General features: G+C 39.6%; 1 protein-coding gene across 1 annotated transcript; it reads right to left on the bottom strand.

Annotated features, from left to right (window-relative positions):
• Positions 1 to 57,507: 57,507 nt before the first annotated feature.
• On the bottom strand, positions 57,508 to 101,675 carry shisa9b (shisa family member 9b). The gene is given in 5 exon segments (XM_065271744.2): positions 57,508 to 59,491; positions 65,451 to 65,597; positions 96,851 to 96,972; positions 100,771 to 101,286; positions 101,288 to 101,675. Coding segments are annotated over 5 exon segments (1,284 nt in total). The 5' UTR covers positions 101,386 to 101,675; the 3' UTR covers positions 57,508 to 59,090.
• Between the last annotated feature and the right edge of the window lie 42,504 nt (positions 101,676 to 144,179).

Consider the following 144,179-nt stretch of genomic DNA (forward strand, 5'->3'; position numbering starts at 1 on the left):
CATTGAACAATACAATATGGATATTTCTTAAATTTTGGAGATTCAGCCCATGAATAAAATAATACTAAAGGTGACCTCATGTATCAAATCAGGGTTCCCACACCTTAGTTAACTTCAAATTCAAGGACCTTTCAAGGACTTTCCAGGCCCAATACCCTCCAATTCTAAATGTTGGGAACACATTTCAAGTGAGAGCAATTGTGTTACCTTTTAAGATACATTGTTACAGTTCCCTTTCGAGGGAACTCGCACTGCGTCACTACGGTGACACTTTGGGGATGCCTCCAGGGGTAAGTGTGTCTAAATGTGTATCAAAATCAACCAATGGTGAGACTTAATGACAAAGACAGAGTGACGCGGGAGCCAGGAAGTATATCGCTATCTAAAATATAGCCAAAGATGCAGGGACAGAGGAAGTATGGCAAGGGAGACACAGCGTCTCGTTCCCTTCTCAGGGAACAACAGCTACATACGTAACCCAAGACGTTTTCATGTGTCAAACACAACTATGCAAAAAAGCATTTTGGTATGAATCAACATTCGCATACAGAAGATATAAGCATTTAAAGTGAACACGTGTGCTTAAAAAGTCTAGAATTTTTATGATATTATCCTACATTACACAGGGAATAATATGGATTTTTTTCTCCAGAAAACTTCTTGCATAAAATAGATAATATTATGTGATTTTGTTAATATACAGTATCTGTAAAAATATTTCTCGTTTGATTTGTCAGGGTATTTTGTGAAAAAAAAGTACCGTCTGACAAAGCAGGACCTGTATTTGGTGTCATTGTTTGGTGTTGAGTAATTGTCAGATTACTCTTGATGAATGGATTTATACGATGTGCCCAGCTGTAATGATTTAGCATAATATGGATCCATCCCTGTTGTGGGTTATTACATTACTTACATTTGTCATTTTCCATCAGCCTCATGTTGGGTCTCAGCTGTGCCTCGGGGCTGATGGGACAACATTGATTTTTGCCCGCTGTTACCTCATTGGCATGCCATAGGTGTGACAATTAGCCGCCAAGGACCTCTGTCGGGATTGTTTGAAAAGTGCGGCCGTGGATTTTGAACATGGATTAAATATTTATCATGCGCCTGAACATTTCATCAGGCTGAAGATTTCAGAAGCACCTGGGGAGACAGGCAGATGGGAGTCAAAAACACGAGGCTTGCCTTCATTTCTTATCTGTCTGGTCTGCTCTAACATAATATGAATATAAATAAAACTAATCTATTGACTCATTTATTAAATCTGGTGCCCGTTTGTTGCCTGATAAGTTTTTGGAAAATCTCAACAGGTTTTCACAGATAGAGTTTACTAAACAAAACAGTGTTTCCCATACATTGATTTATTTGTGGTGGCCCACCACAGAATCAACACTGGCCCCCACAAATAGAATTTTCATGATTCCCATTTACATTTTTATTTCACCATTTTAAAACAGCTTAATACGGCTTAAAATATAATTTGATATATAATACAGATCAAATACAGATACAGATCAAAGAGTAGAAGTGAAACATATTTCAGGTGCCAACACTAGATCAAACTCAAACACAACATGATGACGTCACATATATGCTAATAAGCGGGTGACGTCATCACCACCACAGTCTCCTCAAAATCCTGTGGGAAACACTGCAAAATGTACTAAATATTGTAGTGACACATGTTGTAATAAAACACTTTTTAACCAGTTTTCATAGGTTTGTGGTAGATCCTTACTTACATAGTTCAGGACCCGTATCCTTAAAGTTTCTTAAAACACTCTCAGAAAGCTCCCAGTTTACAATAGACAAAAACTTTTATCTTGGTGAGGACCGGGGCTGACTGTTGCTATGTATGACACAATCTTTTGAAGACTGTGATTGGTCTGTTGTCCAAGAAGGAAAAGGAGCACTTTGTAGTGTCACCATACCTTTTTTTTTTGCTTTCTTTTTGGAAAAATCTGTGGAATGATTTACAATGTTTTTAAAAGATATTAGATAATTTAAAGGGACACTCCACTTCTTTAAAAATAGGCTCATTTTACAACTCCCCTGGAGTTAAACATTTGATTTTCCGTCTGCGGGGTCCATGATTTTTGAAAAACATTTTGGAAAATGGTGACGGGCCGACTACCAAAACAAACTTGTAGCCAATCAGCAGTAAGGGGCTTGTCTACTAACCAACATCGTTGCCTGGGTTGCATATGTGTGGGGCGGGTCTATCAAATTAAGGATCAGATTCTATTGGGGTAGGGGCGTATTTGTTTAGGTGATTTCAATTGTCAACTTTGGCTTTCAGAGATCATGGACCATGCCTTTAAGCTGTAAATATTACAAAATTGCTTCTAAAATGCTTACGATGAAAATTTATAAACCAAACCAATGAGTCCTTTGAATTAAACATAGCAAGAGCATTCGTCTTGTAAACGGATTTGAATGATCATGTGATGAGTGCTGACTGTCGTATCACATAGATGACAGAGTCAAGTGAGGTCTCCTTAACTCTGCAGTAAGTTTTATTTAATCACAAATATCAAATGGTTCATGCTCTCTATCATTAAAAATAGTCACAGCAAACAGCGTTTGGCAAGCACTTTAATCCAAAGTGCCTTACAGTGCATTTGAGCAATACACTCTAAAGAAATGTTATTTTAAAGGGGACATATCATGTAAATCTGACATTTTCCATGTTTGAGTGCTATAATTGGGTCCCCAGTGCTGCTATCAACCTAGAAAATGTGTAAAAGATCAACCCAGTAACTTAGTTTTGGAAAACCATACTTTGCAAGTATGTGAAAAAATAGGTCATGGAAATGTGTCTTCCCTTGTGATGTCAAAATGGGATCTTATTATAATAATACCTCCCCTTAATCTGCACTAAACTTCGTGGCACTGCCATTTAGTGCACACACAGAGAGAGAGAGAGAGAGAGAAAGAGAAAGAGAGAATGATTGACAGCACAATCGAGTTTCAATTTTAACATACCACCATCATGGTGATCAGTGTTTTCTTTTCATCAGCTCATTTGAGTTTTACAAGAAACGCCCCAAAACGGCACATTTTTTGCTTTCACCTACAAAGAGCAACATGCTATAATAAATTATCTAGCTAAAACTTCACATATGTACTCTGGAGACTCAAAATATTTATTTTACATCTTAAAAAATTATTGTGAAATGCCCCCTTTAAACCCAGCGTTGGGGCAAAAAAGCACCAAACCCAACCTGTTGGTTTGTAATTTAACCTATGCTAGGTTGTTTCAACCCAAAAGTGCAGAGTTCGAGCGGCCATCTTGGTAAGGCCTCCCGGCAGAAGGCGTCATTGACTTCCATTCAAAATCATGATCTAAATTCACCGGTTTACAGCGTATCAGTCACACAAGATCAATTTATAAGATATGTTTACGTAAATGAATTGTTAATTCTGGTGTTATTTGCAATGTTTATGTTTTAATCCTGCAGGATAATGGATTTATTAATTTGAATTTTAATTTAACCCATCATTTTGGAGAGTGTATGCATCAAACCCTTGAACCTGATGTCGCTAGCACTATGAACTATCCATTAAGCAACACATAGCACATCAGAAGAAAGAGCACTTACATACAAAGCAATAAAAAGCACCATGAAAATGTTTGTATTTTACCCAACCATGAGTTGGGTTTGTTCATACTGTCTATAAATAACACAGCACTTTTGAATAGAAATAAAGAGAAACAATAGAAATGTTCTGTCCATTAAGACTCCTCTGACATTTCCTCTCCACATCACAGCATTTTAAACAAACCAGAACCTTTCCTCGAATTTACATACTTTTGTTTAAAATGTCACAGCAGTCGTTTAACCGAAGTGTTGCGAAGAGATTGAATCGAAATAAGGGCGAGATGTGCAAAGCAATTTTGTAGTACTTAACACAAATGTATATTATCTGCCAGTCAAAAGGTGGAATCAAGCAAGCATTCTGATAATTGACTTCATCAGGTCTATCTTTTTTTTTTTTTTTGTTGGCTCTTCGATTGGGCCATTGTAAAGCTTGATGCACAGTGCCACACTATCTAATTGTAGGTGGCTGCCATAGACCACGTACGGTCTGGAGGGTCTTACATCACATTACACGGGCGACAGTTTTAGGTCACCTATATTCCTGCTCTTTATTCTGATTTCTACAGATGTAATGAAACGAAGAGGCCTATTTTAGTTAAATGACATTTAATGACTATCATTGCATCAAGCATATAGTTTGGTTTTCTATTTGTCATCGTCTAAAACCTCTTAATACATACAAATACTGTAATATTCAAGCGATTTGTTTCCTTCATACCCTTAACGTAGGCCGACAAAACACTGAACACAGACCAGCCACACTTATTACATTTGTAGGATTTCACAGTTCTCTACAGGAGAAAAGCGCATTATGAAAGATTTCAATGACTTCTGGGGAGCATCCCCTATAGACATTAATATCAATAATTGCGCAATTTATTTCCCTGACCCAAAAACATAAAGTTAAATACTCCCACTGTCCCCCCTACACACAATATAAAGATGAAAGGAATAAATCAGAGGCCTTTAAGTGCATTTTGGCTCCGAATAAACAGATAAAATGGCAAGGGAAAAGGAAATGATGAAAGTAGTTGCTCTAGCGTGCAGCCCAGGGCTAAATACAGGAGGTCGAGAGACGGGATGGATGTGAGGAGAAGTCGAGGTTAATAGCAAAGTAAAACTGTGCCTCAGGAAGTGTTAGGTACTTTGTTAATATTGCTTTATTTATGCATCTTCACGTTGGCTTTGTATATATTTTCTTGTCTTTTAGACAATTGTGCGAGAAAAGGACAGATACAATGGCTTATATTTAAAAATCACCCACGTTTTGTTAAGATTGAGGTTTTTATTTTACAATGTTAAATATTTGTCAGATGTCTATAATTTCTAGTGTAAAATGCAGCAAATAATGTTGACACGTGTTGTTTCATTGCATGCTATAAAAGAAAAAAGTGAAAAGTGCTTTAAAAATCATGAAAATACGCTCATTTAATCTACATGGTTGCTTCATGGTGGCTGACATGTTAGGATCACATGACCAGCTTAGTACTGCCAAAGATATTTAATATTAACAAGATGAGTCACTGTTTTTCATATAAATGGGGGAGATTGCAAGGATCAGAATGGCCTCTGTAGTCCCGCCTCCCAGTAAAACGAGCCAATCGTCAAATAGAATCCTCTGGGGGAGGGACTTGTGCATGTGCATAATCGAAAGGTCTGGTTTGACTTGTTCTGGAGGCGTTGCAAATATGGTGGCGAAGTGACATGACTTCCTTAAAAGGACTTTGGTACTGCCTATTTTATGACCCATCTGTTCTCAAACACCTTGGTTCCAGCAACTGAAAACCTTAGCTTTATTTTGGCCTGACCAACTTAAAATATACTGAGTGCATTTTCAACACCTATAATTCAATGCCTGCAGTTCTTTCATGTAATTCTTGTTTTTGCGTCAGCTGACTTTAACCCACTACTCATGCTTACGCATGCAAGATAGGCCACTGTAAAGCAGATTCTAGATATGGCAGATATTTGACATATCACAAGCTGTTGACTGCTATTTCATTGAAGCAATTAATTCACTGTTAGTAAACAGAGGCTATATACACTCACCTAAAGGATTATTAGGAACACAATACTAATACGGTGTATGACCCCCTTTCGCCTTCAGAAATGCCTTACTTCTACGTGGCATTGATTTAACAAGGTGCTGAAAGCATTCTTTAGAAATGTTGGCCCATATTGATAGGATAGCATCTTGCAGTTGATGGAGATTTGTGGGATGCACATCCAGGGAACAAAGCTCCCGTTCCACCACATCCCAAAAATGCTCTATTGGGTTGAGATCTGGTGACTGTGGGGGCCATTTTAGTACAGTGAACTCATTGTCATGTTAAAGAAACCAATTTCAAATGATTTGAGCTTTGTGACATGGTGCATTATCCTGCTGGAAGTAGCCATCAGAGGATGGATACATGGTGGTCATAAAGGGATGGACATGGTCAGAAACAATGCTTAGGTAGGCCGTGGCATTGAAACAATGCCCAATTGGCACTAAAGGGCATAAAGTGTGCCCAAAAAACATCCCCCACACCATTACACCACCACTAGCAGCCTGCACAGTGGTAACAAGGAATGATGGATCCATGTTTTCATTTTGTTTATGCCAAATTCTGACTCTACCATCTACCAGTCTTCAACTGTCCAATTTTGGTGAGCTTGTGCAAATTTTTGCCTCTTTTTCCTGTTTGTAGTGGAGATGAATGGTACCCGGTGGGGTTTTCTGCTGTTGTAGCCCATCTGTCAGAAGGTTGTGTGTGTTGTGGCTTCACAAATGCTTTGCTGCATACCTCGGTTGTATCGAGTGGTTATTTCAGTCAAAGTTGCTCTTCTATCAGCTTGAATCAGTCGGCCCATTCTCCTCTGACCTCTAGCATCAACAAGGCATTTTCGCCCACAGGACTGCTGCATACTGGATGTTTTTCCCTTTTCACACCATTCTTTGTAAACCCTAGAAATGGTTGTGCGTGAAAATCCCAGTAACTGAGTAGATTGTGAAATACTCAGACCGGCCCATCTGGCACCAACAACCATGCCACACTCAAAATTGCTTAAATCACCTTCTTTCCCATTCTGACATTCAGTTTGGAGTTCAGGAGAATTTCTTGATCAGGACCACACCCCTAAATTTATTAAAGCAACTGCCATGTGATTGGTTAATTAGATAATCCTTTAGGTGATGGCGATTTTTTTGGTCTTTATCTGAGATTTTGAAGAAAGCCCAGACCGCAGACATTTTCCTGAAATACTCTAGACCGCATGGATCACGTGAATGAGTAATCTCGCAAGATTAACTACGTGATTTATTATTTTTTCTGACAAACTATAATTTATACAACTTATTTTGTTTTGGGAAGTATTTAATTATTTTGATTATTATTGTTAAAAATGCTGGATTATGCAACAGACGTGCAACTCATTGCCTTTATGCGGTTAATTAAGAAACAATCAGTATCTGCCTTTCTCATGCTGTTGCCGATATGCCGATGGTTTCAAATTCATCAAAAATCGTCCGATAAATATCGGCGGCCGATACATCGGTGCATCACTACTTGTAACCTTATGGAACATTTGCGATAGGAAACCTTGGTGTTTTGGTACCCTTATAGCACAACCTGGGGCAACAAACAAACAAACAAAAAAAAAACAGGTCCAAGTATGAAAAGAAAAACAAAAAAGTCTTCAGACAATCAACATATTTTTTTACATACTGATGCACATTCATCTATTTTTTCTGTACAATTATTTCAATTTAAACATGTTACAAAGTGATATTCTTTCTGCCAATTAGTGTTACTGCATCCCATGTGGCTTTGCTTTCAAAAAGCCAAACAAAAGATCACAACCACTTCAGCCCCTCATTTCACTGGACAGACATGTCAGGTGATATTATACATAAATTATAAAAAAAAAAAATAAATTAAAGGGGTAGTGGTAGGCTCAAAAAGGTAGTTTGTTGCCTGAGGGCAACACTGGGCTGTAAAGGGTTAATATACTTAAATGTTAAAAGGTAAAAGTACTGATTGATGAACCACGTTTTACATTTGTACATTTCTTCAATTTACATGTATTTTTTAAAGGAAATGTATAGAGTTATAAAAGTACCATATTATGCTTAAAGCGGAAGTCAACCCTAAAACAACATTATGCTCCAACACTATATTTCATGCCATATATGTAGTTGATTGTGCTGCCATCAAATGTACTAACTCCATATAAAAAATTAAAGCTTTTAACTGCTACAGTAACGGTGATTTGACGCGTCATCAAATCACCGGAAGAAAAATGCACGACTACATTAATTCTGAATGTTCTAAATGGGGGCGGGTCTTGAGGCGAGATGATTGACAGTAGATGATAACGTTTTTGATTGACAGCTGCACAGGAGCTAACGTTAGCTTGCTTTGCTCGTGTTTATAATAACAACAACATGATAATAACTTTCTACGTAGTATGTTTACCGTAGTTACACAAAACAAGCAACAACTAAGCCAAATGATGTTTTAGATATTTTAACAATTTTACATTACCTGAGTCCGCGGAAAAACTGGGCTGAAAACAGTACTCAAAATCTTCCTGACGAAAGTGCTGGCTGCATATTCAAAGTAGTGTAGTGGTGGGTCAGCTGAGGGTCGCGTTGATGTCAACAATAAAAACTCCCGGTGGCCTGAATTTGTTGTCCTTACATCCACATACTGCACAGGTTCTAGTCATCTTTTATCGAGGGCTTTGGTGATTTCCCCCTCAGAGACGGTTAAAGCGGAGTTACTCTTTGGATGGGTTCGTCTGCCGGCTAACTTCAAGTTGACTTGAGTTGATTTGAGAGCTAGTTGAGCGGTAAAAGAAGTTATTAGGCTTGTTCAACTTCATGTGGCGTTGCAAGAATCGACAGCGGGATGACGTCAAAGTACCGCGAGAGCGATTCGCGAAATCATACGGAGGAGTTTGCTTTTAAATCCCTTTCGCGGAACCTTGACGTCATCCAGCTGTCGGTTCCTGCGGCGCCGCATGAAGTCAAACAAACCTGACGACTGCATCGAACAGTGGTTAGTGGGTGGAGCTAATGACTCAGTTTCGCGCAGTGCATTCTGGTTAATTGTGTCCATTAAAGACCGTTACGAAAATTCCGCTTCAACACACTATCAATCTAATAATCGAAATCGTGCAAATTTATTTATTTTTCCTCATGTATAATGCAAAGTGGACATAAATTACCCGTGATAAACAGGCTAAAATGTCTAGATTGGACTTCCCCTTTAAGAATGTAGTAAAATAAAATACTCCAAAAAAGTAAAGGTATTTAAAAAAAGTTTTTAAAAACTTCATTACTTTCCATGTTTCACACAGGAAAATCATACACATTTATTTCCATCCACACTGTACACAAACTCAAAGTCAATCTTGCTCCTGCACAAACACACACTGGATAGCACAGGGAATTCGTTTGCTACCCTATGCTGGGGGAGGTTAATACATTTGGCCGTAGCAGAAGCTGGGCTTCAGCCTGTGAAATAGACTTGTTAGTAGCAATGAGGAGGGCAATGGAAGGTAATTCAATCTTTCACTGAGTTTAAAGGAAACCCTACTACATCAGGGATGGCTGCTACTTCTGCTGGCTAAATGACTTTTTATTCACGCTTGTTTCTACCAGAAGTAATGTTGGGAAATTCAAATGCTGAGCTCCAAGGTCACATTTTTAACCTTCAGATTACACCACAGCTGGTACATGTTTCCTTTGTCCTTTTATCATAGATGTGCTGATGCGAGTTTCAGTAAAGGATAAAAGGCTTCTTTAATCAACAATGGCAACCTGTATCCCTGATGCTTGTGTCCTAGAAATGCCTGATTTTTAGATGCGCTGTACATCTTGAATTATACATGGTGCTTTTTTCCAGTACAGATGGGCACCTGTTTTTCACCACTATACCTCAAAATCACTTTCAAATTACTTGTATAAGGATTATGTTCAAAGGAATTTTGTAAGTGCATTAATACAGTGTAGTAGTAACTTACATTTTAAATATTTTTTATAAAATGGAGAGAAAGAAAGATTTATGTTTTTCTAAATAATACAACATTATTTAACTCTAATTGGACATTATTTAAGTTTTGTTGACAGTTCCTTTGTAAATTTCTAATTGATAAAATGAGTATAGACGCCAGCTAAATTTGGAAACTTTGTTTCACATAACACTGACTCAGCTGGACAGTTTAAATGTTTGTTGTTATTTTATTACACAGTACTCTCAGGACTATTTATTGAATCATTATGGTCACTGCCATTGTTCTGTTGCCTGCATCCAAAATCCATTACGTTTGTTGTTCTCCCCCTGGTTAATGTTCCTAAACGATGTTTATCTTGTACCCCTGAAACCCACAGCTGTTCATCGTCTTCTGCTCTTGTCCTACAAGCTGCTCACAGCAAAAGAAGTGGCACTGATAAATCGTTTAATCACATCCTTACATGCGGGTGAGAGTTTGTTTAGGGCGAGACAGACAAGAGATTTTACAGCACTGTGTTTGTAAAACTTCAGCCCACCTCTGGGAACTACAGCAGGCCTGAGTAAATTTTAATATCAACAATAATTGGGACTTCAAAAGAAGACTTACTGTATGATGTTTTTTCTCCCTAATCAAAAAGTAAAAAATTACAGTAAAAAAGTATCTTGTTACTGTAATGTTATTGTATATTAATTGCAAGGTATTTGTGACTAAAGTCTTTTTTGTGATTTTTTAACATATGAAGAGTTTGATTCCAAAACGAGATAAACGGCATTAAAAAAATTGTTACTGCCAAAATCAGTATTGTATCAGGTCAGTATTAAAAATTCAATTAAAAAGTCAGAATCCTAGTTTTCCTCATCTATTTTGTACGTAGTGATCAACAAACAAACAGAAACAAAATAGGAATTTTGATGGCATTGATAAACCTGTGGTGGTTTTTTAAACGTAAGCCGTCAATATCTAATAATTTACATGAGAGGCACTCGGGGGAAGGAAAAATACCGGCTGTTGCTTGTTCTTACACGAGAGCATCAAGCTTCTGTCATGCTAACACATTGACCCCAGAGGATCTTATGAAAAACTTTCCATTATTTTACACGAAGTCAGCGAAAATCGATCAGGACCAAAACATTTAACAACTGATCGCTGTCAAAAAGGTTCAGCGACGACGTCCCAAGGATGACAGCAGCAATGACAGTGTTCTTAATACGCCGATTATGCTTAATAAACTGGTTACATGTGGGGTAATGTAAACATGTAAAACGGTTTTCTTAAATCGGGGGGAAGCCCATAAACGGCGTAAGCAAAAACCGATCGGCACAGATAGTTTTTTGCTTATTACCCCTATTTCGCGTGGTATGTAAACACCTTAACCGGCTTTCTCACAGTTTTATCCATGTGCGCATGTCTCCGCGTGTGAAAGATAAACGTCAGACGTGGAAGTAACGCATAAAAGTCTGCTCTACTAAAGCAGTTGAGCGAGAAACTGCGAAAAATATTTACAGGTTCTGGAGACATGAAAAGAAATAAAACAATATAGCTTAAGACTGATATGCCGTCGGCTTTTTGATCGACTATTATGTAATATAGGCGATGACGTCACAACCTGCGAGAAACCTGACAAATCTCCAAGTCCCATGTAAACGCAGTTTTCCGCATAGCCATTTTATTGATTTGCATGTAAACGCATGAAAACAGTTTTTTATTACAAGCATCCACTTATTCTTTGCATGTAAACATACTCGCTGTTTATATATTTAATCAGTGTATACCACTAGTCAACTTAATCAATATAACATGGCGAAGATGAATACACATTTATATATTGATTCAACAGGTTTATAGCATTTTGAAAAAAAAAAACGTTTTTATAAGAAATTTTTGAAAATCTAATTATGGATTTGAAATTTTAATGTTTTTATAACCTAAAGATGCTATGTGAAAGTTTGTACCAGAAAATTGTGGTTTTCATCTTGTCACTTTCTTGGTATAGAAAACACGTTTTTACCAAAATTAGTCTAAATGGATTTATTGCGTTTTGGAACCAAACTCTTCATATAACTTTAATAAAGATTGAAATTAAAGTGAAATCAGTGATCGAAATCAAACTTTGATGAACCCAATTTTATAATTAGATTTTTAGTCTGAATTTCACAAACAGGGGTAGTTGTATTTGTTGTACTGTATGACAGTAACGGGTAAAAAAAATCCCAAATAAAGTATTAATTCAAAAAGACATAATGCTTCTAATAGGCTAGTTTTCTTAAATAAGATAATTTCTTAATACAATTAGTAATGATCACATTGAGATGTACACTGTAAAAAGATTTGTTGTTTCAATTTAAAGTATTTGTGCTGCCTTGAAATTTTAAGTTTATTCAACTTAAAAATATCAGTTGACTCAACATATCATTTAGTTTATGAATATTTAAACATTTCAAGGCAGCACAAATATTTACTTTTTTAAGTTGAAACAACAAATCTTTTTATAGTGTTTATACATTTACATTTATGCATTTGGCAGATCCAAAGCGACTAACGGTGCATTACAAGGTATCCATTTTTATCAGTATGTGCACTCCCTGGGTTCAAACCCATGACCTTTTGGGCTGTTAACGGAATGCTCTTTCACTGATTAGTTGTTTAGTGTAAACTGAGACCCGGTAACTGAGATGATGTCAATTGACATATACAGTAATGGAATTGAGATAATGATTTTATTGAGCTCTCATGGCACAAAATAGCTTTTTAAAACCAGAGGGAACTGGACCCGTTCAAATATTCATCACCTTGACTTTAATTATTCAGCTCTTTTCTCACAGGAATATGTTACTTTCTTAACATATTAATTTTCAGAACATGTGCATTGCATTTTAACATCATTTTGGACAATATGCGTAATACTAGTACTTACTGTACCTTGAACTTTTGTTTTGTTGTCGTTGTTTTACTTAGATTTCATTTATTTCTTAGAAACGTTTTCACATTTTACAGTAACTGACATGTGGCTATCTGTGCAATTATAGATTTTTTATTTAATATGTAGGAGTTAAGTTTTTCAGGTGAACCTGAGCTGTAATGACATGAAACACCTCAGCTGATCTTGTTCCGGTTTGTGGACCTGAGGAAAACCAGACAGAAATCATTTGAAGCCCTTCTTGTGTGTTAGAGCTCTCCATGTGGTGTGAAAACAAGCCTTGTTCATGCTTCACGGGGACCTACAAGCTCCTTGGGCTGATTCCCACATACAACAATCTCTTATTAAAACTTGACATGCTATTTATTTTTGACAAGAGCAAATGTCAGCCTTGCTCTTACAAATATAAGTGAATCTTGTGCCCTCTCCTGCTTTGAGTTCATTACAAAAAAATCACTGCAGGTACAGTTGAGGTTACCGTCTCTAGAACCTTTCGCTGTGATTTTTATCTTCTGAGACACGCACACACCAAAGCATCTTATACTCAGTAGAAAGGGATGTATGAATTATTAAGTAGTTGTACAGTGTGCAGCAGCTGCATGAGGACTCATCATTGTACATCGGTGTGTGGCTATCCGGAACGTTTGATCAGCGGGGTTTTTCTCTTACAGTACCTCCTGGTAGACAATCAGCCTCTCTGTGGGTCTTGCTCTTCTCTCAGAGGCCTGGCTGTCAGGGCGGTAATGAGGGCACTTTGGAGTTGTGGAAGTGATTCCCAGTGCAAATGAATCATTATGGCCTATGCTGCTACACTGTTTTTTTACTACAGTATAGCTGTCACATAAGAAACAAAAAAATATTGGGTTTAAGTGCTATTTTTAAGTTTTTCCGGCACATGTGACTGTGATTATAGACCCTTTATTGTATAGAAGGGGCTTTAGTCCCCGTTTTTCATGTTATTCCCTTCAAAATCTGTTTGTTGTTTTTTGACAAAGGCTGCTGGAACATTTCTGTATTTGGATTTATGCATTTGGCAATGCAAATAAAAAACATACAGTGGTCTTGATTTTTTTTTAACTAATTATTACACGGCTTGTTGCAATGTTTGATTCTAATTGGCCAGTTGCGACATTTGCAGATTTGTTATTCCCAGATAACAACCACTCAAATGTCTACCAAGGAGGATTAGGGCCAAGCTAAAATAAAAAAAATAAAACCATCTCAAGATTAAAGTCATGATAATGCGAGATTTAACTAGTTTTTCGAGAAAAAGTCAAAATAAATAAAATTACAAAAATAAAGTTGTACAATTTGGAGAATAAAGTCAATATATAACGAAAATAAAGTTGTAAAATTTAGAGAGTAAAGTCAATATATAACAAGAATAAAGTCATGAAATTTCGAAAATAAAGTCAATATATAACAAGAATAAAGTCATAATATAATAAGAATAAATTCAATATATAACAAGAATAAAGTTGTAAAATTTTGAGAATAAAGTCAATATATAATGAGAATAAAGTCAATATATAATGAGAATAAAGTCAATATATAACAAGAATAAAGTTGTAAAATTTTGAGAATAAAGTCAATATATTAATGAGAATAAAGTGGAAAATTTTGAGAATAAAGTCAATATATAATGAGAATGAAGTCAATATATAACAAGAATAAAGTTGTAAAATGTTTAGAATAAAGTCAATATATAATGAGGATAAAAGTGTAAAATTTTGAGAATAAAGTCAATATATAATGAGAATAAAGTGGAAAATTTTGAGAATAAAGTCAATATATAATGAGAATGAAGTCAATATATAACAAGAATAAAGTTGTAAAATTTTGAGAATAAAGTCAATATATGATAAGAATAAAGCTGAAACATTTTAAGAATAAAGTCGATATGTAATGAGAATAAAGTCAATATATAACGAGAATAAAGTTGTAAAATTTTGAGAATAAAGTCAATATATAATTAGAATAAAGTCAATATATAACGAGAATAAAGTTGTAAAATTTTGAGAATAAAGTCAATATATAATGAGAATAAGACAATATATAACGAGAATAAAGTTGTAAAATTTTGAAAATAAAGTCAATATATAATTAGAATAAAGTCAATATATAACGAGAATAAAGTTGTAAAATTTTGAAAATAAAGTCAATATATAATTAGAATAAAGTCAATATATAACGAGAATAAAGTTGTAAAATTTTGAAAATAAAGTCAATATATAATTAGAATAAAGTCAATATATAACGAGAATAAAGTTGTAAAATTTTGAGAATAAAGTCAATATATAATTAGAATAAAGTCAATATATAACGAGAATAAAGTTGTAAAATTTTGAGAATAAAGTCAATATATAATTAGAATAAAGTCAATATATAACGAGAATAAAGTTGTAAAATTTTGAGAATAAAGTCAATATATAATTAGAATAAAGTCAATATATAACGAGAATAAAGTTGTAAAATTTTGAGAATAAAGTCAATATATAATGAGAATAAGACAATATATAACGAGAATAAAGTTGTAAAATTTTGAAAATAAAGTCAATATATAACAATTATAAAGTCAATATATAATGAGAATAAAGTCATAAAATTTTGAGAATAAAGTTGTAAAAGTTTGAGAATAAAGTCAATGTATAACGAGAATAAAGTTGTAAATTTTTGATAATAAAGTCAAAATATAATGAGAATAAAGTCATAACATTTTGAGAATAAAGTCAATATATAACAAGAATAAAGTTGTAATACTCGAGATGTTTTAAATTTTTATTTTAGCTTTGAACTAATCTTCCTTGGTAAATATCACTGTACAGTATGTGATCTTGAAAAATACAAGAACATCAGCATCTTCTGTTCAGCTCTTTAAATATGAATCAAAGAGTGACATGAATGAAGAGCAATACAGAAAACATACAAATGAAAGGTTAAAAAAAAACTTAGCAGTTATGTGTTTGAAAGCGTAGAATGGAGCATTTATTTACATATACAGTATATCTATGGTCCGAGGTGATGCGAAGGAGTGGGGGCGGACACTTTTTCGCATATATGTGAGTGTTTCATAAGCACAAGGTTTCAGTAACCAAAAAACATTTCAAAACACTAACAGAATAATTAAATTCAAAAAAAGAAAAAAAAAGAAAAGGGCAATGTTTCTTTGCGCACTCAGCCTTAAATAGATCCAAACCTGTGGTCTTGTGGGTCTCGTATTGTTTACCTATCGATTTCATGTCCTGAATCAAAAGTGGTAAATATCATGCAGTCTCTGCTTGAATCTCTAATGGTAGTTTCCCAGTTATCTCTCCAACCGTAAGGTTGCATTGTTACGACTGATCTAAACTGCAATGAGCCCACTGCGAAGGGGAAAGCCCTTGATGGGCTGTCTTCATGAAAGTCCTCAGAGAGAAACATCTTTCAAAAGCAAGTTTTGCTCCGCATGGATGCAGCTCAACAATCCTTGTTCCCCTGTGGTTAAGATAATTGTGTAACACACGACTCCAGTCCAGCAAACTACAAGACAAATCACAGGGTAAATACATTTTATCGAGGATAATTAGGTAATAAATCATCCAATTAGTCATTCACCATACCCACAGTTTTTGTTATTTCTCATTCTCTAGAGAAAAGCAAGGTATTAAGGATTGCAATGGGATGGCTTGGTCTTGCTTTCCAAAGGGAATTACTCTGTACTATAACGCAATGCAGTTCGAATGTAAAGTACTCAATACATCTCAAAGCAAAATAAAGAAATAAAAATCCCATCTCAAACCAAAAGAACAGACAACATTTGTTTAATTCATAAGTACCCTGTAGCAAAGGCTCTCTTGCATAATTTGGCTAAAAATGAAAATTCAGTCTACTCTCAGTTGAAGTTTCTTTCTTATTTAAAAGGCCTTAAATAAAAATATTCGGGGTTCTTCATACAGTCTCAAAAATGTTTTTTTTCTTTATTTTTAATCTCTGTGATAATCTTTATTATTCTGCTTTAATCTATCATTAGACTTTGGTCTTATTAATAGACCAGACTAGAAGTGTAATATAGGACAAGAGTTTTGGTGACTTTGATGCTGTGCGTGTCCCAGTTCTTAGCAACAGATGGGAATGGCGACTACCATTTATAGAGCTGCTGCCTTCTGGTTCTGCTACTCAAGGTGATGGACAGTCTGACCATAGGGACGTAAAGAGTTCAAATTAGATTTTTCCTTATGTTCATTAGTACAGGTTGTCCTTAATTAGCGCATATACAATTAGATCAATTTGTTTATGTTCATTGAATGAGGACAAACAAGAGGAGACAAAGAGTCAATAGCTGAATAAGTGAAATAGTGGAGATAAGTTACAAAGTAACAACAAACTAAAGCCTTGTTTACATTAGAGCATTTTCATTTTAACAATTCAGAAAAGATTTCCGTCCACACGACCGTACACACATGAAACATGACCTTTTCACGCATACAGGACATTTATTGCGTGTGGATTTTTATAACTAAGCCTCAGACATGAATTTATACTGCACAGGATACGTGTTAAGTTGGTATAGCATTAATAATCTGTAGCAATAGTTGGTGGCACTGGTCCTCATTTATGATACGACAGGCATGTACGCTCGACTTGGCATTAATCATTATGGACAACGCTACGATCAAATCTCACGTCAGGTCTCACTTTATGTACTCAAGTTTTAACTTAGCTTGAATGTGAGTTTGAGGTTATTATTTTTTAGTCTGTCTGAAGAGAATGATAAACGTATTATATGACTTGTCATTAATTTACTAAATCTACCTACATTGTTATGTATTTATTTATTTTTAAAGTTATGATAGTTTTCATCTTCCACATTTATGAATGTACAGTATATTGGCGACATGCAAAGTTTCATGAAGCTCACATGAACCTGTCGTAAGGTGATATTTTTTAAACGGTTGTTGTGGCCAGTCATTGTAATTTTTCGGTAGCATAATGGTCGTATGAAAGATTTTTGCATCTTAGCACACTGTGCAACATGGATCGTTTAAACTTAGGTGCGACAAGCATGTAGACTGTATTATGATAACACTTATTGAATCGCTCTGTTTATAAGGATCATACATTTCAATATAGTGTGCATAATGCATACCAGGTGTAAGAGTAATTCATTTTAACTAAAGGCATTTTAAACGTAGTCTAATGCTGCGTTCAGACCAGCCGTGGTAGAGGCGTCAAGCGCGAGTGATTTCAATGTTAAGTCAATGTTAAAACGCATTGACGCTCGTCTTGAGATCTCGTGGCACGAATTAGGCGTTTAGTGCGGCACGAATGACGCAATTTGAGCATTGCCGCGGGAAACGCGCGAGTTGAAAAATTTGAACGTTGGCGGAAAAACTATAGACCGTAAAAAAATATGGACGTAGTCTCTGTGACGTCACCCATTGGTTTGTGAAGATCGTTTTTGAAGCTTAAAGTAGGCGTTGCCTGGCGTCGTTATCTTGGCCACACGTCACCACGAATCAAAAACCGAAAATGGGTAAAGAAGCGGGACATGGATGAAGCTGAGGTGAAACCACGCCCGCCTAGCATGAGTCTAGTGACAGCAGTGGCTGTTCAACTGTCACTCAAGCAGCCACACCCCCTAATTATGCAGAAGTTTAAGGCTTGATATCATTTAAACGGATGAGTTACAAAAAAATTAACCTCCCTCACAGTTGTCATGAAGGGCAAAATTAGCTATATAGACCAAAAACACTTTTTGTACCAGGCTTTAAACATATATTATTTACTACTGTAAAGTTGGGCATTTTTAACATGGGGGTCTATGGGAATTGACTCCCTTTTGGAGCCAGCCTCAAGTGGCCAGTCGATGAATTGCAGTTTAAGTCACTTCCGTATTGGCTTTATTAAAGAGATCGGAAGGTTGCCCCTTGGGAAAAACAATCAGGAGCTTGCTCTAGTAGTGACGTGACTACATAAAGCAAGTGAAGTTGCAGAAGCCCCTCCCATAACGCAAATTTCCATGTGAATGTCTCGATGACTAGAATTTCCCGCACGAATGAAGCGAGTGAATTTAAAATGTTCAAGCGGCAAACTTGATGCCTCAAACGCGGCTGGTGTGAACCCACAGTAATGCTGCGTACACACCAAACACGAGCGTGTATTTACATCGCGTTCGCCACTCAATATTACTTGCTGGATTTAAAGTGCACATATTTCATTGCAAAAAAAAACCAAACTGTTTTGTGTGTATTTGGTGTAATACAATGTGTTCGTGTGGTTTATGGTTCAAAAAACACATTATTTTCCACATACCGTACATTTTTGTAGCTCCAGATATACCGCTTTCCTGAAACACATTGATTTTGTACAAAACTCATTGATCTGAAAAGCACTGTGTCCCTGATTGGCCAGCTAATCTGTACGTTGTGATTGGCCTGAATACCTCTGACGTCAGTGGAAATGTGACGCTCCTTACTATGTTTCAAAGATTCGCTCACAATGCAATGCTAACAGGAGTTAACTTACAGGCTGTGAGTCCAAGCGGGAGGAATTATGATAATGTCGCTCTTGTCTACATCACCAATCCCAGGAAGTAAACTGTTGCCTCCAATCTGTGTATTTGTTGTAGTCCAAGAAAAGAGATTTACATTGGAGACGATAAGTCGCATCATTGTTTACTTTGGGGGTTTGTACCTTTTGCATGTGGTTAACATGTACTAATACACAATTACACACCAAAGGAAATGTAAAATCGTGAATTGGTGCTCTTTAACATTGGGTCAGGTGAATTTTTACATTTGAGGTGAATCATGTCTGATCTGTAAATGAGCCAGTTTTAATATATAAACAGAAGAAATTATAGCATTGTATAGGATTAATGCTCTTTGTGTATCCAGTATTTATTTTTATCCCATTTTTCTTACCCTTTGTTTTGATGATAATTTCATTATCAGCAAAAAAAACCATCATCACTGAGTTGATCTGTTTGTTTGTATTTCTCAAAAACAAGCAACCATTTAATAATTTTCACTTGAATTGGTTTATCGTTTCTGCATTCATTGCCTCTAAGATTACATGAAGTGGGGTAAAATTCTCTTTTCCGTGGAAGATAAAAGTGCTGGCAGCATTTATAATTCTTCTGAAGGCCGCGCTCAATATCACACAGAGAAAAAGAGGCGTCTGCTGAATGAATATGAGACGCAGTTCAGATACAAGTAATCTTGTCTCGCCAAAGAAAATCCTTAGCAAGACGCAAAAGGCATTTCTTTGTGACTTATTTAACAAAGGTTTTTTTTTATTCTCTTTTCAGTAAATTCTTCAATAAATGCCATTTTATTGTCATCGTCTACACTGTTATTGTAGTCGCTGTTTTGTTGACAATTATGATGTTTTTGTTGCTGTTATTGTTTTTTTTTTACGTTGACATTAAGGGACAGCCACTCTGCAGAGCAGTTTGATTAATGCAATGTTCAACCAGCATAGTCATATTTATTAAAGAAAATCAATTTACTGCATGCAGGTTAGAAAAAAAACAAACAGCAAAAATCAATTGGACCTTCAAGTGCTCCCTTGAGACGCGACAGCCTTGCATTTTCGTGCAGATTACTTGCGTGTTTTCTACTTATTTTCCCACAGTCATGGTCATATAAACATTGAGAAGCTTATCCGTGCCTTCACTGCTGGCATGTTACGAGTTTTTGAAGAGGTTACTAAATATTAGGAATGAAATAGATGAGCTAGATGTTTACTGGCACTATGATGTGAAGGCTTTGCTTTCATCATATCACAATTCTTCATTCACCACTGAACATGTTGAATGTGCCATGTTGGTTTTGCATCTCAGCAGCAGTTATTGCATGTTTCTTCTACCTTTTGATTCTTTACTTATACATGCATTCAAAACCTGCACTACCCCTGCTGAAAAAACAATGGAAACCATCAAAGAAATTCCTTTAAAATACCATTAGGAGCTTTTACCATTAAAACCATTACAAATTAGTGTGTTTTGGTACATAATATTCCAGTAGGATTTAATGGTCCAACAAACAGAACACAACACATACATACATTCAGGTATCAAATATATGCATTTGTACCTACAGTAAATGGTACATAATAAGACCTTTTACCAAGGGTACTGCCCCAGTGACAGCTTTTAAAATCATTTTTTCTTACGATGCATGTGATTTTATTCCCCTATCTGAGATACACTTTCATTAATAACATCAGCCCTGATCAGTATTTTATTTACAACATCTGTTATATTTCTTTATACATTACAGACCTGTTTGCCTTTTATGGCTTAAAATACACTCACGTAAAGGATTATTAGGAACACCATACTAATACTGTGTTTGACCCCCTTTTGCATTTAGAACTGCCTTAATTCTACATGGCATTGATTCAACAAGGTGCTTAAAGCATTCTTTAGAAATGTTGGCCCATATTGATAGGATAGCATCTTGCAGTTGATGAAGATTTGTGGGATGCACATCCAGGACACGAAGCTCCCGTTCCACCAAATCCCAAAGATGCTCTATTGGGTTGAGATCTGGTGACTGTGGGGGCCATTTTAGTAAATTTAACTCATTGTCATGTTCAAGAAACCAATTTGAAATGATTCGAGCTTTGTGACATGTTGCATTATCCTGCTGAAAGTAGCCATCAGAGGATGGGTACATGGTGGTCATAAAGGGATGAACATGGTCAGAAATAATGCTCAGGTAGGCCGTGGCATTTAAATTATGCCCAATTGCCACTAAGGGGCCTAAAGTGTGCCAAGAAAACATTGCCCGCACCATTACACCACCAGCCTGCACAGTGGTAACAAGGCATGATGGATCCATGTTTTCTTTTTATTTACACCAAATTCTGACTCTACCATGTGAATGTCTCAACAGAAATTGAGTCTCATCAGACCAGGCAACATTTTTCCAGTCTTCAACTGTCCAATTTTGGTGAGCTCATGCAAATTGTAGCCTCTTTTTCCTATTTGTAGTGGAGATGAGTGGTACCCGGTGGGGTCTTCTGCTGTTGTAGCCCATCCTCCTCAAGGTTGTGCGTGTTGTGGCTTCACAAATGCTTTGCTGCATACCTCGGTTGTAACGAGTGGTTATTTCAGTCAAAGTTGCTCTACTCTCAGCTTGAATCAGTCGGCCCATTCTCCTCTGACATCTAGCATCAACAAGGCATTTTCACAAACAGGACTGCCGCATACTGGATGTTTTTCCCTTTTCCCACCATTCTTTGTAAACCCTAGTAATGGTTGTGCATGAAAATCCCAGTAACTGAGCAGATTGTGAAATACTCAGACCGGCCCGTCTGGCACCAAGAACCATGCCACACTCAAAATTGCTTAAATCACCTTTCTTTCCCATTCTGACATTCAGTTTGGAGTTCAGGAGAATTTCTTGACCAGGACCACACCCCTAAATGCATCTGCCATGTGATTGGTTGATTAGATAATTGCATTAATAAGAAATTGAACAGGTGTTCCTAATAATCCACTGAGTGTTTAAGCAAATGTTTAGTAAAAATGTTTATTTGTGTTATTTGTAAATTTATTGTAGCGATAAACAATAAACCGGATAAAAATCCTCTTTAATAATGCCTTAATTTTAAATCTAAAATTTAGCTTTTAAATAAAATGGCACTTTTCCATTTCATAGTACCCCACGGTTTGGGTCGGGCGGCTTACTTTTGGGGGCTTTTTCACTGGGTACAGTACATAGTACCCGATTCTTGTTTTAGTACCACCTCGGTTGGAGTTCCAAGCGACCTGAGCTGATGCTAAACGGTGACGTGAAAACACTGAAGATCACTGATTAGTCTGAGGGTGCTCGATGTGAAGTTCGTCACAACATGTATGTAGCCTGTCATGTGTGGTTCCTTTTTTCAAAATATGTGTTTGTTGTGTCATGTGAACCATGTGCATCACATGTTTTGTCAAAATAAGTGCCTGTTGCACACTCGTCAAAACCATTTATAATAAAAGAGACACTCACGTTCACAAAATACACAGAAGACACTCCCTTAACCGTAAACTCTGATTACGCATGAGATTATGCAAGTATCTGGCAAACGCGAGCGTCTCTTTTATCATAAACCCTTTAGACGCATCTGCAGCAGGCATTTATTTTGACAAGACACGTGATGCACATACAGTAGGTTCACTCGACCCGCAGAACACATATTTTGAAAAAAGGAACCACACACATGACGGGTTACATACATGTTGTGACGAACTTCGCATCGAGCACGCTCGAAAAAAGAAGTCACCAGCCGCCACTCAATGGGAAAGCTAACCAAGCCAAAGTGAAGTGAGCTGACCCGACCAGACCCGTGGGATACTATGCAATGGAAAAGCGCCACAAATCCGGCACTAAAAAACACTTGCTATCTAAAAGTTGCTTGGCAGAATATTTATTCTCTATAAATACACAGCTACGTTTAAATGTCTGTCTACAGTGAAAGTTGTTTTTGCTGCCAGATGGTGTAGTTGTGGCATCTACCAGCAGGGGCAAACAGGGCCAGGCTTTCCCTCCAAACCCTGACCCCTGGCTTAAACATCCGAGAGCCTTCTTCCAGTTTAGCTTCCTTTCACGCCACTCGAAGACTCTGAGGAGAAAGAGCGAACCAAAGCCCATCAATAGAGCCAGCGAAACTTGGCAGACAGTCAGTAATTGGAAACTTAATCACATAAGGTAACGTCTGATGGAGGGAAATGAGGACCTGCTGGAGGAGGGCGGCGACTGACAGATGCCTTGAGTGCTCCGCACATGTTTAATGCCACGCTCTCTTTTTCATTTCCATTAATATTCCAGCAAGTTCGAAGCAATGCTCCAAATAAAACATACTTTGAAGTAGTCAGCTTTTCTTGTGGTCCTAAAAAAGCCAAACCTCAATAGTGAATCAGAAAATCTGTTTCTTTCAAAGAAGGAGGACGTTTTCTGTCAACGCACTTTTCTTTCAAGGGCACTTGCAGAACAATAGTGCCAAAATTACCTGACCGACCCATCTGTCAACCAGCCAGCCTGTGCCTGCTGCGTGAGAAATGTGCACATCCTGTCATGAGCAGGGTGACCAAAAAAAGAGGAACATAGCGTACAGGCATACACCAAGAAAAGGAGAGCTGGAGAAAGTTGAGCTGAATTTTTATTTTCTCCTTGAAAGCTTAAGGATAGTGCTGTTTTTTAATAGCCAGGGGCGACAGAGCTCCCCCACAAAAATTATGTAAGAAAATAATTAGCAAACAAATACTGTGAAATATAAGATAATGCTGCAGTAATAATACCAAAGTTATAAAACAGGTCAATATGATAATGGCCACCTATCATCACAACTGGCCTGCAGATCTGTGTGCATATTGTGGCAGGAGAATGCCAGATCAATTCCGACTTTATCTGCAAACCAGAATTTCCACACTGGGCAGGCATACGATAGTGAAATGAATTTTATAATTTAGTGAAAAAACTTTTATGCATTTAATGCTTTTATTTAAAGTAACTTACACTGTATGTGTATTCCCAGGGAATAAAGTCTGCATGTCTATGGGCTACTAACTCAATACTCCACCAATTAAGCTAAAGAAAAGGTTTAATAATGACCCACCTAATACATTTTAGATCTTTAAAAAGATCTCTGTCTTTCAGACCCCAAACACCACATAAAGGTTCAGTGGTTTAGAAGAGTTAAAAGATTGTGGGTTGTCCCATTGCCATGAGATCTCTGTAAAAACAACCTGGTTTCAAAATCAATCCTGCGGAAATATTTGAAACCACTTTCTGTGTCTGAGGCTATCATCACGGTGTCAAGATTCAGAGCAGCACCTTTATTCTCATGTGAAGCAGGAGGCTTTGTAGGCACCGTTTGATTGGACGCTGTCCGTGCTGCCATAATCTCTCTTGTTCTGCATGTTTCCATAGAGAAAGAGAGAGCAGCAAAAGCCGTTGCCATCTCTATTGTTCGCCCAGATCCACTGGGTTGTGTTTCCATCACCCCGCTGAGGATTTGTCACTTTTACTGCTTTGGCGACCGCACTCCACTAATGTCTGTTTACATAATGTCAAATCTCTCTCCTCCACGATCTGCTTTCCTGCCACTCACATAAGTGCCTGTTCTCTGTTTCTGTAATATTTTTTTTTGTCTTCATGTTACATTTTGATCTCTTTGTGGAGAGAGATGCCGGCTGAGAAAATGCAATAATTGTGTGATAATTTGGGCTGCATAATGAACATTCAGGAATGGTAATTTGCTCTGTTGAAATGAAGGGATCCTTAATCGCTTTTATAGTACCTTAGTAACACTTTAGCAAAGAGTAGATAATGGAGCTGTTGGAGATTCTGCTGAGAGGGGAACAATAAGGGAAGAACTCGCGTTTGTATCATTCAACACATTTTAAGAGACTGTCAGGAGTATTAGGGTGCTGTCTAAATGGATGAATCCCATCGAGAATCTACATGCTAAACGATGTGCACTTTTCCCCTATAGTTTAGTTCCCCCCTGCTTTTAATAGACTGTCAACATTTTCTTATAAAGCTATTTCAAAGAGCCGTTGCTGCTGTTGCCACAGCAACCTCAAAATCCATAAACTCCTCGGCATATTTTCCGAGCTGAGCGGTGCAATTCCCCACCCCATAATTCTTCTCATCGCATGATTCGTGCTGTTTCTTTTATGGCATGAGAGGGTATTTTCTTTGTATGTTGTAGTATGTGCGAGCGTATGACGTAATGAGAGCCGTCCACTTATAACTCACAATGCGACCGTTGACGGAAATGAGGACTGTGAGTAATCACATTCACATTGTGGTGCCAGCTGCTCTACCACACATGAACTCCAAAAAAGGTTTTAATTTCAACATTTGTCTTTCCGTTCTCATTGTTTTTGCACCACTATTGGAAATTGGGGGCTGGTTGAGATGGACCACAGATGACAACATATCAAGTTGAGCTACTTTATCATCCTGATGGATTGAAACAAGGTTATAATAAAGTTGCTCCTTCAAGACTCTCTGCCTCTGATGGCACAACCACAGTCACTCACCACTTGATTTATGTTGAACAAAAAACTTCAAAGCACTTTCTGACAAGCTCTAGTCTGATTGGCTGGCTCTACACTGTTAACAATTTTCCTGTATTTTAACAATTTACCTGTATTTTGATTTACAGTATACAGTAACCAACACTAAATAAGTATATAACTGTATTTTAAAGGGATAGTTCGGCCAAAAATGATATTTAACCCATGATTTACTCACCCCCAAGCTGTCCGAGTTGCATATGTCCATCGTTTTTCAGACAAACACATTTTCGGATATTTTTGAAAATGTTTTAGATCTTTCAGTTGATTAAATGTAATGTTACGGGGTCCACGACCTTCAAGTCGAAAAAAATGTGTCCATCCTTCACAAATTAAATCCAGACGGCTCCAGGATGATAAACAAAGGTCTTCTGAGGGTAATCCGCGAGGTGCTGTTGTAGAAATAACCATATTTAAAACTTTATTTACGTAAATAAATACCTTCCGGTAGCGCCGCCATCTTAGACTCTGTATTCAGGAGAGAGTATTAGCGTAGTGTACGCACTTTTCTTAGTGACGTATGACAATTCGGAGGGCGGGGGCACAGAGCAGCAGCAGAGTAGCCTCCGTAGGCTGCGTATTAAGCTCTCACCCTGAATGCGGACGCGACTAAGATGGCGGCGCTACTGGAAGGTATTTATTTACATTAATAAAGTTTTAAATATGGTTATTTCTACAACAGCACCGCGTGGATTACCCTCAGAAGACCTTTGTTTATCATCCTGGAGCCGTTTGGATTTAATTTGTGAAGGATGGATGCACTTTTTTTGACTTGAAGGTTGTGGACTATGGGTGGACCCCGTAACATTACATTTAATCAACTGAAAGATCTAAAACATTTTATAAAATATTCAAAAATGTGCTTGTCTGAAAAACGATGGACATATGCAACTCGGACAGCTTGGGGGTGAGTAAATCATGGGTTTAATATCATTTTTGGCCGAACTATCCCTTTAACTTTTATTAACCTATATTGTACTGTAATATAAATATTTTTGATCAGTAAGTCATTATCGATCTTACATCACTGTTAGTTTGAGTCGTTTATAACATGGACTTGAAAAAGCAATACTCGTCAAACATAAACATTACACATAGGCTGTTTCTCAATATGCGATCTTGGGTCCTTATGTTCTTGCTCTACGTCATCATAAACTGTCGAAGTTCAATTCCAATTCTCAATAACGCAAGTACAGAGGATGCATGAAAATACCCGGATGTGTTCTTGATATCGAGGATGCATCGAGTGCAGACTTGCGCGCTGAAATCTGGGGAGGTCAGGTGACCAACAGGAAGATCGCACACATCTCAATTCTCACAAGTGCGTTCTGTGTTCTCGCGACCTTCTGAGTTCGTTTTTCCAGGGTCGCCTGGCAAGACCGATCTCCACGAGAATGCAAGGCGGTTCTTTGCGTTCTTGGAATTGAGAAACTGCCATATTCTTTATTATCATGAAAATACCTGAAAAGGTTTGAAGAACAGCAATATAAATATATCCTTAAAACATTTCCTGGAGCTGCGTGTCATAGCTGCGTGTGTGGTTCTTCGTCGGCAGCGCATATTGAGTTTCTACATGAGAGCGCCCTCTGGCTTTTGGATGTAGAGGTATTTCACCGTAATTTATTGAGAAGCATAGCAAGCATCATAAGACGATCACTGTTTATAAGTCCCGGACAACAGGTTTAAATTCATGCAAGGTCAAAAAACACTGTAATTTTCTCAAAATATAAATTTAAAATGACCCCATTTCTCAGAGATCCCTAAATAATGGGTGAAGCCATTCAATGATTCAGTCTGCCTAAACCACACTTTTCAGTAGCCTACTCTGACACAACTGACACAATCTCCGCACAGACCAACAATAGTGCAACATGTATTGACCTAGTGCTAACATGATTTACTAATGAAACATTTACTAAGTATCGACATCAATACACATCATTCATCATTAATCCATTAAACGACGACGTAAAAGTATAAATGAAAACCGACGCGGAACCGTCGCTGCTACGCCGTAGGACCTACGCACGACTATAACGAGCCCTTAAGTGCAACATGCGTAAGCTGCTTGCTAACGTGACTCCCTGACAGTATATTAAGAGTTTAAACACCGACATCAATACACATCATTCATCATTAATCCAAGCAATAAAAACGACGACAGACACTAACATTTTTACACTCATTTAAGCAAGTATGTAAGCTAACCGGACCATAGCAAAATGTAAACGCTAAGTTAGTGCACATACGTTAGCCGCTTGCTAATGTCCCTTATGAAAATTAACCATGGTTTTATTGTGGTAAAAGTGTGGTAACCATTGTTTTTTGGTGTATTGATTACTTTCAGCAAAACAATGGTTTTACTACATGTGGTTACCATGATTTTACTTCAATAACCATGGTTTTTTGGTTTTAACTGTAGTAAAACCATGGTTAATTTTCGTAAGGGGTGGTTCTGCAAGATAAAAATTGAAACTGCATAAAGACGATAAAGGTCATTCTTCAATTAATTTTGTGCTCTGCAAAAGATTTTTCTCATGGAAGTTTGGGTGGACTACTACACCTTTTAACTTCTCATATCAGCAGACCCTGTGACTGAATCTGTTCTGTTCTTCCCTCGAGACTCAAGTTGTAAAACAAGATTGTATCACCAAAGGGGCGAACAATCCCACCTCCCCTGATCTTTGACACATCTTACCACTTTGTATGGGGAGGCCAGGGGCGCCATCCCAGAAGTGATTTTTATCTGTGTAATCTCCCCAGTGTCTTTCCATTAAAGGCAAACTTAAAGGCTTAATCCTTTACAAGAGGTGGAGGGACTTCCATCCAACTTTGTCTGCTGTGTCTTTATGGTCTCGGCTCTCACCTCCTACAGTGCATATCTGGAGTTGGCCTGTGTGATTTAGACGGCCCTCCTCTTCACATCTCATGCTGTAATCCATCATTGCTTCTCTGTATTAATGGATGGATGAAACGTTCCAGGGCACCAGACTGTGGCCCCAATACCAAAAAGGTCCCTCGCTATGTTAGAGTATGACAAGATTTTCCACTTCATGTTGACATGACCCTTATTTTCTAGCATGTCCGAACTGCCAAAGCCTGTTTTGTAAAACGGACTGCATAGACTTTAGCTTTAAAGTGTACACAAAAGGTATTGGAACAATTAAGCCTCATTTTAAATGTGTGGATTGCATCGGAAAGCCAATTTTCAAGTGGCATCAAAAGATGTTGAAGATTTTCTAAGTACTCATTTCCACCTGATTTCAGGCCTTACATCTAAAATTGTGTACTGTGATAGTTTGTACTGAATTAGATGAAGTGCCTGCTTAAACAGTGTGTGGGTGCAGTTTGCATACATTCCTGATGTACTGCATACACTATGTTTTCATTGTCATGTGACATGTATGTTCGTCGTATGACGTAATCAACAACATACATTTCTCTTGATGCATACGTATCAATTACACTTAAAAATAGCCAGTAAGATATTTTTTTATGTATTTGCTTTTTATTAAAATTTGTATTTGTTTTTTTATTAAAATTGTGACTGTCGTTTGCAAGTTACGACAGTACCGTTTACATGTACCCTTAACATTGCAATCTGATTAAAATGTTTGTTTACATGTATATAATCCTAACCAAACATCTGTGCAAGTGCATAGCCAGGGTTGCCAGATTTGCGAATCAAAGCAGCCCAGTGAATATTTGAAGCCCAAATACCAATAACTAAAAAAGGAATTCCTTTCATCTTTAACCAAGAAAATCTTCTTGTGGAAATAGTTTAAAAGTAGCCCAAATCTGAACTGCGCCAAAAACCAGAGGACTTGGCAACTCCACACTGCACACATCATCTCTCGTCGAGTGAACATGAACATTGCAGAACACAGCGCATGACTCCATTACCTTAAAAATGCATGTTGCCATCGCCTTGCTATTGCATGTTTTTGTGACAAAAATCATGTGATACTTAAAGGCGCTCTAAGAGAATCTGCAAGATGTCACTTTTTGTTGATGTTTGAACTGTTTTCAAACAAACGGCTCCTCCCTCCCTTCAGTGCTTTCATGAACGCGCCCAACCCCCACCACCAAATCCTTCTTGACGTTTATTGGCTGGAACACTTTGTTTTGTTTCGTAATGTTAGGTTTGGCCACTGTGTTTATATTGAAGTTTGTAGTGCCTGGGCTGTCTACAGGGATTGCGTTTTTTACAGTTTGATCAGCGGACAGGCAGCAAGCAGATAGTGAGGAGATGTTTGCTGTATGTAACAAAAAATGTTTTATGGTTTAAAACACGTGAATTCGCTTAGAGCACCTTTAAATATGAAGTAAATATAAATAAGACGTGAACTTAATCACAATTTTTCTGTGCATGTGCACAAGCTATTTTGCATCCAATTGAGAAAATACTACGATTCACGTGTTTACATGCGCACTTTTCTTCTGATGTTCAGATCACAGATAGTTATACTATACACATTTACAGTATAGAAACATGTGGTATTTGGGTAAATGTAGAGACAATAATAAGGAATATAAATGTGTCCAAGACCAACATTCTCATCATCCGCAACAATTTTCAATCATTTTTTAGGCCCTCAAGGAACTAACATTTGCAAAAAACATTGTTGGAAGGAACATAATTGACTGTGACACTCAAGATGGCTGGTAAGTAGTTTTAATTTTTTCTCTCCAGATAAAAGTTGAAATTTTGTTTGTCATAGTACCTAGACAACTTTTTAGTTCTCATTACTGAAACATTGAGTTTGTAAATGCATATATGTAAGCACGAGAGGCTGTGCTGTATCGTGAATAAGTAACGGCTGAAGGGCGTTGTTAGGCACGACGCGAAACGGACAAAATGTGTTCCAATGTGTAATATGAAAGAAAGCTCAAATAAAAACAACAAACCGATACGTGTGGTTGCTAAGGGTGTTGCTAAGGGCGCAGCGATAAACAGAACCGTTGGGTGAAGCGGTCATAGCAGTGTTTTATCGCGAATAAAGCACACCTATTGACCAATCAGAATCAAGGATTGGAACTAACCGTTTTATAATTAATGTTATATCATGTTGCGGTAATGATAATTTTTGATAATAATAATCTTAAAAATTTAAATAATTATCTAGGAAATATTTTTTAATCTTCTAAAAATAATGGTTATAGTAAGTTCAGACCTTAATCTTATGTGCAAAATTGGCTTCAAGTTTTTTTTTTATTCTGATGCTGGACACTTTTGAAATCTGGATTTCATGAGAAACACCCAGTCAGGGTGTTTACATGAAGCTTTTTAATCTGATTGAGCCATCAATACGATTACAAGCAAATTATTTGGTTGAATGTAAACGTAGCTATTGAGTGATTTCAATTAAAATAGATCTGATTCCGGTGAATCCATTCTGAGACAATAATATGTCACTATTGAGATACGGAGGACAGTCGCTGAGGGCAGAAACTATGGTAATGCAGGACTATCAGTCAGTGACTGTGGGCGGGACTTTATCAGTGTGACCTCACATTAACAAGAGAATCAAAACTGCATGTCTAAAAAGACTGCTTTGGTTTAATGGGGATTAAAAAAAGCAGTGCTTGGATTTCTTTTCATTGTAAGGTTGTTTTGTTCACACACTGCCAACACACATTCATGTCCAAACACCTTGTATACAGTAAGTGTATTTTGCATAATAGGTGCCCATTAAAATAAATACAGAAATTTTGTTAAGTAAAGCAGTGAGAGTCATACATTTTCAAATGTGGCTTCAGGGTATAAAGACTTTTTGAACTGTGATCTTCTGGTTGTGCAAATTGAGACATGATGTTTATACTTGTGACGTACGCTTGACTCCAGCTTTATCTACTATCCGCATTGCCAATTAAAATAGCGAGCATAAACAAACAAGGAACAGTTCAAGCTGCAGAGAAAAGACAGAAAGTCAGACGTGCTTCTTTTGTACACACACTGCTGCTCACTTTTCCCGGAGACCTGCGGTGTCTGTGAACATCCTTGTGGAATGTCAGAATAATTACACCAATTAAATGTTTCTGAGATCTTAACAACCACAATTAGTGTTACAGGTACCAGAGGCTCTTACAAGGTGATCTGGTTTATTCCTACTCTCCTCTTTTCTTCTGAATGTCTCTCAACACCTACCTACATTCTTAGAGTTCATTTCTATTTATTACCGTTTGAAGAAGACATTCAATACAGTAGAAGCGTATGCATCCTGACTTTGTAATTTATATATTCCCCCCTCATCATACGCTATGTACGCGAACCAGGGTCCTCCTTGCTTTGAGTGCTACCCATTAAGCCACTGTAATGCCGTTGCATGCATATTACCATTCAAACCAAATAAAAAATAACTTAATTAATTTTATTGTTTGCTTTCAAAGTTTGTTAAGTTGCAACTTGTGAAGGTTCTTTGAGTTCGTTCCCTGAAGATCACCGTGGGAAGTGAGTGAGCTCATATGGAATGATAGATGTCACTCAGGAATGCCAGGTACATGAATCCCACTGGAACTTCAGCGTATGCGTTAAATGGAGCAGAACGTTCATCTCTGTCTGAATCACGCACCGGGCCACATGACTGCTCAGCGGGCGGCAGAGGTGATCAGCCATGAGGAGGCTGAGGAGGGAGTGACTTGGGACTCATTCAAAAGATCCCACTTCCCAGATGACACAGTTTGCGTGTGCGTACATGTTTGTGTCTGACGTTAAAAGTATATCTGACCAAAAAGCATCAGTCTGAGTGTATTCTGTCTGTTTTGGAGCTGGAACTTACTCTTGAACCTCACATTAAAACAAGATGGATAGGCTAATGCATTTTCTCCGAGGCATCTGCTTGACTCAACATTTGGTCTAGAGCTCCCAGCTGCGTGCTATAGTCAAGTTTATGCCACTTGTCAGTGTGAAATTAGAAAGCTAATCTATTAGGCGCATGTGTGTGTGTGTGTGAAAGAGAGTCCTGGATTTGTCAATGTCTCATGCAAGCATATCTCGCTGTTTCCTGACTACTTTGTTGGCTAGCTAGTCTTTTAAATTTGATGCCGTCACTTGTTTGTTGTCTTTTAAGGTGTGTTTGAATCATTGATAAAAGTGTGTTTGCAACATTTTAAGATATATTTTCAGATAATTTCACAAGATATAATTGCACACTCAATATAGTAAATGCATTATGTCTGTGCGTCTGCTTTTAAATATACATATCGGTGAATATGCACAGCGTGAAGCATTTAGCATGCAGGGAGGAAGGAAATTGTTGTTTCATCCTGATGTTTCAGGAGGACATGCATACAAACCTGTTGATACAGAAACTTTAATTTTGTTGTGGAGGATGAGTGGAGTGATTTCCCTGCTGAGATCCCAGTGTCAAGTACTGCTAAATTCAGAAGCTTGATTTGCACAGAAGGCTTTTCAATCCAATGGCACTTTGCTGAGATAGATACTTAACTTTACTGACGTAAATGAAGAAACAGAACATTAAGATCTCTTGTAGATAATAAACAAAGTTGAATGAGTCGAATCATTTGCTTTGATCTTTTATTATATGTATCTGCACATGCATGGCATGGTTTTGGATCTGTTTACATTTTTAAAGATGCAAAAATAAATGTATTTCACTTAAAACATTTTGACACATATTTAACTTGAATAAATAGTTCAAAATGATGTACACACACATATAAAATGAAAGACCCACTTTAAAATTGCAGCTTCATTTGATTCCCTGACATAATTACCACTGAAACAGGAAGTAAAGGCAGGGCCTTTGAAGTGGCCCCTCCCACTTTCAAAATAGCCAATAGCCTTTAGTTCATCTCACAGGCTAGAATTTGCTGAGTAGCCGAAATTCAAAATATTATAAGAAATCTTTAATCCATATTGGCAAATGTGATTTATGAACACTTATATTATTTCTTCTAAATGTGAATTTTGTCAATAGCACAATAGTTTATCCTTAAGACTAACAAAAGTATACATTCTAAAAAAATCCTTGGTATTCCTAGTTCAGCCAAAAATTATATTAAACCCATTATATTAAATCCGAGATGCATATGTCAATAATTTTTTAGATGAACGGAAACAAAAAAACTTTGTTGTTGGAGATTTTAGGTTGTATCAGTGGCCTATAAAAGCTGGGTGATTCTTCTGCATAAGTAGTCTTTCTTTATGGTGGGCACCATGCTATGAATCCCAGTCTTTATACAAGTCCATTAGGAGCTTTTAACTGTAATTACACAAGGCCTTGCTTCCATTAGCAGTGTAATATTTTCAACATGATAGGTCACAGAGAAAACACGCTGCTAATTATCCCTTAATATACTCTAATCAGGTTTTAATTGAATATTGCAATTAAAAGGGTCTCCATTTCTATTTTGGTCTGGGCTGCTTTGAATTTACATATCGAAAAACAACTGCAAACAACTTATATATAATGCATAGCTAGTTTTATTCCCCTGGTCAAGAGCTTTCTGACTTTATAGGCTTTTACAGTTTTCCATGACTCCAAATGTTCACAGAGCATGAAATAACCTTAAATGTCAGAAACAACCTTGTGGCAGTCATGTGTAATTGGGAATAATTGCAATATATGCTCACCCGCACAGACCCAGACACATAAACCACTCACATTACCAGAGTACTTTATGGATATTAAAAGACCTACAGTCACCCAGTGTCATATACTAATGTGTAAAATGCTCAACCTCTGTCCATACGGACATGAACCATATAAAGGCCAATTTATAAGCATTGTCTACACTGATGATCTCATTATCTCCACTCAGGTGAGGCATACATTAAAAACATGGGTTTATGTGATGCTTTCATGGTTGAAAAGGACAAACTAACTTAAAATAACACTGGGGAAAGAGAAACGGCAAGCGAATTTGGACTTATAGTCCAGGATGTATTGAAAAGTAAGAAAATCAGAAGAAAAGGAAACACATTTTAGAAAGGAAGCAAGTAATTGCATTTTGATTAAAGATTATGATGTTACCCTTTAAATATAACATTAATTTCAAACCAAAATTAATTGTAAGTCTATTATTAGTAGAGACCTCAACTCTTTATTGTGTTAGTGTTCTTGTAGCTCATTTGGTAGAGCATTGTGCACCGGTTGTAGGCTGACTGTTGCAGTCTGTGATGTTGACTGTAGTTATGTTATACTCTGTATAAATAGCATGTATGTGTGAAACGTTTAGGACAAATCTGTGCTGCAGAGAGAGTCTGAAAATCCTGTCAAAAAGTCTTCAAATTAAATGTAAACCAAGCAAAACATCACCAATGGGCTCCAAATACATTTATAAGTCATTTAATACAGGAGTAGCAGCTTGTCCATGTGCTCTTTGACCCTGTGCTGTGTCCTCGGGAGTTTAGGATGGACTAGGTCAGTCTAATATCACTGTTAAGCTGACAACAAATGTTTATAGATACCAGGATAAGTAAGTAAAATTTTGACTGAAGTAGATACATTGCACAAGAGGAGGCTGAGAAACCTGTTATTTATGGGAAAATAAAGACAGATGTGCTAAAAAGATGCGGCAGTGTAGTCTAAGTGAAAGACAGAGGATATATATGATTTAGTAATGGAGGCTTGTGTAACTTAAAATCTTTCTGAATGAATTTAAAATAGAAAAAGATTAATTGAATTTGAAGCTCTGTAAGGGTTTTGTCTTGTGTTCTGTTTTGTTTTGTTGTCAGGTCTTTTATTTTGATATCCTGTTCTGTTTACGGTCTTATATTTTGAAATCTGGTCATGTCACACTTCACTTTGTACTTCCTGTTTATTCACTATAAATCTGGTTCACTGAGATCATTTCCCTGCGAAGTATTTTATGTTTCAAGCTGCATTGCCAAGCGATCTCTGTTTATTGCCTTTATTCCTGTTTTGTTTCTTGTTCTGGATTTTGACCTGTTGCCTGTTATTTGGATTACGATTTTGGATTGCACTATTTTGGATGTGTTTGCTAGCCTACGTGGAATTTATAATAAACCTCCTTGCACATGGATTCATATCTCTCTTGCTTTTTATTGTGGTAAAAGTGTAGTAACCATGGTTTTTTTGGTGTATTGAATACTATCAGCAAAACCATGGTTCCCTTTCAGTCGGTCACTACGACGTCACGTCGTGACCGACGAATTGGGAACTCGCTTAGAGGGACCAATCTGCTTCGAATACTACTAAAACGCCAATGAACTTGGCATTGAGATATTTGCATAATGCTGGCGCCGCCCCGCCAGGTGCGTATATAAGCAGCAGGTGCAAATAGGGAAATTAGCTTTTTATCGCTTCGAAAGCCGGCAGTATCTGCTACTGAGAAGCTACTCTACTCTGGTGGGATTCGATTGCTGAAGTTGGTTGGACTAGCAGTACCACAGCGGACGCTTCGCTTAATTCCACGACTCTACATCTGTTTATTGTTTTGAGTTTAGTGTGTGCGTTGCCTTCCTGTGCGCTCATCAACTAAGCATCTGAGTGAATTTCCCTAAAAGAGTGATACGAGAGAGCTTTGTGCCTTGTTAAAGGCAGCCACTCTCTCGTATATCCGGACATCAGCGTCTTTTTCAGGATGGCTTTTCGTCCGTGCGATCTTGGGTGCGGCAAATACATGGGTCCGAAGGACGGTCACGAGCGTTGTCTTTCGTGTTTGAGCATCGAGCACGCAGAGGCAGCGTTCGCTGGGGGTAAGTGTTCTCACTGCGAGAACATGTCCCTTGTGGATTTGCGCAGACGGTTGTCTTTCCTCCGGGAAAAACGCAACCCTCGTCATGCGAGTGCTGAACGCCGCCACGGTGCGGCTGTGAAGCTCTCAAAGGACGACCTGCGCATCACTGTGCTGAGCCGAGCGGGGGATTCGTCCTCAGGCTCTCAGCCTCCTCATCCACAGCCGGTTGATGTGCCGATGGAGACTTCAGCGTCGTGTTCTACGATGTCTCTAGAATCCATCGTGCCCCCCTCCGGGTCCACCGACGCCGCAGCATCCGAGGGTGGGCCTCCTCCCCCTGACGTGGACCCCGACGCCCTTCCTCCCTCTGGTCGGGTTGGGACGCCAGAGTTCGATCCAGAGATGGTGGCCGTGCTCCTCGAGCGGCGGAGACCGTAGGGTTAGAGTGGGTTCCCCCCCCTCAGCCCGAACCGTCCCGCCTGGATGATTGGTTCTTTGGAGCTGCCCGGGTTTCAACACCCTCTCCACCGGTGCCTTTCTTCCCCGAGGTGCACGAGGAGCTGACTAGAACCTGGAAGTCGCCGTTTTCCATGAGATTAAGGCCGTTTCAGCCCTCCCCCCTCACCTCCCTCACCAGCGGAGCCGCTAAGGGTTATACGGGGATCCCTCCTGTGGAGCGCGCGGTCGCGATGCAGCTGTGTCCGGCCAACGCTCCCTCTTGGAAGGACCGCCCAACCCTCCCCTCTCGTGCCTGCAGACAGTCCTCCGGTTTAACGGGCGCTGCCCACCAGGCATGTGGAGAGGCGGCTTCAGCCCTGCACGCTATGGCGTTGCTGCAGGTTCACCAAGCGAAGGCCTTGAGGGATCTGCACGAGGGAGGACACGACTCGCCTGTCCTTTCGGAGCTCCGGGCTGCCACTGATCTGGCTCTTCGCGCTACGAAGGTGACAGCGCAGGCAATTGGTCGTGCCATGTCCACGATGGTGGTCCAGGAACGCCACTTATGGCTATGTCTGGCGGACATGTCGGATGCGGAGAAGAACAAGTTCTTGGACGCTCCAGTGTCCCAGGCTGGTCTCTTCGGTGAGTCGGTGGAGTCCTTCGCCCAGCAGTTCTCCGCCGCCCAGAAGCAGACAGAGGCGATCGCTCAGATCATGCCCCGGCGCAAGCGACCTGCATCTCGCCCTCCAGCGCCGGCGGGCCCGTCTGCTCCTCGCCGAGGGCGCCCTGCGGCGGCTGCCTCCGCCCCCCCCACTAGAACATCTTCCAGGCCACGGAGGGGGAACAGCCGTCGACAGCCCGCCCCGCCCGCCCCACCCGCTTCCCGTGGTAAACGGAAATCGAAGCGGCCCTGAGACGGGCGACCTGGATTCGGATGGGATCACTCTACGCATCGCTCCCTCCACCGGTAGAGGGCCGGGTGGAGAATCTTTGGTTTCGTTTTGTTTCTGTTCCGCCGGCTTCTCAGCCGGCACCCCTAAACCACAAAAAGAGTGCATTCCTATTCCTTCTCCAGGTCTCCAGAGGATCGAGAGAGATGTGAGCGGGCATTTACATGCTCTTCCTCCCTCTCCTCTATCGCCAGCGGGTGTTCTGAGGAGTTCCAGCTCTCCGCTGAGGAGACGGGACCACCAGCACCCTCCTCGGAGTCTGTGCTCTCCGCTGAGGAGATCAGACGACCGTCACCCTCAGCGGGCTCAGGTCAGTGTCACACACACACATACTGTAGATACTTATGCTGTCCCAGCAGACGTACCGGCAGTACCACCTGTCCCGCTCAGCCGCCCCACCGCGGGTACCCCGACAGTGCCGTTAATTCCCCTCGTACGGTCCCTGGGGGCGTGGCTTCAGCTTCCCAGCCCGTCTCGTTGGGTTTTACGCTCTGTTCGCCTCGGTTACGAAATTCAATTCATCCGGCACACACCCAAATTCTCGGGCATTCGTTTCACCACGGTGAAAGCGTCCGATGCACACGTACTGCGTGCAGAGGTCGAAGTCCTGCTGGCGAAGGACGCGATCCAGCCGGTCCCTCCAACCGAGATGAGATCGGGTTTCTACAGCCCGTATTTTATAGTACCCAAAAAAGGCGGTGGGTTGCGACCGATCTTGGATTTGCGCGTTCTGAACAAATCTCTGCAGAAGAGGTCTTTCAGGATGATAACACCGAAGCAAATATTCAATTCAATTCGCCCCCAAGATTGGTTTGCGGCAATAGACCTGAAAGACGCGTACTTTCATGTGTCCATTATCCCTCGTCACAGACCGTTTCTCCGGTTTGCATTCGAGGGACGGGCATACCAGTACAAAGTTTTACTGTTCGGGCTATCCCTCTCTCCCCGTGTGTTCACGAAAGTAGTGGAGGCGGCGTTAAAACCCCTCAGAGAGAGCGGCGTTCGCATATTGGCTTACCTCGACGATTGGCTTATAATAGCGCATTCTCGACGGACGCTGTGCGAGCACAGAGATTTAACGCTTCGGCATCTCGCCCGTTTGGGTGTTCGGGTCAACTGGGAAAAGAGCAAACTCTGCCCCACGCAGAGGATCTCTTTTCTCGGGATGGAACTGGACTCGATCGATTTATCGGCGCGTTTGACAGAAGAGCGCGTCCAGTCAATTCTGACTTGCCTCGGTTCATTCCGAGGGAAGAATGCGGTCCCGCTGAAACAATTTCAAAAGCTCCTGGGGCATATGGCAGCAGCAGCGGCCGTGACACCGCTCGGACTGCTCCATATGAGACCGCTTCAGCGTTGGCTTCACGATCGAGTCCCGAAGAGAGCGTGGCGCGCCGGCATCCATCGTGTAGCTATTACACCTGCGTGTCGCCTAACATTCCCCCCGTGGTCGGACCCCGCGTTTCTCAGGTCCGGTGTGTCCATGAGACAGATCGCTCAGCATGCTGTTGTACACACAGATGCGTCCGACACGGACGGGGTGCCACGTACGACGAGCTTACAGCTTCAGGGGTGTGGACAGCACCCCAGTTGCACTGGCACATCAATTGCCGAGAGTTGTGGGCAGTATATCTGGGACTTGTACGCTTCGCTACGGAGCTGCGAGGGAAGGATGTACTAGTACGCACCGACAACACTGCGACCGTTGCGTATATCAACCGTCAAGGCGGTTTGCGCTCCCGTCACCTGTCGCATCTCGCTCGTCATCTCCTCCTTTGGAGTCAGAAGCATCTGAGGTCCCTTCGTGCCATTCACATTCCGGGCTCGCTCAATACAGCGGCGGAATCGCTTTCTCGAGCTGCACGCCCCGGCGAATGGCGACTCCACCCCCAGACAGTCCAGCTAATTTGGAAGAAGTTCGGTCGTGCGCAGATAGACCTGTTTGCGTCGCCGGACGATACCCACTGTCGCCTATTTTATTCACTAACCGAGGGCAGCCTCGGCGTGGACGCGTTGGCACACAGCTGGCCTCGGGGGATGCGCAAATACGCATTCCCCCCAGTGAGCTTAATCGCACAGACACTGTGCAAAATCAGGCAGGACAAGGAGAGCCTTTTACTGATCGCCCCATATTGGACGAGCAAGAATTGGTTTCCAGAGTTAATGCTCCTCGCGACAGCCCCTCCCTGGCGGATTCCCCTGAGGAAGGACCTTCTTTCTCAAGGAGGGGGCACATTATGGCACCCGCGCCCCGACCTATGGGATCTCCATGTGTGGTCGTTGAGCGCGCGCAAGGTTTAGGTGATTTACCGCAAGCGGTATCTAACACAATCGACGCGGCTCGAGCTCCGTCCACAAGACGGGCTTACGCGTTTAAATGGAACCTTTTCGTCACCTGGTGCTCTTCGCAACGCGAGGACCCCAGAGAATGCCCTATTAACATCGTGCTTTTATATCTTCAACATAGGTTAGACGGTAGGCTGTCACCCTCCACCATTAAAGTTGATATCGCTGCTATTTCTGCTCATCACTCACTTATCAACGGCAGATCAGTTGGCCAGCATGATTTAGTTATTAGATTTTTAAGAGGCGCTCGTAGGCTAAACCCCTCGCGCTCTCCTTCTATTCCTCCCTGGGACCTGTCCATGGTGCTGAAAGCCCTTCAGGCCCCCCCGTTCGAGCCTTTGCAGTCTGCGAGTCTGAAGCTTTTATCAATGAAAGCTCTGACCCTGCTAGCATTGGCTTCAGTGAAGAGAGTAGGAGATTTACATGCATTCTCTGTTGACGACTCGTGCCTTCAGTTTGGTCCTGCTGCCTCAAGCGTAACGTTGAGGCCCAGACCAGGCTACGTGCCCAAAGTTCCCACCACTCCCTTCAGAGACCAAGTGGTGAGCTTGCAAGCGCTGCCTCCGGAGGACGCAGACCCAACCATGGCTTTGTTGTGCCCCGTACGCGCACTGCGACTCTACGTGGATCGCACGCAAAGCCTCAGGACCTCAGACCAGCTCTTTGTTTGTTATGGTGGCCAGCAGAAAGGGAAAGCTGTCACTAAGCAGAGGATGTCTCATTGGATAGTTGATACTATCACCCTGGCTTATAATCTTCAGGGTATTCCTTGCCCCTTTAATTTGAGAGCGCACTCCACACGGAGTGTTGCCTCATCTTGGGCTCTAGCTCGTGGTTCCTCGCTAACAGACATCTGTAGAGCTGCTGGTTGGGCGACACCTAATACGTTCATTAGATTTTACAGTGTTCGTATCGAGCCTGTATCCTCTCGTGTTCTTTCCTCACCAGGGAGGGCACGGAGAGCAGACTCGCAGGTCGGCTTGCAGCCTCCAACTGATGCTTCATAACTGTGTCAGTATGGAAGGCCTTCAGAACAAAAATGCGTAATGGTTTGAATTGTTCTTCCTCCGCTGCCTTGGCAGCCTTTGTTGCGGAGCATTGGCTGTCAGCCTTCACTAGCTGTATCCTCGCGAACCTACGTGTTGGCTCGGGCTCCACATTGTGTCCCACCGGGTTCCTTTGTGAGTATTTTTCCGTGGGGTTAATCCTACCAGCCCACGTTTCCCTTAGCAGAGCACTGCTTTGCTTACACAGCCACGGCTGTCTTTATTCTTATCGTCCACCATTAGCCCTTAAGAGGGGCGGTGGCTTCCGCAGCGTTCCTATCCCGCTCAGGTAGGGCGCTTCCCAGTCGCTGGCACTTCTGTGGGTTAAAGGAACATCTAGTGCCCGGCCTTTCTGCCCTATCTTATTTCTCCATGTCCCCGAGGGGATTTTGGAGGATTTTCTGCAGACACTGGAAGAGGTCAGCCCCTAGTGGCGTTTTGGTAGGGATTCCCAATTCGTCGGTCACGACGTGACGTCGTAGTGACCGACTGAAAGGGAACGTCTCGGTTACGGATGTAACCCTCGTTCCCTGAAGGAGGGAACGGAGACGTCACGTCCCGTCGCCACAGGTGCTGCCACCTGCTGTTACGGCCGGTCACACTTTCCGGCTTTCTCAGCGAAAAAGAAGCTAATTTCCCTATTTGCACCTGCTGCTTATATACGCACCTGGCGGGGCGGCGCCAGCATTATGCAAATATCTCAATGCCAAGTTCATTGGCGTTTTAGTAGTATTCGAAGCAGATTGGTCCCTCTAAGCGAGTTCCCAATTCGTCGGTCACGACGTGACGTCTCCGTTCCCTCCTTCAGGGAACGAGGGTTACATCCGTAACCGAGACGTTTTACTACACTAACTATGGTTTAACTCTGGTTTTTGAAAACCATGATTGTCAAAACCATGGTTATTTTGTAGTTACTATGGTTTTAATACAATAACCATGTTTTTTGGGTTTTAACTGTAGTAAAACCATGGTTAATTTTTGTAAATGAGAGCGCAGATGCAAAAGCCGCTAAATGCCACCCTTGTCAAAAATTAGATAATGATATTGACCAAATGCTCTGGGCAAATATTATACACTCATCAAGCACTTTTGCTTAAAATCTGCTTAATCTCAGTCTCACTTCTGGTTTTGACACAGAAATTTTGACAATGAGTCGTGTCTTGACTTTTTGACTCGTTTAGAAGCGTCTCTTGACTGCTTCAGAATGGAAATCAATGACCATGCACAAACATGTCATTAAAACAACACTTAACATTCATTTTCAAAACTGTGCTACACACCGAGTGGTATGTGGTGTTCGTTGATGATTAAAAACAAGTAGTGTAGCGAAATACAGTTTCTGTCGTGTTTTATTTGGCATTTTGTAAAATTCCATTGACTTCTCTTGGAAGACTCATTGCTCGCTGATATATCACTCCGTCGCCGGGAAACAGAAAAGGGTCTGTTTACATGTGGTTGTAGTTTTTTTGCTCGGTTTCTCTCAGAAGAAATTTTTCCCATATTTGATGGCTCAGTGACCAGCTTTAGGTTTGAAGTTGAGCTCGATTGTGACTGTCTATACGCTAGACACCAACGTACTTGTATGGAAAAGTGATTGTCGCCATCAAGTGGTCGGAGGTGTGCTAACGCTTCAGACTCAAATATAGAGCGGAAGTATATACGCGGTTGTGAGGTATCTGAAAAAATAGTTCCACTATAGCAAATAACAAGGATTGAAATCATACATTGCACCAATATATTTGTTTTTAATCATCAACGAACACCACAAACCACTCAGTGAGTAGTACAGTTTTGAAAATGAACGTTAAGTGTTGTTTTAATGACATGTTTGTGCATGGTCATTGACTTCCATTCTGAAGCAGTCAAGAGACGCTTCTAAACGAGTCAAAAAGTCAAGACACGACCCATTGTCAAAATTTCTGTGTCCATAAATCATCCAAAACAAACCAGAAATGAGACTCAAAGTGTTAAATACTGGAATTATCCTTTAAATATTACCAGTCTGCTGGCAGAATCCGTTAAACGGCGATTTTCAGCAAAGTCCTCTAGTTGCACGGAAGAAGAATTGTACGAGGGATGGTATGCTCACGCCAAAGTGCAGTTATTTTTTTACTCGATTAAAGGACGTTTACGAAATACATTAACTTTTTACCTTTATTCAGAAAGGACAGTAAAGAGTGAATGGACAATTTTTGAGAAGATTGTTTCATGCACTTACAACGAGTCAAATTGGTTAAATATCAATGAAATGTCAAAAGTGACATAAGGCATTTTCAATAACTGACTAATAACCTTTTAATTGACTTTATAAAAGTGAAATATCTGAACTTAAACATAAGAGCCTGATAAAAATGTGCTAATTTACAAGAAAACGTGTTAGATGCACTTAGAGGGTTTTGCATCCGAGCTCTTCAAATAAGTAGCAGAAAGGTTTGAATTAAACCAAACTGTGCCTATAATAAGCCATATCAAGACCTGCATTTTAAAGGGTATGGAGGAAAAATGAAACAAAATTAAATACTGTATCTCTTTGATATCTCAACTGGTTCCCTTTGACAGAAATTATATAAAATTAAGACAGCATGCAAATGATTTAACCAAATGACAATGTGAAGTGTTTTGGGGAATCTGTTGGAAAAGCCTATTGCATTTCTGTTGGGTGACATTGATGGTGCAAGTTGAGTCTCAGCCAAGCTCTTTATTTTGTCTTCTTAAAGATGAATAATGAACCCTTCAGTAATTAGAATGTCCTATGAGCAGAAGGTATGGTGCTTCTTACACTCTTAATATTGTACAGATAGTTTCTACAAATTGGATTTGTATGAGCATCGGAACCATCATAAGACCACTTTAAGACTACACTGTAAAAAAAATCTGTGCTGCATAATTTTTTTCTTCTTCATTTTTTAAAACAATAATAGTAAGTTAAAATGACTTGTAAATCTGAGTTAATTAAGCTATTAATCTGAAGCTTTGACTTGGAGAGGCACAGTACCAGCAACATGTGAGAAGTGCCGGAACGCAAGAAAAAGCGCAAGTACGCTAAATATTAAAATTGAGAAGTGCCTGTACTGCGTACCAGTAAGTACCGGCCCACTTCAAGCACTGAACCTTATTGTAAAGTGTTAAAAATATAAGAACAGCACATCAAGAGCATATCTGGCTTTTCCTAAATCACAACACAATCACAGATATAAATTAGTGTAGATGTTTTATGTCTGTTTATGATATCACTTAGCTAAAATCACATACGGAGAAGATCAAAATGAATAAAAACACAAAGAAACTGAAATGCCTCTCCTATTTAAGTCATTCTTTCTGTGATCAGAGGCGTAGATTGTAGCATGAATCAAACCCTGTGTGCTGTTTCTATTTCAAGGCTTGATGTTTTTTTTTTATAAATCCTGTTAAAGAACAGTTACTATAATAACCATTATGTGATGTTGATCACTCAAGCACAAAATTTAGATCAAAAGCGAACTGAATGAACATTTTTTTCTCTATCACTGTGAGATGTCACTGGAAGATGTAAGATCTCTTGCACATTAGCGTAAGATCTTTTGCACAAGTCAATGGCAAACAGATGAAAGTAGATTAACTGCAGGAGACAATCCAATAATAATTAGTCTATTCTTACTTGTCTGAAAAGGAAAGTTTCTTTATCTGTGCAAATTAGTAGCACTGGTCCATTTAAATGCACCTCAAACCTGGATGTGCCCAAAAGCAACGGCTCTAAAAGGCATCTGATCTAAAATGGTGTGTGACCCATTTCTACTGACACAAAATACTAATACATTTCTGTCTTTACACTGGCACTGTCATTCAGAACCGCATTTCTCCTGGCTTCAAACACTCTGGGTTATGCTGGATTATTCTCAAAAAGGGACAATCCCAGCCGCTTGGTTAAATGAACCCAGAAAATGTCTGCATTTCATCAAACAATGGGTTCAAACATTGCTATTTCATGGCAATTGATAGATATTTTAAAAGATGGATGATTTGTATTACTTTATACACCCACATTTGTAAATTTGTGTACGATTTGCCTTTACCTCTGTGATGTTGGGGTTAGGGGCAGGGTAAGGGGTGGGGTTTCATTATTGTTTTTTATGCTAATAATACGTTTGGCACGTTTAACCTCGTATGAATTCACACGATTAGCCAAATCGTAAAATATAAACTAATTCTTGTGAGACCAGGGTTGGCCAACTATCGTTGTCACCATTGAACTCTACTGGTAACAACAGACTTGCAACTATTGTTGCTGTCGGGAAATGCACACCAGCTTGGTTAAAACAACCCTGCATTTTAGGTTGAAACAACTCAGTGGGTTAAGTTAGTCCTTTTTTGATGGAGTTTAAGCTAGTGTTGAAGTTCTCGAGACCGGTCTCAAGACCACTTTTTAAAGGTCTTGGTCTCGTCTTGGAATCGACCGCATTTTAACTTGGTCTTGTTTTGGTCTCAGACAAAGAGGACTCTGAATTTTATTTCAAGACCGGTCAAGACCACAACTGATGGCACATCACAAATTTATTTTTTATCATTTTATGCAGTTTATTCAGGTTTGGGATATGATGCTGGCATTGGTTAAGCATTGTTTAAGTTTCTCCCAATGACAATTTTTCTAATTTTATTAATAAAACCACCTGCATTGTGTTAAGTGGATGGCAAGCCATGGAAAGACAGTATAAAATAAATGGTTAAGTTGATTTCAGCTCTTAAGCGTTTGTTCACTTTTATTTGCTTATAAACAAAGATAAATTCCCACATATCTGCAATGCCTTTGATTATTTTATCAACTTCTCTGATGGCACACACACGCACGCACACACACACACACACACACACACACACACACACACACAGACAGACAAGAAGTGCCTGATACTACACATTTTATCATAAGTGTTTTAATGCAGTGACTTGCACTGGTCTTGGTCTTGACTTGGTCTCGGCCTGTCTTGGTCTTGGTCTTGACTTGGTCTCGGCCTGTCTTGGTCTTGGTCATGACTTTGTTTTGGTTTAGGTGGTCTTGACTACAAAACTAGTTTGAGCATTTGTAAAGTGTAGTGTCCAAAATATCACGTTTTCAGTTTTATATCTGTTATTGAATCAGCTTTTATTCAGGTGCACACACATTTTACTCTCTAATAAATGCTGGAATATTTTCAACCCAGCGTTGGGTCAAAAAGTTGGGTAGTAGTTTAACTAATGCTGGGATGTTTCAACTCAAATATATATATATATATATATATATATATATATATATATATATATATATATATATGAGAGAAAAATTGGGGGTAGCGGCAGTGGCGAAGCCAGAAATGTTCAAGTGGGTGGGCCTTTATAAAACAGGGTGGGCAAAGCATAGAATGTTCATAAATTGGGACTGTTTACGCCCATGGCCGGCGTATATTTTTTTCCCAATGTCAGTGCGGCTTTTTTCAAAACAGCCAGCAGCTGTCCATTTTTTCCGCGCTGTGGTCTAAAAATATTCAACTCTGGATGAAAAGCTCAGCTTGTCAATGTAAGTTCTCACACAGCCGTCCAATCACAGTGGGTGAAAGGGCGGGACTAATATCACAACAACCAACCGGCTCACAGCTCAAGTATCACAGCAACCAAAGCGCTTGGCTGAAAAAACAGCTGGCATTTGGCGTCCTCCAGGCGTTTTCAGCCGCGTTTAAAAGCTTTGGTGCACGCTACCTAAGCCAAGTTACCTTAATGCCATGCAGGCAGCACAATGTTTCAAGGGGAAATTTATAAAACAACTTAAATAACCAACCAGCTTGTCTACAGTGTATGGGCAGGTGGGGCTGTGCCTGTTTTATACAGTCTTTGAGCAATCCACTTGAAAACACAGAACTCAATATAAACTGAATTAGTAACGGAATTAGTTTTTAAGTTATTTACGTTGCGTGAACGTAGATCCGAACAATATGTCATTCCTCCTCAGCAAAATGCATGACGTGAAAGCGTCATAGGCTACGGCAGATTCAACAGGTAGTGATTTTACTAAAGAACTCGTTCGAAAGATTGTTATTTAATGAGACAATGGCCATCAAACAACATGGCGCAATACAAAATTGCATGTGTTGTCATTTAAGTGTAAATATTCCAACAACATTAAATCATACAGCCTATGACACGATCACAGTCTGCCCCGTTAAATAGTTGATTGGAGTAATACTCCTTACTATAAACTGTAAATAATAATGACACCACTATAAACATTAAGAAAATGTCTAAACTCACCATTACATGTCCTGTATTAGTCTGAGACAGGGCTTCTGGTTCATAATAACAATGTCCAATATCTTTGAAGAAAAGCAGAAATACATTTCTCAGACGAGCATTTATCATCGATGAGCGTAACGTTATAGGTTTTTTATACAATATGTGGTGAAGAACAGTCTTTCAACACAGCATGAAGTCATTATCAAAGTAATACGTGCTCGTTTCATTTTGTTGACGTTTGAAAAGATGTCCTCAGTAATCCAACATTTCCATGAGTGATGCAATAGTCTCCGTCTCCAAAAGTAAACAGGCATAAGCAGATGTCATCGTGGAAAGGCTGTTAAACGCGATGATTTGCGACTCGCTGTTTTCAAATTCAGTTCAATCGCGCGTAGGCGGAACTAACAATGACTGACGAATCATATTCAACGTTTCATGTTGACAAGCGTGTGCACCAATAGGGTAAAAGAAAATTGCGAAACTGACTGAACATGCAAACTTGCACTTAAATTTTATATTTTAATTATATTTATAATTGTATTACATATATGAAATTATAGTGTGATAAGACGTATATTCGTAGTACTAGTATTTATTTTTGTTAAATTATTTACACATTTCTCTGGAAAATGGCTTCTGATTGGGTGGGCCACAACTCAAAGTGGGCGGGCCCAGGCCCGGCCAGGCCCACCCGTAGCTTCGCCACTGGGTAGCGGGGTTGATGTTGGGAGCTCAACAAGCCAGATTGAACCCTGGGTTTCCTACAAACAATACTGTAAGCACCACTGTGCACATGGTAGCACTTCGAAATATAAGCTGAAACAGAATAAATGAACTAAAACAGATGCTGTGGATCATCCAAAGTAATGCCAATCAAAAAATTGAACATATTTCAGACCACAAAAAACATGTAACAGTTGCATTTCCATTTGCCTTTCATCCAGATTCAGTGTTCAGCTTCTCTCCTAAATGCACCCGACAGCTGAGACAGATGCCAAATAACAGAAGGCACTTTCTTCCCCAACATGAAAATGCAGCTGTGGCGCTGTACCTGTGGACACTGAGATCAATTAGACCTGCTGCTGACAGAAGTAGAAAATATAGACCCGTCCTTCTCCCTGCCACCTTTGAACTTGGATTTTGAAACAATAGGATTTTCTCCCTTTCCTTTTTTTTATTCCACAATCCTTTTTAAAAAGACTATTCCAGTGCATGGATATTTTTATCGAAGGTTCATGCAGAGACATTCAGATGTGCACTGTTACGTTTCTAATTCTATTGTGAAGGCTACAGGCATGTGCTGCACAGGGAGATCCTGTCTGGTAGCAGGTTGTGAAATTTGCATAATTTCTAAAGAGCTCTACCCTGGCCTTAATTACTGAAGGGTTTAATCAGCCATTATAATGAGGCCGTGCTTTAGTCAGGTGAGAGACTCTTCTACACCTGAAACAGCGGGTGTCACGGGAGACGAAGAACGCTGTTATGTCCTTGTCGCTGTCGAGGGGAACTTTAAAAATGATAACGGCCCGTTGCACTGTTGATATACAATTTTACCTTGGTTTCTAGGTTAATACTCTTGTGTCTGAAGCAAAAATAGCAGCGCTTTAGGACGATAAACTGGAATGCATTTGCAGACGTTCCATTTCTTGTGTCGTTTGGCCGCAGTGCATTCAACTGGATTTCTAATGCCTTTATAAAAGGATTTTTGACTCTATTTTTTGGACTGAAGATAAGCCGCTATTGAGCGTATTCTCAGCTTCTGTAAGGTTTGTGTTAACGGCAGGAGTCTGTCTGCTCCGAGGCCACACTCGGCATGTCAATACTTTAATCCCTGCATAGTCTCTTTCTCGATCTTTCTTGCTTTTGTTACCAAGTTAAAAAGAGCCGCTGCTCTTGGCCTCAGTATACAGATAAGCTCCCTGCCCTCAACCTTTACTAAAAAATAGCCTATTAATGAAATCTTTTTTTTATTCATGTTTGCTTTTTGGGGATCAAGATTACATTTTCAAAAAATAAAGTCATCCGCATTTACTTTCTAAACAGTATAAACGTAATTCACTTACAGTGCAGCATACAGTGAGTGTTTACAGAAAATGGTTCACTTGTTAAAAGAGACATGAATAATTTCCCATTAAAGGCCAATGAGGTCTTCCTTCATTAAACAGCCAGGAGCACATTAGGAAATAATAAAAAAGCCTTTGCCTCTTCGCAGAAAGGGCACGTACTCTTTCAATGAAGTAGCTTACGGCGATGTTAATGGTTATCATTGAAGATGAGCTGATTAACTCCCATTTCAGACAAACGCGTGATTGAACTTCTGGTTTTGTCAATGTGATCAGAGTTTCCTTGGATTAAGTGCCTGTAACAAAAATTGATTCCTCTGCACATCAGTGACGCAAATTTAAACCTCGGGCCAGCGTTTGCTTTTGCTATAAAAGTTCTGCAAATTCTGTAGACTTAGGCTATGTTTACACAACAATGATTTGTTTGAAAATGTTCACGTACACATGGTCACGCTGTCAAAAATATCAACGTTTACACGGATCCGCAAAGCCGAGTAAATACGCTGTATTACGTGTGCCAGGCCAGTAGATGGCGATGTAACCTTGTTAAGACACATGCGCGTATGCATTCTTCTACAGAGCGATAAATACAAACAATCAAAACAGTAGAAGCATTGAGTAGTTTTGTTTAGACAGATGGTGAAGTAATTTTATTATTACCCCATAAAGCACCAACATTAAGTAAACTTTGTTAGCAAAACATTAATAAACTCTAGACTGAATTAACACAAACGCATGACATAACTGTTACCACAGATTCGTGTTTACAGTATGTACTTTACACAGAGATGACGAGGCGGCCTAATCAAAAACACTTTGAAACATTTCTTCTATACATGGATATCAGCTGACGTCACTCACTTGTCTTCCGCCATTTTGAGGACTTGAAGTGGTCGCAAAAGAACTAGAAGCTATGCCTTCAATATGCTGTGAGCATCAAAATCGCTATTTTAACAACACTAAGAAGGCTCAACACAACATGATATGTCTCTACATGTGAACTCGATTATTGAGAACATTGTTTGTGAACACAGAGTTAACTAAAAAGAAGGTTTTGAACATCTGACTTTTGATGATTTGGCGTCCGCTCGCCGCCTTCTTCCCAGTCAAGATGTATCGATCTCCAATTGCGACGTAAGGAGGGAGGATTGTAAAGATTGATATCTCCTAAAGCATAGTTCCATAAAAATGCACGGATAAGTCGTTGTTTTATCGCAAGTGAAAAACAATATTGACCTTCTAGTTGAAAAAGGAGCCTCATATGAGAAAAGTTTCATGTTGTGTCGCGCCTTCTTATGTTGTAAAATAGTGGTAGTTCGGTAGCAGCGCACAGCGGCTGGAAGAACGCATCAGGGATCGAGTAAGCATCACACCCTAACCAAGATATATTTTTTTAAAGTAGCGTTTATTTTCATGACAGTCGAGATGCGACATGATGTCTTTCGTAGCCCTTTACTGTATCCGTAAGAATCATAGACAGTAAAAGATAAGAAATCCGTAAATCGTAGCAAGGTAGCCGAAGGCTTGTCAATAGCCTACTGGTACTCGGTAGGTCCTCAAGATGGCGGCATGACACAAAAGGTCACGTGACTGAAATCCATCTATACTTTCAGGACCTCAGAATTCTGTTATTATGTAAACGAACAGCCAAACCACATAAAACATTCCTGTTTATAGAAATCTCTGCCGTTTAAATGCCCCCTTATGTGTCTATCTTTGACATCATTACTGTATTGATGGACAGGGATCACTTAAAAGTGCATTGTTTAACTTTTAGAAGAATCTCTTGACAGAAATGCAATATAATATACATAACTATATCATCAGTACCTTACATAAAGCACTGTATTGTTTTTATTACATTAGAATGAGCCGTTTTTATCTACATACACCGTGGGTCTCCTTAAATGGAAGTCGCCGGCATGTTTCTACAGTAGCCCTAAACAGACAAACAGTGTTGGGGGTAACGCATTACAAGTAACGTGCATTACGTAATAATATTACTTTTCTGAAGTAACGAGTAAAGTAACGCATTAATTTTTAGATGTACACATTAATATTTGAGTTCCTTTTTCAAAAAAGTAATGCAAGTTATTTTTTTAGCTTAATTAATTAGATTTTTAAAAAATTATGTACTGAATTAAACTAAACATAGTCACATGATGCACTATATGTGTATATGCCTGTGTGGGAACCGTTTGAGTTAGAAACTGAGATAGCAGGCCAGAGTTTGACATTTTTGTGATAAAATATGCAATTTCTTAATGCAGAACTTTTCTGTTATAAAAACACTTCCAAGTCCTAAAAGAGATCAGGCCTCAGCCAAGAGAAAGCAATGCAAAAAAAGTAATGAAAGCATTACTTTCCATGAAAAGTAACTAAGTAACGCAATTAGTTATTTCTTTGGGAGTAATTTATATTGTAATGCATTATTTTTAAAAGTAAATTTTCGATTAAAACTTAAAATAGTATAAAAGACATTTCAAATCAATATTATATTTTGTTGCTACAAAAAAATAAAAAAGTACATTTTTAACAGTTTAGAAGTATACAGCTAATTCATATAATGTGCAAGGTGCACAGGTAAATTTTGCTACCCTTCAGGCCCAAAGTTGTAAAATTGCAGCATTGACATAACCAGCTCAAAATCTAATATAATCAAAACATTCAGCTGTATCTTAAAATCTACATGATCTACTACTTTAAAAGGACTCAAAAAGTCCACACAAGCTGTTTGTTTGTTGTTGCAGCTAAAACTGTAAGTCTATATTAGCATTGCCCAAGGATAACTCATACTCCGAATGTAGTAGTTTATCTTCATTGTATTATATACTTTCCTGACGACAAAAAAAGTCTTTCTTGTCTGATATAAATGGAGATTTACATAAAATTTCTCTTACGTTACTTACCAAACATACTTCAATAACATTGCATTTGACATATCCACTCAAAAATCCACAGAAGTTAGAGAAGAGACATTTATTGTAAATAAGTCTTGTGATGTGAACAATACAACATTGCTTAAACTTTCAACTTTACATAGAAATGTTACATAGAGGATATGCTGATTAAAAAATTTACCTTAGTGTATTAAATATGATTATTGGGCAGTAAGACGTGCCAACCAGTTCTCTGTGTTTCCATTTTCATCTCCAATAAAGAGCACACTGAGATACACACAGTATTATAACCAACAGTTATAATGTACTACAGTATATTAACACACGCATTTTCAAATAAACCTGGATCACAAAAAAAACACTCAGGTTTCATGGTATTGTGCAGCCATTATTTTGGCAGGTATCATTTAATTCCTCAATGCTTTATCTATGTGATTTACAGTAAAGACCACTGAACTGGACAACCTGGTCTGATGAGCAACTACTATATGCTACTACTTACAAATATCAAGTTATCGTGTAACTATTCTGGCTTTATGTGAAAATATGAAGATATCATATCATAGAAGATAATGAGAATATAGTATACCATCTGCATATCCAAATCTATTACCAGAAATAACACTTAATTCAGTTATAACAGTGGGTTTCTACTTTGTCAAAGGTATCTGAGGTAATACTTTTAAAATTTAACTCTATAAAATCGTAGAAATTATGTTTAAAATGAACCAGTTACAGACACAAATACACAAACCAACATTAATATCATTTGCAATGTGATTGTGAAGCTTTTTTACTATGAAATAAAGGGCAATGCCAGTTTAGCACAACTTCTGCCTATACAGAATCCGTCCACTGAAACATATCACAGCATTAAAGTTTATCTGGTCATTTGCAGCCCTTTTGGGATGTAATATACAGCTAATGGATCGCATCAGTCATACACTGTTATACACTCGTCCATTTGTATACTTCTCAAATGAGAAAACCCTTTCTACCGTATGTATTCATCTATTAACATCTGCTCCAGAGCTTTAAAACAGACATAACAGCAAAAACATGTATATTTATTGAAACACAAGCCAAGAATGTAAAAACTGAGTAACTGTTAATGAACAGCAAGGCACAATGAGAGGTGGAAACAACAATCGATAGCCCATGTAAGCTCAAAGTGGTTTCATATGTTTCAACACATACAGTACAGTGAATTCCCTAAAATCTCTAATGTAGCGCTCAGCCAAATGTATTTAAATGAATTCATTGTGATTCTCTTCAGCGCAGTCTTTTTATGTAAATGAGGTTTAATATAGATTGCGATTCAAGTCGGTGCTATTTGCCTGCTGCAATGAACAAATAGTACTATAGTCAACACTGGAATATTAAAAAGAGAAATAATGTTAAAATGATGTAACTGGTTATTATAACCCGGCATATATTTTGCGATTATTATAACCCAGCGTATATATTACCCGGCATTATGCGTGCCATGCAGTTAAGGGCACTTTTGGCATTTTAAAGAGTCGATTTAGGTTGTGGACTGCAGTGATTGAAAGGAAAGCCAACAAAAACTCACAGCGATTTGTAACTATTTTACAAGGTGGCTCTTTTGTATGAATTTGTATTTGTAGGTTTTAACCTACATTATGTTTATACGACAACGATGTAGTGAAAAATGGAAAAACTTTTACGTACAGACAACAACGCTGTCAAAAATAGATTACACAGATCTACCAATCTGACTAAATTCACTGTATTATGTGGGCCAGGCCAGTTGATGGCGATGTGACCTTGTAAAGAAGCACTACACACGTGTGCACATAGGGATAAATACAAACAGTCAAGATTGCGAACGCATCGAGTTTTGTTTAGATGGACAATAAAATGTATTGTTTAGGTTTATTGCTAAAAGTGACCATGAACTATTAGGCTCAAATTTTATACATTTTATTTCCCTGCCAGCGTTTAAAAAAACCCCCAGCCAGCTCCAGCATTTTTAAGATTTTTACAAAAGTTTGATGCCTTGCAGAATATTTTCTTTTTTAAATTTATAAACATCTAATATATATCAGATGAAAGAACAGACCCTCTGCTTTCAAACAATCAAAAAAAAATAATAATAATAATAATTCATCATATCAATTTGTTTTCTTTTTATCACCTGTCAAATATGGGTAGGTTTCTTCAAAAATACAAAATTTGAAGCAAAAATCTGAGATAATTGCATTTTTGTGAAGGATACGTTTGGATACGATTCAGAGTGCCGATCAAAACATACACTGAGTTTTTACTTTTTGGCCTTAGTGGTTGCTTCCGGGTTTTATAAGCTGGGTAAATAGCGGAAATATTGATTGCCGTAAAAACTTGTCATTGGCAGGGAAGCGTTTTCTCTTAATTGACGAGTTACCTACACCACCAGCTCCGACACAGCAACAATCTCAACCGTAAATGAAAAAATTTTATGCGGTTTGGCTGTTCGTTTACACGATGCATTTTAGGATCCTGAAAACACAAACTTTTAAAGGTTTCAAAGTGCAAGCTTTTCGTCTCCTCTTTGATAACAGTGACATTATGCGCATGTGTCTATTCAGTCTATAGCAATGCGCGAGTAAACCAAAACAACAATGGCGGCCTACAGGACTGTTTATGTGTTAACTCGTCAATGGCGGGGTAAGAGTAAATAAACGTATCTTAAGCAGCACATAAACAGTCCTGTAGGCCGCCATTGTTGTTTGGTTTACTCACGCATTGCTGTAGAATGAATTGACATAATGTAACTGTTATCAAAGAGGAGACGAAAAACGTGCACTTTGAAACCTTTAAAAGTTTGTGTTTTTAGGATCCCAAAATGCATTGTGTAAACGAACAGCCAAACCGCATAAAAACGTTTCATTTACGGTTAAAATTGTTGCTGTGTGTGGGACAATGGTGTAGTGGGCAGCGCTCCGACATGTGGTGCATTCGCATTTTCGATGACCCAAGTTCGATTCCCGGCTCGTGGTCATTTGCCGATCCCATACCCCTCTCTCCTCCCTGTACTTTCCTGTTCTGTCCTAAACTCACTTTTAAATAAAAACTGGCCAAAAAAAAGATAAAAAAAAGAAATTGTTGCTGTGTAAACGCCCCCTTAGTATGATCTGCTTTTGAAAACTTTTTTATGGTGGGACTTCATTCTTATTTATTTATTTTTCTAACAATCGTACGTTTTTGTAAAATTCACATCATACTTAACCATCCACAATTTTTAAACCTTGTAAAATTGTTACGTTTTCTCATGAGATTGGGTTGGCTCGCCAGATAGTCTGCTGCATGCTTCAAAACACACAGTAGTACTCAGCCATGGTCTCCAAGCTGGACAATTGCACCATTCAAAATGCATTTAGTATGAATTTTGGGATATTTTTGCACCGGTGCCTGCTTTCATGATTCTTTTAGAGATTGAGAAAACAGATTGCACATGCAACTTATATGCAGTTTAACAAACTCTATAAGTGAACCTCATTATTTCTGAGTAGAGATTTCATGTTTTAGATTATGCAGTCTAGCTGAACCTATGGAATCCTGCTGTGAGAGTTCTTTTAGTTGCACAGATATGATCGGTACTAATCCCCATCTGTAGCGTTTGGGGATTTCAGGAGAACATGTACAGTATTGAATTAATTAATTCCAAGAACCGTCCCCCCGGTGCGTGATCCTGTAGTGGGCTCTGAATCATCAGGTCACCTGCAGTGAGACACTCAGGTTTAATAGATATTGAGTTGACTCACTGACTGACAGACAGAGCAGCGGTCATTATGTCAACCTTAAGTGCTGGTTTGTCGTAAGCTGTTTGGCTGTGACGCACAAATCCAGTTTCGATTTTATGAAGACTATATGGTCAAGGCTTCTGTTGTTTTCTTTCCTGAATGAAACACTAATTCTGAGATTGTTAATTCTTGCAGCATAATTTTCATGATTTCATTATTTTTAATTTGCATACAGCATGATTTGGAATCCAACTCGGTAATCTGCAGATCTTTAAATGCTCTATTAAATTTGGCTAAGGCGGTCACGCTTCATTTGAAGCATGCAAAATCATTTTTGACCTGGCCAAGAGGCTCAAGGGCTTCTGTACTGAATAATATATAAATAAAATATTTAAAATGCTAAACTATATTCAGCTTCCATGTTGCATCTCATTTAAACTGAACTTTGGAAAATTCTGAACTTTTATGGATCATAACCAAAAATAGGATTTAATTAATCGATCTGTAATATTTAAACATTCACTTAATGAATTTGCAGATCAGAGGTCAACAAACTATTTTTGTCTACATTAATACAAAATGTACTGTAACAGTGCAGCTCATATGAATAAATAAATACTTTAGCGTGATGGGTCTGCTACATCCTGAAAAGGGCTTTATTTTATTTTCTCCTATGATATTTCTGCAAGCCCTACTGAATATGTAGATGAACATTATCGGCATGAGTTAGCCTGCAAATCTGCCAGCTCTATTTGGATAAGAGTACTTGATATAGATCAAACAGTTTCATGTTCAAAACCAATTAAAGTGTACCCACATTATGCTTCAACTACAAAATCAGTATCTGGCATAATTCAGATTGATGACGGAAAGAAGAGCCATTGAAATTGTATGCAATTTTTACTATTTAGAATCGGCTCCTGTAAGCCTAACGTCATGATACTAAAGACAAAAAAAGCAAGCACCCAACACTGTCAGAAAATCAACCCATTCTCACCAAAAAGCGTACAAATGACACGCAGTGTGATTATCGTGCAATAGATACGCCAAATTCCGATTTTGCGTGCATATGATACGCCAGTCCTTCCCATTCACTTATATGGCGAATCGTTTCGTGTCGTTTTATTTATTGTTTTCTCATTTGTTTTCTGTTTTTTAAACCATTTTCGCTTGGGTTTAGGGTTAGAACAACTTTTTGTTATATAAAAATGACACCCTAACCCAAACCCCAACTCTAACCCCAACTCCAAGCGACCATGGCTTAAATATATACAAAAACATAGAGAAACCTGTATATTAAATAACCTCCTTAAACAAATCTGAAATCTAACCCTAAACCCAAGCGAAAATGGTTTAAAAAACAGAAAACAAATGAGAAAACAATAAATAAAACGACACGAAACGATTCGCCATATAAGTGAATGGGAAGGACTGGCGTATCATATGCACGCAAAATCGGAATTTGGCGTATCTATTCCACGATAATCACACTGCGTGTCATTTGTACGCATCTTGGTGAGAACGGGTAGCAGAAAATAGGTACAAAGTTGTTCTTTTTTCTGTCGCTGGGGTGGTACCCTAAAAGGTACCTTTTTGTACCTTTATGGGTATAAAACACATTGAAATGTTCTTCCTTATACTGTACAATATTATACTCTAAGGACCAATTATGAACCTTAAGGAACAATTTTGTACCAGTTAAATTTTAGGGGTACAAAACAGTTAACTGTACCTTTAAAGGTACAAAAAAGATCCTTAAGGAACAGTAATGTACCCCAAAAGGTACAACATTGTATTATGTTTATTTACCTGTAAAGGTACAAAACGGTACCTTAGGGTACCACCCCAGTGACAAAAAAGGTACAGTTTTGTACCTTTTTTCTGACAGTGAATAAGTTATCAATACCAAATCGACTCTCTAAAAAATCCTGGGTTATTTTCAAGCCATGGTTGGGTCAAGAAGACACAAACCAAACCATTGGGTTAGATTTTATTCTATGCATGGTTGGGTCCAAATCTAAACATTTCCTGGCTTAATTTTACCCAACGACTGAGTTTGTCCTTTTTTTAAGCGACCATGGGTTAAAAATAACCCAGAATTTTTGTATAATGTGAATAATGGCAGTGTTTGCAACAATCTTGATTGGTATCACATTTAAGTATGTTCACCTTTATCATACCTAACAATAAAAAATACTCTAAATTCATCACATTCTGCTGTACAATCTAAGGTTGCAATAACAAACATAAAAAAAATGATGTGATGGAGGGGGAACATTTGTATTTTGTATCACTGACAAGAACACGGTAAACAATAGATTGATTTATAGTGTATGCATCTTTGTTACTGAAGAAACACTACTGTATGTGCTTACTGAAAAGCGCAAGAGTTTTTAGAGAAAGTGTTCTTCTGTTTTGTGGAAAGGCACAAGCCCAGCGTCTGTCAGGATATAGCGTATTAAACTGCTACAGGTTTTTGGTGCACGCACTCTGGAAAGTCAACCAGTGTTGAAGAGAAATCTGAATAATTTGTCGCAATTGTCTTCACGTCGTCCTTTATCTGTCAAACTGCTCTTTAGATGTTCTTTAGATCGGAGGAAACATTTGACACTATTTGTCCTTTGTATCATCTGTTATGTACAAGATTGTGTGGAAAAAACAACGTGTCTGAAGATAGTTTCTCACCAGAGCTCCTGCTGTCATTGGGAAACAATTGCTTTAGTAAATGACATTGGTCCCATCTTTAGGCTGAGTGTGCAATGAATGTTTCAAATGTCTCTTGTTCCTCATCACATTGATGGATGGCCTTAACATAAACTCATCACTACAAGTGAGATTTGCATTGGATGAACACAAATACTGTAGGTTACCTTTGTAAAAACATTACGCTTTTCCTGTCAAACAGGGCAGAAGTCCATTGCGTGCCTGTTTCACGCACAACCGCTGAAAGACAAACAGCACACATACTGCCAACAGAGAACAACCATTCGGACTTCAAGCCAGCCCGCTCGGTCAATTTTTCCAGCAGGGAAGCATCCTAATCCACACTTGTTCCTCGGTCACTCTTCCTTTGTTCTGTGCATCCGTTCTCGGTGCCGGGCACCAGTGCTCTGTCCCCTACTACACGGTAACCTCAGTCTTGCTGTTGGTCACAAAGTACGGATGCGGAGGCAGGTAGTGCTGGCTGTGGGAGGACGTCAACTCGTTCACTTGCTCCACAGTGCTGCTGTGTTTCCTGGGAGCGAACGTGTGCCGGCGGCCCAGCGTCTCCGTAGCTTCCCATCCCTTCATCATGCCGGTGCTGGCAATGGTGTTCGAACCGAAAGCCAGCGGGTGGGAGCTATGCACCTTGGTGCTTTTGGACTTTTGTCCGTTTTGCTTTTGGCAAGGCAGCTCGGGGCTGTAAGGGTTGGTGGGCTCCTGCTCCAGACTCACGGAGTGGAGGGGAAGGGGTGTGCCTTTCGACGTCAGGTCGGCCAAGTGCCGTCTGTTAGTGTAGAAGTTTTCGCTCGCCTTCTCAGCTGGAAACAGAGAAAAATAGAGAGCAAAAAATTCAATAAGACTTCATACAGATGCAAAAATCTGACTGCTGATTTGTTTTTTGTTTTTGTCCTATGCATCAGAGAATTACACATTTAATGGTTCAAGGATTATTACTTGTTTTCCCAAATGAGACCAATTTCTCTTAAAAGCCGGGTGCATGGTTTTTGATAAACACTTTGGAAAAGGGAGTCAGGCCGAGTACCAAAACATTGTACACTTCAGCAGAATGGGGTGTGTCTACTTACCGACATCGTTGCCTGGGTTGCATATGTGTGGGGCGGGTCTATCAAAAGAAGGTCCAGATTCTATTGGGGTAGGGTCATGTTTGTTTACGTGATTTCAAATATCAACATTGGCTTTCAGAAATCATGCACCCCACCTTTAAAGGGACATATCATGAAATTCTGACTTTTTTCATGTTTAAGTGCTATAACCAGGTCCCCAGTCCTTCTATCAACCTAGAAAATGATCAAAAGAATAACCCAATAACTTTGTTTTGTTCATCCTCTGCAAGCATGTGAAAAAAATTCAGATTTCGCTCCACATGTGACATAAAAGGGGATTTTATTATGATAATACCGCCCCTTAATCTGCACTATCCAACCACGGCACTGTCATTTAGTGCAGAAAGAGAGAGGGAGAAAGAGAGAGAAAATAATTGACAGCACAACTGAGTTTCAATTTCAACAAACCACCATATTATGGTGATCAGTGTTTGCTTTTCATCAGCTCATTTGCATTTTTAAGAAACAGCACGTTTTTGCTCACACCTATAAAGTGGCAAATCTAACATGCTAGAATAAATTATCTATGCTGTATTTTGAGCTAAAACTTCTCATACACACTCTAGGGACACAGAAGACTTATATTACCCCTAAAAAAGTCTCATAAAATGTCCTCTTTAAAACAATCCAACTCTTTCCCTCAAAATGTATGTCTGTATTGGAGCTGGACATCTGGAGTTACATGAACTGTCATTAAATAATAGGAATAAATAAGAGTGAACTTCTTTTTTCATATGCTTTTATTTCATAGTTTATCTAATTTAGTTGATCCAACTTTTACATTTTCCCATCAAACCCAAGACCTTTGTAGTGCTAGTGCAATGCTCCAATTGCACTACTGGAGGCAGAGTCCTGCAACAGGTCGCGTGTACCCGCATAAAAGTGGGCTAAAACGGGTGTATTGTGACATTCCTAAAATGAACAGGCGGGATGTCACAGTCAGATAATTAACTCCTGGGCGGGTGCAGATTAAGGGCCAGATTTACTAAACAGGGCAAATTAACGCATGAGCGCAATTCCAAAAATGCGCTGATGGGAGTGGTGATATCTGCGGGTTATTTACTAAAAAAGCGCTAATTAAATAACACAGGCGCAACAGCTGATTTCCATAATGACCAACCAATCTACTAAGAGCAGCGCAAATTAGCGCATGGTTGCAAATAAGCAGAGATGATGCTCCTGCAGGTGCATGTGATATACAGGCCGATAAATAAAGGCAGAGAGACGCGTGAACTTATCTGGTAAAATGATCCTGGAAATCCTCTCCCTTCTACCATGCAGTCTCTGATTTCTGCGATGTCTCCTCCTAGCATTAACAATTGCAGCCATTTCGAGCGCAAAATGATTTAAGACATGCTTTTTTTCGGCGTTAAATAGTCGCGCAAATGCCATACATAACACATGCGCAAACATTAGTAAATCGCGTTGCGTGAATCATTTAAATAGTCTCCTCCCAAAATGTTTGCGTCTGAAAGGGAAACTCCTAGAAATGCATATGCAATCAGGTCAGTCGCAAAAAGAACTAGACCACACCTTTTCAGCGCTAATGATCCACTGCGCGTCTTTAGTAAATTCCGACATCGCTATTTACCGCCAAAATGATGGTTTACGCTGGCGCAAGCACTTAGTAAATCTGGCCCTAAATGTTAATATTATCACGGGTGACGGCTCTGATCTGGTGCTGAACTTTGCGGGCAGGGGCGGGGATGTTTCCAAAAATGGACCCGTGCAGGACTGGAGCTACAAGAACTCTATATAATGCATTATCAACAAACCTTAATGTTTGTCTACAAAGCCTTGCAAGACCAGTTATCTTAGCGTACCCTGACATATTTATAAGGCAAGTTGTTAAGTTGCCACTGTGAGTAATGGCCGAAGTAGTTCGGTGGTGCATTCATTTCACAGAGGTCTCTATTTGTTTTCTGCTTACCATGAATCAAACGTGTTTGTTTGTGGACAGGCAGCTTTTTACTATTCCACAACAGGTCAAAATGACTTAATTGTTTTCTTTCTTCATAGGCATGCATTTGAAAATCACTTTGCAGCTCTGCTAAAATGGCTTATCATGCTATTTAGGAGAAAATGAGCTTATACACTGCCAACCGACACAATCAAACAACAAAATCAGCTTCATCAACACTGACACACAAACAGCATTGCCTACGGAGGATTTATAAATGTTTGTTGCAAGCATTTTCAACCAGCACCAGTTGAGTCAGTGTAAAACAAGATTCGCAAACGTAACAACATGCAAAACTAGCCAAATGTGATTTCAAACCATGTCACTAATCACTTATTCTTGTACAACATATTTCATAACATCCAGCCATTCAGTCACTAACAGTATCACCTTCAAACACAGGCAAGTTTTAATTGGGACCGACTATACGCTGCTTGAAGTCTTCCTCATTTCAACATGACATTTTCCACTTTTTAATTAAATATCCTTCAGATGACCTTTTCAACAAGCTTGACATCGCCACAAGCCGCAGATCTAAAAGCTCATTTTCAGGACAGCGATCCCAAATAAACCAGGTGGCCGACTGAAGAGTTAATGTCTATGCTTTCATTCACATTAATACCCTGAGATTACAGCACATCAGAGGAAGACTCGGATATTGTGGCACACGATTCATGCCGTTGAGCTCTTTGGAGACTCTCGGCAGCTCGTGTGGTTTGGGTCTGTTTCATATCAAAAAGCTTTAGCATTGTTTTCACGGTGATTGGTCAATGCAGACTGCAGTGGATTAAACACTGAGAGCTTTAAGATGCAGTCGAATGTCACAAAGAGAGTCTGACGTCATACATATTGTGGCTTTTTAGTGTCTGTCTGGTCTCATTTACTTTTTGATAGACTCACGTGGAGGCCAAATTCAGTGATTTTGGTTGACATGTGAAAAGACTAAAAAATCATTCACAAGTGTTCTTAAGTAATAGTCTTTTTTCATCAGTCGTTTTCCTTTTTTATAATGAATGTTTAAACAGCCTTAGATAAAGTTAATTTTCTTGACTAAAAAGCATTTAATAATTTCTATGAAATATGAATAAATTCCTCTGACATATGGCATTGTTTCTTTCATCTGAAGGCTTTGTTTTCTTCGTCGTTTGAATTATATTGAGAATGACTGGCATCTTGGCAATATAGTTACCATGGTAATATTTTTTAAGGTTGCAGTCAGTAACTCTCTTATGAAGCATGTCTGATGTTTTAGTGATGTTTCAGAGCAATGAGGGATTTTACAGAGATGTTCAATTTATATAAACATAGAAAAAATATGAGTGTCTGATTCTGGGCTTGTTTTTATGATGGCTCTGCTACAGAAGTCCTGCTTTGGACTCATCATTAACCTCAACCAATGCAAATGAAGAAAAAAAACAGCAAGTCCTGTAAATGAAGGATGACATCATAATTTTAAAATCAACAAAAAATCTTAAAGTGATGGTACATTTATATGAGGACTATATTCAGAGTGTTGCAGAATACTTCACATTAACATTTCATCATTACAGCGGTTTTCTTTTTGAATGACATGGCAAATATGATAAAACTTGTTCTTTTTTAAAACCATTGAAGTTGACGGTGTTTAATAAAATACAGGCAATGGAATTACGTACTTCTGCCTACTTTTCTACACTGATATGCATTGCATAACTTCATCGTACATTCATTTCTGAGGTCAGGTGGTGCAACCAGAAAGTCAAAGGGTGCAACTGCTACAGGTATGAATGCCCTTAAATAAATAAAAAAATAATAAAAATTAATCTAAATAATTTTAATAGTCTAATAATTTAGCCAATCATTTCAGTTTTTAAAAAAGATGCAAGCTAAGGTTGTCTTAATAGTTATTATACTTTGATATAATAATTTTTCCTTTATTTATATTTTTCAAATGTTCGTTTATGGTAAAGTTGTTTATCCACATCATAAATCATACGCTTGTGAGGAACAGATCCAAATTCAGCCCTCGCGCGTTCATCATAGGCTAATATAAATTTGAATTCAAATTCAAATATTACCTCAAGAAGCTTTACGACACATTGCTTTTTACGGCAGTGATATCAAAAGCTCATTGGCTCTTTGCGTGCTACGTGACATATTTGCGTCATTTCCATTTCCGTTGGTGTACTGAAATAAACAATTTTAAAAAATGCGTTGTGACAAAGGGAAGGCGGATCAATGTTCTCTTGGATTAATAACTTTAATACTTCTCTTTACTTTACTTCATATACTCCAGAAAGGGACCTTGGCATTACAGAACGTTTCAAACATTCCAGAACAGCAGTGCAGATTGTGGACATGTTTCAGTCCATTATACTACTTTACATTTTTTTATTTATATTCACTTTCTTTATTGTTGTTTTATTTTGTTGTTGTTTTTTTCTTTTTATGATGAAGCAGAGGTTTATTTTTCATTTGATATGAAGTGTACAGTTGTACAGTTAAATTTTTGCATCTTGAAATAAATATGTTTTATGTTCTTTATTACTCTGTGCTGTGTATGTTTCCTTTTTAAAAGATAACGGAGACTTTAAATCTCCTTTATAAAAGCTTTACAAAGCATAAATAGTCCTCACTTTAGATGAGCTCACAAAAATAGTTAACTGGCCACTTCTAAATGTTTTATAACTACCTGAATTAATCATGAATTAGAGTAGGAATGTGTTAATGAAGCATTTATTAACACACTGACTAACTTATTACTATATGTCTAAATAATAAGATGTATAAATGAATGTTTAAATAGTTTATTAATCATTTATTTACACTTCCTAAATGATCTTATGAACCATTGACAACATCTTAATAACTGATCTGTAAATAATGTAATACTGTTATTTTAGAAATGATGAATTGATCATTAACTCTTTCACCGCCAGCGTTTTTAAAAAAAGTTGCCAGCCAGCGCCAGCGTTTTTCATGATTTTCACCAAAGTTTAATGCCTTCCAGAAAATGTTCTTCTTTAAATATATAAACATACAATATACCAAATGAAAGAACAGACCCTCTGCTTTCAAAAAAAAAAAAAAAAACACGTTTCATTCTACCTTCAGTGGTTGTTTTGTAATCAGCTTTTGAATATGGGTAGGTTTCTGCAAAACACCACATTTTGAGCAAAAAGCAGAGATAATTCCATTTTTGTGACGGACTTTTCATAGAGTTCCCATTCAGAGCGATCTTTAAAACAGACACGGACATGCAGCCGCTTGCCATAGAGCAATACTTCCGGGTTTAAAAAGTTGCGGAAGGGCGGCACCTGGTGGATAATAGCGGTATTGCGGAAAGACGGAAAATCTCGTCATTGGCGGGGAAGCGTTTTCTCTTAATTGACGAGATATCTCGTCAATGGCGGTGAAAGAGTTAATAAAGTATGAAAAGACAATTATTAAACACATTCTATATACGCTTATAAATCAAGAATAAAGCATTGATAAACTACTTACTAATGTCTATTAATGTTTAATAAATGAAGAATTGACTATTTAGTAATGCTTAACTAATGCTTTACTAATGCTTCATAGTGTGCAGTTATTATAAAGTGTTACCCTTTAGGGTAATAGCTGTGGTGTGAACTTCGCTATTCTCTTTAATATAGAATGATTTATAGTTAATGCCCATAATGTGCATGGCCCTTTACTGTAGCATGGCCTTACCCACAGCCTTGAGTGAGGCATACTTGTTGATCTCCATCCCAGCTTGAGACTGCTCGTATTGGTGGGCTGCCTGTCCAAGCGAGGGGTACTGAGTCATGGTTTGCATCAGGGATGAACCAGGTCCAACACTGTTCATCTGGGTGCCCTCTAAAGCAAAGACAAAGAGAAAAGATAACAAATTGAATGTCAAACGTAACAGATACCCATGTTTCCAGGGAATATGATTGACATTTACACATTTGTCACACAATGCATGCAAGGAATAGATTTTATCAGCATGTGCGGCCCTCAAAAATTTTACCCACGACCTTGTGCTGCTCAAAGCACTTAACCATCCGCTAATTCAAAAACAGTGACAACTCTGTGTATGTTTTGATCATAACTCTGAAAGTCCTTAACAAAAACTCATTTATCTCATCATTTTGCTCAAAATTTGGTGTTTTTGAAGAAACCTGCCCATATTTGAAAGGAGTTTTCATTTGATATATTGTATGTTTATATGTTTATGGAAGACAATTTTCTGGAAGGCATTAAACTTTTGTGAAAATCATAAAAAATGCTGGCGCTGGCTGGCAACTAAAAGACACTGGCGGGTAAAGAGTTAGTTGTTGTAGTGATTTCTTTCTTCAGTCAGTTCTCTTGTTTGAGCTCATAGGGGTTGTGATGTCTCTAATCATAGTCCCCTAAGTTAAAATTTAACAATATCTTAAGCTGCTTGAGGTCTGTTTCATCGACCATCAACACAACTTCTGGATTCTCTCGTTGGTGATTCGCTTTAAGCCAGCCGCAGGAAGCAGATCATTATCCATGGATTTCTGGAGCCCCAGCCAGGCTCTCCTATGCTACTAATCGAATCCTTTTGAACCGCTAATGTCAGTACATGTTAATGCCAAAAGCAATGGTAAGCTCCTCCTGGGATAACATCCTGTATCCTTGATTTTATTTTTATTATTAATATTAATTAATACATTTGAGTTTTTCCCCACATTTTAATTTTCTGATTACTCATTGTAAGGGTCGCAGGTGGTCTAATCATAAAGAGTCTTTCAGAGACTGCACTAGACCATCGGTAGACATCTGGACAACTAAAAGGGGGCACAAAGCATGGCAAATCGACTGGCCCTGTGCCGCCTGGCATAAAGGGCCAAGCAGATGTCGTGGAGATTTTTTCTAACCATTCCAATGAATCACATGAGACAGAGAAAGTACAGCCACTGCACATTACAGAGAATTTGCAAACAATAAAACAGCATACTAGCTATAGTGCTGATAGACAATAGTATCGTGTATTGATGATTCATCAATATTGACATATTGCCAATAGCAGGCTTCGTGACGATAGTTGGCTATGGTTATTTTATTATCATCATAGTTTCACATTAACATGCACATCAACATTTCCTTGTACTAGAGAGGTTGTTAGCACGCAGAAAGTTAAAACCAGCAAGTGTTTTGTTCCCGCTCCCTGGCACATAGGAAATTTAAGAGCGCATGCGCTTTTCCATGCTCAGATTAATTGCATCAGTTTTAAGAAGGTTATGGTCATGACAGTGTTGCCCTTTGCTTCTTTTTGTCCATCAATCAAGTGACTTTTACAACAAATACATGAGTATACTATTGCCCTGCCCCCCGATACTATCGTGTACAGGCGATCTTCCAGGCTGACGATCTTAAAATAGGGCATATCGCCCAACACTAGCTATAATGCATTGTGAATTACACCCTGAGTGTGCTAATCTGTTCATGTTGTAAACTGTGCCGAAATCTTTCTCTAGTCTTTAGGAGTGGTTGAGTTGTTGAACTCCTGTTGACCTGTTGTTGTCTTGGAAACCTCTTTAAGCCAGTTTTTTTCTGACTGGTTGGCTATTAGCTATTAGATTTTTACAGGTTTTACTGAAGGGCTCTTCTGTTTTGAACAAAGCTACAGACTTACAACACTGTTGGGCCGAAGCTCATGTGCTAAATCGTCATGGGCAAATTTGTAGAACAAGGTTTTTTTTAAACATTATGACGGCAAGTAGAGGTCTTCACGGGGTACAATTATAGTGCTTTGCATTGCATAGTACCTCACGGGTTGGGTCGAGTCAGCATACATTTGGGGGCTTTTCCACTGAGTACAGTACATAGTACCCAATACTTTTTTAGTACCACCTCAGTTGGGGTTCCAAGCGAGCTGAGCTGAAACTAAAACGTGACGTGAAAACACTGTAGATCACTGATTGGTCTGAGAGAATCGTCACTACCAGTGCCAATGCAAGATTCGCTTTTATCTTCGTGCTTGGGCTGTCTCGAGCAAACCTGCTGTCATCTGTGCTTGTTGTTATTTCCTAAACTCCCTTTTAGCTGTAAAAACATCTATAGGCTGATAATCAGGAATGCCATACCAGTGTTTTCCTTGGAGTTTGTGGCGGTACATCTGCGATGCACACGTACGCATGTATGCATGTTTTGCAACTTCTAGCAGAACGCGTCAACTGATGCCACAGGTGTTTGTACAGAAATGTGAGACAGACATCTATTTGTGATGGTCAATTTTGATTTTGTGGCAAATAAATGGATGTATGGGAAACACTGCATTCCAACGATGCTCGCTCCCACTTTTTGTATGATGTCACAGCAGTAGGCAGCGCAAATATAATGACACACCTCTCACACTGAAGTGGTACTAAACCCGTGGAGCACTAGGCAATCAAAAAGCACCATTAGATCCGAAAACCCGAGGTCTGACCTGAGACCAGAGCGGGTTCGGGTCTAAAACTTTCACGTGTGCCTCGGACATGGGTCGGGTATAATAACAGCGGCATCGAGTCACGGGTAATGTAAAATTAATGTGTTTCCGGACGAACCCGAGACGACCCAAACTATACTACTTACGGTAGGTTAATTTCGATTGAGACAGACCTGGCAATCAATTCTGACTTCACACTGTAAGCGGTTACCTTGGTGTCATTGTCAGATAACAAAGGAAAGTAACAGCAGCAGTGGTGCCGTTAACATTCTACATTACATAATAAATGTATAATTGGCTACACTCATATATTTATAAACATATATATAAACCTGAGGACAAACATTTTTAATTTAAAGTTATTTGTACTGCAGGCAGCAACTCTGACACTAAATCTTGTTTCATAGCAGCTTTACAAGAAATTCTGCCTTACGGACCCCCGTAAGATAAAGGGGACCCAAGTAAATTATTCTGGAATGCATTATTTAAAAAAATGAAAGATAAACACCTAATTTATTAACTTTACAACTCTTCTGTGTCTTTTTTCTCAGAAATGTTCTGGGGACCCCCTAGAACCTCTTGGAGGCCCCATGGGTGTCCCCATACACCATGTAAAACCCCTGTGTAGAAGAAATATGATGTGTCCTAATTAACACAACAGCCTTTATGTGTTGCAAGCACACCACTGCAAAATGGATCCAATGAGCTTGCTGCTTTTTGACAATGGCTTTAAAAGAAATAATTCACCCCCCCCCCCCCCCCAAAAAAAAAAAAAACATTCTGTCATCATTTACTCATGTCATGTTGTCATAAACTTGTTTGTGTTTCTTTATTCTGCTGAACACAAAAGAAGATTTATTTTATGAATGATGGTGTGTAAAGAAACTCATACATGTACAGGACAACATGAGTGTGGGTAAATTATGCCAGAATTTTTTATTTTTGTGTGTTTTTTAAGCCAATTGGAAGATCTTAGTTTGGTAGCAAAGTGTATATATTGGCGCTTTTCCATTGCAAAGTACCCCAAGGTTTGGTTTAGTTTGGGTCAGGTCAGCTTACTTTTGGGAGCTTTTCCATTAGGTGCAGCACGTGGTACCCGATACTTTTTTTGTACCACCTCGGTTGGGGTTCCAAGCGACCCAAGCTGATACCAAACGTGACTCGAAAACACTGTAGGTCACTGATTGGTCTGAGAGAATCGTCACTACCAGCGTCATCGCTATAATGTAAAAGATTAGCTTTACCTTCATGCTAGCTTGCGCTGTCTCGAGGAAACATGTTGTCATCTGTGCTCTGCTATAAGTTCCCAAACTCCCTTTTAGTGATGAAAAACATCCACAGGTTGAGAATCATGGACACCATTACAGTTTTTTACAGACTTGAGGCTCTGTGGAGCGCCGTCGACTGACGCCACGGGTCGGGTGTTTGAACAGAAACTGTCTTGCGAGACAGAGGTAGTGATAAACGCGATGTGCAAACATCTATTTGTGGTGGCCAATTTTATTTTTGTGGCGGACTGAGAAATAAATGAATGTATGGGAATGTACAACGACGCTCTTACATGTATGATGGCCCACAGTAGGCAGCGCAAATATAACGACACGCCTATAATCCCTCCCACTGCAAAGTGATACTAAAATCGATGGAAAAGCTAACCACGCCAAAGTGAGGACTGAGCTGACCCGACCCAAAACTAAACTAAACCATGGGGTACTATGCAATGGAAAAGCACCATAATACTATAGGACTGGACTGGGAAATACTGGTCTATGATCTATGTACACATTAGCAGACCATTTTTTGCAGTGCGTTCAACCAGTACAAATTTTATCAGTATGCATGTTCACCTTTCTGTTTTTAATGCAGCTGTTTACAAATTGAGCTACAGAAAAAACATATTCACTCACCCCAGTCAGCTACAGAGCTTTGTTATACCCCACTACTGTAAAAAGACATTTGTCATGCTGCTTACATAAAACCAGTGGGATTAAATTAGAAGCATTTTCTTACAATAATGTAAAATGAATGATAAAATAGCTATGAATTCACTTCCAGCTGTGTACTAAGACTCTATAATGGGATTTTTTTACTGGTATGCACACAACGTGATTCGAATCTAATATGTTCATCCCAGCTGATGAATAGCTGATCGTGTTTTATTCATTAAAAATGTCTAAATGAATAAATGGCAGGTATTTTTGTAGTAACAGTTACCAGATTCTTCATATTCAATTTTCTCTGCAAGATTTTTTAAATCATACTCTTGCCTACATCATAGAGATATTGCTTGTGAAAATAATCATTTCAACCACTGAGGAAATAATCTGAATCATTTCGACGCTTCAGTTCCCAGAATTCCAAACACCAAGTTCCCAGAAATCAGTTAACATTCTTATAAACCAGGTGTGCAGTGTATCTAATTAAATGAGGGGAAATTAATGACGCCGTGATCTGAAATCTCTTAGGCAGTGAAATTACTTCCAGGTATATAATCAAAAGAGATGAAAACAAGTCATTACACTCGGAAACTTTAATAAATTCAGGTTAAAATGTCCTGACATGCTAAATGAAACGGCTGTCCCTGGGTGCGTAAATGATTATTGACTCTCTTCACAACCCATCCTTCAAACGCAGAGCTTAACCTTATCTACACCACAAATTTCCAAATGGCTGTTTCTGTGGCCCCATCCCAAATTTCTAACTTGGTTTTGGACGCAATCTCCATGGCTTAGCTGTGAAACAGCAGCTGTGGGTTCGGTGGCAGGTAATGCTTTTTCATATCCGCTGACAGTGACGAATCTTCTTTCTGACATGATCATTATTCAAGGCAAGCATGATGCTACCTCCTGCTTATCTGTATTGATGCAGCAAGACACTTGTGGGATTATACAGCGCACGGCCCTGATTTATCATTAATCCGTGTTAGTACCCTGGGATATTTTCTTAATCCAAAGCCTCGTGCCTTTACTGTACAGACATACTGCACGAATGTATTTATGTATACAGGTATTGCCAAGCATTGATGCTGTCTGCATGTACCATGCAAACAGCCCGGATGCATTTGCTTGAACATGCATTGCGTATTCACCGTGATGAATGAATAATTTCCTCCGGTATCTATAGCAGAAGATGTGCCAGCTTGAGAAAAGGGCAGGGAGGTGGAAAGGAGATGATCGCTATTATTTCTGCCCCACAACATCCCATCTTTCATATAATTGGATTGGCTGACTTCTGGTACAGTACAATCACATCCCATAAGAGCATACTCCAGAAGAAATGACATGGGTTGGGGGAATAACTAGCCTCTGATTCTTCGTCTGTACAGAATCTTCAATTTCTTTTGCTTTGTAGTGTTGCCACGCAACCTCCAGTCCAGTAATGAGGAGCTTTGATTTAGGATGCCATAAGGACAGTGTTTGATTTTTTCAGCTCCCTCATTTACAGTAAAAAGTAGATCTTGTGTTAAAGGAAATGTATTATACTGTACACATGGACTGTGAAGCTTTACACATTCACAAATCATCTGATTCACAGAATGTTTTTGCGTTATTAATACAGGAATAAACCAAGAGGTGAGGGTTTCGCTGGTACGTATGATTATAATTGCACTAAAACACACTGATCCTGTATTGCTCAGTGGTAGAGCATTATGTTATCAGTGCAAAAAGGCATGGGTTCAAACCCAGTGAACACACATACTAATAACAAAATGTATTCCTTGTAATGCACTGTAAATTGCTTTGGATAAAAGTCTCTGCCAAATGCATTAATGTCAATTGAAACTTTATTGATGCCTACCGAATTAACTTTTTGACATTATATATTGTCATGATGACAACGTTGTTGAAACGATTCCTGATCAGACAAATTATGACAAAACAACTAAAAACGCTGTAATATGCATGCCAAGCCACTACTGTAGTTGGTGATGTCACACAATGTCTGTGCACTTTATATGCATAATGTCACCATTTACACAAAACATTTTTTTTGTTGTTTACACAGAGACAAAGATGGAATTGTTTTAAAAATGTGAACTTTTATGAAAATTTCCAGGGACCAAAATGCACCATTGAAGCAGTGGCAAGACCAGAAATTTGAAACTGGGTGGACCTCGGTCAAATAGGGTGGACCTCAATGCCTACGTTTTAAGTTTTTTTGAGTCATGGATCGAATAATTTTTTGGATCAGCAAAAAATGGAAATAAGGAAACAGTAGTATTTAGAAACAGAAATAATAAATGAATAATTGCAGTCTTCTTCATTCTATAAATTAAATATAGATTAAATATAAATCTACAGAAGTGATTTTTGTCTTCTGATGTTTGATAAAATCATTCACCTCCAGCCTTTTTTTGAAAAGTTGCCCTCATTTTTTTTTTTGTTATTTTCACAAAAGTTTTCAAAAAAAGACTTCCAGGAAAATTTTATTCTAAAAATATATAAACATATAAATATATCAAACAAACAAACAAACAAACAAAACAGAAAAAAACAATTTCATCCTATCTATATTTTTTCTCTGCTTATAAACTCTTAACGCTTTCACCGCCAGCGTTTTTAAAAAAATTTGCCAGCCAGTGCCAGCGTTTTTCATGATTTTCACCAAAGTTTAATGCCTTCCAGAAAATGTTCTTCTTTAGATATATAAACATACAATATACCAAATGAAAGAACAGACCCTCTGCTATCAAACAAAAAAAACGTTTCATCCTACCTTCAGTGGTTCTTTTGTAATCAGCTTTTGAATATGGGTAGGTTTCTGCAAAAACACCACATTTTGAGCAAAAAGCAGAGATAATTCCATTTTTGTGACGGACTTTTCATAGAGATCCCATTCAGAGCGATCTTTAAAACAGACACGGACATGCAGCCGCTTGCCATAGGGCAATACTTCCGGGTTTAAAAAGTTGCGGAAGGGCGCCACCTTGTGGATAATAGCGGTATTGCGGAAAGACGGAAAATCTCGTCATTGGCGGGGAAGCGTTTTCTCTTAATTGACGAGATATCTCGTCAATGGCGGTGAAAGAGTTAAATATGGGTATTTTTCTTCAAAAATATTTTTTTTCAAAAAGCTGAAATAATTGCATTTTTGCAAATGAATTTTGATAGAGATCAGATACTGAATGATTATCAAAACGCAGTGTAAAATTATTAAATAATTTTTTTGATTCAGTTTTTTATAAATTAGGAAAGTGGATCTAGTGGATAATCGCGGTATTACAGATAACCCTAAAACCTCATCAGTAACACGTTTTTTTTATGCAAATATTTTCTCTTAAATGACGAGATATCTCGTCAATGGCAGCAAAAAGGGTTAACATAAGAAAAGTGAACATTTCTTGAGGGTACTGCCACTTTAAGACCGGATAAGCACGGACACACACTTGATTTTTTTCTGAACTGTTTGTGTCCCCTTTAGACATAACTGACTGTTTTTATGAGAATACTTGCCAAGACTGTTGTATTTCAAGATAATTTTGGGTATATGTGTCCTGTCCAGGGGCAAAGAGATTGTATGTTAGTGTGCTTTTTGAAACGTTGTCTCGGTGCGTGCGCTTGTGTGTGTCCAAGCGTGCATCTGTGTGCACAGAAAACAGCTCACTTTGACATCTTCTTGAACACAAATTGTTTAAAATGGCTTGAATATTAATATTTGCAAGGTTTAGAAACACATGCAAATGATAAACGTTCTATATAAATACTTATTTATTTCTAAATGATGCGTATGTGAGCGATTAGTATTAAAGAGATTATTATCATTTATGTGTTTTTTTATTTTTTGTGTCTTTTCTGAATGGGTGGGCCAGCCGTCAATTTGAGTGGGCCAGTGCCACCCTGGCTTTTATGTAGCCTCGCCACTGCATTGACGTGTAAACAAACAAGCGTAATACATATAATGCGTAAAATTTTCTGTTTTTAGTTAAAACCAGAGTTGTATTCATTATATATATTGCATATTAAAAATGATTTAATACCTAATTACATAAAAAATTGTGTATTTTTACTTTCTTGTAGTAAAAGTACGAAAATAATTTTTACTTAAGTAAAAGTACAAAAAATTACTAGATGTTTAATGTACTTAAATATTAAATATAAACCAAAAACTTGAAATTATGAAATGTAGTATGTTTTGGAATGTATGTTTTCAAAAGAAAATCACTAATAAAATATGAATATTTGAAAATTTACTTTTATGTAGAAAGTAAAAATACTAATGATTCTATGCTTTAGAATGTAGTGAACATTTTTTAGTAAAGGAAAGTAAATTTTTTCCCAAGACAAACACTCTGATAAAGCACAGATGCTTGGAAAATGTAACTAAAATTCTTAAGTATTATACACCTCTGGTTAAAACTAGTGTTGTGTAAACAGACCTGCCACCACATATTCCATACATTTTTCCATTTTTGTAGTAAGCGTTCAACCAGTGCTCAAGAAAATATGTTTTATATAAGATGTGTGTAAACGTATGATATTATATTTTCCTCCATGCTGCAGTCTTTTTCAGTGCCAAGTCACTAGCAAGGATCTTGGGAATGTGTGCATCTGGTGTCTTCAGACAATCAGCATTGACAGGACGTCATTTTCTGGTGCCTGCAGAGCAATTTGTTACACAGCATTTACAGCTTAGGTGACGGGCCCAAAAATATACTTCCTGTACCAAGTGTCTGGGCTGTGTGGCAGGCAAGCAACATCTATTGAGATGAATGATAATGCTAAGCGATGCAAGAATTGTAGACCTTGCTGAAGCCAGCAGCTGGTCAAGAGGTCACTCGCAGAAGAAGCTGTTCATATTTGCCTCAAAATAGATTTTTAAATGACAAAACTAAATGTCGGACTGAGAGAAATTGCTATAATTTGAGAGAGAGAGAGAGAGATTTAACTGGAGGTGTCAGCTATTCGTGAGATGTCACTCTGGTTTGGGTTCTCATCATTTTGCTGCCAAATTGTCTGATTGGAATTTATCCAATTTTTGAAGATAGCAACTTAATGAATGTGCCAGTTTTAATTATGTTACCGTGCAGTTCGATTCCCTCCTGGACCGTGATTCAGAAACATTATCTACCACAGCTAATAAACAGGACTGAGGTCAGTTTCTAAAAAAAATTTATAAGATATTTTTGTCAATGAAATAAAATATGGTTGAGTGCCTGTACCAATATGCAAAATAAAGCTCCTAGGAAATATTAGTGATGAAGACTACTGCTGATCCATAATCCTGTGCAATTCAATAAACAATGCATATACCAAAGACATTTTTTGGATCACTTATTTAGGCACAAAAACATGCACTTAAAAGCACAATATGTAAATTTCGCCAGTAAGTTGCAATAAACGAGCGTAGCTTGATGCTGTGAAGAAGCATAAAATGATGAGAGTTGTAGTCTTCACCTTCACTTGCAGATCAATCTGACAGCACTCACAAATTATGTTCATGGATTATGTAATGAAATAAAGTTTTATAATCATTTTGTTATAATATAAGCCCACAGTGTGGTTTGTTAGATAGAGTGTGTGTGTGGGGGGGGGTTAAGAGTCCAACTAAAACAAACACTAATCACAATAATGGTGAAACGAAACATCAACATCTAAACCTAATAAGTGAATTGTGTTTTCTACAGCAATATATTTACTGAACATTCAAAAATACTGTTTTATAAAATAATAAAATCATTTTCATTTACATAACAATCAAACAAGTCAATAGAATAAACAGTTGTTGTTTTAAACATTGTGTGAACATTAAAACATGACATTGTCATAACGTTTAAAAATGGTAACATGTAACATTCCTCTAACGTTGAGACAACACAAAAACGTTCTTAGAACGTCAAGAAAACTGGACACTTTTTAGGTTGGCAGAACGTTTTTGGGAACTTTCAGGGAACGTTCTTAGAACTTTTTTCTGTTAGCTGGGATGCTAATAGGAGATAACTAACAGGCTGTGAGTCCAAGTGGGAGGAATTATGATAATGTCGGTCTTTACTACATCACCATCACCAATTTGCCAATAATCAATACTGTATGCCAAAAATCTATGGTTACTACAAAAAACTTAGGGTTCCTTTAAATTATTTAATCTTTCTAATAGACAGAGAAATTTGTGGATCTGTTTGTTTTGACTTGAAAAAATTACATTTCTCCCTGAAATGTATTTGAAGTGCATTCAGCAGCACACACAGGAGAGTTTATGTGCAGGGAGACCAAAGTCCAAAAACATTAAAAGAAGTTTTTCAAAGAACCCGACTTTAGTGTTTGTGGTGTCAAGTTTGAGTTTTAAGGAGCCTACTTAATGCAGCATCTCAGTGATAAAAGAGATAATGAATACAGAAATTGGGCTAATTACGGCCTTATTTCCCACTGGTCATAAACACACATCAGTGTGAGCTAATTACTTTAGAAAGGACCGTGAAGTGATCTGTTGTGTCTGAGATATAAGAAATATCTTCATGCTGTAGGTTAATGACAGAGATTTTTGTTCACTTTCACTGCAACATATCACTTTCCCCCAGCACAATTAGCATTCAAATCAAATATTAGGTCTGAGCACAGGTGGTCCAGCAAGTGTCAAATTCTTCAATTTTCCAGCCATGTTACTGTAGCAACAAAGACAAATTGTCAAGGACACAAAAGTTATCAGAAAAAACAAAAGGCTGGCTCAAAGGGTTCAAAACAGATACAGATACTCTGAAAAGCCTCATTAAAGATGCAACAGGGTATTTTGGGATCTAAACACAATAGTGGCATGGGAAGGGCACAGACATTCTCACACAAAAATACCTATCCAGTTCAAACTGGAATTTATTTGTCCTAACTTTAAATAAATAATAGATTTATCAGTGGCCTAAGTCACTTTTGTAAATATACCGCTGTATATACAGTAGAATGTGATGATAGTGTTGCTTTCAGCACTAGTATAACCTGTCTATAGATAGCTTGGCTTATTTCTGTCTGTGATTCATCTAATTTCAGGTATCTGTCACGTATGATAAGCTACGTGTCAAATTTCTGCCTTAAAATAAGTCCACACTGGTTTAGTTTACTAACAAAACATCTTACAATTTTACAGTGCATAAACTATCTTATGTGCAGTTTATTTTTACTTTTTTTAATGTATAAAAAAAAAATAATTATGTGAAAAAACATAAAAGCTTAAATGAAAAAAAAATAAAATAAAATAAAATAAAATAGTTTTCTATTTACAGGTGCTGTACAGCGGCAATGTATTTTATTCCCCACCACCATTAAATTCTAATAAAAACTTTGTTTCCTGCATTTTTTACTATAAATGTGGTTATGCATAAATTCCCTCTCCATTCTTGTTTCTTTTTTTTCTTTGCAGGTTTTTACTGAACATCAAACTGCCAGCACAGAAGAATAAAAGCTCTGACTTGTTTGGATTTCTCCATGATCTGTGGTTACATGACTCATGACATACACTCCACATGTGGGCAGGCATCTAAATTTAGAAATCTATGTCTGTATGTGCCTCTCTTCCCAGGAAATGTGTATTTTGTGTTGTCAGTGGCCCGTTGGATTACATTATTCTGTGCAGAATCAATGATCCTGGATGTATATCAACATCTGTGCCCAGTTTCCTGGTAGGTCCTAGTCTCGTGTAGCCAAACATCTGGACTCCAAAGCAGCTTTTAGTCGAGGGCCGTTCAGGAAGCCTGATATGAAAAGCAACCGATCACAGTTTGGCTACATTCTCTCGCAAATCTTGTGAAATTCAACCAGTCAGATAATGACATTAAATCTCCTTTCAATTTTGTGTTATTATGCGCCAAAGCCAACGGTCCATACAGTACATGTGACATCTGAGTTTGAAACTACAGTAGGTAGATCACATCCTAGCAGTTAACCATATATTTGTGGCAGCTGGTGAGAGAGATGCTGATACACAGCTGCTTAAATGCTCTTTATAAGCACATTATGTGTATATTCATGTCACAGGCACCCAAACTACAATAAAAGGCCGGTTGCACATATAAATGAGTCACTAGTGATCGCCGACACCGCTCTTCTCAACTATTTTCGGGTGCCAAAGTGACAGCACACTATTTTCTTTTTGCTTAATGGAGGTTGGCTTTCTAAGTAGTGCACTTACTTCCACCTACTATTAGCATAGATCGACGCTATCCCAGGTTGTTTCTAACACATCCTAATGAGTATATTGTGTTATGAGTGCTCAGTTTTCAGTCTTGCACAATAATAACTCGCACCAGGGGGTCAGAAATGGAATTTAAACTTGCAGCTGAAAAGGTTAAAAATATTCAATTGCACTGTTTTCTAAAATGAACACTAGATTAATACTGCCAAACTCACATTAAAGTTGAAATGAAAATGTCCCCTTGTAATCTTGAATCAAAAACGCGAATCTCCCTCAAAACGTTAGGTGTGTTCAATTCATGCGACCGATCGGCGATGTTTGCCTCTGGCAGTCGAGGGAGGAAGTGAAGAGGAGCCGTCAAGTTGGACACCTGCCGCTAGCCGTCAAGCGTGCTGCACAAGCCCTTAAAAGTGAAGCCAAAACATTTTGATCGCCCCCCAGTGAGGTCATAAACCTCTCCCATGTTATTCAATGGGACTTTAGACCAACTAAATAGTTGAATTACACTTTAATTATCTTTTTTTCGAAGCTGGTTTCTGTCATTTACTGTAGTTTTTATCACGCTGATGTAAATTCAAGTGTTTGTTTTTAAAATAAGTTTATTTTTAGTTAGTTATTTAATGCTATAAAAACAGTGGTGTCACGTCATGATTGGCAGAAGTGATATGCGTATTCTTTGAGAGCGAGGGCGGGGCCTTAATTTCGGGGCTCTACTTCCGGCTCACTACTGCGCAGGACTGGTCCTGAAATCGAAAACTTTGTTGCTTTGTGTCGCTCGTCTTTTTCAAAAGAGGCGTATCTATATCTGGTTGTCATAAACAAATGAGTAACGTCTACTCCAGTCATTGACGAGAGACGGATGACGTGAACTCGCCTGTTTCGTTCTCATTGGTAGTCGCTCCCGAATGTCGCTCATAATTTGCATAAAGTTAAAAATTTCTCAACTTTGTCACGCGAATGGACACGCCCATCCAGCCGTCAACGGTCACTGTCGCTCGTGTAGCCGTGATGCCGCCGAGCTTCTTGAAATCATTGAGATTGCGTTGCTTTGCTACTGCAAGTCGCTTATAATGAAAATAAGACAAGCGCTACTTCCGTTTCATGGCGACCTTAATGTCCAGTAAAGAAAGGCGCCAAATTAAATAAAAATTTAAGTTAAATAAATAACACCTGAATTGTGTTTTCACAATATTTGTCAAGATGAACTGAAGATATAAAAGGTCTCACTGAAAAATACCGTATTTTCCGGACTATAAGTCGCTCCTGAGTATAAGTCGCATCAGTCAAAAAATGCGTCATGAAGAGGAAAAAACATATATAAGTCACACTGGACTATAAGTCGCATTTATTTAGAAAATGATTATTCTTTTGGGGGGCATTTTGTTTGTTAAGTCTTTCTCCATTGTCTTTTAGTTAATGTTTCAGTTAACAGTTTTTTCAAGGGTAGGCTACAGGAGCAACATATAACGCCCTCTAGTGGCTGTAGACGGTAATGTATTCTTTTGGTTCATGTTAGTCAGTATTAATTAATTTTGACATATAAGTCGCACCTGACTATAAGTCGCAGGACCAGCCAAACTATGAAAAAAGTGTGACTTATAGTCCAGAAAATACGGTATATATATATTTTGCTTTAGCAAGACCTGGAGGCATTGCAAACATGGTGGCGCAGAGATGCTACTTCCTTAAAAATACTTTGTTGTTCGAGACAGTCTGATCTTTTGGCCTGCATTTTCTTTCAAGGAACAAAATCTGCTCCCTTCATAAAAAGAAATGGCCAGTAAACAAGGTAAATAATGAACTGTGCTGGTGAGTATCAAATGGATTCTGGCCATTTCTGGTCTCTTGCAACTCTCTGGCAATCTTACATTGTAGCTGCCCATAGCATACATGTTTAATCTTGAACCTGAAATGAATCTCTTGCCTTGGCTCCACAGGTTTTGATCTAGAATTTAAATGATTGTTTTATTTTTTTCAATAATTTATGATTAATATTGTGACTCACTCGTTACTGTCTTCCACTGATTCACTGAAAAGACACATTCACTCACAAGTCAGGCATCACTACAGCCTGTAAGCAAGATTTAGTCTACACAAGAGCAAAATTTTGTCAATATTTAGAGCTGAGCATAATGACAAAATATACAACTTATTCTTGGGCTTAAAAATGCACTTACTTTTATCTTAAAATATAGCTATTTTAATAATACAGTTGATCAATATTTATAATAATAATACTGTAAAATTAGTAACAGTTTAGTAACAGATATTAAGAACAAATGTTAACCTAATGTTAAGGTGTTAACCTGCATTTATTTATTTAATTCTCCCTATAAGCCACACCATTAGTTCAGTATTGCCTCATGTGGTTATCATCCATAAATATTCAGTACCTCTTCCTCAGTCTCAAATTCAATAAATATTAATGGACAGAGACCAGCACAGCATTAACCATTACACACCCTCAAATATTCCCATAGTTATTACTCAATACTGCTGTTTGCTTCTTGTTAAAGTCTGAATCTAGACAGCCTTGAGAGACAGACAGATACGAATCATTAAAATGAATAACAGCATGATGGATGTTATTTGCTTTTACAGTAAGCCGCACCACAATGACCAGAGGACATACAGTCACATAGAAATGCAACATTGAAACAATAGCATTTTAAATCTATTACACTTTGAATAAGTTTATATTGTACAGAGTTTGATAAGAAGAATTTCTGTTAATAATATTGCAACATGTTAACATGTAATGTAAGTAACCACATCTATGCATATAGCAAAAAAATTGCATCATCAGACAGCGACTAGCAACAACAGAACGATGCGATCTCGTTCATTTCAATAAAACCTTGGTGACATCCAGCTACGTGACAAAGTTGAAAAAAGTTAAACTTTATGTAAATGATGAGTGACTTATAGGAGCAACTACCACTGGGAGTGAAGCAGTGGCGTTCACGTCATCCGTCCTTCGTCAGTTACTGAGGGGACAGCTACTCGTTCGTTAATAATTGCTACTAGGACAACCAGAATTAGGAACGCCTCCTCATTGAAAGAGACGGGTGACACACAGCAACAAAGTGGTGGTGTGCACGCAGCTTTAGGAATGCCAATTAAGTTCTGAGAAAAGCATTATTTCTTTGCTACTTGGCTTGTTCTGTTTTTGTATAAAATTAAAGGTGGTTTGTGTGTGTACAAATGCTGTTTCGGTAAATAATACATGTTGTAAAGATATCAACTCACAAAAATACTTTCAATAGAAAAGAGAAACACTTTTCTTTTCATAGAAAGCTTGTGTTTACGTTACAAAAAACACGTTTGCATTATTAAGAAAAAATATATAATCTATATACAAATCTAATGTGACTCTGTACCACAAAATAAGGGTCCATTTTTTTTGCAATTGAGATTTATACATAATCTGAAACCTGAATAAATAAGCTTTACATTGATGTAAGGTTTGTTAGGGTACGACAATATTTATTTTATACCACAGGGCTGTTAAATGATAATACTCTGATTGAGAAATGTTTCACAGGTATGCATTATTTTTCTACAAACCTACACCTGACCAATCAAATGACTTAAAATAAACACCAGAGAAATGTCTTTGATAACCGTGGTATAAGTAGAATAATTGACTTTAGTCATTTAAATTTGAAAATAATGCACACCCGCGGGTTTGCGTATTGCCGTTACACCTTGTGTGTGCATAATTTTCAATAATTCAAATGGTTAAAAAACCTAAAAATACAGAAAATCAGTAGGAAATTTAAAAAAATTATTCATGGTACATGATTTTTGGCTTAAAAGAAAAATCGATAATTTTGACCTTATACAATTTATTTTTGCTTTTGCTATAGACGGTTTCATCGGACGCACGTGATACACATCTGGATCCGAACTTTACTTCCGGTTTCGTTTTTTAAATGGTCTGACTAGTTACTAAACTGATCTCTTGAACGAATGCCTCGTCGAAAATAACAAATGTTTTGGTTTCCTATGTAATCTATGTGTTGTTTTTTTGCTTGTTATATAAATAAACTACGTTTAAAGAACTTTGTTGTTATTTATTCTTAGCGGAGTTTACCGGAAGTTACCTGCGGACCGCGACAGCCGCTTGTTTATGTTGTTACTGCTGAAACGGTCTATAAATATACATGTTACTTAAATATCCAGAAACATTTTAGATATTCTGGTTGAAAGTCTCCTCACATCCTGATAGCAATCACTACTTTAAGTTGTCAACAAATCATTGAACTCTGACCGAATGCAATAATTGGACGCATGCAATTTTTGCTCCTCTTTGTGAATGTGTTTTGCATGCCACTGTGCACCCTGTTCACGCAGACATCATACGTTATCATCAGTGCGTTCATGTTAGCTCTGTAAACAGAGGCAAACAAACTTTCCTGCTGAATTGACAACCTGCACAGGAGCCACAAAAGAAAGAAATTTTTTGAAACAACGTCTGGATTAGCAAAGAGCAAAAACCCGAATTAACATCAAAAAAGGGTCTGAAAGGCTCGTTGCAGTGTTTCTTTTGGAAAGGTAGGTGATTTTATTTAGATGGATTCAGATATTCAATTTTAATGAAAAATGGTGTTCCTTATGTAGTTTGTGTTCCTTTACGAATTAGCGTAACAGTATTTATTTTTTCTAAACGACAAGCAAACTACTACGTCTACACAAGCGAAAACGTGCTGTATCTAAATCCAATTTAAAACAGTTCTTCATGTTTTTTATTTTGGTAATATTATTCACTTTGTACTGAAAGTTTTCTCGCAGGTGAATGAGACATGAATAAGCTTCTGGTCTGTATGTGTTCATGTGTTTTGGAGGAGGTGTGACGGATGGTGATTTGAATGGAGGGTAGGATCGTGATTTCAGTGTGAAACATGCACTGACTAATAATCCACATTTCATAAACACTGCAAAAATTATACCTACAACCGCTGAGAAGTTCAAAAGGTAATTATAGGCACAAAATCTCCCATGTTTTTCTCTTGAAATATGCAACAGTAAGTGCCACAGACATGGCAACCTAAAACAGATGAAACCTCTACGAGGAAAATAAATCATATCTTTTATGATACAATACTGGTCTAAAGTTTGGTAATACATGGTAACGTTATTTCTTTCATTAGAAAACCAAAATTGTATTTACATTTTTTTAAATTGATGGGGCACCTACCAGCAAACAATGGTAGTGCATTACTTTGAGATTACCGAGAGAGAGAGAGAGAGAGAGAGAGAGAGAGAGGCTTCATGTTTTTTTCTCTTTCCCTGATTATATTGTATCTTAATAAACTCCTTAAACCGCCAGTAGGCTAAAGTTAGCTAAAATCAGATACCCTGCCTTTAAGACAACTTAAGACAACCACATATTTAAAGGCCCAGCAATGGAGGCGGTAATGACAGCATTACATGGTATGTACTGTACATGCAACCCTATTAAGTACTTTTTGCATTATGTTTGTTTCACAGTGGGCTGCTGTGCACTCAATATAATTGTTTGACCCCATAGCCGAACATCAACCGCATGCAGCTCAGGGTGAAAATCAGCAGGGACCTGGTAATATGATTGTATACATCAATATAATGTTGCAATGTAAGTGTTTCACCTCAAAGACTTGCCCTGAATGGTGTTTAAATTTTTTTATATTCATGCGAAAATAATAGAAGATTTAGATTGAGTTTAAATTGATCATATTGTATCTTAATAAAATCCTAAAAGCAGACTAGGACATCTGATCTGCATCACTTCCCTCTCTAAATGACAGATAAAGATAAATCCCCCAAGACTCACTTCTGCCACTGAAGAATGTGGGCCAAAAAAGTGGACCCATTTCTTACAGCAGTGCCATATATGAAGAGATTGGACTGACCCACTTCACAAGTGAACATCACCACTGGGCTTTACATTTTGACTGAGAGGAAGTATGCTGTCAACCAGTCAATGACATGGTTTTTAAGTCGGAGAGAAATGCTTCCTCCGGCTCATTCGTCTGCGGTAAAAAGAGGTCACGGTACGTAAGTGCTCGGGTTGCAGTGGGAGGCTTGTGCCACAGAGAAATGACAGGAAGTAAAACTCCTGTGCCATACGGTAACCTGTCAGACATCTAGCACACAGAATAGACAGTGTGAAACTCTGCCAAGAGACAGCAAGTTGACATCATTTTATTATGTGAAATACTTGAACACAAGCCTGAAAACTCCAAGCATAACAGAGAAAGAGGCTTGTGGGCTTTTGTTTTGTAGTTATCACTGTGGAGCCAAGCAGAAAGTGATCAGTTTTGTTGGATCAACATTCCTGTCAAAGATGGATAGCAAATAACATTAACTTCTTTTCTCATATCTGATTGGTTGATGGAAATATCGTTCCCGGACCAATAAATAAAAATGATTCAGTACTGTACTACTAGGGTTTGGACATATCTTTATTGGTTTAAATTGTGTAGGGTTACCACAACTGCTTCACAATTTGCTGTTTATCTCTAAGGATGTTGTCTTGTTTACAAAGTGTTTACTGATTTGGATACTAAATGTCCTTCGCTCGGTCGAACCATTCTGTTCAGATACAATGTGACAGATGATTTTTATGCTGTTTATGACACGCAAGATTCTGCACTTGCATAACAATATCAGCTTTTGTAGGGTGTCATTACGCTATCAGAATAAATTATTAGACACTGTGAAACATGCACTGACTAATAATCCACATTTCAAAGACAGTCCAAAAATTATACCTACAACCGCTGAGCAGTTCAAAAGGTAATTATAGGTACAAAATGTCCAATGTCTTTCTCTTGAAATATGCAACAGTAAAAGCCACAGACATGGCAACCCCAAAACAGACAAAACCTCTAAGAGGAAAATAAATCATATAACTTTTAGGATACACTATTGGTCTAAAGTTTGGTAACACATGTTTCCCATGATCTTTAAAATCTTTTAATCTAAAGGTGTTTGTTTAAAAGCGTGAAATTACTTTTGTAGACAAAAATATATAGTTAGGCAAACATTATTTATTTCATTAGAAAACCAAAGTTTTATTTAAAAACACATTTTTTAAATGGATACTGCACTACTTTGAGATTAGCAGGGGAGAGCAGCTTCATGTTTTTTTTAACTCTTTCCCTGATCATGTTGTATATTAATAAAAAAAATCAGTTCAGGAACATCACAGCCACGAGCGTGTTTTATGGGAGTTCCACAGGGCAGTATCTTAGGTCCTTTACTTTTTCTTATGTACATTAATGATCTTCCTCATGTGCTTAATTTTTCCACTTCTTTGTTATATGCTGATGATACTGTTATTTTTCTGTCTGGTCCAAACATTGAAAAAATTAATCATAAACTTATTTACATACTGTTACTGACTGCAAGATAAACATTTAACACTTAATATCAAGGAAACTGAATGTATGTACTTTTACTCGTCTAGGAGACAGTTATCTATATCCAATCCTATTACTTTTTCCTAATTAAAAGCTTTCAGTTGTATCCACGTACAAATATCTGGGAGTTTCTCTTGACTCACATCTCACTTATTGTGAGCATGTTCAAATCCTAACCAGAAAGTTAAATCAAAAGTTTTTTGTTTATAGTAAATTTAGACCATATTTGTCTCAAAAAACATATTTTAATGCCATCATTATGTCCACTCTGTCGTATTGTTTGCCTGTTTGGTCACTTACAACAAGTGAAATCCTTGAACCAGTAATAAGACTCTATAATAGAGCTCATAAGATCAACAACAGGCTACCAGGCTGGACTCACCATTGTTCTGCATTATCCCTGTCTAATGCTTTGACATTTCAGAACTATACAATAAGCAATGGGATAAACTTGTATTATCAATTTTTAAATGGATACACTTCAGCAGCAATTACTGCATTTCCAAAACCCAGCTCAAGGTCTGAACGCCCCACTAGATCTGTCACAAATAGACTTTTGCCTTTACCTGCATTTTTTTTTTTTTAAGTTTAAAGTTTTTTATTGTTTTATGATTTTTACAAAAGTTTAATGCCTTCCAGAAAAAGTTTTTTCTTTAAATATTTAAACATACAATATGTAAAATAAAATAACAGACTCTCTGCTTTAAAAAAAAGTTCCATCCTACTGTATCTTCATTTGTTTTAATCCCCTCTCAAATATGGGTAGGTTTCTTCAAAAATACAAAATTTTGAGCAAAAAGCTGAGATAATTGCGTTTTTGTAAAGAACTTTTCTTAGAGATCAGATTTAGAGCGATGATCAAAACATACACAGAGTTTTTATTGTTTTTATATCAGTGGATGCTTCAGTGTTTTATAAACTGGGTAAGAGCGCCATTTAGTGGGTAATAGGGGAAATATGGATTGCCGTAAAAACACATCAGTGGCAGAGAAACATTTTCTTTTAATTGACGAGATAAATCGTCAATGGCGTTAAGAGTTAATGTGGTTCAAATGAATTAAATCTGTTCTAGCCTTAAGTTAGTCATTATACCCGTTGAAATATTAAAATAAGAAAAATAAAATATAAATTCTCATATTTCAATTTCATTAATAGCTCAGGCAATGTCATGATCAGAATCATGGTCTGCGGGCAGTGCCAACCCTGCCCCCTGCAAACTCTGCCTATGTTATATACAGTTTTTATTTATTTTGAATGCTTTTAGACACAACATCATTCCCATAGTTTTCATTGGTTTACTATTAGTCCACAATTTGGAAAAAGCTATAAAAAAATAATGAGTAAATGTTTCTGGACTTTTGACCATTAATGTACTTGATCCTGGGGTGCACACACAATGTTGTTTAATGTTAGTTTCTGTATTTTTCTCACAATTTCCAACCTCTCTTTGACCTGCTATTTCTTTAAGAACCCCTCTGCACAAATAAAGCATTTTTATGTTCTCTTGCCACGGTTGTGGGTTAGCTTCACGATCAAATGTAGTTTATTTTTTAACTGCGCCATCCTTCACTAACAGCCTGTTTGCAAAACCTCCATTACATAGGTCCGCAAAACAATCCATGCTGAATGAGCCATACAAACTGGTAATATCAGAAACTATCCCAATAGTGCCAATCCTGCTTTTATCGCCTCGCCGTGACCAGACGGGCAGTTTCTGAAGAAACAGACTGAAAACTTTCACCAGAGAGAAAGTTTAAACTGATATAGTTACAATTTGTTTTCAGAGCAAAAATAACTTTGTCAAAATATCAAAGTTGATAATCCGTTTAACACAACATCAAGTGGGCAGCCCTGGAATCCTCTACAGTACGTCCGTCTCCCGCTCATACAGAAGTGTTTGACTGACGGTGGGACGTCTGAAGGTCTAAAGCAATCCACCCCCTATTGTGACACAGCTTTCAAAGAGCCAATTTGAGCCGATGAAAAACCATCATTTCTCAGCTCTCATCCTCTCAACAGTTGCTTTAGCAGTGTGAGCTCGGCGCTCCCTCCGAAGAGCCAGGCATGCCATTCGAGTCACAGCACCGATCTGGGATTATTTATATGTTTTGCTTGTTTTTGACGCTGTGCATTTTTTGGCTAATTATAAAGTGTTAACTTGGAGCTTGTGCGTCCGCACCATTGCTTGCCAGTCATCTCAGCGTTTCTCGAATGCTACTGATTTCCATAGTCACCTACAGTACCTGTCGCCACGGCGACTGGCAGGAAATAAAGTGATAATTATTCAGGGTGTGGGGGGGTTTCTCTCTGTTTAAGAAGTGATAATTGATCTGCCTGCCAGGGCTTTACCTGTACTTGCCTAAATTCATTACAATCAATAACAGTAATTTCAACCCCCATAGCGGCAATCTTGTATCCTCCCTGAGTCAGTCACCATTGTGTAATGCACAGAGCATTTAAAATAAGAGTAGTTAAAGCAGTGTTTCCTTTCCTTATAACCTTAACACAATCCATTACTTAAGTAACCCCTGCTGGATCAAAAAAATGGACCTTCTTAAGGTAGTCAAGCTGTTTCTGTAACATGGTAGATGGTTGGTCTGGGTCCAAGGTGTCTACTAGGGGTCTAAGTGTTCATGTAACTCAACTGGTAAATGATTGCATGAAAGCGTAAAATGCCATGGGTTTGAACACACATGCTGATCAAATATATACCTTGCACTATAAGTTGCTTTGGATAAAGTGTCTGCCAAATCCATAAATGTAAATCCCTATTGGCTGCATGGTAGTACAACTGTCTGAACATCTAGATAAACTCTTACGAGAAAAGGACAAACTTGAACCAATGCAAAACCAATTAGCTCTTCGCATTGTCTATTTTCTCTTTAAGCGCCTAGTAGCAACAGTTGTGGCAAACTTTGAAAATATTTATGTTTCTAACGTAAATCTCTTTTCTTAAACTACAACAAACACATGGATTGTGGGCAACAGTTTACTTCCTGGATGGTTGACGTGGACAGATTAACTACAAATACCCTCGTCTTTAGGAAACCAAAACATTTGTTATTTTGTTCCAGAGTTCAGTTTAGCAACTAGCCAGACCATTAAATAAACAGAGACCGGAAGTTAAGATACGATCAGACGCATAATCGCGTCACCGCATGTGCTGTCGATAAAACCGTCTTTAGACTATCTTGTCTCTTTGAATTTTAAATCATTCTGCATTTATAACCATTGCTCCAAACCTTAACACAACACTCCGATAAAAAAGTGTTGGGGATGAATTTACTTTTTATAAAAAGTGTGCACAACATCATTATATTAAATTGTGCAAGTTCAGTAAATTTCTGATTTGATGTAATTTGTGGTACCAAGTATGTGATACATATATGATGGGCTACATTTTTTTTCAGTTTAGCTGTATTTTTCATGGAGCAGAAAAACAATGGTCAGCAAAATCTTTCTCTATCGCCATGGAAACAAGCCATGGGACAAGCCAGGTAAAGCTGTCTGTCTAACTAAGCACCACTGAACTCAAGGACTTTTGACAGGAATACTCCCTCCTGGTGAATCCACAGTACTGTATTTCACCAGTGCACAAAGCACATAATGTAGATTCATCTGCATAAAACTTGAGTTACAGACGAACCTCACTTGGTTTAACATTTTGATTCATTTGAATGCTGCCGTAACCTCTAATCGGCACTTAGTCTTTTAATCTCTCTATAAACAATCACTAAGCTCTTCTGATGTTTCAACAGAAGACTAAAGTTGATTAGGTTTACTGGCATAGTAATGAATCAGCATTAGTTTCTTTGCTCAGTGGATTATGAATTTAAGCAGCCCCTCATGAGTAAAACTGTGCAGTGCAAACAACCCCTCTCCTGGTGAATTAATTATATATCCTTGCTGTCACCTGTTCAATACGAACCTGCTCACCCCCTCAGACTCTCAATTGGTAAGCTGTGAATGGTGCGCTGTAATGTTTGAGTCCAGACTTCCAGATATTTTGTGATAGTTTGATCTGTATTGTAAAGCAGATTGTCATGGTGACCAGTATTGTAGTCAAGACCACCTAAACCAAGACAAGACAAAGCCAGAGGGTCTCAAGACCAAGGCCAAGAACAAACCAAGACCAAAGACAGTTGAGACAAGTCTAAGGGGCCAGTCACACCAAAAGCGTTTATGGCAGTTGCAGGCGCCTTTTTTGAATGATATTCTATGGGCAGGGAGCGTTTGCGCGCTGTATATGCACGCCGAGCGCCTTGCGGTTTTTGCCACCAGCCACAGCACGTGCTTTTGAAGAAGCGCTGAGAGTGGAGAAGCACCCAACGTCATTCGCGTCTTTCCATTGTCCAATCGAATGAGGGGAGAGGTGGGCCTTACGTTGTGGTGAGGGAAGTTTACAGTTGCTTTGAAGAACCGGACTCCAGTCGCTCACTCTCTCCTGCATGTTTGTGCACCTCTCACCCTCAAACAAGGTCAGAGGAAGCGCCCTCTTTTTAAAGTTTCTGCTAATATGACAGTTAACAGCAAAAGAGCGCTCATGCTTCAACATTTGATTGACAAGACAGCTGACTCGGTGGTTGCCTACAGTAGTAATATAAAAAGCCGTGTCGCACTGCTCTTTTTTTTAAAAGGCAGTGCGTCGCGCCTTGCGTTTCAAAGCGTTTAAAGCGCTTTTGGTGTGATTAACTCCTAAGACCATCAAAAAATGGAATGAATTACATTTTGGATATTGGGCCTTTGTATTAATTTGTTGCCAGATTTCTTTTTGGACAATCCTTCATTTATCTCTTACCGGCACAACAGTAACAAAAGAAATCAAATAAGAAAAGTCAATGAAGAAAAGTCGTCAATGATTGTGTTTAAAGCCAGAAGTTTTACATTCAATCACATGTTTGTTTATATATAAATCAAACAATGCACCATCAATTTTGAGTGATTCCTGCGGTAGTGGCCTTGGCCGGTCTTATGATTTTCACTCTGAGACCAAGACAAGACCCAGTCTTGAGTACTACTAGTGGTGACGCAATAATGCATAAAGCTCTCAAGTCCAGATGCCTCAATATCATGACTCGCTGGACTGGGAGTATATCTAGGGTGACCATATGTGCCATTTTACCCGTACACGTTCTGGCCAGGATTTCAGGTGCATCCTCTGGAAGTTGCATTTGTCGACAGCATACATCCTCGAGGCTCTCACATTTCAGTTAAAAACATTATAAAATTAACATTTATTGACATACACATTTCATTCTTACCATAAAATGTAACGGTTGCTTTTCTGAAATAGAACCTGAGATATAAACCTCGATGGCATATGCGATCAACAAATGCGACTTCCGAAGGACACTCCCGAACTCCTGGCCAGGACATGTCCAGGTAAAATGGCAGGTAGGCCTATGGTCATTCTAAATATATCTTACATTTGAATGATTAATGTGTTTAAGCGAATCTTCTGTTTTGCCAGACACTAGATAACTCAGTTTTGTGAATATGAATATCAAATGATAAAAGGTCAGGGTGTTCCAGGACAGATGTGATCTTTTTTGGGGTGTCTGTTTCTTAGACAGTAAATCGATGACAGAGACTGTATGAATGGTATTCATAATAAGATAAAATTTGCCATGTTGATTCCTGTGAAGGATGGATGTACAGAGCGTGCGGGATGCTGGTCATTCATCCATCAAAACAGAAAATACAACATTTAACAAATTTTCAAAGCACAAAGAACCTATGCAATTTTTGTTCTGTTACTGATTTGGTGTTTTTTTACTCAAATCCCCTCTCCTTCATCCTTATGCTACACTGGCTGAACACATCAGCATTTTTATGCAACCTCTCTAGTAGCTGTGATGTATGTGCATCTGCCCAAATATCAATTAGGCACCGTGTCTCTTCGGAGCTCTAGGTCAAAACTACGACTCAAAAAAAGTCCTTTCTGCATTTGGGGCGAATCAAGGTCGGTACATATTCACACCTTAAAGGTACAATTTAAGTGTAATATATTTGCAGTAAAATATCCAAAAACTACTAGGTCAACGTTCTATATTTTGTCCAGCTGATTACTAACAATATCTCTAATGTTTTCTACTTGTAAATTATGAGAAGTTGCCATTTTAAACAGTGATACGGTGCAGTGCAGTCACCTGTTAATGACGTAGAAACCACATGAAAACAGTTTCGTGGACAAATGCAGAAGTATGCTTTAGTGTCTGGCGTCTGACGGGCTACTTGTTTATGGTAAGTTTGTTGATCTGAACACTTAATTCTGTGCTGTGTTAACAGACCATCGTATTGGAATTATCCTGTAACATCTATGACTAACAATTGCGTTTTGAACAATACATGAAACCTTACATAATGAAATAAAATGATGTCATCCAACGCAACATTTATAAAACCTGATTACTTAACCTCATCCGTCAACATGATTTCTGGTTCCCGTCTGATTGATGGCCATCAGCGGTTCAGTTAAAGACAACAAATCCCATCATTCCACGCTGCTTCAGAGCATCAATAATCTATGTCATTGTTATTATTTTGATTGTGCGCCCGCTAGTGGATACAAATTGTATCTTTACACGAACCATACCAGAGTTCGGACCAGGCCCACCTCTTCAGCTGCGTCTCGGTACGGTTGTTTGGTCAGCACATGAGTTTGATTGGTGTATTCACACCTTCCCAAAAGGTCCACACCAAGGGGGTAAACGAACTTGAGTTGGATTCAATCGAACCAAACAAGACGTGGTGTGAATACCCCCTAAGTGAACTGGGTTTGGTTCTTTTAAAATTAACTATATGTGAAAATACCCTTAAAGAAATTAAAATATGCTACATGAAAAATTAGTGATTAGCCAACAGGCTATCCAAGACAGATATTATTTACACAATGCGCTATTCTCACCTTAAATTAGGTCATATGTCCCTTCTAATTTTAACAATACGCGTTTTTTGATGTACTTTGTCCTGTGGAAATGACCAGCATCCTGATACAAAACAATAGTTTTAAAGCGCATGCACTGGATGTCTACCCCTCACAGCCTAGGTTTGGACTCAACATGGCGTATGTCAAAGATTAAAATCAGTGATGAAATCAGACTTTGATGCTGCTAATCTCATCATTAGGTTATGAGACTTTATCCTGGACTTCACAGACAGGTCACATATCAAAAAGCACATGCAGTATTGCCTTAATCTAAATTTCAACTTCCCTTTTCTCTCCCTTCAGCGTGTTTATGAATGGAATAGTTCTGCTCTTCTCCCCCACCATACTTCATCTTTCTAACTTTGCTTTAAACAACAAGGCCAATCCAGCCTGAGGTCCCAGCGTGACACCAGTCAGCAGTTCTCAGTAAACACTTTAATGGGTTTCTGGCCGCAGAGCTTTGAGGTGTGAGCGGGGCAGTGGTTTGCTGTTTTCTCCACCGTTCCCAGCAGACGGCCTTTTCTCATAATGTTATTTCGCCCGGCGTTCAATGAGACAGCTCCTTAAGAGCAGCATCACCTGCCCGTCGCCCGGATCTGCTCTGTTGCACTTGCAACACGAGCTCAATCACTCAACCGCCCTGTTAACATACATTTCCCATTGGCTCTCAAGTGTTGTGGCAGAAAAACATGGGTGCGCACTACAGATTTCACTTACTCACTCTGGGTACGCTCAGACGGCTGACCTTAAGTGCTCAATTTGTTTTCTGTCCATTGAAATCGTCTGTTTCCGTTCGGGAAAACGAGCAGAGACAAATGAAGAAAGTCAAGCATACTCTACAATCTCCATGTCCAAAGCAACAGCTGTCAGACCACAGCAATACACAACATACATTTTAAAACAGACTGGCTGGGAATATATTGTCATAAAAAGAAGCAAACAACAACGACTGCTCTTACTATCATTAGGAGCGTATCAAATAAAGCCTAACCGTTTGATTCACCAAAGGCACATTGATCTAAACATCCGTAAGACAACCGCCAGCGGATCTGTCAGCACCATGGCAACACTGTGACATGCCACGAGACAATGTTAGTAAAGCATCACTGTCTGTGGGCTGAACTTATTGAATTAGACTCCCTAGCATGCGATATTTCATTGATGTCATTGTTTATGGATTAAACTTCACTGTGATTGTTCTTAATGTCAAATTTCTTTTGGTAAAGCACAGTTTCAAATTTAAAACACACATGCTAACATTTGTTGACTGGAGAAGCATTGTCTGATCTTTTTGTTTTAATTCGAGCATTCACAGTTATGCAAGGCTATGTCGTATCTATGAAGCAGTGCTTGTCATGACGCACACTGGAATTATTTATAATTTAGCACATCCTTGAGTACATTATTGCTTTTACACACCATCACACAACAGAAAAATATTAAGGATATAAATTTTCATTTTATTACAAATATTAAGAGCCATCTCTTTACTTAAAAAAATAATGCCTGACTTATCAGCGTTGCTAAGCAACTACAATAACTTCCTGCTATATTCTATATGCAGTGCAGTGACATCGTGACATTGCTAATACTGTGTTGATGCGTCTGGAAATTTTGTATTTTCAAAATTAACATGGCACATGAACGCCATCAAAAAGTCGTATTTCCTCATTTGTAAGTTGGGCAAAGGCATGCTAAGTCGCTTTGAATAAAAGCGTCTGCTAAATTAATGAATGTAATGTAAATGAAAATACCACTGGGAAACTCAAAATTTTCTTTAAGCCCTGATTTTACAAGTTGGGGCCGTGTCCTTGACAAGAAAGGCGGAGCCAATGGAAGCAAAGCTGTTGTTGATAGGCTTGTTTGACTGCATGCGGTGCCGCAAGAACCGACAGCCGGAAGACGTCAAAGTTCCGCGAGAGCAATTTAAAGCATACTCCTTCGTATAATTTTTGCAAATTGCTCTCGCTGTACTTTGACATAATCCGGCAATCGATTGTAAGGCTTTTTATTTACAAAATGTATACAACAATTCTTTCTGGTTCTCAAATCTGATTCCCGAGCGTGTGATATTGTACTGATAACATAACAGTAACCGCTTCACTGTTTGTATCATTCCGCCACCTACTGGTCATTTTAGTGTTAGTGTTATATGCTCATCTTTGACTGGTCACATGCACTGTTTTTTAACACTTTCTGTGTGTCTCAAAAGTTCCCTAGCTCGTAAATCAATCAGTGTTGTTTTCGTCAATGATGACGATAATGAAAGGATTTCGTTGACGCACCTTTTTTATGACGATAACACGACGATGACTAGCTAAAAATGGCTCTAAGGTGACGAAAACATGACGAGACGCTTTCGAGTTTTCGTTGTCGAGACGGAACAAAAATTATTATAAGTCTGATGTTCACAATGCATGTCATTTCTGCCTATTTTGTGTGAAACCTGTCTGTTTTTAGCTAAAAAGTATCATCAACGCTGCCGCTTCCTATCCTTGTTTTGGCTACGCCCACCATCCGGCTGCCACCATGCCGTGCACGCGCACCAGATTTCATATAAAAACAACAACACCTGCGGCTGTGGTGAGTTCAAAGGACCGTGGTGGTGACGCCAATAAACGGAAACAACGAGATTATTTATTTACATACTTTCAGTATAATCCATCAGATAGAAAAACTGAATGCATATTGGGAGATGACAGTAAATGTGGCCACAAACTAGGAGGGAGGAATACCACCAACCTCAAGCGGCACCTGAAGGCTCATCACGCTAATATTTTTTTAAACGTAACTAACAAGTCACGCTGTTAACATATCATATACATTCAATTTTACTCGACAATCGGCTTGTGACGCATTTCATGGTAAGCTTAAGGTTTTACATGTATCTACTTGTCAAACCTAAGCCAATTTCCAATACTTTTTGTGGTGTATTTAAATAACAAGGCAAGGCATGCGTTTCTCAACTTTATAAGCGAGGTCTCAGCGTAACACTTTTTTGTTATGACATGCGAAGAAGGCACAACGACTAAAACAACGGCAAGCCCTCAGGGACAACCTTAATGCACATTTTAAGAGTATTAAATACACCACACTTTTTAACCTAAATTAATTTGTTAAAGACTACCTTTTTCACTAAAATTGACTTAAACTTGACTAAAACCTTTTTGCGTTTTCATCGACTAAAACTTGACTAATACTATTACGTTTATAAGTGACTAAAATGTGACTAAAACTAAAAAGCATTTTCGTCCAAAAGACTAAAACTTAAACTAAAAGGGCTGCCAAAAACAACACTGGAATCAATCAGTGAATTCCAATTATCTTTATGCCCGTCGAAGATCAGCGCTCTTGGATGTAAACTTAATATAATGTCACATCGTGTGGACTAACAGTGGATTAACATACACTTGGAATAAAGCAATGAAAACCATTTAGATCATTTTCTCTGGAGTGATCTGTTTAGGCTCCTCTCCAGTTAAAAGGATGCAAAAACACCGCTTGGAAGCAGTTAAGGTAAGAATACTTACATATGGACACTTGATCATATATCTTCGTGCGATGTGACTATTAAAACACGTTGTGAGGCACACCGCACCTGACGTCGTAAACACAACTTACCAGCTCTTAAATACAAACAACCCAGGACTTGAACGCACCATGTATTTTAGTATATATGGAACGCTGACCAATCAGCATCACGGACTGAAGCTATAAATATTTTAAAGGTTATACTTGGCTAGTTCGTGCTTATTTGTAATATTTTTGTCTTGTGATGGACTGGCCATCTATCAAGGGTGTACCATCGGATTTTTATTATTTGCATGAAAACGGTGTTGAGAGAGATAGCGAGAGAGAGAGAGAAAGGAAGAGTGAGTGGTGTGAGTGTGTGCTTACAGTGTGTGTTAGTCAGCCTCTTAGCCTCTGATAATTACTATCTCAGCATGTTAAATGATCACTATAGATGCTTTTGCAGCCCACCGGACACGCCAAAAAAGGGCTTGTGTAACTACTTCCCCTGTTCTCAGTAGGAGACAAATCAAGCAGGCGAAGAGATTTACTGATGAATAGCCATAGGATCTCACAGCTGCTTCTCTGGAGTGAGCATCATGCATCTGCTGCTATTGGGCTGTCAAGAGTGCCCAGCGATTTCAAGCTGAACTGAAAGGTTTAAGCGACATGGATTGCACTTGTTGTGAGGGTAGAACGCAGCTGTACTTACGCAGGTTGTTTCCTGTTGCTCTCGGCTGCATGTTTTCGTAGGGTTGTCCGTGCGCTTGCATGCTCTCCTCTCTCTCCACGTGTTCTCCTGGAGCTGTCTGGCGCATCACCTGGGCCAGGGCTCTATGGAGAGATACTTTTATTCACTCATCTTGCAAAAGCAATTAATTCAAACTGATGTGTGGTTTTTCTAGGATGGAATACTTTATCTCATCCCAGCTTAATATGCAAAGCTATAATTAAGATATTTTCGGTTCGTTCCCAGAAATGTGTGAATAGTGCGGCTGTGTGGTGCTATCGAAACACCACTCTGTTTGTTTGAGAGTCCCGGCTAGCCCAATATAGAAATATTGGATCCACCAATGCCGTGAATTTAGGCGCAGAGTGTCAGTTCGGCCTAAACGTGCTGGAAATAGTTATTTTAGCCGCTTTTGTATGTTGATAAAGTCAAAAGAAATCACACACTTCAGCTTTAGTGTACAACAATTCAATTGATATTTACATGGTTTTGGGCAAACATCAAAGCGGCCTAACAGAAAAGGTGGATAGTTTTTATTATACATTATCTTAAAGGGATAGTTCATTATAGTCATTATTTACTCACCCCAAGTTGTTCCAAACCTTTAGCCTATAAAATGTTTTGTTCTGCTGAATACAAAGGAAGATATTTGTAATCAAGCCGTTTTAGAGCACCATTGATTTCCATAGTAAGAAAAAAATACACTGAAAGTCAATGGTGGTCCAGAACTGTTTGGTTACAAACATGTCTCAGGAGATCCTCGTGTTTTTTTTTTTTTTTGTAGAACAAAGTTATTTATACAGGATTGTTAAAACATGAGGATAAGTAAATGATGAAAGAATTTTCATTTTTGCGTGAACAATTTATTTTAATTATCTCATGATTGATATATATGGAAAAATATCTTTACAAGACCTCAGAAGTGGTGTGTATTTAAACCTCGGAAAAATTAGGCTACTAACCAATGGCACTACATTATATAATTTAATTGGTTTTGTTTAAAGAGGACATATCATAAAAATCTGACTTTTTCCCAGTTTAAGTGCAATAATTGGGTCCCTAGTGCTTCTATCAACCTAGAAAATACGAATAAAAAAACATTAACTTAGTAAACCATTCTTTGCAACCATGTGAAAAAATAGGTAATTGAAATTTGGTTCCCCATGTGATGTCAGAAGGGGGTCTTATTATAATAAAACCACCCCTAAATCTGCAACTAACCGCCATTTAGTGCAGCGAAAAAAATAGGGAAAATAATTGACAGCACAATTAAGTTTCAATTTCAACAAACCACCATCATGGCGATGAGTGTTTGTATTTCATCTGCTCATTTGCATTTTAAAGGACACACCCAAAAACGGCACATTTTTGCTCACACCTACAAAGTGTTGATTTTAATTACTGTAGGGATTCACCGATTCCACTTTTTTGGAATATGAGTACGAGTACGAGTACTTGCATTTCAGTACTTGCCGATACATGATTTAAATTTACAGGTAACAGCTTTAGTCACATAATTTAACAAAAAAACAAGGGACTAGTTTTCCAGTTTGTTGTAAACTCTGCCTCTTTGGACAACACAAGAGGCATTAACCCCTTACACGCCGCTCAAACATAGACATTTCTCAGACCGTGGTATTGATCCCCGGTATCGGGGGACTTTTAACGAGTACGAGTACTTTAGAAAATGTATTATCGAGGCCGATACCTGATACCAGTATTGGTATCGGTGCATCCCTAATTTTAATTGTAGTTCTAAACGTAGGATCGAGAGGAGCCTAAACATTCAGGTCTGCCAATCATCATTCTGGGTGTATATAAGGCAGCCTTCTGGCCTCCGGGTCCAGCTGCAGTTTTTTCGGCATCCCTCCTCCTCCCCATCTCCTCCTTCACTGCTCTCTTTCTTCCTCTGTGCATTTCTGTTGCAAGGGGGGGTTGAACTTGGGGCTCGAGCCCCGGCCTGAGGTTCGCTCTCTCTAAAGGTTCAGAGCTCAACTGCAGTGCTCCCTTCGAGGACAACAAGCCAAGTTTGTTTACCATTAATCATTAAGATCTGAATGCACAGGCTTGAACATGCTATAATAAATGATCTATATGGTATTTTGAGCTAAAACTTTACATACATACTCTGGGGACACCAAAATGTTATTTAACATCTTAAAAAAGATGTTAAGATGTTAAAAAGATATTAAGTTGGAGGTCATGAATTTTTTTTGGGGAGGCTGCAAAGGGGCACCCATACACAAGGAGAGGCACACTCCGAAAAGTTGAGAACCACTGCCCTAATCTAACTCAGATGATTCGAATAGTAGAAACTCTGCCCTGAAAACACAAACTTTCATACTATACATATGCAACATAAAAGGTATTGTTGTAATGGTAAAGAAGAAGGTACTTCATGTTATTCGTTTTGTACTGTCACAGGATACAAATCCAGAAACACCATCTATCACCAGAATTGGGTGTGTCAGAATAAATAGGCATGGAAAATGTGCAGTGTGGGTGGACCAGGACTGGAAAACAAAACACTGCATTATAGCCATCTTTTCATTGGACAAAAATTGGACAATGGGTCTATGAGTAAAGTGTTGGTCCATTTTCCTGTTTTCAATGACGTGTTTTCAATTTCAGTGGAAATCATTCAAATGGTACAACTCAGGATGGTGCCATGTTCAAAAGGTATTTGATTAAAAGCGTGAAGTGTAAACGGCTCCTAGTGGGTGGTGAAACTATTGCCCATCTGACTAGGATTACGCTCGAATGGGTCAACCTATATAGAGTGAGAGGTTGACGCACAAACACAACGTCCTTGAAATATTAGCCACAGATCATCATTCATTCGCCACACTTCAATGTCCATTATCTTATTAATGTCACGGACACCTCTTCACGAATGTTTAGATGAGTGAGCATGTGTGAGTGTTAAATGATTTTTAGGGACCAAAATCAAAGCCTAACCACAGAGGTTATGAGAGAGTTTTGGAGATGTTAATGAATGTTTAAAACACAACAGATGCATAAGACCAGAGTGTCAGTTAATCCATTTTGCATTATTATTACTCTTAATTTCTGTCTGTCTTTTTTAACTCTCAAACTTTATTTTGTGACTGGAAAAAGCATGTACATTTACTTTATTCCCAAAAGAAAACTGCAGCTTATTACTAGAGGACTACTCGCAGCGTAAAAGGTCATGGGTTAGATCCTAAGGGAACACACATATTGATAAAATGTGCACTGTAAGTCACTTTGGATAAAAACGTCTGCCAAATGCACAAATGTCAATGTAATATGCTCTAAAACAGTCATATGGGTTTTGAAACTAAAGTTTAAGGTTAAATTTATTCTGTGCGTATACGTGACAGTGTTGCAGATTGTCTAATGAATAAATAGGCACGCATTTGAAACCATAGAAACTATTAAAAAAAACTAGTGCAAGGTCATGGTGATATAAGTTGTGTCAACGTATTACTTTTGAGCTACACAGGGGAAATTCCAGAGGAAATTTGTATTCTGCTTTTTTTTTATATCTCAAGAGACATCTCAGTTATATTTCATCTATGCAGCAACTTTGAAATGTTTCTCAGCAAGAGGAGAAAATTTATAGAACGGTCACAAATAAGATCATTGTTGACCAAAGTGTATGGTAGTTAAAATATGGCTCTGGAAAAAAATAAAAGATTTTTTAAAAGATTTTTGATGGCAGATTTCTTAGCAAATCAAAACAGTTTGAGTTACGTGTGAGATTATAGGCGTTTTTCTCTTAATAATACATTTTCGTTTGACTCACTATGATCTCATTGCTATCTAAATGAAGAAAATATTACACAGAGATTGTCTTTCCAATGGGATGCACAGCTCCGATGCAACACAATATAAACACTAACCATATACATGAAACTCACCTGGACATGTTCTCTCTGTGCGGTCGATGCGCCTTTTCCAAACCAAGTTTGGTGAATATCCCAACCAACGCCATAATGGCAACTACTCCGCATATGATATAAACAATCAAATTAGTTTTATCCTTAGTCGAATCGTGCTGGTCCATCATCTTCGGCGGTGGTCTGCCCGTCATGGACCACGGTGGCGTGTCGTAGTTTTTGCAAGTGGTCTGATCCAACCTGGAGTTCTTAAACTCGCAGCAGAACCTGAAGCCACAGGTCCCGCAGCAGTACAGGTAACTACCCGTCCGACACACGAACGGAGGATCCCACTGACCCATTACATCATAATAACCCCGACACCTGTCCTCCAAGTGAGGGGTCTCTGTTTCTCCGTCCCTGGAGTCGTTGGACCCCGACGCCGTCACCAAACCATCGAGGCTCTTCCCGGGTTCTCCTTCTGCGTCGCACACGAGAACTTTCATCAAAAAGTAACCCAGTAGTAAGCCAGTGCTTTTCATCCTGCGCTTTTGCTCCTCTTTTCGCCACGGCTGATAAGACGCTGAACGATGAGATTGGATGTCTTTTGTCATTAAGTGTCAGGACGCATATCTCCATCAAAAGCATCACCGCCATCCGAATTGATGGTCATGTTTGTGGATACTTCAGAGCCACGGTTGCCTTACGCGCGCTTTGAAGTAAGGAAACGTTTGATTTTGAAGAGCTTTATGTTACTCCAGCAGAAGCCTTGGAATAAATACAGTTGTTGTTGTACTATTATAGTCAACACTAAACTCCGTTGGTGTTGCGCACGGCGGTGGGTTGAGCGTCTGGCGCGCACTGTGCTGCGCTTCAACACGGCGCTGAGTGAGACTGAATGCGTAATGATGAGAGAGGAGGAGAGAGACCCAAGTATGGGCACATGGAAGTAACAAAAGGGTTGAGAAACGAAGTAAGGGAGAGAGAGATCAGAAATGTCTCTCTATCAATATCAAGTCGTGCAATTATTTAAAGAGAATGTTGCGCGTGAAATGAGCATACGCACGTCAAACTGCGACACAAACTATAAACCATTTCTCACAGTTGCAGGTGATTTTGTTTGATATTGCATTATATCATTTTGTCATAAGCTTCTACGTGTGTGTGGCATTTGGTTTCCGAGAATAAAAATGATTTAGTGGGTCATTTTACAAATGAGGACCGAGTTTACACTTAGCCCTATAATGCATGACATGCATTTTATCAGTACGCCTATGTGTTCCCTGGGAATCAAACCCATCTGGTTGACCACTTATATGGACAAACCTATAACTGCTGGTTTATATTAAAGAAAAAAAAAAGAAAATTCTGTCATCATTTACTCTCATGTTGTTACAAACCTGTATGTCTTTGTTCTGATGAACATGATGAAGATATTTTGAGGAATGTTTGTAACCAATCCGTTTATGATCCCCATTCACTTCCACAGTATTCTTTTTTATACCTTGGAAGTGAATGAGGCTCATGATCGGTCATTTTGAGATTGATGTGGTCCCTTAATACACCCTGGGCACTGATCTCATTCAGTTCTGAAATCTATGTAAGTACTTAATAGACTTTTAATGCATAAGTCTGCGTTGGCAGGTTAATTAAACACAATACAAATTCAATCCCCTGACAGACATGTGTATCTCAAGAGAGAGAATTATATAAAACAATTGTGTTTATTTCTGATTGAATCCATTGTTCTCTATGGTCTGTATTTACACAATTATACAATCACTGACACAAAGTCTGTCCTTATGGGCATGTGGCAGCAAACAAGAGCTCCGCTCAGAATAAGTTAATTATATACTGATGTAGATGAATGAGCAATCTGCATTGTTTGTCTGTGGGAGGACAAATAGACCTGCCTAAGGTGACAGAAATTGTAACTTATGAAAGAAAAACAGCATGAATGAAACTAAATAGAACATGGATTAGGGCTCTTGTTTTAGAATATTCATGCGCATAAATCGATACAAAACAACCAAGTTAAAAGCAGAATGAAGGTTATCAGGATGCATGACTCAACAAGACCATCCCTAATGTACTTGAGAAACACTAAGGGATCACTTGTTCTTGTTATTGCCATGGTAACCAGGTGCATAATGGCCTAATTTCTCTTTCCGGGGCCCTATTGACTTAGTAGAGTGATTTTCAAAACATACAGAGAGCAGGAAGAGTGGAATCTTTCCATTTTTTTTCTCCATGATGCCTACAGTGGTATAAAGGACCGGAGAGCTGAATGATAGCTTGCGCAAGAGATGCATCCCATTGTTTGAAGGTCAATACATAGTGGTTTCTCTCTTTTTTCTGTCAGGCATCACAGCAGGATATCTCTTCATGTAAATTATATACAAACATCAAAAACTAAACCAGATTTTTCCAGATCTGTTCAGTATGGTCATTGTGTGGATACCTCTTCAAAAGAATGAATGCGTCCAGTTGTCACACGTGTTACTTCAGCAAATGTTTAAAGGGTACTTTGCAAGACTTTTTTAACATGTCAAATAAATCTTTGGTGTCCCTAGAGTACATCTCAGCTCAAAATATCATATAGATCATTTATTATAGGCCTAACATGTTAAAATTGCCACGTTGTAGGTGTGAACAAAATGTGCTGTTTGGGGTTTCCTTTAAAATGCAAATTCTCTGCACTAAATGGCATGGTTGGATAGTGCAGATGAAGGGGCGGTATTATCCCCTTCTGACATCACAAAGGGAGCCAAATTTCAATGACCTATTTTTTCACATGCTTGCAATGGTTTACCAAAACTAAGTTCCTGGGTTGATCTTTTTCACAATTTGGAGGTTGATAGAAGCACTGGGGACCCAATTATAGCACTTAAACAAGTAAGATTTTAATTACATGAAAATATAAGCGAATTTCCCCATATAGTTGATAAATATCTTAAAGTCTTATTTAAAATTATGCAGTTCAATGAATATAGGTTGACATTTTGTAAAAACGTGCCTTTAAAGTAAAACCCCACCGTTTTTCAATATGTTCTTACTTTAACTTAGATTAATTCATACATACCCATCTTTTTTCCATGCATGCACTTAATCTTTGTACAGCATGTCGTGATTGTGTTAGCATTTAGCCTAGCCCCATTCATTCATTCAGAATCCAAACAGGGATCAATTTAGAAGCCACCCAACACTTCCATGTTTTCCCTATTTAAAGACTGTTACATGAGTAGTTACATGAGTAAGTATGGTGGCACAAAATAAAATGTATGCGATTTTTTAAGCAGATAAAAATGAGAACTATATTGTACTGTATGGTGGTAGAGCACTTAGTTTGCAGCACTTCCATCTCGGGCGCAATAATATTGACAGAGGTTTAAGTGAGAGGGGGAGAAGTCAGGATTGCTGACTGTGCGCCGAGAGCGAAGTGCTATAAAAATGCTATAAAACCTGCATTACAAGGAATTAGAAAATGTATATTACACACAGTGTTGGGGGTAAAGCATTGCAAGTAACGTGCATTACGTAATAATATTACTTTTCTGAAGGAACGAGTAAAGTAATGCATTCCTTTATAAATGTACACATTAATGTTTGAGTTACTTTTTTTAAGTTACTTTTCAGTTTAATTAATAAGAAGTAAAAAAAATTATGTACTGCATTAAACTGAACGTATTAACGTAGTATTACACACTCTATGCGTGAACAGTTTCAGTCAGAAACGGTGATGGCAGACCAGAGCTTAACATTTTTGCGATGAAAATATGCATTTTCTGAATGCAGAACTACTCAAGTCATAAAAACACCTGCAAAGTAAGAAAAAGTAACGCAAAAGTAACTTAAAAGTGACATACCTGTAAGCATTACTTTCCATGAAAAGTAACTATGCAATTAGTTACTTTTTTGGGGAGTAACTTAATATTGTACTGCATTACTTTCAAAAGTAGCTTTCCCCAACACATTTATTTAACATTCAAATTAGAAAATGTTAAAGTTTTAATATGTTTCAAGGAGTGTAAATGTTTTCCAAACCCACTCAGGTCAAACTTTTTTTTTCCATTCAGAAAACTGCATGCATGCATCTTCATATATTAATAATATATTTGTTTAGTCCACTGTTATGAGGAGTCTCGATTATTCATAAACTGGTTCAAAGTTTGCCAAAGATCATTTATTTTTGGAGCTGCGGTGTTAATTTGGAATCTTAACTGTGTTTTTGAATGCACCATCTGCTACCTAAGAAATCTAGCTTATTTGCGTTTGATGTTAGTCCGAGCCACGGAAAGCTTCATTCAGTCGTCTGTCAAGGGAATCGTGGCTCCTTCTCTTTGGATCCTTTAAAGATTGCTGTAAATAATTCAGTCATTCCCCAGGGACCCGCCTAGTAAAGTTTGTTTAGAAAAAACAAAACTCTGCACAACTGTGTCGGAGGGCACAGCTGGCAGCTTCTGATCAGACCGTCACGTTGAAAGGAACCGTGACTCTGTCACTTCTGAAAGAATGGCAATTGTGAAGCAATAAAACATCACGCTCAATTAAACATGTCAATACTTCACTTTTCTTCTTGCCCAGACGGTTTTAGACGCGTCTGTATATCTCGAATGAATAGACGCGGTAGGATTTATGGATTCTGGCTGCTGTGTGGCCCACTGAAAAGGTCACCTGACAGATAAAGCCAAATCTTAAACATGTTTTGAATCACTGTTGAATCAGGCACAGTCTGAGCGTCCCGAAATCACTGTAGCCTATAGTAATTCTTCACGTCATTTTAAAGTATCTTTTAACATTTCAACCTTTACTTAAATGCATTACATAGGTTTGTGCAAATATTAAAACATCTCTTTATAGTGCATAAATAACTTACCCCTGTGGTAAAAAAACAAGTTTTTATTGTTGTTTATATATTCATGTGGTGTTTTTAATATGCTTTACGACCTACCATGTGCATGCATTGATACTTCATAGAGCAGATCGAATGAACAAAAAAAAATCAAGATGTTCACAGTAGTCAATGACTTACATACCATGTAAGCACATATTAGCAGATCACAGAATATGCCAATTAGTTTAAAGCAAAATGTCCTTTTGCTTTCATTTCAATTTTTAGTAGCCATAAAATGCACATTTGTACGCACACAACACCCATCCCACACTTTTCATCTATGAGTCTTGTAGACAAAAATTCTTAGAGTCTACGCGTGGCGATAGTATGGAAAGAGGTGAGCCCCTCACTCCCCCAACCTTCTGGCAGATACAACCGATCTCTGTCTTTGGCCATGTGGAGTGTGAAGTGAGCCCTTGATCACTTTCTGCTTGATAGAAAATAGCACCACGTTTGTGTGACGCTCCCTTGTGAGGAGAAACCAGTGGATAAGATAAATAATACGATTTCAAGACATCCCACGGATGAGTATTTTAAGTGAAAAATATGTGTGAAGTGATCATTGGGATTCTCGGTTTGCATCATCAGTGACTGCATCATCGTCATGTGGTGGAATCAGTCTAACAATTTAAGAGCCTTTTAGTCCTTTTCTTATTTGAAAAGATTTGATGAACGTTATAGCAGCACTTTTTATTTTCAACTTATTGAAAGTTATTAACTTATTAAAGATGTTTCAACTTTGAATACTTCCAATTTCTATACAAAGTAAAAAGTAAGTAAAGCTGCTTTGAAACAAATGTAAAAAGCGCTATATAAATAAAATTGAATTAAATAATTTCGGAGAGACCACTTCAAAGGCCCTCCAAAGTCTGTCCTCTTTCAAACACATGAACTTCATAGTCTTTATTTTACCACCTTTTCTAGTGGCATGTTTTGTCAGTTCAGAAGGAATGTGAAGGCTGTTCGCTTTCCATTCTCTGTTGGTCTGCCAGGTGTAATGGGACATGCAGGTTTTCAGGCCTGCAAAACAAAACCAACCCAATGGCCAATCAAAACAAGCCTAATGATCTTTGTTAGCAATGTTGTGTTTAACTGGGTATCGCCCCTGGCCAATCTCTTCCATTAAAAAGAGGTGCAGAAATCCAGAGTATCAAACAGAACTTTAATCCAGTATGTAATATTGTGATGTTGATGAGTGTTTTAGTTTTCTATACAAAATACAGAAATAAACATATATAAATGTCAGGCAATTACACTCCTTATAAATAAAGAGGTGATATAAATGTACAATGAATACAAATATAACCTTAGTCATGCTGTTATGAATCAAAATTAAGTTGCAGTCTAAATAATCATTACTGACCTAATTAAAGAGCACAAAATGGCGGACAAACGCCCATTATATGTACCAGTAAAGATAGCAAATTAAATAAACAAGTCAAACAGTCCTTTAAATATCTACCAAAACAGATTAATGTAGTTTTAGTGTAAGATACAATGATATTCGTTTTACAAATAAACTGTATCAATATCACGACTGAATAAAGATCGCTATGGTAAACTGCTGCGTCATGCATCGATTTAAATGAACACAAACTTAACAAGAAACTCTGCTATAAACATTCACGAGCATTATAGCAATTCAATCATTGATTATTATTGTTACTTACTTGGTCAATAACTCAAAACAGTGTTCAAATAACCAACAATCACAACGGGATGCTTGGCACATATTCAACGCGTGCTTGCAGCAGAACTGAATGACCTAAATCTTTTATCAAGTATATAATGCGTCCTTCTGACCTATGACATCGCAATACTGCCACCTACTGGTAAAGGCATGTAATATAGGAAACTTTGTACAGCCGCCCCACAAATATACTTGTTATATTTGTAATTAAACAAAGGGCTCAATCATTTCTTTACGATTTGTCACCATCATTACTCAGTTCAGGTAATACCACCAATTTGGCGACTGGGCGTGTGTAAGTACGCCCTTTAATGTCCACTTCTGCAGAACGTACATTACCATCATCACTGACAATGATTTTATTTACACGTCCTATAGGCCACAATGCTCTGGGTAGTTGCGGGTCTACAACCATAACTACTTGCCCTGTTGCAAGGTTAGGAGTAGGACTTTGCCATTTGCTACGTGTCTGCAAACTAGGTAGATATCTCCTTATGAACTGTCTCCAAAAATGATCAGATATCACTTGACTGTGCCGGTAATGCCGGCGTCCCAACAGTTCACTTGGTCCGTATACTGCCTGTGGAAGGGACGCGTCTCGCCGCCCCATGAGCAGCAAGTTAGGAGTGATGGGATCAGGGTCAGATACATCTGAAGATGCATATCCAAGAGGTTTCGAGTTCATAATGCCCTCAACTTCGATGAGTACTGTTCTTAATACTTCTTCAGGAAGTATCAAATCCTTAAGAACTACTTGGAGAGAAGCTTTGATGGATTTTATCTCCCTTTCCCATGTCCCACCAAAGTGAGGAGCAAGTGGTGGATTGAACTTGAAATTAATATTTTGCTTTGCTAGTTGTTCTTGCAATGCAGGCTCTAGATCGGCAAATGCCTCATGTAGTTCTCTCTTTCCTCCCCGAAAGTTAGTACCCTGATCACAAAGGAGTTCATAAGGTTTCCCTCGCCTTGCCACAAATCGTCGGAGTGCTAATAAGAAGGAGTCAGTATCCATACTACAAAGAAGGTCCAAATGTACACATCTCGTAGTTAGGCACTTGAAAACGAGTCCCCATCGTTTTTCATGTCGTCTCCCAATCTTCACATTGTATGGACCAAAACAGTCCACGCCAGTTGACCAGAAGGGGGGTTTGAACAGACGTAATCGTGCAGTAGGCAGATCAGCCATTTTAGGCACAGTGGGCTTGTTGCGCCATTTGACACAGTCTACACAACTGCGTTGGTGTTTCTTGACAGCCTGTCTTCCTCTTAGAATCCAGTAGGTCCTTCTTAATTCAGAAAATACCCTATCAGGACCAGCATGAAGAAGGCGATTGTCAAAGTCCTTGATTATTAGTTTTGTGACTGGATGACTGGGTTCAAGTACCATAGGGTGGATTTCATCCTCCTCTAGTATCTCCGCTTTACGAAGCCGGCCACCAACACGAATTACACCAAGGGACTGATCATAAACTGGAGACAGGGGTCTCAGGCGACTGTTGGTAGAGACTAGTTTGTGATTTTGAAGGGCTTTGAGTTCGTCAGGAAAACTATCTGCTTGAACTATACGCAAGAGGGCAGTTTCAGTCTTTATGCGTGCTTCTGCGGACATGGATGGTGCAGCTACTCCATAAATGTGCTGGTACATAGCATCAACTAACTCATCCCAAGTTTCATACTTTGTTAGATCAAATTTTGGATCATCACTAACGGAGAGGTTACCACAGAAGGTAGTCTTACGTAACTCCTCTTTTCCTGCCAAGTTAAGTGAAGGGCAAATGGGCCACTGATTTGGAGGTTGAAGCAAGAAAGGAGGACCATCTCTCCAACGGCAGGGAACAGACAACTCCAACAATGTCCTTCCTCTCGTTATGTCATCTGCTGGATTATTGTTAGAATCAACGTATCTCCAGTTCTCAGCTGCTACAAGATCTTGAATCTCTGAGATTCGGGTGCCTACAAAGACTTTATACTGACAGGACTCTGATTTTATCCAACTCAGTACTATTGTGGAGTCTGACCACATGGTTGTTTGCTTGAGATGAATGTTGAGTTCTGTGTGCAGTACTTTGGCTAGTTGAGCTCCCGTCAATGCAGCACAAAGTTCTAAACGAGGCATAGATAACTGTTTCTTTGGGGCAACTCTGGACCTGGCCATTACGAAAGACACATGTATATGACTCTGCTCATCCTCTAAACGAAGGTATGCTACAGACCCGTATGCCCTTTCTGATGCATCACAAAAGATGTGAAGATCAGCAACAATGGATGGTGAGTCAGCACATATGGGAAAATAACATCTTGGCAGAGATATTTTCTGTAGAGTGGGCAGTTCGTTTTGCCATGTTTGCCATACTGAGAGAAGACCATCCTCAATAGGATTATCCCATCCTCTATCCTTTTTCCAAAGAGACTGAATGAGAACTTTGGCACGAGTCATATATGGAATAAGGAACCCAAGAGGGTCGTATTGGCTTGCCAGTGTTTTGTACACATTTCTCATGGTGGGTTTCATGTCAGGCAGGGTTCGGTGTTTATAACCAATAGTGTCAGAGAGACAATGCCACTTCAGCCCTAATGTAGATTCTTGGGGGTCATCTTTGTCATCCATTAGCCAAAGTTCACACTCAGGTGATCTTGCTTCAGTTGGAAGATGAGCTATAACATCTGGGTCGTTGCTCGCCCATTGCCGTATCTCGAAGCCTCCAGTAGCGAGTAAATTCCTGAGCTTACTGATGAATTCTTTGGCTTGGTTTGGAGAATGGAATGACTGCAAACAATTGTCTACATAGAAAGAGTGTAGTATGGACTCCATCACATCCTCATTGCCAGTTAAATGATCTCGAACGTACCGCTGGAGAGCATAGACAGCACAGCACGGGCTGCAAGTTGTTCCGAAGGGTAAAACTCTCCATTCATATATGTCTGGGCTGCGCTCTCTTTCCATGTTTCTCCACACGAAACGAAGCAGGGGTTGGTCTTCAGGTAGAAGTCTCACCTGATGAAACATGGCTTTAATGTCTCCACTAATAGCTACTGCATGTTCTCTGAATCGTAGGAGTACACCAAGTAATGAAGGCCCAAGGGTAGGTCCTGGTAGCAGGTTGTTATTCAGACATTCTTGCTGATATTGATACGAGCAATTAAAAACAACTCTGGCCTTTCCATTGTGATATACCATGTGATGTGGTATATACCACGACTCAGAGGATTGGTTGGCATAATCGGTAGAGATTTTTACAGCGTAACCAGCCTTCTCTAGTTTATCAATTTCAGCATTGTATAGTGTCGCTTTCTCAGGATCACAACTCAGCCTGCGTTCCGTAGATCTGAGGAGAGACATCACAGCAGTCGGAGGAGCCTGGAGAGGTACAGCATTCTTGCGGCGGAGAAGAGGTGTAGCATACCGCTCTACTCCATCCACCAAAATTGGTAATGTTTTCTCTTCCAGAATTTCCAGAGCCATTTGGTCCTGTTTAGAACGAGTCACATCCTTGGTATTCTGAAATGGTAATGTGTCAAGCTGCCAGAGTTTCTCAATGTGCTGACGCAGAGTTTGAGCAGGAGAAAGAAACGTGGTGTGCAGACAAGAACTTGGACTTATTGGATGGTTTAGGAAGCTAGTAGGACCTTGAACTGTCCATCCTAACATTGTATGGGCAGCAACAGGAGTCCCTGATGGACCCAAACGAACAGGGCTGATAGGAGTTATCAGATGCGGATGATCAGATCCGATAAGAACCATGGGCTGGACTTTACTGAAAGTATTCAATGGGATTCCTTTCAGATGGTCATACCTTTGTTGTAGGGTATATGCTGGGCATGACTGTTGAGCCAGGTTAAACTCACTTGCTGTAAAAGCATGTAGTATCTGGTGTTTCAGCCTTGGGTTGGAGATAGCAGACACTTCAAATGAAACAGCAGTCCCTTTTAGTTGCACAATGTCCTGTCTAATTGTTCTTAGTGTCAAGATCTCATCTGTACCGTTCAGACCGAGATGCTTAGCAGCTGCTTCCAGTAAGATTGTCCTCTCGGATCCATCATCCAATACTGCATATGTGTTAAGTGTTATCTTGCCATTTCGTAGCTGAACAGGTACTACCTTTAGCATGACCTTTCCTGAATGGCTGACTTTATCCATGTAGATGTTACGGGAGGATGTACTAAGTGTGAGAACACTGGGGGTTTCTGCTGTTGCAATCTCATGTAGAACATCAAGATGTTGCCCGCCACAAGCAGAGCAAGGTTTCTTAAGTGTGCACTTTTCAGGTTTGTGCCCGCGACCACACCGCCAACACCTTTCCTTCTCCTTTATCCAGTTTGTCTTTTCTGATCGGTTCAATTTAGCAAATTCAGTACAAGCATTCAGATAATGGTCCTGATTACTACAGTAAGGACAAAATGGCTTGAATCGCTCCCTTCTTTTCGTGGTTACTGGAACTGTAGGGCCAGGAGGTGTGAGAGAAGGGTTTGATGCATCACTAGTTTCGTGCTTGTTTCCAAGAAGAATAGTGGTGGTCTTGAATCTTTGAGGCTTTGGCTGTCTTATTTCTCGGCGTGTGGGCTCTACATGTGTTGTCTCTGAAACTCTACGAGAAATCTGGATAGCTTGAGATTTCTTATCTAGCCATTGAGCTAAGTGACACAGTGTGTAGGTACGAGTAGTACCACTTAGTAGAATTCCCTGAGCAAGACAATGTTCAATAAATGAGTCTCTGTAATTAACAGGCAACTTAGTGAGTAAAGTGTCCACATGAGACCCACTCTGTAGTTCAGCTCTAGCAGGGCCATCTAGTGTGCTTAACATACCGACTAAAGTGTTCACTGCAGCGGCAAAATCTTCAAACCCTTGAGCGTCACCTGGTTTAATGTTTGAAGCATTAAGTATCTCCTTAAGTTCACTTTGAACCAACAGTCTGGGTTGACCATAACGTTGCTGCAAGGCTTGCATTGCATAGGTGTATGGCATTGGACTGTTAACAAATCGTTTTGCAACCTGATAGGCCGTCGGAAATTTAAGATGATCCAAAAGAACATGGTATTTGTAATCTTCAGTTAAATGATGGTGTGGACCAAGTATGCTATCAAGGCCCTTTCTCAGTATGAGAAAATCACTTTCTTTCCCTGAAGTGAAAGGCAACAGCCTAGGTTTTGGTATGCCATAAGAAGCAGCGATGGCCATCTCCATTAGACCTGGTGCTACATAATGGTTTGTGTAGTTAGTAGGTATAGCTGCTTGCATGGGAGGTGGATAGCTAGCAGCTTGAGCTGAAGCATAAGGAGGAAGAAAATGAGAAGAATAGTTTGGTTGCGATGGGGCAAAAGAAGTCTGAGGTGGAGGAGAGTAATAAGTACTTTGAGTCATGGGATGACTTTGAGAGCCTGGCATCTGTACAGTTTGTTGCATATGCTGTACGGGAGGTTGCAGAGTAGCTGGAACTGCCGATGGCCAAAGTAATGATTGTGTTGCATGTAACTGTGATTGCAGTTGAGTTACACCCTGAGATGGCAGCTGAGGCACTGATTGTGACCGGGAAATTTGCCGCGGCAGCACAGTGTGTGCAAGCTGGTTGGGTGGTAAGGCACTAGGAATCACCGAGTTTTGAGCAGTCTTTGCATGTACAGCAGGCTGAAGCAGATAAGATGGCTCATTATGTTTCATTTCTACATCAGGATTCAGGCGATGCACAACTGAAACTGGTGATTGAGTAAGTTCACCTTTAAGATGACTAGCTGGGTGAAAAGGCAACGGAGAGGGACTCTCATAGTGCATAGGAGGACTCTTTGTACATGAAATACGTCTCACACTGTCCATCTCTATTTGCAAGTCTCTCATATCATCAGCCAGTTTCCTCCACCGTGTCTCTAGATGCTGCAATCCTAATTCACTTTCACTGTGGACAGCTATTGCTGGTGTGGAGGATGCACGCATTACTTGATATGGAATATGATGCTCTGTTCTACCTTGACTGGATTCCATCATTTCAGGAGGGATGTTCTGTTGAGGTAGATGGCTGTACACAAAGTCCTCCAGATAGGCTGGTACCCTCCGTGTGCGGGCTGGCCGAGGACTGAGTGGTTGCTGACCATCATAGTAGTCTCTAGATGTTGCCATGACGCAGTTGGCGATCCGGCTCGAAGGACCATTTGTTAGCAATGTTGTGTTTAACTGGGTATCGCCCCTGGCCAATCTCTTCCATTAAAAAGAGGTGCAGAAATCCAGAGTATCAAACAGAACTTTAATCCAGTATGTAATATTGTGATGTTGATGAGTGTTTTAGTTTTCTATACAAAATACAGAAATAAACATATATAAATGTCAGGCAATTACACTCCTTATAAATAAAGAGGTGATATAAATGTACAATGAATACAAATATAACCTTAGTCATGCTGTTATGAATCAAAATTAAGTTGCAGTCTAAATAATCATTACTGACCTAATTAAAGAGCACAAAATGGCGGACAAACGCCCATTATATGTACCAGTAAAGATAGCAAATTAAATAAACAAGTCAAACAGTCCTTTAAATATCTACCAAAACAGATTAATGTAGTTTTAGTGTAAGATACAATGATATTCGTTTTACAAATAAACTGTATCAATATCACGACTGAATAAAGATCGCTATGGTAAACTGCTGCGTCATGCATCGATTTAAATGAACACAAACTTAACAAGAAACTCTGCTATAAACATTCACGAGCATTATAGCAATTCAATCATTGATTATTATTGTTACTTACTTGGTCAATAACTCAAAACAGTGTTCAAATAACCAACAATCACAACGGGATGCTTGGCACATATTCAACGCGTGCTTGCAGCAGAACTGAATGACCTAAATCTTTTATCAAGTATATAATGCGTCCTTCTGACCTATGACATCGCAATACTGCCACCTACTGGTAAAGGCATGTAATATAGGAAACTTTGTACAATCTTAGCTCAAATATCATAACATTGCTTTCATAAATAAAATAATTTTACAGTGTTGTATTACTCGAGACTCAGTCTTGGATATTTTAATAGTCTTGGTCTTGTCATGGACTCGTGAGCATTTTGACTCGGTCTCGACTCGTACTCGAATACATTTGGAATCGGAATACATTTATTCTCGAGTCCACATGAGTCCCTTTTAAAATATATATTACTGTTTCTTTAAACTGATGTAGGATTGACACGAACAGTGATTGATTTTTTGTGCGCATCAGACTGGTGCGAGGTCAGATGGTCAGACCTAAGGAACTGCCATGACTTTTACCCTATGCTTTTACCTCATGGTACTGCAATAAAACGCACCGGTCCAGTGAGATTTAAGCATTAGGTAAGCTGCTGCTGCCCAAAATGATAAGACGGTGGCACTAAAACACATACTGTAAAAAACTCCTGTAGAAATTACAGTGTTACTGGCTATTATTGGCAACTAGCTTCCAGTAACTTACTGTAGATTTTACATTTATGTTATTTACTGGCAACAGTTTGTTAAAAGTTAAATGAACATGAAACATTTTCAATCTGTTTTGCAATGTTTTACAGTGCACAGTGGCACTACACATAATTCCAGCAGTAAACGAGTCTGCCTAATATTGTACATTTAGTCTACACTCTAAAAAAATAATCCGTTAAAAAATTGATAATGTCCTGGCAGAAAATTACCGGCAATTTTCCGTTATGTGTACAGACATTTCTGTTTATTAAAAAACTGAACATTCCGTAGATTTATAGAACACTGTCCGTAGATTTACAGAACATTGTCCGTAGCTTTTAGGGACTCTTCAATCCGCCTATGAAATGCAACAATGGTGACAATCAACAACAATAATAGTTGGAATAGTTGAACACTTGTATCTTGTTCTGACAGCCTTTGTTTAGAAGTTAAACATCATCCATGTTAGAAAAGAACTCTGCAAGTAAGTTGTAATTTTAGGTTTCAAACAGAGATGGTGATAGAGAGGCAAAAGCGAAAGATTGCAGCAGAAGTTGTTGCACCCATAATGCAACATGTTATTTAAAAAAAACAGATAAACGCCTGTAAAACATAAATACGGAAAATTCCTTCATATTTACAAAGTACTTTGTCCGTTTTTTTACGGATTTTTTGAGTGTACATATATTTCTGTATTATTTACATTTTATTCTTGATTTATATCTTAGAAGAGAAATTATTATGTGGTTGGTGATAATCATTTACACAATACCATAATAACATTTATGTACTCATTTAATTTTTCAAACATACAGTATTGCGCAAATGTCTCAGGCCACCATGCCACTGTATAAAAATAAAAAAACTTAAGTGTCAAGTTTTTAGGTTAAACTTCCCTTCCACTTGAGCAATAGCAGGAACTGCAGGATCTCTTAAACCTAAATAAAAATAAATCCTAATGTCTAATTTTACAGAAATTTGTCTTTTTACTTCATTCTGCTCAAAAACTTATTTTCTCAGACCCAACTTTATGTGGACTTGGTCTTGACTAAGACTCAACCCTCTCTGACTCTGTCTTGACTCGGACTTAACCCCCTCTGGACTCCGTCTTGACTCGGCCTCTATATGAGCTGGTCTCGAATACAACACTGTCATTTTAAGAAAATTATCTTTAGATTGTAAGCTGATGACAGGAGATTGATTGCATTCGTTCCGTATGGAGTGATTGGATGAACGTTTTATAGTCCTTCCACTAGGGATGCACCGATACCACTTTTTTGGAATACGAGTACTTGCATTTCAGTACTTGCCGATACTGATACCGAGTAGGGCTGCACGATGTGAGGAAAAGTTGCGATGTGCGATGAAATTGTTTAATGTTGCGATGACGATGTGAGTTGCGATAAATATTTTATATTTTTTCCATGTTTTAGAGGCCATTCACATGTCGCGCCTAAAAATGGGTGGAAAATGCTAGACACGTAGGTTATTGTCACATGACCTGCACGCTGCGCTTGTGTCATTCTGAAAAGTTAAAATGTTTTTGAAATACCTGGAAATAAAGAGCGCGTCGCACTGCGTGCGAGTCGTGACCACGGCGCTTCCAGAGCGAACATACATTTGAAATAATGAACTTGAGCGCGCAATAGACGCAATATATGTGAATCACCGCTTCCACAGTACCTGTGTTTGCGGCGTCATCTCTCCTAAATCCAAAATAATTCCAGCTGAAGTGCTGTTCCTTTTTACCACAAGGTCTTCGTTTGACAGCACATTTTCCTCACTATTCTCTCCTTTCTCGCCATCATTTTTGCTAACAGGCACAGCGTCGCAACTGACACTTCACAAATCAATCTGAGCGTAGCTGACTTGGGGGTTCCCCTGAACGCGCAAACCATCCGTGCGTCTTAAACTGCCTACTTCCATACTATATAGTATCCAAAGAGTACGAGAAGTAGTGCTTTTCGCCTACTATATAGTATGGAACAGTGTTGGGTAAGTTACTCAAAAAAAGTAATCCACTACAAATTACTAATTACTACTTTAAAATTGTAATTTGATTACATTACTGATTACTACATGCAAAAAGTAATCTAATTACTAATTACTTTACTTTTAAGTTACTTTGACAACATCAAATGTAAAAAAGCTACAAAGTGAAACTGTCAGAAACAAGGACAGATAAACCCAAACGCAGTGTTAATGTGAAAATGTTTCTTGTAACATTTGAAAACAGTAATGATTACAGTGCATATTTGAATGCTTAAAGCTATTTTTGGTGTGATTTTGCCCCCTCCTAAAATTACTGGTCATATAGTGATCCAGAAATATTTGTAGCTTTTATAATAAGTTACAGATGTTTAACATTTCTCATTAAACATTCTACATTCATTAACATCTATCTATCTATCTATCTATCTATCTATCTATCTATCTATCTATCTATCTATCTATCTATCTATCTATCTATCTATCTATCTATCTATCTATCTATCTATCTATCTATCTATTGTAGCAGTGTTTAAAATGATGTTCTTGGATGTTTATTACAACTCTGTTCTGTAAGGGTTAACGCTGAGTTTCTGTTCTCTTTGCCATGTATTCCCTGAAATGTGATTGGTTAGTGCAACGAGGGGAGGGGTTTTTTGTTTTTGTTTTGGGCTATGATGTTGTGCACGCTCTGGCGCGGGCGCGCGACTGGATGTGCGTGAGCATCGTCCTACGGGTGCTCTGTTAAAATAAAGCCAGCAGTTTAGTTAAACGAGTGTCTGTGCATTTCTCTTGAATGCTACACTATCTACATTCATTCGCGGTCGCGGAGACAGAAACTATAGTTTTAACACGTCGTCGCATTCGCGAGGGCTTTTTGGTCAAGTTAAAGAATGTTAATATTCATGTTAGTTCGTTAAATATAACAATTAAAAGTTGTTTTGGTAATTGTTTAAATAAACATATGATTACTTAATGCAGTGCACGCATTGAGCTCATGATAAAATAACATAGTTAAATAATGTTAACAAATAAAACATTAGTGATTTAAAAACACACCTGTACGACCGCTTCTAGCAGACCAGATGTCATCGCGCAAAGCCCACTCTGAAATGCCAAGGTTTTGGACATGTATTGTCTGTATTCCACTTGAAGGATCAACCACCGCTCACATAGCATCCATTTGCTTGCGTCTCAGACGAGTGAGTAAGCAGCATATGCTCGTTAACTGACGCTGCGCGCATGCTCGCAGACGTTGCCGTGCAATGGCAAAACGTCATTTTAAAATACATTTTAATTAATTTTTCAACACTTAATTTGTAACGCTAGTAACATAATTTTGTTGTCATTGGTAACTGTAATCAAATTACATACATTTAAAATGTAAAGCGTTACGTTACTGCGTTATCAGGAAAAGTAATTAGAGTACAGTAATGCGTTACACAGTAACGCGTTATACCCAACTCTGGTATGGAAGTATGCGGTTTGGGACGCAGGGCATGTCTTCAGGAATAAACGTGATAGGTCAAACGTTCATTACATGCGCTTACCGTTTTCCCTTCATTCATCGCGTCAAGGCTGTCTGTTGCGATGTGTTCATCGCGTGAGTTCATATCGCGATGACGATGAAAATTCGATGTATCGTTCAGCCCTAATACCGAGTACTTAATAAAAAAACATGATTTAAATTTACAGGTAACAGCTTTAGTCATATAATAAAAAAAAACAAAGGACTAGTTTTCAGTTTGTTGTAAACTCTGCCTATTTGGACAACACAAGAGGCATTAACCCCTTACACGCTGCTCAAACATAGACATTTCTTAAACCGTGGTATCAATTCCAGGTATCGGGGGACTTTTAACGAGTACGAGTACTTTAGAAAATGTGGTATCGAGGCCGATACCCGATACCAGTATCGGTATCGGTGCATCCCTACCTTCCACAGAAGATACATGTTTATTTAGACCACATTACTTAGTGAATTTCTTCAAGATGTAAAGAGATTTTCCACCAGCATAACAAAAAATGTTTCTGGAAAAAGTCGCCCACCCTGCCTTTAAATGCAATATATCTGTATAAATATCATTATGAAGACATCTGCTACATCGGCCAAAATAGACAAATATTACTGAGGGCACATATTATGCAAAATTCACTTTTACAAGGTGTTTGGACCTAAAAGTGTGTGTTGGCAGTGTGTGATCACAGCCACCCTACAATGAAACAAAATCCACCCACTCCTTCTTTTGTAGTCCCTATTAAACCAAAGCAGTCTCTTTAGACATGAATCATTTGTTAATGTGATGTCACACTGTTAAAGCCCCACCCACGGCCACTGACTGACGGTCCTGCATTGTATCCACCTACAGCGAGTTGTACACTGTCTGCCATATCTTAATAGAGAGGTAATATTGTCTCAGACTGTATTCACAGTGATCAGATCTATTTTAACTGAAAGCACTCATTGTCTATTTTGGCTAAGGGAGTGAGAAGCAGTAGCTCATTTGCATTTAAATGCACCGACACGAAAACATGCGTTTTGGCCACACCTAAATAGGGGCATTTTGAACATGCTATAACAAATTATCTGTGGGGTATTTTGAACTGAAATTCAGTTCAACAGACACATTCTGGGCACACCTGAGACTTATTGAAATGGGAATAATATCTTTAATGTTTAATTATCTCCTTTTGTTGTACTGTTTAGAAAAACAGGTAGCGCTAGATTGGCCATCGGGAGGGCCGGGAGAATCCCCGGTGGGCTGGTCTGTTTTTTTGGCCACAAGGGTCGGTGTCATGTCATCGGGTTGAAGGTTGCTGTCCCTAGGCTGCCAGCACTCACAATATTATCTAGCCCCACTCGCATTATTTGCGGGTGGGAGATGTCCCCACCACTTTATGCCCAAGTTGATTGTGTCCTGATCACTTATTGGAAGAATTCTTGCATTAGGTTCCATTAACATCTTAAATACATGGAAAACGCTTGTATGTGAACACGAGTTTTGTCCGCTTTTTCAACCCAACAGGTAATCTCAATACCCACCATTTAAAAAAAATATATAGAAATATAGGGGAAAACACAAACACGTTTGTTCCTTTTCAATAGTTTAGCTGAATAATATTAAAATATATTATGGTAGGACTGCACGATTATGGCAAAAATTATCATTGTATAGGCTACTGAGGCATTGAATTGCAAAATACTAAGGATTTAATCATATTATTTTAATATAGTCATCATGAACTAAAGTGTGGCGATCAAAAGCATGAAACTCCAGGGCTGAAAATGAATCCCACTCCGGCCCTGGGTTGCACCTCTCAAAATTCAAACCATTAGCTGAGGCAAAAGATGACATGATGCAGCACCTAAACATAGCAAAACACCAAAACATTTAGATCTCTCAAAGAAGACAACCTTCAAATGGGTTATTATACTTTTTGCGTTTTGAAAAAATGCCACACTTCACCGTTAAGACAAATAGTTTTCTTAAAGGAATTCGGCTTGTACATACTGATTACAATTCTGTAAGGGTTTGCACTTGACAAAGCACATAACCCGGTTTCAATTGCATGAGCTCATGAAAGAATGGATTTTTGGGTTGTTTATATTAAAACGCATGGCTGTACTGAGCAGGCGTGCACCACAGAAAATGACAGTGACATTAAAGAGGATTGTGTGACAGAGGAGAAAATAAATCTGCAAATTGCATTTGTTTCTCAATTCCCATATCCAGGCTTGCTTTAGCAGCTGGCTTTTCAAGATAAAACAAACCGTATTTGAACATTTTAAAAAGCTTGTAATTCCCCTCTAGTAAACAGACCAAATATTTTTGGCGTGCCTAAGCGTTAAGCTTTCATGAAAGATTTCTGTCAGTTGTATAAATATTGTGATCCCCTAGTAGAGCTCATAGCAAGCAATTGTTCCACTTTTAGCGTATACACAAAAAGTATTTTGAAACTTAAGTCGCAGTCAGAATTTAAGAATTTATTTTATTTGTGAAAATGCGTTCTTATATATTACCTTGGTGTTACGGAAACTTTTAGTAAGCTATTTGTGGGTGTATGTCCCTTAAATATGTAAACATGGTTAAACCTCCTTTAATCGGGTAAAAAAAACCTCTTGAACCATGAAGTCATTCCCTCAGTTCTTCTTCAGTGCCTTTAGAGGATTTTGCTGAGAAATCATTGTGGTGTTTAGCTTATTCTGTCAATAAAGCTGTATGTCTGAATGACTTGAGGCCGGGATTAAGTGGATTTGAAGCAAAAGTATTTCATGAACGTATAATACGTGCCAAGAGCATTCTGTCAATATCATTATCTCAGTTTTGACAGATAAAATCCCTTTTTTGATGAATTGCTCCTGAGCCACAGACACAGTTCAAACCTTTCCTTCAGTTTCGCATGACAACTTTACCCAGCTCAAAGCTTTTTGATGTGTTAGTTGTGACTCATACAATGTTCCTAAGAGCAAACGTAATACATAATTAAATATCTGAATGATATTATAAGCCGTCAGTCACAGTAGCCTAATATGTTTTCGTTGTCATGCACATACTGTATATACAGTACCACATATTTCATCCTCTTATTAAACACATTCTGTAATACAATGACACCAAACTGGTTGTGCATTTCACTTTGTCATAGAGGAACAGACAGTAATGTTTTATTAATGCATATGATTAGCGTGCCCCTTGACTGGCAGTGCTGTAAAATTCCCTGGCTACATCTCGGCTACAGTATAATGAGTAAACTGTCAGAGATATACATGTACTGTGAGTGTCAATGCTTCAATTTGTTTCCTTCCAACATTTCCATATAGACTCTCTCTCTCTTCAATCAGTCTTCCTCAAATCTCTCTTTCCCAGTGGAAAAAAGCATGAAACAAGTTGTCCGATTTTCTTTCTCCATTTCCTGGGCGTTTGAAAAGTCATTATTGTGTTTCATCTGGCATGCTGCTGGTGCTCCTCCGCTCCAGTGAACTGTGATTGAGCAGCCAAACATCAGCATCAGAACTGGCCTTTCTCCGCTCGCCCGCCAGGGCACGGCCCTCTGCCACTCCACCGGTAATTGAAAAAGGAAATGAACGTGATACCTGCTCTGCATGGGTCCACTGCTTTACCCGAGGGGACGTGCTGATGTGAATCTGGACTATTCTGTTTGAAATAAACACAAAGAATACGAGGGTGGAATATATTGTGTCAAGGACACAATAGTCTATGCTCACCTGGTCACAGGTTAAAGGTTATTTGTTGGAAGCATGATCAAATGAAAAATGTATAAAACAGAAATCACTTAGAATAGAAAGAGAGTATTGCAGTAATATTCATTAATATCATCCATAGGGTTTTGTCACACCCCTGGGGCGGACCCGAATATGCTAAAGGGTCACGCCCCTCTTAACTCTTCCACCTCGAGGAGTTTCCCAAGACCACCCCAATGACCAGACAGACGAGTATACTATAATTAAAACAAGCTTTATTAAATATTTAAAAAGGGAAAAGGGGGAAGGGAAAAAGGGAACTTTAAAATTTATGTGGCTCTCCTTTGCCTCCAGGGCCACTTGGGGAAATGACTGGGGCCGGGGCTCTGGCCCAGCAGTCCGTGGCGCGCTCCGCTTCTCCTGGAGGCAGACTCGAACACAGTCCGGCCAGGGCAAACACTCCACTGATGCCCACAGCACTGGGGGATCCTCGTTCCCACACAGGGCCTCACTGGTTCAGATAGGTAGTTGCTACAAGCACAGAACAGATTATTCCACAGGTTGCGTTACTCACAGTGCCGGGGGATCCTCGTTCCCACACGGAGCTTCACTGGTTCAGGTAGGTGGTTACTACAAGCACAGAACAGATTATTCCACAGGTTGCGTTACTCACAGTGCCGGGGGATCCTCGTTCCCACACAGAGCTTCACTGGTTCAGGTAGGTAGTTGCTACAAGCACAGAACAGATTATTCCACAGGTTGCGTTACTCACGGTGCCGGGGGATCCTCGTTCCCACACAGAGCTTCACTGGTTCAGGTAGGTAGTTGCTACAAGCACAGAACAGATTATTCCACCGGTTGCGTTACTCACAGTGCCGGGGGATCCTCGTTCCCACACAGAGCTTCACTGGTTCAGGTAGGTAGTTGCTACAAGCACAGAACAGATTATTCCACAGGTTGCGTTACTCACGGTGCCGGGGGATCCTCGTTCCCACACAGAGCTCCACTGGTTCAGGTAGGCAGTTGCTATAAGCACAGAACAGTTTATTCCACAGGTTGCGTTACTCACAGTGCCGGGGGATCCTCGTTCCCACACAGAGCTTCACTGGTTCAGGTAGGTAGTCGCTATAAGCACAGAACAGTTTATTCCACAGGTTGCGTTACTCACGGTGCCGGGGGATCCTCGTTCCCACACAGAGCTCCACTGGTTCGGGTAGGTAGTTGCTATAAGCACAGAACAGGTTATTTCACAGGCTGCGTTACTCACAGAGCCGGGGGGTCCTCGTTCCCACACAGAGCTTCACTGGTTTCGCTACAGTGTATAGACGAAGCTCTCGTTGTCACACCCCGGGCACAAGGCTTGATTTTCTCTCTTTCCCTCTAGGACTCAGGCCACAACAGATGTCATCATCTCGCGTCCCGTCAGAGGCTGGGCAGTTTGAACGCTACAAGCACAGCATACACACAGCAAGTCAAGCGTAAACCCCATCAATCAGTGAAACTCACCCACAGCACTCTTATACCACGTCACGTGAATTTTAGATCGTCCTTGCCACCTGACCACGACGACCCCGAGAGACTGGTTGGGCAACAACTGGATCACAATTGAGGGAGAGATGTGTGGTATTCACAGGCCCGGCGTGTCGGTTATCACTTCCCTGGCTCACCTGCACTTCCTCTTTCCCACAGGGCCACTGGCTTACTGGCGGACGGTGCTTCGTCCGTGCTTCCGGTCGACCCGCGGCTCACCCACGCTCTCCTCTCCAGTGGGGCCAGGGACCTCACGAAACACAAGAACACACACCAGGATAACTCTTCATACAAGTCATGTACAGAGAAGTATCACGGCGGTTACTCACGCTTGGTTGCCAATAACCTCTGTTCCCTGTGCTCTCGATGGCTCTGTGTTCACTCTTCCTCACGTAGACTCCACAATATTCCTTCGTCCGCTGACTGTCTCTTACTCTCTTCCCCAGGAGAGCGATCCGACCAGCGTGGTCCGTCTGCAAAGCAGCAACACAACGTACACAACGTATACCACAAGCACACCGTTTAATGTCTGCAAAGGTGTCTTTATACCCTGACTCTTCTCCTCGTCAGCCTATTAGCAACCGCTGTGTTAATTTGCCCCACCTGAGCGTGATCAGACTTAATTTGACTTCGGGGAAACCCCGGAAATGAAATGTGGAAGCCGGGTTCCGCCCGTCGTCCAAATAAAATGTGGAAGCCGGGTTCCGCCCGTCGTTCATTAAAACGTCACCTGTGACATCCTCCCCCGCCGAAATGGTTCTAGTCCCTAGAACCGCTTCCGGTGACCCACTCTCCGTACCGGATGGGCGGCCGCCCCCGGGTCTCCCGCTGGGGGCGCTGTGGTAGGGGCTCTGGGGCTTCTTCAGCAGGTAAGTCATCCAGTTCTCCCGGAGCCTCTGGGGCTCCTTCAACAGGTAAGTTATCCAGCTCTCCTGGAGCCTCTGGGGCTACGTCGTTCACTGGACCCTCTACGACAGGTAAGTTCTCGGGCTCCCTTGGGGCCACTCGGGCCGGCCCCTCCGCCGGGCCTCTTGGAAAGATGACCCACCCTCCATACCAGGGGGTAGCAGTCTCCGGCTCCTTAGGAGCCACCTCTGTGGCTAGTGGGGGATAGTTTGGACAAGGGCGGATCATGTTCCGATGGACCACCCGCTCTGGTCCGGGCTTTCCTTCTGGCCGGATCGTGTATACCGGCTGTCCCGGTCTCTGCTGCCGCTGCACAACGTACGGCCTAGCCTCCCACCGATCGCTCAGCTTGCCTCTGCCTAATCGCCGATTGTCCCGGACTAGTACCCTTTCTCCGGGGAGCAGGGGAGCATCCCGCGCCGTCCTATCATACAACCTCTTGTTCTTCTCCCCGGCTGCCTGGATCTTCTTATTGACCTGTTCGTAGGCAAAGTGGAGACGGTGGTGGTGTCGTCCCACCCACTCGGTCACGTTCCCTTCTCTCTCACCTCCCGATGTTCCCAATAGGAGATCTGTGGGCAAGCGGATGTGTCTTCCAAACATTAAGTACGTGGGGGCATACCCCGTTGTACTGTGTACGCTGTTATTATAGGCTTGTAATAGGTTCGGCAAAGCACTCACCCAATCATCCTGGCGTCTCTGGTCCAGAGTTCCCAGCAGATTCAACAGGGTCTGATTGAAACTCTCACATCCTCCGTTGCCCTGGGGATGGTACGAGGTCGTATGGGTCTTTATACACCCGTACAGTTGGCATAGCTCTCGGATGACACGGGACTCGAAATTTGGGCCCTGATCCGAGTGCAGGAACTCAGGGCACCCAAATGGCTGGAACACTGCCCTCCATAATGCGGTGGCCGTGGTACTTGCTGTCTGGTCGAGGGTGGGGATAGCCCAGGCGTATTTGGTGAACAGATCTGTCACCACTAGGATGTTCTGGTACCGGTCCTTTGGACGACTCAGGGTCAGATAGTCCATCGCCACAATGTGGAGGGGGGCCTTTGCGTGAATCGGAACCATCGGTGCTCGGGGTTCCTGCCGGGATTTAAACAGAGTACATCGGGGACATGCTTGAATGAACGTACTCACAGAAATCTCCATTCCCGGCCAATAGAAATGTCGGCGTAGCAACGACATTGTGCGTTCCTGCCCCTGGTGTCCCATCTGGTCATGGTAGGCCTCCAGCAGTGCCCGAACTTGGCTGGCCGGTACCACGATCTGGCTAACCTCCTCATCGGTCCCCGGGTCCCGTATGGTCCTACACAATACACCTTCACGCAACTTCAATTTCTCCCATTGTCCCAGTATTTTTCGACCCACCTCTGTCTGGGCGTGTCTCTCGGCGGGGGTCGGTCGCCGGGCCTGCCCAAGGCACTCGGCCAGATTCCGCAGCTCTCGATCCTCCTGCTGCCTAGCCTTCCAACGCTGGGGGTCCCATCCCCAACTCACAGGTGCTGCCTCCTGTTGGCTCCCAGGCGCCTCCACTACTCCGACCATCAGTCCTTCCTCTCCTTGTTCTCCCTCGAATGGGGCCGGGCCCCTCGAATCGGCCCTGGCTGGCAACCGGGAGAGGGCATCTGCGTTGGTGTGCTCCCGCCCCGGGCGGTACTGCAGTTGGTAGTTGTAATTGGCTAGCTGGGCCACCCATCGCTGCTCTACTGCTCCCAATCGGGCTGTCTGCAAATGTACCAGAGGGTTATTATCAGTGACCACGGTTACCTTGGCTCCCCAGAGGTAATCCTTGAATTTCTCACTCAAGGCCCATTTTAGCGCCAGCAGTTCAAGCTTGAAGGAACTGTAATTGGCATCATTTCTTTCAGCAGGGTGGAGACTCCGACTAGCGTAGGCGATCACCCGTTCCACTCCATCCTGTTTCTGTGCGAGCACCGCTCCCAGGCCCAGGTTGCTGGCATCTGTATAAAGTACGAATGGTTGGGAGAAGTCAGCATATGCCAAAATCGGGGCTTGTAATAATTCTTGCTTCAGAACCCTAAAGGCCGTCTCACACTCTGTGGTCCACTCCACCGTAGGGGATCCTCGCCCTCGTGGTCGCCCGGTCCCGACCAGTAACTGGTTCAAGGGTTTGGCAATCTTTGAAAACCCCTTGATAAATCGCCGGTAGTACCCTACAAAGCCTAGGAACGATCTCACTTGCCTTACGGTCCTAGGGGCCTCCCAGTCCCGAACTGCAGATACCTTCCCGGGGTCAACAGCCACGCCAGCCGCACTCACCACGTGTCCCAAGAACTGCACCTTACGGCGCAGCAGATGGCACTTTTCTGGTTGTAGTTTCAACCCGTACCTCTCCATCTCTCGAAACACCTTTTCCAGGTGTTGCAGGTGAGTCTCGAAGTCTGGGGAATACACAATCACATCATCGAGGTATACTAGTACAGATTCCATTAACTGACCTCCCAAGCATCGTTGCATCAGTCTCTGGAAGGTGGCGGGAGCGTTGCAAAGACCGAAGGGCATCCGGTCCCACTCAAAAAGACCAAATGGCGTGGTGAAGGCGGTCTTCTCTCGGTCCCGTTCCTCAACCGGTACCTGCCAGTACCCGCTGGCCAAATCCAAGGTGGAATACCAGGCAGACTTGGTCAAACTTGTGAGGGAGTCTTCAATACGAGGCAGGGGGAACGCATCTTTCTTGGTCAGTTGGTTCAGCTTCCTATAGTCCACACAGAACCTCCATGCCCCCGTCTTTTTCTGGACCAGTACTATAGGTGCCGCCCATGGGCTGCTGCTTTCCCGCACAATACCCTGCTCCAGCATACCTTGTAGGAGAGTTCTCACTTCCGTGTATAAGGTGGGGGGTATCGGCCGATACCGCTCCCGGCTCGGTGCAGCTTCTCCCGTAGGGATACTGTGTCGTATTACCGTCGTACAACCATAGTCTTCATCATGGGTAGAAAACACGTGCTGCCATCTCTCCAGTAATTTCCGCAGCTCTTCTGCCTGTCCATGTTCCAGGTCCTCTCCTCGTAAGGAGTCCCCTGTCAAATGGGCCGGTACCTTTTTCTCCCTCGTTCTAGACGCTCCTTCTGCTTGTGTTAGTGCTACCTCAACGACTGCAGGGTACACTCGCCGGAAACTCACATCTTCCTTGTCCCGCACCTGATGTCCCTCGACCGACGTCACCGTCACCAGCCGCTGGTGCTTGTGTAAGTGTACTGGGTAGGGGTTTTCGTTACAGACCTTTACCGGCACTCGGCCTCGTCGCACCACCGTCAGTCCTCGAGCCACCCTCACCTGTGTGCAGTCTTCGTGAGGTTCAACCAACACCCAGCTCTCAGAGCCTCGACGCTGTTGTGGCACCCTGGCCCACACTATGGCTTCACTCTCGGCTGGCACTGACAGTGCAAATCGACATGCTACTCGACCAACCTCTTCTCGGCCATCTTGGTTCTTAGCCAGCTGCACTCGCCTGCAGTCGGCCACTACTCGTTCCCAGCCTGGCCGCTCGGCCCTCGGTATTGTCTGAACGGGCCTAGCCCGAAATAGCTCCTCCCAACACTCCGAGAGAACATTCATACCCAGGAGGGCTCGATGACGGCCGAGGCAGTGGTCCTGTACAATGATGACCCCCTTCTGCGGAACTCGTACTCCATACAATTCAAAGTCGGTAAGTCGATAGCCGATGTAAGGGATCTCTAAGCCGTTCGCCCCCTTCAGGGTAAGCCAGGGCGCTTCAGCCTTGTGTGCGGGGTAGGCTCCAAATAATTCATGGGACAAGCTTTCTGAAAATAAAGTCACTTGAGAACCAGTGTCGACGAGACAGCGCACCGTGGTGCCACATACCTGGGCCTCTACTGTTGGGCTGAGCCCAATCATCCCGTCTCTGGATTCCATTCTTCGATAGGGGTCACTTTGGGGGGTGCCGACCACATGACCCACTGTGGCCGGTCGTCTTAAAAACCCCCCTCGGAGGCTCTTCGTGGTCCGCACTGCCTACTCACATGTCCTGCAGCCCCACACCGATTGCAAATGGGCCTCCCCTGCTCGTCCCACTCGAACTTGGGCCGACTAGCCTGCCAAGGGCGCCTCATCCCATCTCGGCCTCGATCGGAGTACGTCCGTTCTCGGGGGGCGGGCCCTCCTTCTCTCCTTCCCGGCCCTATGCGCAGCTCTCCCACCAGGGCCTTCGATAGCTCGGCCATCTGATCTCGCACGTCCTTTAGGAGCTCCATCTTCAATGTTTGCTTCCAGTCGGTTACTTCCGAGGTTGCCGCCGGACCACTTACCGCTGCACATACGGGGGCCTCCTTTGCTTCCGCTTGGTCGCCTTCCAAGGCCATGGCCTCCTTTTTCAGGTCATCGAACGTGAGCTCAGGGTCTCGTCTAAACTGCACTCGGAGATTTTGTCGTAGGGGGCCCTCCCGTAGCCCTAACAGGAACTGGTCCCTTAACAGGGTCTCCTCGTCTCCAATCCCATGATCTCGTCGTCGCTGTAGGCGTGTATACTGCTCGCGCAGCTTCAGAGCAAAGGCTCGAATGGACTGGTGGGGGCCCTGCTTACAATTAAAGAACTGCGCCCTCAGGACGGCCACAGGGGTGGTATCACCATACTGCTCGGTGAGGAAATGGAATATGGTCTGGGCGGTGGCTCGAACGGCTTCGGGGGCGGCTTGTACTTCTCGCCGGGCTTCTCCTCCTAGTGAGTTTAATATAAATTGCCGTTGTTGACTGGCGCTCAGCCCCTGAAGGCCGGCCAAATACTCAATCTGGGCCCTCCATTCAGTTAAATGAACCTCGGACTCGACCCCAGTATACTTCTGCACCCAGGGGTTTCCCAGGAACACGGGCATGACACGGGGTGGTGTTTCCGGCCTTTCAGGCACAACACGGGGTGGGGTTTCTGGCCTTTCAGGCACCACACGGGGCGGGGCTTCGGGCAACTCGTCGTCGGCCATTGGAGGACCTTGGTCGCTCAACTCGAGGTGGAGCCCTGCCGACTACGCCAAATCTGTCACACCCCTGGGGCGGACCCGAATATGCTAAAGGGTCACGCCCCTCTTAACTCTTCCACCTCGAGGAGTTTCCCAAGACCACCCCAATGACCAGACAGACGAGTATACTATAATTAAAACAAGCTTTATTAAATATTTAAAAAGGGAAAAGGGGGAAGGGAAAAAGGGAACTTTAAAATTTATGTGGCTCTCCTTTGCCTCCAGGGCCACTTGGGGAAATGACTGGGGCCGGGGCTCTGGCCCAGCAGTCCGTGGCGCGCTCCGCTTCTCCTGGAGGCAGACTCGAACACAGTCCGGCCAGGGCAAACACTCCACTGATGCCCACAGCACTGGGGGATCCTCGTTCCCACACAGGGCCTCACTGGTTCAGATAGGTAGTTGCTACAAGCACAGAACAGATTATTCCACAGGTTGCGTTACTCACAGTGCCGGGGGATCCTCGTTCCCACACGGAGCTTCACTGGTTCAGGTAGGTGGTTACTACAAGCACAGAACAGATTATTCCACAGGTTGCGTTACTCACAGTGCCGGGGGATCCTCGTTCCCACACAGAGCTTCACTGGTTCAGGTAGGTAGTTGCTACAAGCACAGAACAGATTATTCCACAGGTTGCGTTACTCACGGTGCCGGGGGATCCTCGTTCCCACACAGAGCTTCACTGGTTCAGGTAGGTAGTTGCTACAAGCACAGAACAGATTATTCCACCGGTTGCGTTACTCACAGTGCCGGGGGATCCTCGTTCCCACACAGAGCTTCACTGGTTCAGGTAGGTAGTTGCTACAAGCACAGAACAGATTATTCCACAGGTTGCGTTACTCACGGTGCCGGGGGATCCTCGTTCCCACACAGAGCTCCACTGGTTCAGGTAGGCAGTTGCTATAAGCACAGAACAGTTTATTCCACAGGTTGCGTTACTCACAGTGCCGGGGGATCCTCGTTCCCACACAGAGCTTCACTGGTTCAGGTAGGTAGTCGCTATAAGCACAGAACAGTTTATTCCACAGGTTGCGTTACTCACGGTGCCGGGGGATCCTCGTTCCCACACAGAGCTCCACTGGTTCGGGTAGGTAGTTGCTATAAGCACAGAACAGGTTATTTCACAGGCTGCGTTACTCACAGAGCCGGGGGGTCCTCGTTCCCACACAGAGCTTCACTGGTTTCGCTACAGTGTATAGACGAAGCTCTCGTTGTCACACCCCGGGCACAAGGCTTGATTTTCTCTCTTTCCCTCTAGGACTCAGGCCACAACAGATGTCATCATCTCGCGTCCCGTCAGAGGCTGGGCAGTTTGAACGCTACAAGCACAGCATACACACAGCAAGTCAAGCGTAAACACCATCAATCAGTGAAACTCACCCACAGCACTCTTATACCACGTCACGTGAATTTTAGATCGTCCTTGCCACCTGACCACGACGACCCCAAGAGACTGGTTGGGCAACAACTGGATCACAATTGAGGGAGAGATGTGTGGTATTCACAGGCCCGGCGTGTCGGTTATCACTTCCCTGGCTCACCTGCACTTCCTCTTTCCCACAGGGCCACTGGCTTACTGGCGGACGGTGCTTCGTCCGTGCTTCCGGTCGACCCGCGGCTCACCCACGCTCTCCTCTCCAGTGGGGCCAGGGACCTCACGAAACACAAGAACACACACCAGGATAACTCTTCATACAAGTCATGTACAGAGAAGTATCACGGCGGTTACTCACGCTTGGTTGCCAATAACCTCTGTTCCCTGTGCTCTCGATGGCTCTGTGTTCACTCTTCCTCACGTAGACTCCACAATATTCCTTCGTCCGCTGACTGTCTCTTACTCTCTTCCCCAGGAGAGCGATCCGACCAGCGTGGTCCGTCTGCAAAGCAGCAACACAACGTACACAACGTATACCACAAGCACACCGTTTAATGTCTGCAAAGGTGTCTTTATACCCTGACTCTTCTCCTCGTCAGCCTATTAGCAACCGCTGTGTTAATTTGCCCCACCTGAGCGTGATCAGACTTAATTTGACTTCGGGGAAACCCCGGAAATGAAATGTGGAAGCCGGGTTCCGCCCGTCGTCCAAATAAAATGTGGAAGCCGGGTTCCGCCCGTCGTTCATTAAAATGTCACCTGTGACAGTTTCATGTTTGACTGGTTGTTACAAACCCTAACCCTAACGCTTACTCTTTAAAGGGGCTTTAAGCGAATTCACGCGTTTAAGGCCATAAAACATTTTTTGTTTCATACAGTAAACATCTCCTCACTGTCTGCTAGCTGCCTGTCCCCTGAACACATTGTAAAAAAAACGCAGTCTCTGCAGACAGCCCAGGCTCCACAAACTGCAACAAAAACAAAGTGGTCAAACATACCATCAGGAAACATAACAAAGTGTTCCAGCCAATAAACGACAAGAAGGATTTGGGAGTGGGGGTTGGGCACGTTCATGACTATTTCAGAAAGCACGGAAGGGAGGGGGAGGAGTTTGTTTGACAACACTTTGAACGTCAACAAGAAGTGACATCACACAGATTCGCTTAGAGCGCCTTTAAAGTCCCCCCTCTGATATGCTCAGTCTACTCTGATTGGTCAAAATGGTCTAGTTAGTTGTGATTGGTCACCAACTGTATCAGAAATGCCCTGCCCCTTGTCATAACCGTGAGCTTCAGCTTCTCAGTCGTAAACAATAATAATGCCATCAGTTCTGATTTATCAATCTGAAAACGAGTCTGAAAATGAAAATGTAGAAGAACAAGCGAATCGACCTTTGCAAGTGTAACTTAAAGGTCACCTATTATGCCCATTTTTACAAAATGTAATATAAGTCTCAGGTGTGCCTAGAATGTGTTTGTGAAGTTTCAGCTCACAATACACCACAGATCACTTGTTACAGCATAACCAAAATGTTAGAGCAAAAAAAGCAACATTTTCATGTGTGCACTTTTATATGCAGATGAGCTACAGTTCCTCACTCCCTTACCAACAGACAGTAAGCTCTTTTTTAATAAAAAAAAGATCAGATTCCTTTGAAAACAGTTTGAGACAATAGCATGACTTAGTAATAAGTTAACCAATCAGTCAGTGGCCGTGAGCGGGGCTTTGTTTGTGTGACATCACATTAACAAAAGAATCAAAACAGCATGTCTAATGACTAATTACTTTGGTTTAATGGGGATTAAAAAAGAAAGAGTTTAGATTAATTTTCATTGTATGGCTGTGTTCACACACTGTGGATTTTGCATAATATGTGCCCTTTAACTTTTTTCCCGACAGTGTTTTTTTTTTAAAGTTGCCAGCCAGCACCAGCATTTTTCATGATTTTCACAAAAGTTGAATGCCTTCCAGAAAATGTTCTTCTTATAAACATACAATATATCAAATGAAAAAACAGTGCATCTTCAAAAAAAAAAAAAGACGTTTCCTAACTTCGTTCTCCTTTCATCACCTTCAAAAACACCAACTTTTGATCAAAAAGCTGAGATAATTCCATTTTTGTGAAGGACTTATGATAGAGATCAGATTCAGGGCAATCCTCTAAACTTACACAGACCGGTGGCGGTCTAAAGAAACTTTAACTCTTTCCCCGCCATTGACGAGATATCTCGTCAATCAAGAGAAAACGCTTCCCGCCAATGAAGAGATTTTCCATCTTTCCGCAATACCGCTATTATCTTCTGCAAATTTTTAAACCTTTCATTTGGTATATTGTATGTTTATATATTTGCAGAAGAACATTTTCTGGAAGGCATTAAACTTTTGTGAAAATCATGAAAAACGCTGGCGCTGGCTGGCAACTTTTTTTTAAAACGCTGGCGGTGAAAGAGTTAAAGAAACTTTAAAGGGGTGGGGGGTGCTCTGATCTTGTTTGAAGATGAGAGGTGCACAAACACGCAGGAGAAAGTGAGTGACTGCAGTCAGATTGTTCTAAGCAATTGTAAACTTTGTCACCACAACGGAAGGCCCGCCTCTCCCCTCTCCCCTGAATGCTCCTTCAAACACGCTAACTGCCCATAGAAAACCATTCAAAAAAAGGCTCCTGCAAGTGCCATAAATGCATGTGGTGTGATTGGCCAAAACACTTTGAAAGGTATAGATAAGATCTATATGGGTTTGGAACAACAGGTTGAGTAAATAATATATTTAAATATTTATTTGCTTATTATTTTTTTATCTAAAGTGACTATAAATGCTCACAGCCCACAGAAGAGCACACAGACTCATCAGGGACCTGAAAACACAAAATAGTCCAGCCAAACTGCTCCCCTGTGTTTCCTTTTCACATAAATTGACACCTACTGAATGAAACTGTGCCATTTACAACAAAGATCTCTGGCCATTAAAGCAGTTTGATAGCAGAGGGGATAGTTCACAAAAAAATGAACATTCAGTCATCATTTCCTCACCCATGTGTTGTTCTAAATCAGGGGCTGTCAAGCACCTACAAAGATTTAAAGGCAAGAAATGTTTTATCTTTCATTTCCCACTCTTTAGTCTTTTTGGGGCGTTTCCCAGACAGGGTCCAGGACATATCTTATAAAAAACAATGCCGGTGTGCATCTTGAGACAAAATAATGGCACTTGGTCGGTAGATGTTTTTAAATTAAGGCAAGTCAAACATGCATTTTAGTCACCAAGCCATGTCCGGGAAACCACCCCATAATGTTGCAAAAAATGACCTTTTCTTATCGAGTGGATAAACAGGTGGAGCATGGCACTGTCAATGCCAAGGTCATAACATAAATGTAAATCCTCAATAAACTACATATTGCTTTGGATAAAATCATCTGCCAAATGCATTAATTTAAATAAAGAGTTGTTATTGAAAATGTTTGCCCTCTATAGCTCTTAAATCTCATTTGTGCTTCCAAATATTCCAGTTTGGTTATGAGACACATGAGAGTGGCCATGATTAAAAGAAGATGTGAATGTGGGCTGCAGCCAAGGGCTCTCATTTTCATAAAACATTTGATCTGTTCCTCACACAAAGACACGTTAAAAGACCTGCTCATACTTTAGGAGAACCAAGATAGATAGAGCTTTTTTCTCATTTTTGGGGCCCTGGACAATGCTTTTGTTGTTCGGCATGGATGAGATGAGTGTGACCATTTTTCATAACATCTCTTTAATGCCCCATAGAAGAAAGAAAGTAATATGGGTTTTGCACAATAAGAGCGTGAGCGAATTATGAGATGATCTTCATTGTTGGATGAGTTAATACTTTAATCTCACATACTTATTCAACAGATTCTAAAGAAAACCAAAGTTCAGTTCAACATTTTTTATATAATGGTAGATTATTACAAAAGTCCACCTTTTTGAAAAACCACACCGCCAAAATATCCATTTAATATTGGATACACACATCTATTCAAACACCCACCCAGTTTTGAATACATTTTGGTGGTCTTCTCTAGACAAGGACATGTCAATCTATGTAAATGTATACAGTCTAAGCGATAGCGATGGTATAGTTTCGCATTGCAGTGCTCTATTACAGATCTGCCACTTGCACAAGATTCCTTCTAATCATATTGATGGATTTTCAAAAACATGTCATAATTTTGTCATCACTTTGAAATGTCTGAACCAGGAGCCACATTTTCAACCCATATTGGAGTAACTCTCAACAACTTGAGCTACCCTAAGCAAATGCTCCTGATTCATAAATAATGGACCCACGGCCATCCATCCAAACTTCTGGTATGTAGTCTGAGCTTCGGGCAACACACCCACAGATGGATTACATATTACCATCTGATGCATATTACACACAGTAATGGCAACAGATCCAGTCGGTTAACTGACTGCGGTGTAACTTCTAGTATATACGTGCAAATTAAAGTTTTGCAAACAAGATGCTAGGCTTCTACAATAACTGATTCGGCAGATGATTCGGTCCCATCATTTTCGAAAATTTGTAGAGGTTTATGACAACCAATCTTTGAATGTTTAAAAATATTTATTCGTCAAATATTGTTTAAGATACTTTTATCAAGTACACAAGACACATGTGACTTACATAAATTACATTTAAATCTATGTAAATATTTAAATATCATGTTACTAACAAAGCTTATTTTTGGGTTCCTAATGGGTATCAGAAGAATGCTTAGAAATGAACCCATGTTGTCAGTCTTCACTGTCTCAAAAAATGGTCTCAAATTGTCATTCGAGCAGTACCCATTGAAAAGGTCCTAACGTGTACCATTGAGGTACACACAAGACGTGACGTTAAAGTCGCCATGAAACGGAAGTATCAATGGCCTAATTTTCCCCGTGGTGACGTGTATCCGAGTAAAACCGGCCTCTGAAATGAAATAAGGCAGGGCTGGATTTGAATTTGTCCATCGAGATCTAATTGGATCATTTGAAGTTGGGTCGTGTTGCTAATAGCTAATCGCAGTGATATTCTCCTGGACCCCGCCCACCTGCCATACATTGGCCGTTTCTCAATATGCGTTCTTGTCTGTACTTGTGTTCTTGTGGACTTGTGAAACGTCATCAGTCGCGGACCAAGTACTGTTCCAAATCAAAGTTTGCATCAAGCCAAAGTTCGCATAAAATGCCCGGATGTGTTCTTGGTCCGCCCATTTTATCGAGGATGCATCAGAGGAGACTTGTGTGGACTTATGACAGCGAAGTTTCCCAGAATGCATTTCGCGTCAGGAGTTCATTCTTCCGAGTCTGAACTTGCAAGTTCGAACTACGACGGACACAAGTCCAAGTTTGGCGTACTTGGTATTGAGAAACGGCTATTATGACTGCAAGTAAAGAGAGATCGTTTCTAGGAGATTTGCATTTTTGATTAAAGATTATGAGGGCACATGAATTTTTAAAATTTAATGAAGCTTACAGATAAATCATTTGTAAAAAAATACCACAATATTACAAAACAAATTAGTTTTTTATTTTACTTTTCATTGCGACTTTAATTATTTTGTGTCCGTATGGTTCAATTAAATGTAAAAGGGTTAAAATTTCAAAATAAATTTGCAGATTAGCCTACTTTTTTAAGTACCAAGTCTAAAATTTCTGGTTTTATTTTATTTTGAAAGAATATTTAGGGGATAATTGCAAAAATGTCAATGTGGTGTAACCAATCTGTGTCAATTGGTGTAACTAGAGTATATAAAAATATTCATAAAAAATTTTGAATAAAATATAATCTAGTTTAGTGTAATATGATTTTTGTTTACATCATTTGTCAAAGATTGATTACACATTGATTGACACACATTAAAATTTACATTTATAAATAACTAATAAAATTATATTTTAAAATGTTTTTTTATGGTTATGCTTACATGCATTCAGTCTTAACTTTCATAAAAATGTAATGTAATTTTTTATTGCATAAAATTAATACACTATGTGCATTGAAATATACCTGATGAAGTTTTTTAAAGATCATGTTCTTTCTGATCCCATTTTTTTAAACCCTAGTTAGTGTGTAATGTTGCTATAATAGCATAAATAATATCTGTAAAATGATTAAGCTCAAAGTTCACTTCCAGTCGATATATTTTCTTTAACAGAATTCACCTTTCAAAGCCTACAGTGAACGGCCGGTTTGGACTACAGCCCTCTACTTCCTGCTTTAATGATGTCACTAGAACATTTTTTGACAAAACTCCGCCCACAAGAATACGTCAGTCGCCAGCTAAACTAACGGCAATCTAACCCACTGCGCAGTGTGACGTCGGAATTACGTCTTTTTCATGTAATTTTTGGACGTCCGAATCCGGTCCATAAAAGGGGTTGTTTTGTAACGCCAGGTGACGTCTTTTTTTGGACTTGTTCTGCACGTCTAAAAATGTTGACAACCGTAGGACCGCCGTGTAAGGAAAAGAGACATGAAAAAAGCGAAAAGACATGATTGCCTCTGCCCTTCGCCCATCCACCGCACCGAAACCTTTCAGACATTTCCTGCCGGCTGTGGGATTCGAACTCCCGATCTCCGTGTTACAAACAAGTCTCTCTAACCACTCGGCCACATGGCCATACTTTTAGGTCGTATATAAGGCATTCTTATTGCATTCATATCATAAACAATTTAATATGACAATAATATTATGTTAAATTGTTAGTATGGTCATATACTTTTAATTGCATATTTTTAATGGTACATTTAGATGAATTTTGTACATAATTCAGAAAGCAGAAAAAACAGTACTGTAATAATAATATAGACTATTCGTATGTATTAATCATGTTGGTGCAATAATGCTGATATTTGTAAATAAACACATTTTTATAGGCCTAATCATGTAATATAGACATAGACCTGTCATAGACGTCCAAATGACGTCCAAAAATTACCCAGTTTAAACGTCAAATGTTGCCCGTAAATATGACGTCCAAATGACGTCCAAAAAATTACCCAGTTTAAACGTCAAATGTTGCCCATAAATATGACGTCCAAATGACGTCCAAAAAATAACCCAGTTTAAACGTCAAATGTTGCCCGTCAATATGACGTCCAAATAGGGTCATGGTGGGACGTCCAAATAGTGGACCTAGTTTGGACGTCGAATACATGTCCAGAATTGGTCATGGACCGACGGACCCAATATAGACATGATCTGCACGTCTATCCGACGTCCGGTGTTTAGTGGGAAGCTGCTATTGAATCACAACCCACTAAACAAACTACACAATCAGAACTCGAAACGTATTTCTGAAGGAGGGACTTCACAGAACAAGGAAGACATCAGCCCATTTTAAAGACAGTGAAAACAACGCTATACAGATAAGTAAATTGTGTCAAAAATACACAGTTTTTTACACGTGAAACATGAACACATATATTGGGCACTGTAAACACAATCAAAGCTTCAAAAACACAGAAAGAACGGGACCTTTAAAAAGATTTTTGAATTTCTCATATTGCCAAACCGTTTTTGTCACTGACCCATATATACATTTGGTACTTATATGTACCTTTGAGGTATCAATATATACTGTACCTCTGAGGTACCATTATGAACTCTTTAGTCACGAAGGTGTACTTTTTGAAAGGGTACTGCCCTTAGTGACAACTAGGGACCATTTTTTATTTAGTTTAGTGTACCAGCTCTCAGGAGCATAGGTAGACCCTGAGGTTTCAACAGTTTATTCTCAATGGTCTTTTATAGCCCCATCACATGAGGTCCAAATCATTACACCTGTTTCCATAGTTACATGCACACTGTTCTCTCATCATCATTCACAGGTTAAACACTGAGTCGGCTTCACCTTACTTGTTCTTCCTGCAGATCACTTGGTCTGTTATTGTTGTTTCTTAGTCATGATCTAAATATTCAAAATTCACCAACTATATTTAGCTGTTTAAGCCTGTCCCAAACACAGCTCTTGTAAATCCCACTTTGGTAACATAGAGCCACATCAGAAAGAAAAGGCAATTTGATGGCTATGTTGTTTTAATATTCCACACACTGACTGTTGAGAGATAAAGTGTATACTGTAAAGTGTACACTGGTGTGGGTACGACATAACTAGATGAGACAACAGATGAGCACACCTGTGAGCTAAGTAATAAAAGTGGCATGTTGACAATTTCATCGCTCTGGTGGTTTGTGTAGACATAAAAACATTGAAATGAGACTTGAATGCTTTCCTTTGCAAGTATTGTGACGTAATTAGGCTGTTGACAAGCAAGCCTGCACTTTTATTACAGTGTACTGCATATGATAGACAATATAATGCCATGTTTAGAGAATGGTTTTTGTCCAGCGCTTACCTTTAAAAGAGGCAAAAACACATAAAGCACTTACTATTAGTCATCAGAATTCACAGTTTTCTATATGCCAGCATCTCTGTAATATAAATGTAGAAGTTGTTAAATAAAAATTGACATATGAAACATTACTGCACATGTCATATTATTGATTAATGTCCTCATGCTGCGCAAAAAAATTTCAGCACGCAAAATTTATATGCAGACCCCTGTGAATATGGGCAGCAACTGGATATGATATCACACACTAAAGTTTTATTTTTATTTACACATTATGGATGTTGATGTGTTTGCACCCTTATTGTTGCTTTTGTTATTTTTGTAGCTTCAAAAGATTATTGGATACTTTTCCTGAACCAGATTAATGACTCTTAACCTGAAAAAAGGTCCTGCGTCTTCGTGTGATGTAAACTTTGTGATAGACCGAATGCAAAATGTATTGCATTAGCTTGCTTTTCCAGTCTGCCGCAATCACACGGCTCTCCTGATTTTGCCAAGTGGTTGATGTCCTCAGGGCAACATTATGTTGACCCTGGTACAGCATTTCAATCAACCAATCAGATTTCAGAAATAAGTTTAGAGTTTGTTTTAAGTTTAAGCTTACATATTAGATAGAACATTGTTTTTTCACTTATCATGTCCCTCTGATTTTAGGGTTTGGTTTGGTTATGGTTAGGGTTGGGTTTAGGTTTTATTTAGAAAAATGTTGTCCTTGGGTCAACACAATATGTTGCCCTGAGGACATCAACCGTAAAATCAGTTTGAACGCAATCACACGGCTCTCCTAATTTTGCCAAGAGGTTGATGTCCTCAGGGCAACATTATGTTGACCTTGGGACAACATTTCCATAAACCAATTAGATTTCAGAAATAAGCTTACAGTTTGTCTTAAGTTTAAGCTTACAACCAGGATTAGTTTCTAGACCATTGTTTTTTTACTTATTATTTCCCCAGACTGATCTCACAGAAAGTCGTGTTATAGTCATACAAATTCTGCTTTTTTGTGCCTTGAGCATGAATGTCTTTTTTGTGTCACTCACATGAAATTCTATAAATCGTTTTTTGTGTCTGTTGCACAACTTTCTTTTCGTTTCATTTTATGTATTGTTTTCTCATAGTTTTTTTCCTATTTTCTTACTATTGTCGCTTGGTGTTGGAATCACTTTTACATTTTTAGACATCAAAACCCCAACTCTTACCCCAACTCCAGGTGAGAATAGTTTTAAAAGCGAAAGAAAAACATGCAGAAACCTGTACATAAAAGTACATCATAACCCAAACTCCCAATCTAACCTCAACCCCAAGCGACAATGATTTAAAAATAGGAAACAAATGAGAAAACAATACATAAAATGACACGAAAAAGAAAGTCGTGCCACAGACATGAAAAACTATTTCTATAAATGTGTGCGAGTGAAACGAAAAAAAAAAAAACATTTATGCTCAAGGCACAAAAAAGCTACATGTTGCGCCATTAACACAAATAAATTAAAGCAACACTAAAGAGTTTTTGCTCTTTGCTCCCCCTACAGGTTGGAAGTGGAATTGTCCATTACCACTGTTGTAAATAATTTAGCCTACTGCAGCAAAGCTGGCTCTGATTAGATTGTAGGTCTGCCATAAAGCAAGTTTTTGTAGTTTTCACTCGAACTACAGGACCGCGACCCGACGGTTGAAAACTTCCTTAGTGCGGTTTTGGCCGATAGAGGGCTGCAAAGCGAATATGAAAGTGCTGTTCACGCTGTTTCGAGTGGATGAACGATGAAACTTTTTTGGAAACGTTATTTTAAGGTTAAAAAAAACTCTTTGGTGTTGCTTTAATCACATTTTTTTGTGACTATAACACGACTTTCCGTGAGATCATGTTGTATTTCCCTCTGATTTTAGGGTTCAGGTTGGGGTTTGGGTTGGGTTTAGGTTTCATTTACAAAAATGTTGTTCTTAGGTCAATATGTTACCCTGAGGACATCTCTCACTCGCAAAATCAGGTTGAGCGCAATGGCACAATGCACAATGAAGTGTGACAACAGCTTTACTGTTGCATTGTGGTAATGATTTCCATCCATCCATCAAAAAAAGTCCCTTAGCTATCACTGGGGTGGTTCCCTCTTTTCAGAAAGTAGACATTTGCTCGTAAAGAGTTCATATAAGTACCTCAGAAGTGCATACTGGTACCAAATTATGTAGATTAGTACTTCACAGGGTACATATTGGTACCAAATGTATACCTAAATGGTATAGATTAGGACCTTTTTAAAGTGTACTGCCCCAGTGCCCCATTTTTTTGACAGTGTACTTTGAAGGTACCTAAAATAGTATCTTTAGGCTTTAATAGCATACTATATAGGTTATGCAGTCATAAATCAGTTTGTGAACTGTAACTGTGGGTTCACACCAGATGCGAGGTCAACGTTTGCGCGAGTAGATTGCATACAAAGTCAATGCAAAGGCGCGATCAGACTCGTCCTCGCATGGGGCGATGCGAATGACGTGATATGGGCGGCGCATTTGCTGCAAAAACAAGCACTATTCGCGAGTTTACGAAGTAAGTTAAATCCCGCGAGTGATACGATGCCCCGCGTTTGGTGTGTACGTAGCATTAATATTTCAGTTCATCTGCAAGGTAGTTGTCTAGCATAATGGTGTAGTTGTGATAGTCTTCTGAAACTAACCAGCCAAACATTGACATCATTGTTTAATCCACAGCATCAGGAAGTGAATAAATCAAAGAGAGACTAGCAGAACGAGGGATCCAGTTGTCTCAGTTGACTAGTGGCATTTTAATCACTGCTAAGAGGACTTCAAACACAACCTCTTCGAAACGGAAGCGAGTGCCAATATTTATTTTCGGTCTGAATTTCAATTGCTTTCATGTCAAATGTGATATAATCTCCTTAAGCTCTCCATTCCTTAATTATCATTTAAAAACATGACATTTGATTCAACCTCATAGTTTCATCCAAAGCAGCTGACGCATTTACTGTATAAACACTAAAACGGGGAAAAAAGGTGCGATGTTGCGCTTTGGCAAGCCATGTTCAAACAACCCACTCTACATGATTCATTTTCGATTTTACATGACTCAAAATAATTCCTGGAGAATCCTACCAACCTTGACCAGCATTTTTTATTCTTTATTATTGGTGCTGTACATTGCAGCAGCACAAATGTATACCACATGACTGGTTGTCATAAGAGACATTTGGTAAAATGAGAGAAAAAGCACATTTAGTTATACTAGCATTCAATCTTCAAGCCCCGAGCTCTGAAACAAATCGTTAAAATCCAATATGTACTGGGTTTCGGTGGACACAGAAGGCAGAATGCAGAACGCCTCAGGATGAAAGCTCCACTCCCCATTCACTTGCTATTTTGAGTGAACTATCCTTTCAAGATCAAATACAGTAAGTATAACTCACAATAAACCCCGTTGAGACATTTTCAGACACTTAATGAGCGAATGGAGGTTTTGACAGCATGGTCTGTGCTCTCTTCAGGCTATCGGAGGCCATCACCCCACTCGTTTGGTCAGCTCTGAATCGGATTGGACGTGCCAAGAGGTTGTACGCTCTCTTCTGACAAAACTTTACTTTTATACTTTAATCAGAGAAATATTTCACTCTGTGCTCTCTCATTACACTCTACCCATCTTCCCAGACTGCTGGTGGTTGGTGGAAACCTCAGGACGTAGTGGTGGCTTCTGGCTAACTCCATGTCTGTTTCATTAGGTATTGTGAGAGTGGAATATTTTACAATTACTGTCACTTAGAGAAGTTTTGTGTGCCAGTGAGGAGTAAAAAGGCCAAATGTCTACCCTTTAGGACACAGTACATTCTCCCAAATGAGAAAACAAACACATACACAATCATCGCTGACTTCACTCGCTCCAGGCACAGATTATTGAAACTACTTCCTATGGCACCATCCACTGAAAATACAGTAAAAGCACAGTTTCACCTAAACTATCTTTATTATCATTTATATCAACTATTATTTCCAGAATAAGACCTCTTGACAGTCCAATATCTCCACTCCGTGTTGTAAAAAATTGTGTAAATCCATATTTATACTGTATAGGGAAGGCGGTGGCCATTTTCAGGAGATTGAATAAAGTGGTCGTCATCGTCTATCTCACTAAAGATCATGTTTCGCCTGTTCACTTCCATTTTAGTCCCGGCAGCCATCTCCCACATGGAAAAACATATATAAACATATATGTTTCAATATAGGTTTTGATATAAGTTTTACATATATGTGACATATATAAAATTGGCCGTTTTCCTATATTATATGTACATATATGTACATATATGCACATATATGTTAACCTATATATTGGTAAAATTATTAAAATCTGTAGCTGCTAATAAATTAAACATAAATAAAGGTCCAACCAATGACAGTCTGCACCTGCAGGAGCCAGGATTCAAACACCCAACCTTCCGATCATTAGACAACTCACTTTACCATCTGCGCTACTGTCGCTGTTAAATAACACTGAACAGTAGCTGTTAAATTAAACCATTTTGTTATACATGTCCTAGACAGATCTTGTAAATGTTTTAAATGTGCAGACATCATAACTTTATTTAATAATTCACATAATTTATGGCCTGTATATGCACATATATGCACCTCAATTTTGCATATATGCAGCATATATATTATCATATATGGGCATATATGCTGTATATGTGCAGTATATATGTGCATAGTAGCTGCATATAGGTTTCATATATGTGCATATATATTATTATATATGTGCATATATGCTGTATATGTGCTGCATATATGTGCATATTAGCTGCATATATGTTTCATATATGCGCATATATGCTGTATATATGCAGCATATATGTGCATATAAGCTGCATATAGGTTTCATATATGCACATATATCCACATATAGGTTCTTTCCATGTGGGCTATGCCAGTGAGACCTTAGAAAATATCTGCAAGAATCAAAAACAGGCTCAACGTCAACATCGTAATAAATTGAGAGCGATTGCTGCCCGATATGCTACACAGCATTGGAGGATCTAAATCTAAGGGTGTTTTCAGACCTCAGCCTTTGT

Source organism: Paramisgurnus dabryanus, chromosome 3 (assembly GCF_030506205.2).
Source record: "Paramisgurnus dabryanus chromosome 3, PD_genome_1.1, whole genome shotgun sequence".
NCBI lineage: Eukaryota > Metazoa > Chordata > Actinopteri > Cypriniformes > Cobitidae > Paramisgurnus > Paramisgurnus dabryanus.